The 144,179-nt window shown below is 40.0% G+C and overlaps 1 protein-coding gene and 2 long non-coding RNA genes across 3 annotated transcripts; all 3 read left to right on the top strand.

Annotated features, from left to right (window-relative positions):
• Positions 1 to 1,220: 1,220 nt before the first annotated feature.
• LOC140609823 (uncharacterized) lies at positions 1,221 to 5,780 on the top strand. The gene is made up of 2 exons (XR_012011538.1): positions 1,221 to 1,635; positions 5,282 to 5,780. It is a non-coding gene; the product is annotated as an uncharacterized lncRNA (long non-coding RNA).
• A 7,044-nt stretch (positions 5,781 to 12,824) lies between these two features.
• On the top strand, positions 12,825 to 113,405 carry LOC140611915 (uncharacterized). Its single transcript, XM_072789024.1, has 12 exons — positions 12,825 to 12,909; positions 15,001 to 17,304; positions 23,868 to 24,059; positions 34,011 to 34,178; positions 40,644 to 40,745; positions 53,477 to 53,587; positions 62,653 to 62,831; positions 98,782 to 98,939; positions 100,756 to 100,798; positions 102,626 to 102,812; positions 110,868 to 111,003; positions 112,991 to 113,405. Exons 2-12 carry the CDS (start codon positions 15,150 to 15,152, stop codon positions 113,088 to 113,090), a joined length of 3,531 nt encoding a protein of 1,176 aa, XP_072645125.1. The 5' UTR covers positions 12,825 to 12,909; positions 15,001 to 15,149; the 3' UTR covers positions 113,091 to 113,405.
• On the top strand, positions 66,332 to 70,013 carry LOC140611918 (uncharacterized). The gene is made up of 2 exons (XR_012013231.1): positions 66,332 to 67,559; positions 69,720 to 70,013. It is a non-coding gene; the product is annotated as an uncharacterized lncRNA (long non-coding RNA).
• Positions 113,406 to 144,179: the final 30,774 nt, after the last annotated feature.

A 144,179-nucleotide genomic window follows, 5' to 3' on the forward strand; every position in this document is an offset into this window, starting at 1 on the left:
CAGTTATTTCATGTTATCCTTAAACCCCTATGAAATGAATGTCAATATCAGTATCCCCATTTTACAGTTGGCTAAGAGGAGTTAGTTAACTTTCTTAAAATCACATTATGAATAAAGAGGAGAGCCAAAATTTGAACACAAGTATTTCACTCCAAATCCTTTCATCTTTCCACTTACCAGAGCTATCTTGTAGAATTTTCTTAATAATGATGCATTATTATATTCTTGTTACTCTAGACATTTCTGTAAAACCTTCACTACTTAATTATCAGATTTCTATCTCCAACTATCTATTAGACATAACCTCCTTGGACATCTCATTGCCTCCCAAACACTACATGTGTACAATTGTCTTTTATCCCAAGAACATTTCTGCTTCTATTTCCCTGTTTTAATTATCCTGCAATTTCCAGTATGAAACTTTGGGTTTTATTATTTTTATTTCTACTTTATTCCTTACCCTACCCCACCCTGTAGCCAAACAATCTCCAAATCCTATCACTTTTAGTTCTTAATACTTCTTGAGTCTCAATATCTTCTTCTCTTTCCTTCTTAATACTAATTGAATCTTAATACTTCTTGTCTTTCTGTCCATTGCCACCATCCAAACTCAAGCTACTCATCTGGTATCTACATCAGGTTCTTAAATTGGTCTCCTTACTTCAGGTTTCACTCCCAATTCATTCTTCGCAGTGCAACCAAAGAGCTCTTGTTGAATTCTTGAAAAAGACTCCCATTTGGACAAAAGATCAAGTCCAATTTCCTTAGCATAGCAATCTGCAGTTTCAACTCTGATCACTTCCCTTTTGTCCAGCCTCTTACACATATAGCATAATATATGTGTTTGCAAAAAGCCACAGAAAATCTTTAAATTTTTATTAGGCATTAATAAAAATCACCTAAATAATTATGAGCAATATCATTTGCTGCTACTACTTTAATAGAAATGTCTCATTTATTTAAAGATTCTAAACTGTACTTCTAAATTTTTTCATTTACATATTTCATAGGATTTCAAAAATTCTTAATCAGGGCCAATATTATTTATCCCAGTTTTACAAACGAGCACTTCTAAGAGAAGTCTGATGACCCTCAAAATCAACATATGATATGGAAATGTGACTCAAATTTAAATCTTCCCAACCAAAAATCTACAGCCTCTGCCACACGAAACACCCCATACCGTACACCACAGTTTCTGCCCCTGTATCTCACAAAGGTAAATGAATTGCCAAACTAGATCATTTAGATTTTCCTTTATTGGGGGGGTTTCTTCCACTCCATGTACACCGCATGAACATCATAGCACTGCTTCACAGTACCCCTATCCAAACTCCTAAGCCACAAAAACACACAGTACATCATTGTTAACTAACAGTATATTTGAAAACAAACAGACTTAGGAATGGTTAAGACAGATAATAATAGACTGATTACAGGATGGTAGATCATTCCTGACACTGCATAAGATTAAGTATGCTAATCAGATTTTGGATTTAGACAACCCAGATAAATCCCAAGAAGAACAAGAGGAAGTACTCAAATCCTTACTTCCTTTTCTTGCTTTTCAAAATACATCTTTGTGTTTTATCTATGTCTCCTTCAGAGCTGAGGAATTATGAAGGCTTTACCCAGGTGAGTTGATTATATGTTCTTTTAACCTTCTCCTTTTTTTCCTTTTATTTTTTTCTTTTGCTGTTCTGAATGAAATATCCTCTATTTTAATCCTTGCTGTCCCAGATTAGTTGCTTAGCAAAGGATGATAGCAAAGGGAAAATTATTTGATTATTATATATGAAGACAATTTAACAACACATTTGTTTCCAGTCACAAAAAATCCAACAGCTGTTTGTATCTTGCTGTGTTACCAAATAGGATGGACACAGAAAAAGGAGGGATGGGGGAAAAAAAATTCTAAATAGTCAGTGTATTTAGGCCCCTTTTATTTATGCTAAGAAAGACATCATATGCACATTTGAATAGCTACCATCCATATCCTAATTTGGATATTTGAAACAAATTGTGCATTTGGAAAGCAAGGAAAATGCAACTGACAAGCTAGGCTTCTAAGCATAATTGAAATTCATTCTGAATTCATGGAAGGTCAGTTTCATTTCAAAGCAATAGCCCTTGTTTTGAATTTCTATAATTCTGCTTTGTTTCCATTGCAGCATTAAATTTACTAATCACCAAAATGATTTTCTCATCTGATTTAGTAGAATTTTTCTTCCTTAACTTTATACTTAATTTTACCTACATAGAAGTTTACATTTAATTTTTTTAAATATATTGATCACCCAAAACATTGTGATCTGAAGACATTAAGGAATAATATTTTTTTCTGTAAACAGCTGGAGTTAATCTGAGATTTAGACCACCTTCATAGACAAAATATTCTGGTTAATATCTTTTGTATAAATAATCCCAAATCAAAGTTTGCTAAATAATGTATTTGCAGTTTCACCATTGGTTGATCTTTAAATGATATGTTCTAAGATTTTAATGGAATATAAATTTACAAAAATTTATCTTCCTCAGTCTCACTTAGAACTTAAATACTAAATGGTTTTTAACCTCCTTTTCTTATCCCAGCATTTAGACATTATTTTATTCTAGTGTCATATTACCACAGTGTTGAATAAGTATCCTAGCCCTTCATTTGGAAAGTAAACTGAAAAATAAATCTCCATTTTCTACTTTTTGTCTTCCCAGATATATTCTCAGTTGCTAGCAATTCACTTTTTAAAAAAAAATTATATATGTAGTCATTTAACTTCTCAAAGGTATCTGTAATCACCATGTGATGAAATTACAATCACGATGCTTAGAAAATAGCCTTGAGGTCTTCGGGGGAAAAAATAATTCCATAACCAGGTTTTCAAAAAGGTCTTTAAATTGACACACCAGGAATTTAACTGTGATAGTCAAATTCTCAACTCTCTCAGTTATGGCTCTTTCATAGACTGGTTCTTGATTATTTTTGCAAAAAGCAGAATGAAAATTCTGAATGTGCTGACTTGTGAAGATACACGCTCATTACACAAAATGTACCAATATCCTATTCTTATCTCATGAGACCGCCCAGAGCTCAGTGAAGTTGAGGGATGGGGTGGAAAGTTAGCACTGATTATCTGCCCAATATAAACCTAATCATAACGTGATTAAATTAACCTGGCAGATTAATTCTAATCATAATTTCTCATTCCCTCATCATTGGCCAGACTGCAATTTCCACACCTCTTTATGACAGTGGACAAACTACAGCATAGTCGATAGCTCAAGCTATGTAAAGGAAACATCAGAAAACATTAAGCATAAGACATTTAAAATAAATGCCTTTTTTGTTGCTTTCAAAAACATGCATTAGACTGGATTAAACTATGAAAATTTATTTACTTTAGTGAATTAGTAAAATGAGCATAGAAAATTTTTTTAAATGGTGATTCTGAAATTATTGACGATGTCTCTAAATGTTTTGATTGAAACCTCTTCATAATCCTTATATCTTGTTTACATTAATATTCTCACCAAATTATTTTTTTCAGAAGTAACACAAGTAATTTTAAGGTAATTCAAGTGATCTTGAATTACGAGATCTAAACCAGTGATGAAGCTTAAAAATGCCCAATAAAATACAAATAAAAATGCCCAAAGTACCCTAATAAAAATAAAAAGTTGGCTTGTAACAAATAGCAGCTGATGATAACATTTCCACTGAAACATTTGAAAGAATATATTCATTACTTCCTTCTGAATGGCTAGAAGAAGCAAAAATTAACCTATGGCCATTTTTTAGGCTATTATGAGCAAAGCACAGGTTTGCTTGGAGGTAGGAAGAAATATTTTGAGTGTTTAAATATTGACTTCAGCTTTTTCTCACTCTTTAGAGTTTAGCACTGTGGTTATATATTGGTTTTTCTTGGTTCTATGCTGAAAAGGAATGAAGATGTTACACATTTTCTGTTTTGAGCTATCAAAAACTCCGTTGTCAGCAGAACTGATGAAATCTGCCCCTGAGGGATAAGACATCTCATTGAAAGAATCACAGGGATTTCATGTTTGGGGGAAATTACACATAGAGGTTTCTGCGTGAAGATCAAGACACGGTATAGTCAAACACCACCTCAAACTGAGGTTTAAGGCTGAAAGCTTCAAAATTAAGAGGATGTTATTTAAACCCATCAAGAGTTGGTATTTCAGCAATTATTAAGTCTTCAGAGAAGCACAGCTCTTCTGTAACCTAGTGAAGTAGTGTGGCTCCACTTCAATAAGTGAAAAAGGAGACAGCATTCCTCTTTAGAAAACTCAAAGGCATTCTTCATTTAATTAATAGGTAGGGAAAGTCTTGAGCAGGAAAAAAGTAGTCCCTGAGATCTATTCAATTATCCTTTTGTATCTATTCTTGGCCAATTTTTTTCAAGGTATCTCGTGACATATTTCAGTGTATGTATGTGCTTTATTTTCCTCTTTCTTCGTCTAATAGAAATACACCTGTCTAGTAAACTTTCTATTATTTGAAATATATAAATGTTGCCATAACATTGTCATCTCTCACCTAGTTGCAGACAGCATAATTAGTGGAAGAGGAATAAAGTGAATTCTCACTTAGGACTGAGAGAACAGAAATGGGATTCTCAAGATAGAGTCTCAAAGTCCCTGTGCTGGTCAAGGTCAAAGTAGGGGAAAACCGTAATTACAGACTTCTTAGAGCTGGCAATTGAAAAACATTTAGAGCAGCTAGGGTTCCAATTGTATTTGAATAGGGTGATTCCTCTTCAGATGGTGATAATTTAATTCATGTATCATTCTGCACACGGGATTAGCAAAACTCTAATAATCATTCCAAAGCCAAAAAGGAAGTGAAGCAAAGCAAAACACATAATAGATTTCTAGTCTAATAATGTCATGATAATAGCACACAGAGTATGACTGTATATTCTCAAGTAAGAGACACATACCCCACTGCTGGCTGGTATACAAAGCGATTTGGGGCAGTACAATAAAAAGACACTTTCTTTTTATTAGTTATTGTTTTTGTTTTAATGTGCATTAGCTACAATCCAGAATTTCACAAACCTCAAACAACATGAAGCTAAAGTGCAATTTTAATGAATCAAGAAACTATTAAGCAAATAGCAGCACGGATATTTGATGGGAACAGTAGGAATCATGAAGGCAGTATACAAATGATCGAAATCAGGGAACGATAGAGCAGGTTTTACTCATTCATTCAAACTAAAATGTTTCCTAACTACTGTGTTTTTCTGCATATTTGGAATAGGAACACATCAAAGTATAAGACAGACGAGTTCTTTGCCCTACACTTCAGCCCACATCTCTAATGATTTCTCAGGAGACCAGATAATCTACGGCTCTATACACTACAATGTTCTATCTACCTTTGTTGGGCCCCAAAATTTAATTTCCATTAAAGCTCTGTTGGCTCAAGCCAGATTGACTGTGGAGCAGCTGGAAGTCTGGTTCAGAGGAGGGGAACAGTCTCACCAGAAGCACTTCATGAAGAGCCATGGCCAACAAATACTGGAGTTCTAACAAAATGAGCTGATGGATGCACCATCATAAAAAGGAAGATCAAAGGCTGGGTACCTCATTTACTCTATCAAGTACCCTCCTTCTGAAGACTTCCACTACACTGTAATGCCCCCCAGGTACCTGCCAACCATTTTGGCTTTTATGGACAAAGTCAGACCCAAAATATGGGAGCCCTTTAACTCTGCAAAGTGAAAAGTGAACATGAGAAATACAATGTGACAACTTAATTCTAGTGGCCCTGGCCTGCCTTTCTGACTTGCTGAATTTTTATCACAAATTCTGGTTAGCACAAGAAGAAAGGAGGATATCGGAGAGTTAACACCTAAGATTGATTTAGGACACGCGTTTAGAAGCACTCCTTTACATGGCGCTGAGTAAAAAATAACAAGTGATCTCTCAAGGAATTTTCTCCCTAGAAGCTTGCCGATACAGAAAGAAAAACCATCTGTGCTTAAACCAAAACAATAAACATTTTAAACTTTAGTGTGTACAAATTAGGAAAGGAGGAAAATGAAGTGGAATGAAGTGAAACTGAATTCAAGTTTTCCCAGGACTGCCCTACTCTGAAATCTTAAGGCTATTATTAAAGATTTTCTGAATGAGGTTCCATTCCACTTATCCAGTTGTATCTGCTTCAATGGGGTTTCTGAATCAGAATCTCATGGCCCCAAGGGGGTAGGAGAGTGAGTGCTTACTAAAAATGTGCATTCCCGTGCTCTGCCTCAGAATCCCAACCTCTAAAGTGAGGCCCCAAATCTACATTTTTAGCAAGTTGCTCTCAAGTTTGAGAATCCCTGTGCTACACTGTTTGCTCCTTGAGGTTTACATTATATGTACATTTTCACATTAAGTCCAGCTCAGGACCTTGAAGCCATAGCACACAGTACCAAATCATTAAACCTCCCTCTGTGGGTCTTCCCAATTAAAATTGAACTCTCTTCATTTTATAATAAAGTGACAGAGGATAGTTCCTGAAGCATGGCAGGAAGAGCGTCTATGTTTAACACAATAAAGCAATAAACATCTTTCAAACATCTTGAGTAAAAAAATTCTTCACATTCAGAGTCTTGCCATGGTGGGAAAGGAAGTGAGACAGCGTCTCAGCACCACATTTCCTTGGGCAATTTGCTGCCTCTCTGTTTCCTCTGATGAGCTACGAGGGAGTTGGGTAGGTGATCTCACACCTATCTATCCTCGAACAAAGGGCAGACACTTTCAGAAGTATAAAGGATCTCCATTTTCAGTTCTTCCTTCCCTTCCTTTACGGGTGTTAATTTATCAAACTTTATTAAAGACTGAGCTCAATTTCCTTTTGGTTCACTAATAGAAATTTTTCCTTATCCAGTTTTTAAAATATTAATAATAGTGATATTGACAATAATAAATTCCACACTGTGCAATGCTCTTTTCTATCCGCATTTCATTTCTGCAGAGATTCTAAATTGACTGATACAGGGTGTGCCTCTTGCTCTCCAAGCATCACCCTCATCCTCTAAGTTATGTTTGATCAATTATGGGTCAAATAAGGTGATGGCCTTCCAGCAAACCTTATGTTTAAAGATAATAATTTTAGTACTGAATTTCTTTTATATCCAGTGGACTCAAAATTTACAGATTACCAAGAACGCGAACACTACCTGTGAGCATCAACAACTGACTTATTGTGTGCCTGGGGAAAGGAAAAGCCAGTTTCACTGAATGTGAGATTTGTATGTTTCTATTTAAAAATTTTAACCTAAAAAAAAATAAAATAAAATAAAAAATAAAAAAATAAAAATTTTAACCTAATGGAGTCCAATATTTTACCCATATGAATGTATAGAAATGTATATAGACATGGATTTGCTTTTCAATGTTTACAGCACAGAGAAAGGAAATGTAAAGAACAACTTGCAACAGTACTGAGACTCCATTAAATGGTCTTAACTAAAGCTGTTTAGTTTCAAGACACCAGCAAACTATCCATTAAGAATTACTACCCAGCAACCAAGTTTGTAAACTTTCAATTTTGCAGCCCCATAGAAGCTGAGTGCGAATTTACAGAGATCTATATGGGCATTACTGAAACAACCGTTTTCCAGTATTATTCTTCCTATGCCTTATATACTCTTTAAAAATAAAGGCCAAAATAATATAGTTTAAAATCCATGCCATTCAAAATCAGGAATTCCAGTAGAAGACACGTTGGTACACTCTCAAAAGCAAATGGAAATTTTAGAATTTTCTTTTCCTTGAATATTATTCCCCTTGAACTTTCCATAGTATGTTTTATATAATGTGTTTTACATTTCCTTTCAACACTTAGGACAGAGAACATAGGCTTTGTGTTTAAAATCAAGGACACGAAGCCATAAGAAATACACTAAGATTTCTTTCAAATTCTACAGAAAACTGGAGACAATGGATATTAAAGTCATTAAAGAGAAACAGTATGCTACCTTGGAAGTTAAGCATTTAACCTTCTGAATTCCTTTCTTTCTTTCTTTCATTTTTTTGAATTGAAGTATCCTTGACATCACATTCAATCTCCTTCTAGAATTTTAATAGTGATCATTATCTACCCTTTTATAACTCTTTCTCTTCTTATTGGTAATAGGTCATTGCTTTTGAATGTTCCAAAGAAAACACTTCAGCTTAGCAATACAATAGGGAATTTTTAAATAATTTGTTGGAAAAGTAGTACCAGTAAAATTTTCTAATACTTTTAAAAAGAAATCCTTACCATCTAACTGTTGTCTCAGAATAATGGTGTCACTATATAATTCTGCAGTAGAAAGATATTGTTGATATTTCTTATTTATATTTTTCCTCATTCTTCTGTAAATTATAGTAATGAGTCAAAACCCAGTTAGAGAAAAGATCTATAAAATCCAATATAAAGGTCTCAATTGGGATAGGATTTAGCTGATATATAACAGCAATCATGGTAACTTTTCTAAGCTTTATTACCAATTTTGCACAGAACAAAATAAACATTTATGAAAAATATAAATCCAGGAAACCTGTAGTAGAATGGATACTTTAATGTACATCCCAAGGTCTAGTGATGATATATTTTACTTGTGAATAAAATTGTATTTTATGCCTATGTGTAAAGAAAAAAACTTAGAATTTTTTTTGAAGTGGAATGAGAGGCATTGGAGAATTTTAAGCAGGAGGATGGCATGATTTAATTTATATATTTTAAAACTGCTGGCTATATGACTAATCAAAGGATATAAATATAGAAGAAAATCCATTAGAAAGCTATTGTAGTCTGGATTTTTAAAACATATATATAAAACTTCTTCTATAACATCTAAACTACATAGACATACATGTGTACACACATAGATATACACATATTTAGGGAGAGAAGGAGGGAGGTTTAGATTGGGGTGGTAGCAAGGAGAAGAAAATAAATGGATATGTTAGGATAAGATATTTAGAAATAGTGTAGGGCAAACTGGCTGATGGTTTTGAGCAGGAAAGTAAGTTAAAGAGAAGAGTCAAAGGTGGTGAGATATCAGTGCCTGATTTGAGCTAAACAGAGGGTGGGAAGATTCAGGATTTGCTGGACTTGGGAAGAAGTCAGGTGTGTAATTATGAACTTTAGAATTACTCCTATAGGTGATTTTAAAGCCATGAAAATGATTGAGATTTCCTAGGGAGAGAGGTGATGAAGAAGCAAAGAGAATCCTAAATATGCCTAAGATTAGATCCAGACTGAGGGAAGATCCCTCAAAAGCATCTAAAAGAGAATGGCCAGCAGAGCAAGACAAGGACTGGGGGACATGGCACCGTGGAGTCTAAACAAAGGAATAGAGTCAAGAAGAATAGAATGATCAATTACATCAAATTCTGCTAAAAGAGCAAAAAAGACAGAGAAGGAACTATTAGCTTTGGATATAGATGTCACCAGGGACTAAGGCAAGAGTGCTCCTCACAGGTTAGGCAGATAACAGACTGCTTGGAGTAGGTTTGGGAAATGATGTGAGGACATACAGTGGAGTCAGACTATAGAGACAACTCCTTCAAGACATGTTGCTGTAAAGGTGAACAGCAGCGTGTGACAGTAGATGGAGGGGTCAGGGAATGTTTGTACTCTGACATAAGAATGGTGCAACAGAAGACAAAAGTTGACGCTACATGAGAGAAGAGGAATAATTGCAGGAAAACATCCTAGGGACCATTTTATCTTCCAAATAAGAGAAATTTGATAGTATATGGTATAAATGAAACAAAGATGTTGGCAGTCTTGGTATTGGGAAACAATTTCAGTCAACTTCTTCTTCTTCTGATCATGTGTCCAGATCATCATGGAGAGTGCAAAGAGGGGCAGGGATAGGGGCAGGTTAGAAAAAAGACAAAGTGTTTTAGAGATAGGAAATATGCAATTTTTTTTTTTTTTTGAGAGAAGTAGCGTGCACGTGTGCAGCAGGGAAAGGGGCACAGGGAGAGGGAGAGAATCTTAAGCATGGCTTGATCTCGTGACCTTGAAATCATGACCTGAGTGGAAATCAAGAGTCAGGTGCTTACTCAACTGAGCCACTCCGGTGCCCCAATATGCAAATATTATTAAATCATTGTAGGGAAGTTTTTGAAATGATGGTGATGTCTATGCAAAATTAAAAATTCTAAACCAACAATAAATAAATAAATAAATAAATATTCTAAACCATGTATAAGGAAATCAAACAATATTCTGATTTTTCCAGTAGTGACTGCCCTGAAATTTTTTGGAGTATCAAATACCAAATTCTTTAATCTTTTAGAACTGTGATGCCCCTGCTTTCTGGTGTCCCAAGCAAACCCTGTCTCTCTGTAAATTCCTTAGGCTCTTTCTAAAAGGAGGAGAGGCCAAGGAGTGAATACAGTGATTTGACTAGGAAGCCTCCAACTCCTCATTTTGCTCGGGGTCAGTTTAGGCCATGTCAACTGCAGCTATGCCCTTTTTAACAGGCAAATGGGGGAAATGTTTGCTGCCATTTAAGTAAACTAGAATTTGTAGCACCTGCTCCAGACTGCTCATGGGACTTATACCAATTATTCCAGGCACTACCATTGACTTCAGTACCTCTTATGGAAATAGAGAGCAAGAGAGATAATTAGTGGGGGAAAAAATCAGCAGTGTATTTGTTTAAAACCAGACTTTTATTAACAATCAACAAATTAATACAAAGTAATAGGAATGAATACATTTAGAAAAACAAGCGGGTACATTATTAAATACATAATTAGATGCAGATTGAGTTGTCCATTTAATTCATTTAGTCATACATATTTATTAGGTGCCCATTCCGTGTCAGGTCCTGTGCTGGATAGCAGGTATATATTGAACGTTCAACAGTACAGTTTCCTAACTCAAAGTTGTCACACTCATTCTGAGCTTAAGAGCAGTAAGATTATACAGTTTGCTCTGCATGATCAGAAGCAATCTCAGGGCATCTATATCTTATATATCGGCCCAAAGAGAGAGTTAGCTTAATTCCTAACAGCCTGGGTTCTAGTCCTCAATTTGCCACTATTAAGGTGATAAAGGAAGCAAGGACTCTCTGGGCATCAGTTTTTCCTCTACACAATGAGAATTTCAAATGGGATGATCTTGAACACTTCATTTAGATAGTCTAGCTCACTAAGAGTTGATGGTTTGATCAGCTTTGAGCATTCACTTACAGCTCTGGTGTGATGGATATTCTCCCAATGTCAGGCACTGTTCAGTTCTAATGTGTGTCTAGGAGATAGGTATATACACTCCAATGTAAGGTTAAGAATGACAGATGTCAGTTGACTGGAACTATTTATCACACATTTTCAGTTGTTTCTTCAAGACAACTCTGTAAGGTGAAAATTGTTACCGTTTCTGTCTGAGTCCAAGGAAACTCAGCCTCACAAATTGCATGACCCTCCCTGAATAAGCAGCAAAGCCAGACCACAACCCAGAACTTCTGAGTCAAAGCCCACATTACTCTCTACTAAACACAGAAGAACTGCCTATAATTTGCTGTTCAAACTATATGGGACCAGAGAGAAATAATCAATAACTTAGTCAAGTGCTTTTGAAGCATTTTTTAAATTAGAAAACCTAATGTGTGTAAGACAGGGATTAAAAAAAAAAGAAAGATATTAATTATGTGTTTGTAATCCTCTCCCCAACCCAACCCCCACGTTGGCCTTCTAAGAAGAAAGGATTATTGCTTGCTTAGTCAGCCATAGGAACTTAATTGTGCCTATTGGGGGAAAGAATAGAAAGGATAATTGGAAGACGCCAGAAGAGTGTCAATTGCTCTATATAAAAAGGTTGCCTAAGGAAAAAAGAATTTTCAGAAAGTTATGAGATTTTGAGTTTATGGAGGAAAAACGATTTGAAATCACCACATACTATGATACAGGGGATTTTGAGGACAGAGATGAGTTAAGAAGAATTTAAATTTTTGCCAAAACTGGCCACAAAATAGCCCCATTTCTTTTAAGTTATGTGTAAAACAGATCAAAGTTGAACTGCTCTGCTGAGGTATCCAAAGGCATAGTCTACCTAAATACACTCAAAACAATTGCTTCAGAGCAAAGCTATTTCTCTTTGCATCTTTGGAGACAGTTTAATCCTCTAAAAGGAAAGCAATTGAATCAGACATAGCTGTAAGCACAGGCAGGTGCCTACTGAGGTGATACTGTGGAAGTTAGGAGGCTGCATCTTCCCCAAATATCTTCTGCAATACTTTTTAGTAGTTAAGACAACATCAACAGGGAAAATAACTCCTTGTTTCACAATAAAGGTACAGAATTAATTTTATCCTCTACGAAGACTATATAGTGTGCATCCAATCTTATATTTAAGTATAATGTGTATGGTGATAATGTAATGGAAGCAGATCATCTCTCCATCTCCCTACCCCACTCAATTTAGCAGGCCTAGAAGTCTGATGATGATAAATTTACATTAACTTCACAAAAAGTCATATATTTCTAATAGGCTAAGGAAAGTTAGAATATATAAGAAAAATCAATTAAGTAGAATATGATTTTATAACTTGCATCCTAAGTGCCTACACATGTAACAAAATGCATGTTCAAATGTTCACGTGGTATATAATAATGCACTAAATAGTTAGGGTAGAATTAAACAGGAAAGGAAAATATAATTATGAAAAGAAAATGTATTCAAAGCATACTATCGGATACCAGAGAAAGATACTATGCTATCAAGTTGGCAGATGAGTTGTCAGTAATTTTACTAAACCTGAATTCTGATCACAAAATAATTTCAAATTTTATACTTTCATAGGACAGTGAAAGCTGAAGATGCTCAGGTCCCCAAAATAAGAAGGAAAAGAAGAAAAGCCTATAAAAAATGGAAAATCTTGAATACCACAGTATGTAAGTCTAATTCATTGGTTTTATAATTGCGTATAAAATGAACTACCCAGCTCTGTACTTTGTTTTTTACCACAAAAAGTCTATTAAAGTAGGAAGATAAATGCATATAAATGTTATAAAACAATTTAGAAGTTTGGTATGTATATATATATTGTGAATAATAAAAATTTAAAAATACATATTTACTTTTTCAAAGGCTATTGAGACCCCTATTCTTAGAATCGATTATCAATGGATGATTATTATAACTATCTCAGTTCTATGTTGCTACTCAAAGAAATTGAAATGTAGTCAGTTGAAAGAGGCTGTAAACTATAAAATTATGAAACTGAAAAGGGCTATAAACTGAACTGTTCTTGGCATGAGGGTGTTATTTTAAGAATAAGTTGTAATCTATAGGGATCCCTGGGTGGCAGCGGTTTGGCGCCTGCCTTTGGCCCAGGGCGCGATCCTGGAGACCCGGGATCGAATCCCACATCGGGCTCCGGTGCATGGAGCCTGCTTCTCCCTCTGCCTGTGTCTCTGCCTCTCTCTCTCTCTCTGTGACTATCATGAATAAATACATAAAATCTTTAAAAAAAAAGTTGTAATCTATAGTTTTGGAAGGCCACCATATATAACTCCTAGGGTATACATGCTCCATTGTAAAAGGGCTTTAGAAAGAGATGTTTCCATGTCTTTTCTCCCACGATTTCTACATTACAGCTCTCAGGCTGTAAGCAGGCTTGCTGGGAACTCTTTCAGTACTTGCCATGGGAAAAGCCATTCCCTCAGACTAGACGAAAGACAAGTGGGAACTCCAGTGTGCTTGAGAACCTAAAGTTGGAGAGTAGTAATTCCCAAGCCTATGATTCTTTTGTTTTATTCTGAAACAGTAATTATATTTCTGCACTCCTTCCTTGTATGCCACCTCTAGCCAAACTTTGGTAGGATATTTTTCTTTCTCTGGTTAAAGAGAATTTAATGATTTACTCTTTACACAAATACTTCTATAAAATATGATTTTATATATGGGTACATACAAAATTGTATTTAAATTAACAACATTTAAAATAATCATAAATAACATTTTTCAACTTTTAGCTTAATCAACTTATTAAAATTATTTCCATAGAGACCTGATTCATAGATTTCTGTGACTTCTCTGTTGTCCATTCTTTCTTTTCCTTTCCAAATACTCTCAGATGTAGTTTAAAACATATGAGATCTTTGTGTTTTGTCCACTGTTTTTTTTTTACACAAGATCTGCTACCTCATACTTAGATTCACAAAGTTTTCAAGCAAAATATTCTAAAATTATAAAGTAGAAGATAAGTAAAGGTTCCAAGCTGGCAGTTCTTGGGCCAACGCTGGTCCCTAAATTTATTGGCCTCCATCTATAGAGGGTTTTTAAAAATGTGACGCAATCTTTAGAAATTAGGAGATTTCACAATATGATAAATCCAGACTCTAGTTCTCTTCTGAAGTATGATAGCATCTGGCAATACTAGGACACCTTTTCTGTGTTATATAAAGGCCCTACACCAGGGCAAAGGAAAATATCAGATCTATTTAAAAGGTTCTCTATAACCCATGCTTGGGCCTCTTTATTTGTTATACCTTCTCAAATTAAATCAAGCTGGATTTAGCTTATATTACAGTAGTATTATATGTAGTATTATAACACCATGTTCAAATACTTGATCGTGGCAAATTATTCCTTATCAAGAAGTCTCTTAAAATTTATTTGCGTAAATTTGTTCGCAAATGTTCATTGCACCCAATTCAGAAGTCTCTGTTTTAAAGCTTAATTACATTCTTATTTCCTAGAACTACCAAGCAACATTCCCCCATTTTAAGATAACTGATTTAAACTATTTATTAGAAATGAATATTTATGGAAAGTACCTTTACATACTAGAAATGAATTAAAATGTTACCCAGGAGACAAAGAATGTGCACTGAATTGTACCCTAGAATTTATATCCCATCTGCTCTCTAAATGGACACAGAAAACTTTTTTCTTTTTTTTTTCTTTTTCTTTCTTCTTTCTTTCTTTCTTTCTTTCTTTTTCTTTCTTTCTTCTTTCTTTTTTGGCTTTTTCTTTACCAGGTGAACTTCAACCTGCCACTAAAGCATACCACAAAAATATAAAAGAACTTGAAAAGGAAGTCAAAAGAGATGCCCCAAAGGCTGTATTTCTTCAGACTAGGACATTAGGGAAATCTAAGGAAAATGAAAATGAGCATACATCTGCTTCTATGAATGGAAAACAGAATTCCCCTTTTCTTCCTAAAGATAACGAACAACTTTCATCTGACAGCAAAACAAGTAGGGAAAAGGAAAATGATGTTCGTTCTTCATCCATTTCTCATCAGCAAGACAAAGTCTTATCTGGGACCATGTTTAATGCCTGTGAAGAACCATCATCAGGAAAAAAAACACTGCAGAATTTCCGAAACACCCCAGAAGCCTTTAAACCAGCAAAAGGCACAATTATTACAGAAGTGAAATGTGGGGCTTTCAGCGTGCAAGTAGAAATCAAGAACAGATTTTTCTTCCCAACAAAAAGATGTCGAAAATGTCACCAGCATTACTCTTCTAGACACACTCAGAGATGCTACACTTCTAGAAGCTGCTCTTCTAGATATAGGAATACACTGGTAGAAGAACTAAAGCCTGAGATGCCATCTAAATCGGAAGAAGTTGCCAGAACAGAGAGACCCTCACTAAAAGTAAGCGTTGTAGGCAAAGGAATTAAAGTTAAATATATGAGTAAGAAACAAAATATATCCATTAATATAACCCATCCTAAAAGAAGGGGGGAAGTGGCCAAATACAGAAACACTTCCTCCAATTATACTACTAAAGAATGTTCCAGGTCTTCTGCACAGGCTGATATTAGACACCCTGAAAAATGGCAGCTTGAGAAGAAGCATCAGAGTTCAGATGGTTTAAATATCTCTCCTCCTATTGTGTTTGCTGTCCAGAAGGAGAAAAATGTTGATACAATTGTGGATTTTCTGTGCTCAACCCCGGAGGGGGAGAAGATTAAGCCTGATACACTATCTTCAGTTTCAGATGACGGTGAGATAGAATTGGCCATCACTCAGCAGGAGGACTTGAAAATTAGTCAGAACAATCTCAGAAAGAAACCCTTCTTCTCCAAGACTGACACTGTTCTCGAAAATGTTCTTCCTACCTCACAAGATACCCTAAAGACCACAAGTTTAAGTGATACAAACTTAAGGGAAATGCCTTTTGAGGATCTCAAGGATGTGGACAGAGAGAGAAAAGCCATCTCTGAGACGTCAGAAAATCTCATATCAGACCTACGTAGGAGGCAAAGCACAGAGGGAAGGCATTTTACACCGAGTGCCATTACTGACATCTTCTCCATTCAAGATGGCCAAGACTTTGACTTTTGTTCTTCATCTTCGGTGAGCATGCAGCTTGTAGGGGAGAAGGCAGCCAGCATTTATTGCAAAGGCAGCAAAATTCCACCTGCAGATTGTTGTGAGGCATCAAATTCTTCATCTCTGCCTTCCAGTCCAAGTGCTCTGAAGTCCTGCACCTCATTCAGCCCATCCCACAAAGCCACCAGACCTCCAGAACCTAAAGAAATCCCTGGGGAGACATTTTCCTTTGATCACCGGGCTGACTTTTTGAAAAACTGTGAGGCTGACAGAGACTTTCACAAAGCCACTTTACATAGTGACTCTCCTACAAAAGCAGAGCAAGTGGGGGAACCGAAGAGGACGCAGGGCCCGACGCTCAGCCCTGCATCCTCCAGCAGCCTCTCTGCTGGCAGCCCGCTCAACGCCAACAGCCACAGCAGAGGGGACTGGGGTCCAACGAAATCCCAGGCCAGTCATCCAGAGATAGCAGCTGCCAGCAAAACAACAGAGCTAGTCCTGACCTTAATAACTGATGAGTTAGAGCAAAGATTAATTATTCAAAACGATAAAGGAGTCACAGTTTATTCCAATTGTCCCATGGGAACGAAAATTCCTAAAGACTCACCCAGCTCTCTGGGAGAGGGTGAAAAAGACAAATGCCCAGAAATGCTAGGAGTAAAGAATGCATGCCGTAGAGATTTTGGAGACCTAGCAAATGAGAATCATGACAAAGTTGGTTTTCAAATGGATTTCCCGAACACCACTGAGTTCAACTGCGCAGCATGTGCTACAGATAATCAGTTTGTCATCGAGGAAACACTGACCAGTGATGCAGAGCAATATGGTAACCAAGATGAAAAGGGCCTTGGACTAACCAGCTTTAAACAGGAGCCAGCAGGGTGCCAAAGGATTACATCAACAGAGCCAAATTCCGAAGAAGACAGAAATGATCCAAAGGAAACTTTCTATCACCAAATAGACATATTGCTGTCGCCTCAGAAGCAGAAAGCCTTGACAGGTACAGTGGCCGTCCAGAATCTTGAACTTTCATTGTTCTTACATGTTTGAGCTTTGGAAAGTCTTAACATGAGGGCTTTTTTATTGCTTGGGATTTTTTTTTCTCTTTATGGATGAAGATAGATGGAGTATTTTAGAGTCAGAAAGCATATATCAGCCTGTTTCTTTACATTATCACCTACCCCACCCATAAATAGCACATAACACAATCACCAAGGCTGCAGTTTAATATAAAGTTTTTTAAAAAATCAATTTCTCCTTAAAAGGTTGATGTATTGCCAAATCAATTTGGTAGGAAATTTTAGCCTTTTGCCACTCTTAAATAATCTACCATTTTTTTCCTTCTTGCAAGCTAAGCATATTTATAATAGGAAGAATATGTTTGCGATAAAATGTGTTCTTAAGCTTACTGTGGCGTTGCAGAAGGACGATATACATGTTTCAGGAGGCCACGTGCAATAGTAATCAAAGCAGAGGACGAAAACCAGAGACGGCCATGGCTAATCCTGGTTGAGCCGTCCATGGGGCGCCTGACCTCAGGTGGGCCTCTGGCCTCCCCCATGCCTTGGCTGGCTCTGCTCAGAACATTGACAGAACCCAGCAGCTCCCCAGAGCCTGGGAGGGCTGCGATGGAAGCTTGTCTCTAAGTACACGGGATTGCCCTGTCTGCTTTCAGTCTTGGGTCAGCATTATATCACTTTGGCCACTTCAAGATGAGCCCTGTCATTCTTCTGCAATAAGCCAAAAATATTTTACATGTCCTGTTAGCATTATTCCACATTATATATGAAAATACATCCCCAAAGAGTAAAAACTTCCCCACCAAACAGCCCATAACATTCCTGACATATCCAGCAGGGAGAGTGGGGACTGATGAAACTCTCTTTTCTTTGTGGTTCCATCCTTAAATTTTAAAACAGAATTAGTACAATTTAGAAGTAGAGCTAAAACACAGAAAGCACAGTTATGTAAGTGTTGGCGAGAAACATGAAACATACTGTACAGAAGATGGATATCCTAAAACAACACAAATGCTGTATGGTCACCACTTAGGATGAACACCCTGAAGCCAAGATCCATAGTCACAGTGACTGCTTCCCGGGGCTGACCTACCTCCAGAAAACCGGGTTAATGGTACTAACCCTACCATTTGCCTCAGTCCATAATTATTGGAGTCAGCAAGGGGCAGACCTGCAATCAGGGCCCTTGTGTCTCCAGGAACAGATGTATTGCTCGCCTAGATGAACCTCCCTTCCAGGCTGGCTCTCCTTACCCCAAAGCTATTCCCCTCCCTGGACCACCTCTCCCAGCAAAACCTATTTCCTTAAGTAAATTAATAATTCAAGTCAGAATCTTCCCTCAGCTGATGCAGCACTTTCAGTAGACTTTGAACGATTCCAGCTACCAGTTCCCTGTGTTACTGTGGTTCACCAAAAGGCTGTTCCTACAACTCTCCCTCTGGCACCTTTGCTCCTCTTCCCCTGGATCGTTCTGTTCCAGCCACATTGACTTCCTTGAGTTGCTAGAACCTGCCAGGCAAGACCCTATATCACGTCCTTTGCTGGGGCTGCTCCTGCTCCCTAGACCACTCTTCCCCCATATGCCCACGTGCTTCATTTCATACCTTCAAATTTTTGCTCGCATGGTGCCTTCTCAGTACCCAGAGAGACCTTCTCAGATTATTCAATTTAAAATTTCAATCTGAACCTTTTCTACTCCAGCCCAGGTATAATCTATCCCTTTTCTGTGTTTTACTTTTATGCACAGAAGTTGCCACCTTCTAATATGCTATATAGTTTACTAGTTTATTTGCTGGGTCTTCTCCCACAAGAATGTAGTCATGAGGTCATGGATTTTTTTTTTCTTCTCTATTTCAATCGTTGCTTTATCCACAACACCAGAGCTATCCTAGAGAGTGGGCGCTCCATGAATATTTGTTGAATGCAAGATTTCAGGGAAGTCACATTGGGTTTCTTTGTGCAAAACTCTATGTTCGTATATGAAAACAAAACAAATCAAAAAAAGAAAAAAAACAGGGAAATGCTTCAGAAATGTAAATGTTTGTATTAAAAGATATTTAAATTTTTAAATATTTGTATGGATTTGACTCTCTTAGAGCTATGAATATTTTTATACTTTATTTGGTATTATTATTATTATTATTATATTGACACCTTGGGCGAGGATTTTGTAATCTTTTCAGAGTATATATTGCTTTGAGGAACTGGGACATCTTTATACTGCTTCACCAGAAAATTATAAATTTGATATATATAAATTTGGCATAAATTGACTTATGCCTAAATATGCAGAAGTGTCCTCCAATTCCTCAGATTCTGTCCATGTTATCTCAGATTAAGAATCCCTGGCATGAGTGCTAACTGTAATACAGACAGTCCATGATTTGCAACAGTTTAATTTAAAATTTTCAACTTAAGGATGCTACAAAAGTGATACATATTTAGTAGAAACTGTACTTTGAATTTTGAATTTTATCTTTTCCCAACTAGTGATACGTGGTGTTATACTCTCTCGTGAGGCTGAGCAATGGCAGCCACAGCTCCCAGTCAGTCACATGATCACATGGATAAACAATTCACGTACTTACAATCCTTTTGAACCCACACAGCCATTCTATTTTTTTTTTTACTTTCAGCACAGTACTCAATAAATTATGTGAGATATTCAATGCTTTATATTAAAATAGGCTTTGTGTGTGATGATTTTGCCCAACTGTAGGCTAATGTGAGTGTTCTGTGCACACCTAACGTAAGCTAGGTTAAGTTGTGATGTTCAGGAGGTTAAGCGCAGTAAATGCACTTTCAACTTATGCTATTTTCTGTTTACAATGAATTTATCAGGACAGAACACTATCATAAGTTGAAGAAGACTGCAGTGTGTAGTTCCCTCCACCCTTCTGAGTGTGTGCTTGCAAATTAGCTAGATTAGAGGTCACAGTCTTTGCTGCTTACAGGAACCAGGGAGATAAGGTGAATGAGTAAAACAGACTGCAGTGAAAAATAATGGAATTTTGGTGACCTAGACGGAGCTCTGTCCCGAGGGAATGAGAATACAGGTCTAGTACAGCCAGGTCTTCTGTATTTTCAGAAGATAGCTGGAGATGTGGATTTTAAATAAATAAATAAATAAATATGAATGAATGAATGAATGAATGAATGAATGAATCTCTAGACTATAAGACTTTCAAGACAATATACAGATTAAACAATTTATGACCTCTGAACTAGATTAAAAAAATGCAGGTAGGTATGGGCAAGTGGCAGGAGGTCAAAGAACCAGTCATATAAAGGAAAGGGTGCAAAAAATAAATAAAAATAAAGGAAAGGGTATAAGTCTGAAACTCTTAAAACTAAATCCTAGGTTCTTCCCCTGCCAAATGAAGTCTCTATATGCCTGAGTAAAGAGCTTTCTCAGGGCCTCATTTCTTCAGCTTTAAATAGACTGAAATATATCTTTAAGATCTCTGCCAAAGAACCAGACATATTATATCATAAAATATTTTAATGAAGAAACCAAGACTAGGCTAAACAGCAAGAATGACAAGGAGAGAATGAGAAGGATTAAATGGCATTTTACGTGGCTTAGAAATATCCATAATTAAGCAGCCATTTACCTGTAATATGACATAATAGTTGCATGCATACATAAGATACTTTATTTTGCTGTGTTTCAAGGAAGGACTGATTCTGGAAGCCAACACCAAGGCAAATGGTGTAGAGTACTGCAGCTCTGAGAACATTTGTGGTTGCGAGGTCTGCAACAAGTTCTAGGCATAAAAAGATGAAGAAAGAAAATAGTCCTTTTCTTTTAGCATAATATAGCTGTTGGGATAATTTCCAATAAGCTAACTTTTGGAACTTTCCACAGTGGTGCCCATTTCAACATTTCACATTGGATGAGTATTCCCAGGGTCCAGCTTCAATGCCTAGCCTTCTTCAGGCAGGGCTCCTTCCAGCTAAGCATCTTCCTCTTTTTGGTCTCCAGCTCACTTTGCAGACCTCCCTTTGGCTTTCAAAGTGATAGCTTTCTTTATTTCTTTTTTTCTTTTTTAACAAAGTGATAGCTTTCTATTTTTACACTCATGCTTGATAAAACATTGGTGGTGTTCTTTAATGGGTTAACATATTATTCCTACAAAGTGACAGTTTTTATTTTAATAGAGTACTTCAGGATGCTTGAGTGTCTTCATTCCAGCCCCAGGCACATTGCCTGATTCCTAGAAAAGCTCAGTAGACACCTACTGGATATTCATGGGACCAGGAAGAAGCTTATAGGTGAATGAAAGTTACTGAGGTATAGATTCAATTCAGCAAGTAAAAACTTTCTATCAGTTCAAAATATTCAAGGATTATGCTCATCTAGGTAGTAAACAGGTAATATATTTGAGTATGGGAAGCATTCAAGCTTAGATTGAATGAGTACTTGGTAGAAACCTTGTTAAGGTGTTTTAAGCATATAAAGGATAATTAGACCAAATTACCTTATATATTTTTGCAAACCTGAGATTCTACGAATGCCAACCAGGACAAAGGGAACGACACTTTGATCTCAGTGGGCCTTACAGTGGTTCTCAAATCACACTTCAAAACATACTATAGGGCACACAATTTCTTTTCATTTATGTAGATAAGAAAAGGCTAGAAGAAAATTTTTCCTACCATATCACAGGGCCATATTGCCATCACACAGTTTGCTAGGTTCATAGAACTTTTTTTTCTTCAGCAAGTTCAGGAAAAAAGTACTTTTAAATGTAAAATAGCTGACATTAGAAAATTTTCCTTCTTATCTCCTGGATGCCTTCAGAGTCAACCTGGACTCTTAATCTCAACAAATGTAACTAGCACAAGCACTGAACAAAATTGCCAGAGAATATTTAAAAGTTTTACCACTGTAAAAAATCCCAAAGGGCAAAAAAAAAGTAATCTTGTTCATAACTATAGCCCCAGTAACAGTGGAAATTAATATATAGAAAGTGAACATGAGACATCTCGGTGGCTCAGTCGATTAAGCATCAGACTCTTGATTTCACCTTGGGTCATGATCTCAGGGTTGTGAGGTCAAGCCCCACATGAAGCTCCGCACTGAGCGTGGAGCCTACTTAGGATTCTCTCTCTCCCATGGCATCCATGTGTGCTCTCTCTCTCTCTCTCTCTCTCCAAAAACAAAAACAAAAAACTATACATATATAAAGTGAACAGTAAATAAAGAATGAATGTCAAAAAAAAAAAAAAAAAAAGAATGAATGTCATTTTTCTGTCCTGCTCTTACTTCCTCAGGAAGAGGTAGAGGTCAACAGCAGACTCACTGAAGATTAGAGGAATTGGATAATGACTCTTCCCATTTCCTAGGTCTTTGTCCCTGATAAGTAAAATTTAAATTGTTATACAAATGGATCATTAATAATTGTATATAAAAAGAAGATAATTTTTTAAAGATTTTATTTCTCTGACAGAGAGCACAAGTTGGGGGAGCAGCAGACAGAGGGAGAGGGAGAAGCAGGCTCCTCACTGAACATGGAGCCCGATGTGGGCTCATTTCAGGGTCCTAGAATCATGAGCTGAGCTGAAGGCAGATGCTAAACCAACTGAGCCACCCAGGTGCCCCAAGAAGATAATTTATTCATGTACATATCCCATTTATTATTTAAATAGTTGTAAGAGCAAACTTTGATACTCATAAATTAGATTTTAATTACAAAGACCAAATTTTAAAACTCCTTTGCTCCTTAGAATAGAATAAAAATAAAAGTTAGGATTTGGTCTCATTTTATATCGATGTGGCTTGCCTTTCATACGGTGTCAAAAAGTAAAAGCAAGTAACATCTTAACCAGTTCCAGCCTATAAAATTACCTAGTAGGTATTATGTACTTTGCTATTTTTTCTTTTATTTTACTTCGTTATTTTCTTAAAATCTGAATTTACTGCAATTAGATTATTTGTAATTTTCTTTCTTCTAATTAATACACAGTTTCATGGCTTATGATCACAGAAGGTAGCAGTTTGGAAGTATATCAAATATTTCAAGTTGTTATTTAATCAAATATAAAATTATCAAAGCCTCATTCATTTTGGTTTTTTCCCCTTTTCCTTATTTTGAATCTAAACATTCAGCAAGAAAAGTATCATGATATTAGTATTTTTGTGATTAATGGAAGTTAAACCTTAAAGGATTTGAATGGAATAATAAGCTTATTATCATAGATTGCAATTTAACTAATTCAGGTAATATCTTGTCTTCTTTTTGAGAATTCAGGGGGCATAATTATCAACTTTGCTCTTCTAAAATAACTAATATAATATCAGGCATATTCCAGTATCCAAAAATTATCATTTGAATTGAGCCCAACTGAGGTAGTGCATAGTGATCCCCCAACTTCAGTCTATATGGACTTTTTTCAAGTAATACAAGTTTAAAAAGTGAATCATGAAAGAGTTGGATTATTCTAGTTCTAGTCTACAGTGATACTGTTTCAAAGACTGGAATAGTTGAAACTCTATCTTGAAATGTTTCTCACTTTCCTACTTTAATGTGGTTTAATCTAGATTGGAATTTGGAAATAAATAACCTCCGCAAGTTATCCCAGGAACTGGCTCCAAGAGGTACAAGGGCCAGTGATGGTTCCCAGGAAGAAGCAATAGACCAGTGGGCCAGAAGGAGGCAGCAGTTCAAAGATGGCAAAAGATGCAGCTCAGCAGGAGAGAGTTCATTTGCCAGCAACATCACTGAAGGATCCAGTGAGTAGACAATCACCTTCTTTTCTAAAACCAGAGCAAAGCAACAGGTAAAGCTACCCAGGCCCCCTCCCTCTTACCTACAGAATATAAACCCTACTGCTTGAACATGGCAATGTGGAGATTATAAGCTTTTATATAAAAGTTATTTTTGGAATAATCAATGCTTCATTATGCACTAAAGAATCCCAACTTGGTAAATTACCTCCTTCAAAACACACAACTGCATATGAAGGCTACTTTTCTCTTTAGAAAATGAAATAACTAACTATAGGATTCTTTACACAATTAAATTTGTCCCTTATTTCAAAGAATTTGAGTTGGCTTACACAAATATGTATAATGTAAAAAGCTAAGATTAGTATGTTTGATGAAAAGAGACAATTTTCTTGTTTTAACATTTCTAAAATGAGGAATTGTCTTTAAGTGGATGTGTATTTTAATGAGATGGTGTTTCTCTTGGTATTGAAAGAGTATTATTAAACAGCATTATACCCCAGTCCCACAAGCAATTGCAACTGAGAATGGAAGGTAGGTCATGAGTGAGGAAGTCCAACTGAAGGGAAAATAATGTGCTAAAGAAAATAGAGGGCAACATTAGTACATTTAACACATACCACCACTAATCTGGCTCCAAAATTCTAGCAGCTAGTTGTTAGAAGATACTTATCCAAGTAGTAGACATTCATCATTTCCGTGTTATTTACAAAACATATCAGTTATTCGTGATAAACACTGATATGGAAACCAGAGCAAATGGAAAGAAAGAAAGAGAGAAACGGAGGAAGGAAGAAAGGGAGGAAAGGAGGAAGGGAAGGAGGAAGGGAAAGAGAGAGAAAGAGAGGAAGGGAGGGAAGGAAGAAAAGACGGAAGAGGAGAGAAGGGAAGGAGGGAAGGGAAGGAAGGAAAAGCAAGAGAGGAAAGGAAGGAAGAAAGAAAAGAAAAGAAAAAAGAAAGATGATGTAATACTGTGATTTATAAGAAATACAAAATATATATTTGGTCATTCAGATTCATCCTCATACAAAGTTGGCCTTGGTCCACTGGTTCGTGGCTCCTAGCTCCTAAAATCTTTAGAATTCCCCATGAAGACAACAATAAAGGTGTCTTTTGTTATGTTATTGTGGTGACTTTGGGAAAGCCCTAGATAACCTAGGTGGGGCTGATGACCAGAGGACTCTACCAATGTGCTCAGAGGGTTGGAATTTTTAGCTAGGTGTCCAGAGAATTGCATGTTGGTGTGGGGCACATGCACATGTGCATGCACACACACATTACAATTGGGTCCAGGAACCCAGGAGTTGTGTTGCAGAGAATGATGTCTTGTTGATATAGTAGTGACTGTTCTAGGCTATTCCTACAGACAAGCTGATAGAATGACACAAGTACAATTCCTGAAGGCAGCAGTCGAATTTATCCAGAGTGAGTGACAGATTAGGAATTGAATGTAGCTATAAACCTGCGGGCAAAATCATAACAATATTTAAATAATAAGACACTGCCCTCTATTATCCCACCACAGTGTTCCTACAGTCGTGTGAACAGTGAAGAATACAACTTAAGTGGCCCATTTGGTCCTGGTAAATGTTTCATTCTTGTCCCTTGGTCAACGTCTAATTCTTCCAGTTATATCTTCTTATTTGGCAGCAAGGACTGGATTTCTAATATTAAATTTGTACTTTCACATATACTACTGTATAAGCTTGTTTTATTATCCCTCTTCTGTTCCTAGACTCTTGAGATACCTCCCTGAAGAATACCTTTGTTATCGTAGACTTCCAATAAGTATCCCTACTGCTTCACATCTCTGTTGTAATGCTCCTTTCCTCCCACTTCTATTCCCCTTTTCCCTCATCAGTTTCGATATTGAAATATTGCAGAATTTGGTTCAAATTTTTAAGAAATATTTAAATAACCAATACCTAATAATATTTCATTAGTTGTCCTTATCCTTGCTTTATACACCAGAATTACCTTCAAGAGAATCTTTTTTTCATAATACTACAATCTTGTAGCAATCCTCTAGTAATTTTTTAAGAGAGATTCTTTGGGAGATAAACTGGTCTAGATACATCTGAAGATGTATTTACTTGCCTCTTAATTCTGAATGGCAGTTTGGCATAGTTCAGTACAGAATTCTAGGTTCAAACTACTGAGCAGGCTGGTTCATTGTCCTCCTGGAGCCATCGGTGCTGATGAGAAGTCTAAATCCAATCTCATTCTCAAAACTTTTGTTATTAATCCAACTTTTGTCTCTATTAGCTTGTAGGATTTTCTCCTTAGCCTTGGTATTCTAAGATGTTTCTAGTATGTATTTCATTGTGTGGATTTTAATATATTTTCATGTTTGGCATCCCATAGGCTATTACATGCTGATGACTCATATCTTTCTTCAACTCTCATGAATTCTCAGATACAATTTCTTCAGATCCTATTTTCCTGTCTCCTCTCATAGCCTCCCACTTCAGGTGGCAATAAATGACTTACTCACGCACAAGATATTCCATATCCCATCTGAGTGTCCTCTATTCTCAGTCCTTAACTTTTTCCCACACTCATTGTTCGTGGCTAAAGACAAGCGCAATCACTGCCACTACCTGACCCACGGTGGAGTTCAATGTGAGTGATGTGCGGACCTCAAACTGCCTGCTGTTTCTGACGTGGTGGTCCAGTTGAGTGCCCTGTTTTTTTGCACCCTGGGGCATCTCTGGCTCTATCATTCTTGGTGGTGTTCCCACTGTTCTGCATCAAAACTTTCTCAAAGATAAGTCAGAGAAAGACAAATACTGTATATAAATTATATGTGGAATGAAAAAAGCCAAACTCATAAAAACAAAGAGCAAAATGGTAATTACCAAGGGCTAAGAAAGAAATCGGGGGATAAGACAGATGTTGTTTAAAGGTACCAACTTGCAATGAGTAGTAAATATGTCTTAGAGATAAAATGTACAGTACAGTGAACACAGACAACACTGTATCATCATCAAACGTGCTAAGAGTAGAATTTCGTTATTCAAAACCATTGAAAAGAACAATTATGTAATGTGACAGAGGTGCTAATTATTGCTACAATGACAATCACATTACATTATACAAACGTTCATATTATAATGTACAAAAGTTAACATGTGGTACACCTTAAATTTTTTTTCTTTTTTTTTTTTGGTACACCTTAAATTTGCATGATATTCTATGTCAAATATATTTCAATAGGAAACAATTTTTCTTACATATATTCTCTGCTATGATTTCACCTTTATGGCTTATAGGTTGATCCTGGATTTCAGATATTTCCCCATTACTGCTGTACTATTTCCCTTCTCGCTTTCAAACACATCCATACATCTTAAAACACATACTGTGCAACACACACACACCCTTCCCCTCTATCTCCTTCCTGATTTCCTCTGACCTTTAAAATACTTTTTCATTATACAAAAAAATTCAGCTGTAACCCTTGCTTCTACACATGTGTAATTGAATTTATCACACTTTTAATCACTTTTAACTTTTTAATTAATTTATCACACTTTTAGTTTATCACACTTTTTCACCCTGCAAGAATGAGGATCTATCCACATATATGTTTTCTAGCATTCTTATCAAACTGGGAGACTGGGTTTATGCTTACCCCTCTTTCTTGAACCCACATCTGCAAATAGTATCCATTTGCCTGTCTAGCTTCCTTTTCCACTCTTCTGCATCTTACATTAGGGCCTAAGTGGCTCACCTCTATGGACTATATCAAGGGGCTAGTTTTCCCCCTGGCTTATTGTGGAGTTTGACCAACAGGAAAGATCAGCAGGAGCCTGGAAGGAATGAGGACACTGAGGTCCTGTGGTTGTTGCTCCAGTCTTTCCCTGTGGTGTGCCAAAGACTGGTTATGTCCCTAAAACCATTGGTTGTATCCCTATAAAGTAATGTCATCTACACTGCCTTCTACAGCTCTGGATTTTAGTAACTGGTACCTGCTTCCTCCCCCTATCATCTTTTTTTTAAAATAAATATTTTGCTTATTTATTCATGAGACACACAGAGAGAGAAGCAGAGACACAGGCAGAGGGAGAAGCAGGCTCCCCCACAGGGAGCACGATGCGGGACTCGATCTCAGATCCCTGGATCATGACCTGAGTCAAAGGCAGACGCTCAACCGCTGAGCCACCCAGGCGTCCCCCTATCATCTTAGTCTTAGATGGACTGGTCTTAATCCCACTCTACCACATCTAATTTCCTTAAGTCTTGCCCACACTTTATAAATAGTGTTTTTTATTAAACTCTCCTCAAGTCACTCATTTGCATGTACTGTCTCCTTCATCCCATAACCTTATGATGATACACCAGTGCTCTATCCTCATAACAATAATCAAATATCACCCGCAATATATATTGATAAGACAACTATTCCTTGCTTATAGAGAGAACAGAAGACACCCCCTGGAGAGAGCATTGATGGTAATTTGGAGGGGAAAAGGCAACACTTGATTTTATTGAGAATTAGAAATTTGGTTTAATGTAGATCTTTCATTATGAGAGCTTAGTTAGGATAGGGTAAGGATCATGGTTTAACAGGTCAAGACTTACAGAAAAGGCAAAATGAGGATTTGAGGGTTTCAAAGAGACTAAGAAAATAAACTTTCTGTTGGTGCTTTCTACTGAAGAGGTGGTGGTTTGGAGAGAAGTTCCTTATAATGAACAGTGAAGGTATCCACCTGGCCAAGTGTCCAAGGGAAAATAAAACTGTGTTAATAAAGTCTATGGAATAAGGTCATGTTAATTTAGACAGTAAGGTGTATGGGATTAGGTGGCTTTGATCCTCAGTATTCAGGCTGTGAAAGAGGAAAGAGGTTTTGTTCACAGTGTACTAGAATCATCCCTAGTCTTGAGATGAATAATTTTGTTTCTTTTCACCTATGAATACAAATCTTGTATTATGCATATAAATCAGATACAACTACCCCTGGCCCCATTGATTCGGGTCCCGCAAAGAATATACTCACGTTAAGCGAGAGAGAGGAGAACCTTCTGAAGACATTCAAGGGCACACAGAGGACTTATATCACATACTCCCTGGAAAATAATCTGAAATCTCCTCTAGATACTACTCTACTTTGAAGGCTCCTATGCTGCCCTGTAGTCACCCGAGGAGCCCCTTTCCTAGCACTGCTTCCCTTATAGAATACACCCATATTGATTGAATTCCGTTTTCTTCCTTCTGGACCTTTGGAATTCCTCACTTTTATGCCACAGAAAATTCAATTGCAGCTCCTACCTCTAAACCCCATGCAACTGAAATTATCAAGATATTCAACAATCCGTTAGCATTAATCAGGATCCACGCATCGTAAAAGCTAAGAAGGAAGAGCGCAAAGGAAGAACAATTTGGTTATAAATAAGAATACCAGAAACACATAGTCCACTTCTGCTGAAGGTCCTTATATAAAGTCCCCGGGAAGAATGGTTCCTGTCCTCTCATTGATCTTCTCTGAAGAATCCTTCTGAATGATTCTTGTCCTTGGACCCACATTTTCACATCTGCTCTCTTAGTACCAAAGAGGGCAAATGTTCATTATGGTCCTGACACACAGACAAATGCAACAATAGGTTTTGAGCTCACACATTTGTTTAAGCTGTGTAGAAACGTCCACGAGTGGTACATTGACAGCATGCAGCAGTGTCGTCTCTTGCAGACAGTTAAGAACAAACCTCAGTATTTCTATAAACAATTTATTATTGAAGTATAATTGACTACACTGCTATGTTAGTCGAATCCCTATATCTTCGATGCTTGTCCTTGTAGTTTTTATTTTGTACAGCAAGTGAGATTTCATGAAACATTTGACATGAATCTGCAGTTTAAATGGTTTCAGGTGCATTCATTCATGTTTTACTCATTTATTGAGTTGAATTAACTTAAAAGAATTGCTCTATGGTGCAGGGTAGGCTCCATGGGGATAGATAAGATGTGGAACTCATGATGAGGTTAGAGAGTTCAGAGGAAGGAGAGAGCGATTCTGGATGTAGGGAAGGGGAGGACTCAAGGAAGAAGGATTTGAGGAGTGGGCAAAATTTCTACAGAAGGATGGGGTTGTGGATTGGTAAGTAGGAATGAGATGGACAAGTGGACTGAAGTGAGGATTGAGTTTTTTAAAAGATTGACCATGTTAATTGGATAAATATGATGTTAGTGGGAAAATAAAGAGGAAGATATATTGGAATACTATGTAATGATAAAGTAGGAATGTAAATTATATAAGAATGTTACCGCCCATCTTGATTGACATAAAAATGATGAAAACTTTAAAAAATTTTGACTCTGCATGTAGGATGCCTTCTTTCACACATCATATTTCAAAAATCACTTTTTTTTGCATTTTTTTTTAGCTCTGTGACATTTGACTTTAAATGGTAGGAAAATTAGCCAAAGGAATTATAACAATTTATTGACCTGTCTTTCTAGCTTTAAGCCTAATGCAAAGTTACTTTCTACATAGTACTTGCTAAAGTTAGAGAAGCCCTGCAGGATTTTAAAGTATTAAAGCATCTTTTCCAATCCTTGGCCTTAAATATTCAGTTACATTTTTAATATTTATGAATATAAAGTACATAGATTCCTGGGCTCATGGATTTATCTTTATTATTATCTTTTTCCCCAAGCATAGGTAGGTCTTTAAATTATAGTGATCTTTGTTTTTATCAGAATGCAAGATACTGTTAAAACAGCTCACTTATTTACAAACAGATTTGATTATGTGGATGAACAGTTTTCTGTTCATTCAGTTACCAAGACAGAGCTAATCAACATACCCTTACATAAACTGAGACATAAAATTTGTGATAAAATCCAATGAAGCAGCAAGCCACACACCTGCTGCAGCTTTGAGCTTCTAGATTTCTCAACAACTGCCCCGGTGGAACTTTGAGCCAAGTAAAAAAACAAATCCAAATGTACTTCTGTCACTAAAACTTTGTCTCCAAAATTTGGCTTGTGGAGATGAGCCTTTTAATAAATGAAACCTTAAAACAGAAAGAGCTCTTGTATATGCTTGGTATTACTGAAATTGGATTTGGACTTCTTTGCTCTTGAAAAACTAAAACGCTTCTTTTTGCTCTTTAGAATAAAAAAGGATAAAATGCTCAATGCAGTTCCAGATGTCCTGAGACATTCTCATATGTCTTTCATTCCACTGTATTATTTGGGGATCATAAAGTGGTATCACAAGAAGTGAGACCCTGTTTGGACTTTCTCAGAGATGAACCAGGTTCAGATCTGAGTGGTCCGACCAGAGGTAGTGGGCTGTGTTGAAGAGCATAGACTCCTGGTTAAGCTATCTGGGTTTGAAACCCAGCTCTACTGCTAATTTGTAGCTGAGCGACTGGATGATTCACTTACCCTATCCATGACTCAGAATGCCCATTTGGGAAAGTGAAGATGAAAACATAGTTCTTTGCTTATAGTGTTGTTGGGATCATTCATAAACGAGTATTTTGTAAAGGCTGATGTAATAAGCACAATGTAATTGTTAGCTCTTATTTTTAGAAACAGAGTTCTTGTGCCTGCTTGCCTTTCTCTTTCTCTCTCTCTCTGTCCATCCCCTCCTTTCTTATTTCCATGGCAGCTAATGTTTGGAAAAGCCATTTCCAGACTAATTTTTGTAGCTGAATGAAATCAGGGAAATGCTATCAAGTGTCCTCACACAATTAGACCCAAATTCTTGCCACATCTGTTTGTGATACAGGAGCCATTTGAGAGTATAAAAATCAGAGCTCCATTTTGCAGGCCCTTTCTGACTTTCGTTTACAGCCTTCAAGTTATTTACCTGGTGTGCCTTAGTCAGCATTCCCCACAGCCTAGATGCATTGATCAACTGTGTCCACATACATAAATATGTCATTCCTAATGTCTTTTCCAGTTATTATGTAGGAAGTCAGAGATGAGTGAGATTAACAGACTGAGAAACACCAGCTGTAATGATGCTCGATAAAGCTGTCAGGTTTTAAGTCATGGATTAGTAGCATATCCTGACTCTATAAATGAGATAGAATTTAAACCACACGTTAAACAATGTTAGCTCCAGCAGCTCCAAATGAATTGCAGTTTCTATTGCGAAGTTTCTGAAGAGACACCACGTGAGTGTCTGTGGCTTAGATAAACTGAGAAATAAAATGGCAGACAATTCAATTCCCTCATGTCTAATGTGAAACAAATTGTTCACATTTTCATTCAAAACAGAATTCACCTCAAAGAAAACATGGTCATTGTTTTAATTTAGACGATTGTGCTATGTTGGCCTGAATTTGAATGTGGGAAAGTTACACAGCTGATTTCTGTGTTGCTTCATGTGGGTACTGGTAAATGTTTAACAAGTAGCTCTCCAAAGGGAGGGAAAAAAACAACAAAAAACAAAACAGCCCTGACTTGTGATGTTTGCCAGTCTCTGTTGCATAAACACTCCTACCCTGACCAGTGTCAAGCTACCAGCCTGACCTCCCTGAATTGCAACGTTAGGGGAAAATGTGCACAGTGAGTTATTGTGAACCACTGTGAGCCAGTCCCAGCTCACTTACGGTAGTTTCTTTTTCTCAAGAAATGCATACCAGATATGAATGTCTAAGAGCACCAATAATGGAGGATTTGTCCATCAAACAAACAAAACAGACTTGGATGGAAAGAATCCAGGGAGCTCAAAGACACAGTGAACTAGAAGGAACTGGTGCTTCTAAATTAGAAGAAACTGAAAACTAGAGAAATGGTCCCTTTCACCATGGCATGTAAAGATCATCTGTGATCAATCAAGCAAAGCTTCTGTTCAATCATATTTTTTATTTAGATCAATCATAAATTGTTCCCCTCCCCCAAAATCAAATTATTCCAGGTAATAGTGGAAGCTACTATTAGAAGTAATAGATTTTTATTACTACATGCAATATTTTGTTTCTGGTTTTCTTATTTATAACCAAATCAATATGGGTGTATTCTATAAGGGAAGCAGTGCTATGGCCTTGCTAGACAGGGTGAGGAGAAGGAAGAAGAGATTTTACCTCTTTTTTGAGAAAAAGGAATTGGAACAACTATATGTAGTCTATGAGAAGAGACTGAAAGAGAAGTGATGTGTCATTGAAGAAGCATTCTGTGATGTCTCAACCACACCCTGCCCCTGCTTCATGATACCTGAGAAATGCAGGTCACGGATTTAGGCTTTTCTTTAAATTATATTTTGGTTCTGAAACACTGCTTCTTAATTCTGCACGCTTAAAAGACTGAAAGGCCTGGGGGCATGACTTTGTTCAGGTTTGAATGACCTAAACAGGGCCTCGAAGGAACACTTAGAAGCAAATACAGGAGAGCGATGTTAGTGTCTTAACTAGCTCAGCCTTCCACACTAGCCAAGAGACTCACAAATACACAGAAATTCAAAAGTGCTACGAATGAAACTGTCAAATGAAACTTTACCTGCCTCCCTCTTTGCTTTATTCTAAGGTAAGACCTCAGAGAGTTTTTCAGGAATGCATGTTTCTGCAGTGCCTTCTTCAAAGCACAGAAAGACAAGAGCAATTTTCTTTTTCCCTTATGCTTAGAATTTTTAACAGATTCTCATTCTGTCTTACATGGCTTCCTCTTGACCCCTAAGTATTAATATGTAAATCTCAAAATAATTATTTTCTCTAGATTTTCCTCAACAAAAAAATTCAGAGTACTCTCTCTAGGGTACTGACTTCCAGCGTCTAGGCCCCTCAGCAATGCCTGTTTTATTTATGATATTTTAAGGTTATCCAAGTTCTTCCCGAAAGAACTGCCTAATAAACTTAGCCCCTTGTTTTGGAGGAAGACTCTCTGCCTTCAGTCAAGAGTCTCCCCAGCACAGGTTCGGCTGCTTTCCCACCTTGGCCATCAGCGTGGGTGCATCTCCTTTCTTGCCAGGGCATGATTCACGTTACCCCCTTTCTGCTCCTCAGTCACCTCAGAAGATGGCTGTTCTTTGGATCTTGGCTTTCGAGTTGATCTTGAGGAAAAAGGATTCTACACGGAGAATTTCCACTCAGCAGCGTGGGTTTTCCGAGGAGATGATGGGGATCCTGAGGACAGTCCCAGATGTCTTAGTAAAAAACCCCGACCGGTAGCTGGTAAGGACTCTACAGTTAATGGTATAAAATAAACGCCTTCGAGAACTTGTAACCAAGCTCCAGGCAAGTCTCTGAAGTGGGCAAAATGCACACAGGGTGGAGTGTGAGGGACGTATATATACATATACGATGTATTTCCTAATATTGTGAAAGAATCTGAAGCTATTAAAAGTAAAACTGTGTTAAGAGCTCATTCAAACATTGAATTGTAATTCCAAAGTTGGTGTAAAGATTAATGCAGGAAGAGTTGAGTATTTTCCATTCTAGGGGTAAAAACACTCTTTTATTTTATTTTATATTTTATTTTATTTTATTATTTTATTAAAGATTTTTATTTATTTATTCATGAGAGACACAGAGAGAGGGAGAGAGAGGCAAAAATACAGGCAGAGGGAGAAGCAGGCTCCCCATGGGGAGCCCGATCTGGGACTCAATCCCAGGACCCCAGGATCACGCCCTGACCCCAAGGCAGACACTCAACCACTGAGCCACCCAGAAGTCCCTAAAAATACTATTAAAAAAAATAGACTATTTAAAAATATATATATGAACAAGTAACATCTATTGTTCCAACAACAAAATATAACCATTTCATTGTTTTTGCATTTTTAAATTATTATTTAGATATTACACATAGGTCTAGTTTTGTTTTTAAACATACATGAAATATGTATTTGATATTATCATGTATATAGTTTGAGACATAAGATTTTATAGCCTGTTTTTTACTTTTAATATTTATTCATTATATCTTCACTTAATATAAGTGTTTTAATGTGTTTTTGCAGATTTGATTAGCATTCTAATAATTTCATAATTTTTATGAAATTTTTAGTTTACTGAAACTATGTATATTTCTCCAATGCAATAACAGCCTAATGATTAAAAAAACACTTATACCTGAATTACAAGTTTTAGCATGTGAAATTATTTCATGCAATCTTTGCTGTAAAATTTAAGGTATAGAGGTTTTTTAAACTTATGGTTTATTGATATAAATGACCTTGATGAATACTTAACAATTTAACTTGAGCAAGCAAAGATTTGGGGTGCAAATAAGGTTTTAAATTAACTATACAATCATACATTTAACAAATATCATGTCTACTGTGGTTCAGGCACTAGTGGAAGTTGTTAAAGATACACAGTGAGAAGTAACAGATTTTACAAAGATGTACTTATTATTTTCAGTACAGGCAAAGTGGTAAATTGAAATGAGTTCCTATGTACATGCATAAAATAATACAATATTTTGTGAATTTAGAATATTTATTTATATTCATATCATAATTAGCTTAACCATTCATTGGAAAGTAAGTATAAGACTCTAAATCTAAAATTCATTGGAAAGTAAGTATAACACTCTAAATCTAAAAATTCAAAGAATTCAGATTGGAATTTTTGAAAATTAAAAGAAATGATGAGGATTTAGGAATAAATGTTTTAAATTATTTGTATATTTAACTTTTATTTGAGTAATAGAATAGTATAGAGAAAGACCACCTGACTGAAAGTACAATTTGGGATGTTCAGATTTCTATTTGTTCTCTGGTGTATTTCAAGCACCTAGGACACTGCGTGCCTCATCATAGGAAGCGAATATGTATTTGTTGAATGAATGAATGAATGAATGAATGAATGAATAAAAAGTCCCAGATTTCAGTACTACTCAGAAATTTGGCAACTACATGACCTTTGAAAAATCATTTATTGTTATTATCTCTCTGTCTTATGGTGCTTATAAAAAATGAAATGAAATTATATATGTGATCAGTATAATTAGCAATTTCTATCTATCTTGACTATTTCTCTCACTCCTGTTTTTCTTAATTATCATGAGAACTTTGGATGAATGTTAAATATCTATTCACGTTTGTATGTACTCATATATATTCTCTATGAATTCTAAACAATTGCTATTACTTGATACTTAGTAAATTTATGAGTATTTATTGCCAATTTGTTTATGGCAGGCAGGTATGAAAACATAAGATGAATAAAATACAATTACTCCCCCACAATATCTTGGCTAACACATGATATATGATACCTGTAAAAAAAGCACATTCTTGCCATTTCCGCAACTGCTTATGGTCATCAAGAAATAAAGCATTTGATTGATTCACTATTATTCACTTTGGTTAAAAAAATGTGTTCAAGTTTGCCAAAAATTTCCCTTATGTGTGGATATATACATATGATGTGCATTCCCATGTAATATATATATATATATATCACACATAAGAAAAACAAAATGCTTAAATGCTGCAAGTGAGTTTCATAATACTATTTATTAAAATGAAACTTAATAAATGTAGTTCAAGAATGTAGCAGTTGTTCTTTCTTACTGTTACCAAGACTTGAAAGCGTTAGCAGATGCTGATGTTCTTAACTACATGATATTGAGAGATCAATGGAAGAAAACGGAGATTGAGAGGAAAGATGAGCTGGAGACAAATGAATAATTTTTTAACTGAAAAATATCTTTATCAACCTAATGGCATTTTAAGATACTGACATACTAATTTATATCTACCAGCATGTATTTCATGAGAACAAATTTTACACTTAAAAAAAATCAATCTTAATCCCCTAAAAGAGCCCTTCTATAAATGGAAGAAATAGATAAAGGTTTGCATCACTCTAGAAGTATATTGAGGGGCTCCTGGGTGTCTCAGTCAGTTAAGCATCCAACTCTTAGTCTGGGCTCAGGTCATGATCTCAGGGTCCTGGGATCAAGCCCCATGTCAGGCTCTGCACTGAATATCGAACCTACTTAGGATTCTCTCTTTCTCTCCCTCTGCCCCTTGTGCTTGTGTTCTCTCCCCCCCCCCCCTAAATTAAAAAACAAAAAAAGCATATTGAAGGAGCAACAAAAAAGTTTTAGGGTATTTTTAATATGTGAATGGTCTTATTTTTATGGAAATATTTACCCTTCCTTTGAACTTTTACATCTAACAAGATGATTCCAAGGAAGTGTGTTATTTGAGGGGAAAAATTACTTGAAGATGTGCCCACAAAGTCTCTGAAAAGACAATGACATTCATTTGTGGCTTTTCAGCAGCTGTGTGGCACTCATAGATTATCTACCAGACAGTGGCAGAGGAAACCAGGCCTGTAAATCTTAAAATATGAGAAAACTGTCTTGAGGATGGGAGAGGAACATATTGCAACATATTTTGATTGTCTCCTCTCCACAGGAGAATGCTACAGTTGAGTTCACCATTTAAAGACTTCATGGAATTGTTTATACTTTCACATACATTGTTGACATTCAATTTGCCTGAACGAAGAAGAAAGAAAAAAAAAGCACTATCACTGCAGCCTTGAAAGCATTAGCTATCTTAACAGTCTCATGGAATATGAAAACAAAACAACGAACATGATTTGATTTGAATCAACACAATAAATATATTCCATTAAACAAATATCTGTTGGGTAATCAATCTGTCAAAAGCAGAAGACAGTATCAAGAGAGTAACCTAGAGGGAGCAAAACATTTTGACATGAGATGTTAGAAATGATTTCTACCGAGGTCAGAAATAGGATTTCTGATCTTCTTTCTGCCCTGATTGGCTACCAGCCTGTTGCAGATTGTGAAAATATCCATTTCCGTGTCCTTGAATTTCTTATTTCTGTCCCTTAAATTATACTGAGATCCAGTCAATGACAATCAAAACAGTGATATAAAATGACGGCCAAAAGGAGATTAACAAAAGGATGGAAATCTTCCCAGGAGCATAGAGCAGAGCAGAGGAAAGAGCTTTAGGATTGGGTTACACTAGTACCTTCCTGGCAACTTTGCCATGTTTTCCCCATATTGTTCTCAACAGCAGTAAAACAGTGTATTTTCTTCAGACAAATTGGAAAGATAAACATTCCTTCAGGAATGTACATGAAGAGCCTATCCTTCTCTTTAAATGGTTGCCAACTTTGGCAGCCAGGGTCTGGCATGAAAAGTTCATGAGAAAAAGTCTCTTGCCCATCTTTACCATTACAATCGTAACACAAAGGAAAACACCTGGACAAACAGTAGATACCTAGTAAATGTTTGTGAATGAATAACTTCTACTATTACGTTATAATGGATCACTAAAGACAGAGACGCTTATTTCCTTGTTTTTAGCAATATTTTTGCTCCCTAGCTGACTGACCAAGCAGGAGGTCACATCCAAGAACATGTGGATATATTGCCTAACTTATTACTGTATTTGTCACTTCTTATAGGAAATTTAATTTTAGAAAACCCCACTAATTTACCTCAGAATAGCTGAGAGAAAATTTAATAAAGCAATGGCAAATCTTCTTACAAACTCTGTAATTAGAAATCTTTAAACTGTAATGTAAATTAATAATAATAGTATCTTCAAAGGTCAGGGACGGCCAGGAAGAGATTCCTCATCAAATGGAAATTTGGAGTGGGGTTTTTTTTCCTACTCAAAATATAATTGTGGAGTCAATCATTTTAAATTCTTAAGAGTTCCTTTGACCTCTCAATTGCTTCTAATTCTATCCATAATTTGCCTACATTAGGCATTCCATAACAGCCTTTGAATATGGATCTAAAGAGGATGCAACCTTCAATGAAGAAATGTCCTTGATCTCCAGTCCAGAGGAAGATCTAAAACTCTCTGAGACATGAGAATTGAAATACAGAAATATCAAAGAAGGGTTGGAAAGAAGCAGAAAAATAAATTACCCGTAAATTCTCCTATTTTTTTAATATAAAGGGATTCTATTAAATTATGTTTTATGGTGTGAATTTGCCCTGTCCTTATTAATAGACAAGCATTCTTGTTTTATAATTAATTACCTGACTTTTCCCCCCAGAGACTTAACAATAGGCCTCTTACTAATAATTCACTTATGGAGCTCAGGGAGTTTATCATTAATTATTCTTTATTATGATTTATTCTTTATCATTTTTTAGATATTAACATATAGAAAAGAAAACTCACCCAATTAAGTATACCATCATAAAGTGTAATTGTTGGGGGCAGATTAATTTTTCCAGTATTAAGGTAATGATTCTCTCTGGTGAACCTGACCATAAATACAACCCAACACTCAGTATTTTGAAGCTTTTTGTTTATCATTCTTCATTGGATAACTTTGTCAACACTTATTTAAAAAAATGGATCCATCTGAGATCACATAATCCCTTCAGATGTTTTATTTCAGTTTTATATTCTAACATGACTTAGGCATAACTTTTCTTCTAAATAAAAAACAAAATGTCCATATACAGTAAAAGACAAAATGCTTACAATGTCCACATCTCCTGTTATGTAAACTGACCTGCTATAAAAGGAACAGACCTGCAGAGACATATTTGCAGCCTTACAATCCTGCCCTTTTGTCACCAATGAAGAGTAACAGCCCATAGAGTTATGAGCAGAGATGTTTTCAACCTGTGAGATTCTCACTTTCACAAATTTGATGTGGGAAGATGCCCTTATGGTACTGAGCACAGAAGTTAAAATGTCTTGAGGTAGAGAAAAGTCAAGAGGGTCCATGAGTGAGCAGAAGTTATAAATAAGCCAAACTCATTAGTGAGCAGAAGCTATGAAGAAACACACACACACACACACACACACACACAGATCTACACACATTTATATAGAAAAGAGGCTATGAAGGTAGCAGGAGGAGAAATGGAGCAGATATATAGAAAATCAGACTGAGAAATAGCAAGGCCACATCAATTAAAGATCATTAGACTAATGTAAAAATCCATAAATTCTTACTGTGAACTCCCCACCTTCAGTACGACGCAATCTTACACTTACAACACCTGGAAGGTCCTCCCAGCAGTTCCTGCTTTTTCTGAGAAACTCAGTTATTCAGGCTTTTTTGGGTTCCTGTAAGACTTAAATGTACAGCTGAGGATTCTGTTTTCTTATTTCCATGTATAACTTTGCAACACCAGTCCTATTGTTAGGACATTGGACCTGAGTGACTCAGACCTGTAAGGCTGAGCTGCCTTTCGGGAGTCATGCGGCCGTGGGGTGGTGAGCACCACCCCTTACTCACCATATGACCCAGGCGAGTTGTTGAACCTCTCGTTGTCTGGGGGCACCTGGGTGGCTCAGTCAGTTAAGCATCCAACCCTTGATTTCAGCTCAGGTCATAATCTCAGGGTCGTGAGATAAAGCCCTGAGTGTGGAACCTGCTTAAGATTCTCTCTCTACCTCTCCTTTTGCTCCTTCCCCCACTCTCTCTCTAAAACAAAAACAAGACAAAACAACCCGAAAAACAGCTCACTGTGCCTCAGTTTCCTCCCCTCCAAAAAAAGAATAACAGGCTGATATAAAGATTAAATTGGATAATACTAATAAGTGGTTAGAACATTTTTATTAGGTCTGGCATGTCATAAACCAGCAATAAATGCTATCTACTGTTATGACCATATTTGTGGTATCTAAAGAGTAACTCAAAAGAATGCCCTCTTTGCTTCTCCTTCAGTTCGAGAGCGAACCGTGAAGCTGTTCAAAGGAACCGGTGATTATCCCTGGGGATTCCGAATTGAATTCTCCAAGCCAATCGTGGTCACCGAAGTGGATGCTAGTAAGTTGCCTCGCTATAGCAGCTTGCATTCAGAGCAGAACGAATGTCTCAAACCTCACACAACATGATAAACAGCCTTTGATATATCCCATAAAGCACACACATGCAATAGAAGCAATTTCTAAATCTCAGTTTATCAAAACTCGTGGTGATTCAAAGAGCCCACATCACGATCAAATACTTTTTAAAAGACCATGCTTTCCTGATGGAACACGCTCCCCTGGTAGCCATCGGGCCTCGGTCTCCCTACAAAGAGCCCTACCTGTACCTGTGGAAACAGGGTTACAGGGCTCTGCAGGTAGGAAGGGTCTTAGGAATTGGCAATCGCCAATCTGTTTGTATCTAATAGTTCCTGGGAGGAGTTCCATTACCCCCAAATTATTTTCCTTACAGCCTCTCAGATTTCTTTATTTCCTAATAAGCCAATTAGAAATTCATAAATACCTCATCAACATTAGATCCTTTACTCCCTGACCTATATAATGGAAGAATCATCTGAGGTCAAGCCTATGAAAAAAATGGAGCCAGAAGACTAAGATTGGCAGGACTATAAGATAAAGATTATCTACACCCAGCATGCTGCATTAGAAGAGGCCCAGGGCCGAGAAGGGGGAGGGGGTGTCTCTGAATTACATTATCGTCCCCATCTGGACTGTGAATTCACCAAGGTCAGAAACTTTATTTCATCCACCATTTTATCCTCACTACTTTGTGCAGTGTCTTAAAGGCAATAGAGGAGATGCCCCAAAATACTTGTTGAATGACTATGAGAACCTTAGGGATAAAAGCTGGGGAGCATAGGGCAGAGAGGAAGGGAGGAGTACCACCCAGCAGTATTACAACCCTTCCTGCTCTGCCCTTGTGCCATAATTCCTTCCCTGGGCCATTATCACCCGAGGTCACATTTCATTTTCCTTTGCTTGTCAGCATTCAGGTGTTCCTTCCACTGTATGCTCTGTGATTCCGCTGGGAATGTGTTCTCAGATCTGTTAAAAAGTGGATGACCACTCAGCTCTGGGAAAGGCCAGAGGAGTGACAGCTGAGCTCATGAAATTGTTGCCTCCTAGTCCAGCATTCCACGGTCCTGGGTGATACCGGTGGGAAACAGTGGGTCAGACCATCACATATTCTTTGTATGAACAGAATTTTCCAATGAATTCTCAGTGCATGGGATAAAAGGAAAGAAATATTGAGTATCTAAGTAGTAAGTGAGATATTCCTCATGCAACAAGGAAGTTTTATAGTTTTAGAACCCTTCCTATGGAAAGTTCTTTGTACAAGTTACCAGGTGATCCATGGCATAGATTCTGTGTAACACAGAGGATTTGTCTTCTTTAAGAAAGAGGGAACTAACAGTTCTAAGTAGTTTGGATGTCTATTACACATTAATTGATGTTTTCAAAAAAGGAAATTTACTTATTTATAATATCACAATGGAAATTAAATTTACTTTAAATATAAAAGCTATCATATTCATTGGGTACCTATTATGAGCAGGGCACTTGATATATGTCCTCCCATGTAATCAATGCAACAGAACTTGAAACGTGACATGATCACTTCCATTTAGCAGATGAAAAATATATATATATTTTTTTTTATAATTTTTATTTATTTATGATAGTCATACAGAGAGAGAGAGAGAGGCAGAGACACAGGCAGAGGGAGAAGCAGGCTCCACGCACCGGGAGCCCGACGTGGGATTCGATCCCGGGTCCCCAGGATCGCGCCCTGGGCCAAAGGCAGGCGCCAAACCGCTGCGCCACCCAGGGATCCCGCAGATGAAAAATATATTAAGGCTTAAACTAGTTGAGCAACTGGCCTAAAGTTAATCAACTACATCATGACAACTGCAGGATTCGGATCTAAGAATTTCTATCCCCGGAAACAGAGTTCTTTCCCTGTGACTTCTATCAGTTAGGACCCTCTGTTGCAACTAGTAAGAAATCTGACTGATAATGGTTTAAGTCACGAAGGGAGTTTATGGACTCACAAAAGTTGAAGGTTCTGAGACAGCGCAGGTGTTTGATTTGTTTCTGTAGCTCAATTTCATCAAAGGTATGAATTCTTTGACCCCAATTTCCTTGGTGTTACAAGCTTCCCATTTGGATTCAAAATGATTTCAGCAGTTCCAGCCTTCTCGTGGCACACCAGAGTCATAAAGACAGAAGGGATGGGCTTCAACCCTCAAATGTCCTCGGGTTTCTGGGTCCCCTAGGGAACACTGTGAACTGTTTCACTTAAGCCAAATGCAAGAGGATAGCCTGCCTGAGTTGCTAGGAAACCAGGGTGAGCCCTGGACTTGAGAGTGGAACAATGCTGCTTTGCCTAACCCAGCCCATCACATACTGGAGAAGAGATGGAAAAGATGTGAGAGGAACCTCAAGGAACTCTACAACCACTCAGCCTCAAGCCATACTGACACCATGACACTCTGCACCCACCGAGTGATAAACAAGTCACACAAACCAACAAACGTTGCATAGTGCACACGAAGGTGGTATTCTTTCTTTTCTTGATTTATTATTTCCATCTAGTCACATTCTTTAAAAATCCTATTATTCTTATCAAAGAATTGCCTTTGAATGTTTCATGACTTGAGTTGACCTAATTCATTCTCAACTGTTAAGAAAAAACATTCAATACCTTAAAAATCGCATCAACTCCTCTTAGTTACACAGTTGAACTGACATTATCTCAAATACCTTTTACAGTTGAGCAGGATTCAATGTCTGACATAAAATAGCTTTTTCTCCATTAAGCTTCATTATAGACCCATTCTTCGCTGCTCTGGGGGAGTTCTGGGATGGATCTCAATTTTTGTAGTCTCTCTTAGACAATAAACAGTACTGTTGTTTTGTCATTAAAAGTCCATACAAAAATCACAGAACAACAGGTTGGTCTAGTGTATTGATAATCAAAGTTTGAGCATTTTTATCCAATTTAAAATTTCTCTCCTCTTCCTGAACCTTCTTCAAACTTGCAGGCCTGGATTATCTTCTTCAAGATTTCTCATCTCTATTCTCCATTCATCAGAAATCTCACCCTGGCCCTTTCAAATGTACTCAATTTTTTTTTTTTTTTATCTGTTCCTCCTTTCCTTCTTTTCCAATTGAAGGTCAATTTTCCCACTTTCTCATGGCTTACAGAAACATCAGTAAGTAGGGAATTGATGCAAATTTCTCTAAGGTAATAAAAGGACTTCCTGTTGTGTGAGAAATAAGTCATGAATATGAAAACAGATGTGTAAAAGACTGAAGGAAATCACTATGACAGACAAAAGAGCATAAATGGGCAGAAAAACCTTCTGAAGGCCCCACAGTGGAGGTCTGGCACTTGTGAAGGGAGACAGAGAAGGAAACATGACTGCATAGTTAGAACCTCAAACTGCAGCATAGCTCTGAAAAATTCTGAGACAGGTGGACAGGAAGCCCCAGAGTAAAGAGTGTTCATTAGAGAAATCCTGCATTGGCCAGAAAGAGCCTGGTGGCAGGACACCCAACAAATTCAGTCACTGGCTGGCACGGGTGACTTCCTAGTGAGAGTGTAACCTCAGTGTGACGTGAGACTATCAAAGTGTGGCAGGTGAAGGCACTTCTGGGCAGTGTAGCTCTAAGACCTCCAGAGAAGGTAGGAATGGAAAGCCTTAGAAAGAGAGAGAGAAAAAAAAAGCCTATCGATAGGAATAATTCTAATGAAGGTATAATGAATACTACTTTGAAAATAATAAAATAGGGATCCCTGGGTGGCGCAGTGGTTTGGCGCCTGCCTTTGGCCCAGGGCGCGATCCTGGAGACCCGGGATCGAATCCCACGTCAGGCTCCCGGTGCATGGAGCCTGCTTCTCCCTCTGCCTGTGTCTCTGCCTCTCTCTCTCTCACTGTGTGCCTATCATGAATAAATAAAAATTAAAAAAAAAAAAGAAAATAATAAAATATAGAAAGAAATTGAGGAACACCTAAATTAACAGCAGGAAAGACATATGTATCATTTTTAAGCCTTAATATTGAATGATGTCAATTCTTTCTAAAACAGATTACATGGAATCCTAACTAAAATTCTAGTAAGCGTAGCTGCCTTTGTTTTTGACTTCGTTTTATCAGTAAAAAAAAAAAAAAAAAAAAAAAAAAAAAATTCAATGATATTCTAACATATTTATAGGAAAGCAAAGGGCCAAGTAATTAAGCTGAAAATTCTTTCATCTGGGGAAAAAAAAAAACTTGTTTAGTCTATAATTAGATATTAAAAGTACAAATGCAAGGGTATATTTTATACTTTTTTACTTTGATACAAATGAATTTCAATGGAAGTCATATTTCAGTTTTTTCAATTAAAGTTTAACCAGTTATTCAAACATATAAATGATTATTTAGCAAATAAATCCCTTAATGATTGGGGAAGAGAGGGGTTTTACCCAAATGTTGGTGGAATTTGGGTGTAGAAGGGGAGACCCCAAGCAAGTGGGGAGAAGAGCAGAAGAGGAACTCAGGTGACAAAAGATAAAAATGGCAAATTTTGCCTGTGTCAACCTTGCTTGACCCCTTAGTGCCCTTCAAATTAACAAGAGAAACAATGACAAAAACAATTGTGGGCTTAATTATTTCTATATAGACACAAAGAATAGGCAACTTTTTATCATAAAGTGGTTTCTGAGTTTTTACTATGTTTTTAAAAGGCATTTGTCCTTAAGAAAATAAATGTTTATTCATGGGGAACCTATTGGCGGATGTTTCCCACCTTCCCAATCTATTTGTCCTCATCTTTCCCTCCATTTTCTCTCTCCCCTTCCCTCTTTCCCTGTCCCTACTCTCTTCTTTCTACCTCTGCCTTCACAAGATTAATGTTAAATGAAGAAATAGAACTCAGAAGGAAAATAAAAATGACCACGCTTTAAAAATCAAACAGGTCTGACTTGATAAGTTTAGTCCGATTTTTGCAAAATATCCAAAACGTTGTTCATGACTGTCTTTCTAGATAAAATAAGGAAATGCAGTTTAATAAAGTGTTACGATTTCTTTATTTTCTGATACCTTTGTAACTGTTCAAATGAGATAGTTAACTGTATCTCATCCATTCAAATGGGAAACAAATCAGAATGTTTGCATTGCAAGTGACTTTGTATTTAGGGGGCCCTAGGTTTTGTAATAGGAAAAGCTGAAGGATCCCTGCTGTAGCAGAAATGGTACAATACATAGTTAACCTAGGATTTTATTCAACATCAGAAAGTGCTGCCCTGGCAGGGATTCATGTAGCTGCTGAGTCTACTTCTCTTTTTTTAAAATGTATTCCTCAATGCTGAAGAGCAACCTCTGAAATCCATTGTCTAGTCAAATCTGCTAAATGAGGGGTTGAGGGACTTTAAAATTACACGTATTTTCAGCACTTCTGAAAATCTCATTCACACCACAAAACATTGTTCTGGATGCACTAGAGAGGCTTAATTACACACTGAAGATAAAAAGATAAAGCAGGGAGACCTGTAGGTGGGATGGAAATGATTATCCATAACTATACAGAGAGGGAGTTTGCTTGTAGCTTACATAACTAATTGCCCACACCCGGCTGGCATTTGCATGAACATTTTCTATGAAAGCCTAAATGCTTATGAGATCTGTTGGCATAAACAAAAGAAACAGATGTTCCAACTTTGATACCAAGCAAACTTGAAAAGAAAACTATACATTTAGGGATGGATAAACCATAGAGGAAATTATGGACAGGCCCATCTTTCTGGAAGTTCTCGAATTTAAAATACTACTGTTATAGTACAATTTTTTTTTAAATGAAGGGACAAGCCCCCATTTTAATTATAAGTTTTTGGTTTCTGCATTATATGTAAAAATGCATCAAAGGATGGAGGAGCTCAGCATTTAACTCTTTATAATAAACATAAAACTATGCAGTCAAGTATCCTGTTAGGGAAACAAACTTACAAAAACCCTGGTCTTGTTTTCCTACCACCTCAATCCTTCCAGTGCCACGCAGGACGTAAATACTTCCAACTGCTCCCAAGAATCGCCTCAAGTAGGACTATCCACTGTGTGGGATATTACATGGTCACCTTGAAATATCTCCCTCCTTCAAGAAGTCATACTGCCTCGGGATCCCTGGGTGGCGCAGTGGTTTGGCGCCTGCCTTTGGCCCAGGGCACGATCCTGGAGACCCGGGATCGAATCCCACATCGGGCTCCCGGTGCATGGAGCCTGCTTCTCCCTCTGCCTGTGTCTCTGCCTCTCTCTCTCTCTCTCTCTGTGACTATCATAAATAAATAAAAATTTAAAAAAAAAAAAAAAAAGAAGTCATACTGCCTCAAACTCTCACCATAATTAATAAAGGGAAAATTTGTGGTTCGCATTGTAAAACAGAGTAACATAGTCAATGCAATCTATAATTATAGCTAAAAGCAATCCAATGAGCTGTCAAGAAGGGTTACACTGCAGAAATAATTTTCTACAAACAAGTATCATTTTCACTCTCAAAATAATACAAAGATAAATAACACAATCTTAAAAAGTGCAAAGGATTTGAGTAGAGATTTCTCCAAAGAGGATAAAGAAATAGCCAATAAGTGCGTGAGGGCATGCGCGCGCGCGCACACACACACACACACACACACACACACACACACACACATTCAATATAAGTAGTCAACAGGAAAATGCAAAAGAAAGCCACGGTGAAATATCACTACACACCCACTAGGATGACTATCATCAAAAAGTCAAGAATGACCAGTCTTGGCAAGAATGTGGAGAAATCCAGAATGCTCATACAATGCTGATAGGAATGTAAGAGGACATAGCTACTTTGGAAAGCAGTCTGTTCATTCCCCAAAATGTTAAACACAGAGTGACCAGTTGACCCAGCAATTCCACTCCTAGGTACATACCTAAGACAAATGAAAACATAAGTCCACAAACAAAATGCTTGCGCACAAATTCTCTTGGCAGCATTATTTATCCAAAAAGTGAAAACAATGCAAATTCCCACCCACTGATGAACAGATAAACAAAATGTGCTAGGCCCTTACAATAAAAACATTTATTCATCAACTAAAAGGAATATAGTGCCTGATACAATTTGGATGAATCTTGAAAATATGTTGCCAAGTCAATGACACAAAACACAGAAGAGTAAATATTGCATAATTGCACTTACAAGAAATGTCCTCAATAGGAAGGCCATGGAGGCCCATAGATTAGTGGTGACATAGAGCTGAGAGGTTGGGGGAAATAGAGTGACTGCTATGGTTATAGAGTTTCTGGGGTGACAAAAATGATCTAAAATTAGATTGTGGTGATGACTGCACAACTCCATGAATATACGAAAGACCATTTATTTTTACGCTTTAAATAAACTTGCTAAAAAATGAATTATTTCCACATTGATGGATCATTTAAGTAAAATAATTTTTTTAGTAAAATAATTTTTACCTGGGAGAGAAGACCTTTTATTAAACTCTCACACCTTTGATTATAGCAGTTTATGACTCTATCTAGTCAATCATGTAGCATGTATCCATGAGCACAAAGAGCTTAAACATCATCTCTCCCTTCCATCATACCCCTTAAAATTATGTGATTATCATTTACTTTCCTATCTTCAAATTTAGTCATTTTTCCTCAATCCTTATTCTAGACTTCTCAAATAGAGTAGGAATTAAACTGTTATTGTGGTGGTTATTTTTGTGCTGCCACGATAGAACTGTTAACCATTCTCTCCATCTTGAAAATCTTCTCTTGCTTTTATTTATCTTTTACTTCCATGTTCTCTAGGATCTACTTGCACCTTCTCTATGTTCTTCTTTGGCTCTTCTTTATTCTTCAAGATTTTGTCCTTAGTTTTCTTTATTTTTCTCCTTATACCTGTCCCTTTGTTTATAAATTCTAAATCAATTTCTCAGGCCCTTCTCATATCTCATTGTCAAAGTTACTTTTCCACCAGCTCAATGAATATTTTCAATGGTTATTTCGGTATATCAAAAAAAAAAAAAAGACCTACATACATTTAGCCAAATTTTTTAAAGCCCCTACCACGTGCCAAAGATTATTAGGCATTGGAAATACCTAAATAAATAACAGCATGTAACGCCTTCCATTCATTTCCAGTTCTTGTTTCCAGAGTCATATTGCAGGCTTGTTTTAATTCTTATAATAATACTATCCTCGCTGATCTGCTTATCTTAATCTTTCCACATATTAAATGAATCTTCTAAAAACTACCGCATATCTATTTTCTGCTCATAAACTTTTAATGGATCTCTGTTGCTAAAATATCAAGTACAAATTCATCTTTAAACTCAAGATCCTTTACATACGGGCTACCTTTCCAACCTTACCCACCACACTGCTCCTACTCACCCACAACCTCTGCTCTAATTGCCTGAGTCACTAAGTTTTTGGCATGTCTTAAAACATTCTGCTCGTATACTTTTGCTCAGAAGACTTCTCCTTCACGGATCACTGACTGTTTGAGGTTATACTAGCTTTGGCAACAAAAATGATTAATGGCTTAAGATAAAGTCTCATTAGTCTCTCACGTGAACTATCCAGTGTGGATGTTCTTGGTTGGAGGGTAGGTTTGCCCCCATGTAATATTTCAAGATCTAAGCTTATTTGTTCTTGAAGGCATCTGCATCTGGTAGGTATATGGGAAAAGAATATGAAGGGTGGTCTGTTTTTATAGGCCAGGCCTGACAGTGACACACACCATTTCTGTCCATATTCCAATGGCCAGAACTCAATCACATTGCCTACCCAGTTGCAAGAGAGCCCAAGGAAAGCTGTCCAACTGTGATCCCAGACAGAAAAGGATTTGGGTTTGTGAACACCCAGCAGTCTACATCACCATGTATTCTTCATTACTTTACATTAAGGAGAATCTATTTATTCATCAAGGTCAGACAAAATTCCACTTCCTTTGGAAAGTCTTTCTTAACTACTCTGATGGGAGTGAGAATTCCCTTTTCTGAAGTTTCATAATACCTATTACCTTTTCATTTATTTTACACTTGCCACTACCATATTACAAAGTTATTTTTCTTTTTGATCGTGCATATATTTTCCCCAGTAATTCTAAGTTTCTTGAAAATATAATTTTAGGTCATCCATTTGTTCATTCACTATGTATTTATTGGAAAACTACTATAGATAAGACATCATATGTGATTACACAGAGTACAAAAATTGGTAAGAAGTTGTTTCTGGACATATATTGTCATTTTGGAATTCAATTCAGAAGGCATTCCCATGAGCAAGTCCTTTGAGCCCTTTAAGACTATGGAAAAGAATTATTCAAATGGTCAACCACGCCAAGAGACTTTAATTTATCTTAAGGATGCTATTATGTAAGTGAAGGCTATATCACTTATTACTTTTTGCTTAACCTTCCTACATTGATTGGCCATTGCTTATTCAAGCACAGAAGACCTCCCATACTATTATAAACAGACTTAAACAAACCATAGTCATTGCTAAAAATATTCAAAGTCATGTTACCTCACCAATTGAGTCATACTTTAAGATTTAAAGTCTCTGAGGATACTTTAGGTAATGACAGCCTAATATTGCTGCATAATGCTCTGCAAGTCCATGAACATGAACCCAGCGCTAAGGTCTAAGAAAGAAGAAATGGAAAATGTTGCTATAGCCGATGTCAAAGAAATTGCTACCTAGTATTTCTTCTAGGATTTTTATGGTTCCAGATCTCACATTTAGGTACTTACTTCATTCTGAGTTTATTTTTGTATGTAGTGTAAGAAAGTGGTCCAGTTTCATTCTTTCACATGTAGCTGTCCAGTGCTCCCAACACCATTTGTTGAAGAGACTTTTTCCCACTGCTTATTACTTCTTCCTTTGTAAAAAATTAATTTCCCATAAAATTGTAGGTTAATTTTTGGGCTCTCTATTCTATTCTATTGATCTATGTGTCTATCTCTGTGCCAGTACTATACTGTTCTGATTACTGCAAGCTATGTACTATTACTTGAAGTCTGGAATTGTGATACCTCCAGTCTTATTTTTATTTTTCAACATTACTTTGGCTATTTGGGGTCTCTGGTGGTTCCATACAAATTTTAGGGTTGCTTGTTCTAGCTCTGTAAAAAATGCTGTTGGTATTTTAATAGGAATTGCATTAAATGTGTAGATTGCTTTGGGTAATATAGACATTTTAACAATCTCTGTTCTTCTAATCCATGAGCATGGAATGTCTTTCTATTTCTTTGTGTCATTTTCAATTTCTTTATCAGTGTTTTATAGTTTTATTTGGTCAAGCTTATTCCCAGTTATTTTATTATTTATTATTTTGGTGTAACTTTAAATAGAATTGTTTCCTTAATTTCTCTTTCTGCTGCATCATTATTGGTGTATAGAAGTGCAGCATATTTCTGTACTTTGATTTTGTATCTTGCTATTTTACTAAATTCATTTATCACTTCTAGTAGCTTTCTGGGGGAATCTTTAAGTTTTTCTATATAGAGAAAAATACTTCTTCCCTATCAGTTTGCCTTTTACTCCTTTTTCTTCTGGGCAAAAATATGAAATGGGAAAAAGATAGTCTCTTCAATAAATGGTGCTGGGAACACTGGACAACTACATAAAAAAGAAAAACTGGACCATTTTCTTATACCATATACAAAAATAAACTCAAACTGGATTAAAGACTTAAATGTGAGACTTGAAACCATTAAAGGCCTAGAAGAGAGCACAGGCAGTAATTTCTCTATCAGAGCAACATTTTTCTAGGTAGGTCTCCTGAGGCAAGGAAAATAAAAGCAAAAACAAACTATTGGGATTGCATCAAAATAAAAAGCTTCTGCACAGCAAAGGAAACAATCAACAAAACTAAAAGGAACCTACTGATGGGAGAAGATATTTGCAAATGACATATCTGATAAAGGGTTAGTATCCAAAATACATGAAGAACTGATACAACTCAACACCAAAAACAAATAATCCAATTTAAAAATAAGCAGAAGATATGAACAGACATTTTTCCAAAGAAGACATCCAGATGGCCAACGGACATATGAAAAGATGCTCAACCTCACTCATCACCAGGGAAATACAAATCAAAACTACCATGAGAGGTCACTTCACACCCGTCAAAATGGCTAAAATAAAAAACACAAGAAACAACAAGTGTTGATGAGGGCGTGGAGGAAAAAGGAACCCTCTTGTGCTGTTGGTGGGAATGCAAACTGGTGCAGTCGCCATGGAAAACAGTACGGAGGTGCCCCAAAAAGTTAGAAATAGAACTACCTTTTGACCCAGTAATCGCACAACTGGGTATTTACCCAAAGAATACAAAAACCCTAATATGAAGAGATATATGCACCCTTATGTGCACCATTACTTACAATAGCCAAGATATGGAAGCAGCACAAGTGTGCATTGATAGATGAATGGATAAAGAATATATATATATTCATATTCATATATATATATATATATATATGAAATGAAACATTATTCAGCCATAAAAAAGAATGAAATCTTGGCATTTGCAATAACATGATTGGAGATAAAGAGTGTAATGTTAACTGGAATAAGTCAGTCAGAGAAAGATAAATACCATATGATTTTACTCATGTATGTAATTTTAAGAAACGAAAGCAAGTGAGCAAAGGAAGAAAAGAGACAGACACACCAAGAAACAGACTGTTAACTCTATAGAGAACAAGTGCTGGTTACCAGAGGGGAGGTATGTATGTGGGGGTTTGGGGGTGGGGGGATGAGAGAAGCAGGTGATGGGGATTAAGGAGTGCACTTGTGATGAGTACTGCATAATGTACAGAATTGTTGATTCATTGTATTGTACACCTGAAATGAATATAATACTGCATGTTAATTATACTGGAATCAAAAACTAAAAAAGTTTTAAATAAGACTCATTAAAAGTCATTTTTTAAAAAGAGGAAATGGGCTTAAACTGATGTAAAAAAAAAAGAAAAAAAAGGATTTAAACTACGACAGAAAGAATCTTGGTCCAATATAGGGGAGAGCTTATCTAAAACGAATTAACCTTGAAATGACTTATTACGCCTCTCTTACCCTTAGAGAATATTAGGTATGTTACAGTAAATGCAGATGCTAGGAAACCAGGAGATAAAATAAATAGCCTCTGGAGAGATCCTCCCCACCTTCTGAAGCCTAAATCCTAAGGCTTAGACTATTTTTGGTTTCCTTTCGGAGATGGCTCAGAAAGGAGCCTCCACAATCAAAGTGAAAGCAGCTCTTTATTTCTTTTTTTTTCTTTCCTGACTACTCCAAGATCTGTTTTTGCCACAACTTCATAAGTATTTCAATTACTTGTTCCCTCAACAATCCTGCGGAGAAGCACTGCCCCCACCCCCCTTTTTATGGATGAAGATATTGAGGTTAAGCGATTTTCTCAGGGTTACAAAGAGACCTAGCAGCAATGAAGGAATGAGAACTAGCAGTTGAACCTTCTGGAGGATGAATAGATTGAGTTTCTGAGCAGCCTGGCTATTATACTGCAAAGAGGCCATGCAGACGCCCGGCTGAATGTGCAAAGAAACCGCGTCGTCCGGGAAATGAAAAGGGAGGCTGCGAGGATAGCATTTTGCTTCTTATTAATGACAGAGGCAATTGTCTCAAGTTGGAAAGAGAGGCCCTTTAGAGACAGAGCCTTTTAGAGAGAGGACAAACGGCAGGGCCCTCAATTTGGGACCCCTCCTCAATGAGACCCTTGTTGTCCATCCACTTACAGACAGTGCTGCAGAGGAAGCTGGCCTCCAGATGGGAGACGTGGTGCTGGCTGTCAATGGCACGGAGGTCACCAGCGTGGAGCATGCAGAAGCTGTGCACCTTGCCAGGAAAGGTAGGTGGGCCAGCCCCCAGCTCACAGCTCACCCGAAGTCTCAGAGAGCTTGGCTACACCGGGCATTCCAACACGGGAGGGCCCCTGCACCCTGGGTGCAAATGCACTTCTCCCCAGAAGCTCCCCTTAGCACCTTGCTTCTCATCAGCTCCTAGGAACTAAACCATGTCTCTGCCCCGCGTTCCTTCTGGATCCACAGCCAGCTACGTGGAGCCAGGAAATGGCCTCAAAAATGTGCTCTCTTACAGAAATGTGTTCCTAAACTCCTTGCCATGAAAAACTCAACGCAATGGCGTTCTCAGTACAAGAACCCTTTACTACGTCTCCTCCTTTCTTCCTCCTGTCCTCTCTCCCTGCCTTGCCTCTTGGTTCCTTCCTCTCTTCCTTTTCCTTTCCTTTTCCTTTCTTTCCATCGGTTTTGATGTTAAGAGCCTTGGGGGTTTTAATGTTAAAAGAGAGAGAGGAAGAAAGAAATCACAAATCTTCAGCTCCTACAGATGCTCCTCGGGCCACTGGAGGCCTGCCTTTAAAGCAAGCCTGCCCCAGATGGAGCCCGCAAGGGAACAATGATAACGCATGCCCCTGCCTACCCTTGAACCCACTTAGATTTTGTGGAAAGGTTAAAACTGTCTTCCTCTCTGTAGAACAAATTTCTGTCTTTGGCACCACGTGACAAATCCTTATCTCCCCGCCAGACTTCCAAATACACAACCGGTAAATGCTGTGTTCCATCAAGGGACTATTTGGTGAGGTGTCCTAATCCCGGCCTCCCAAAGGCTGCACACATATCTCCATGCTCCTGAAATGTATTCTTGGACTAATTGGGGTATAAACATTCGTGCATTAGGGCCACACGTGCCCTAAGTATACCTTGCTGAACACTAGGTCTTGCTTGTCCTTTCTCATGCTGCCATCACGCTGAGGGTTAGCACAGCGAGAGCCTTCTTGAGTGGAGACCGGGCAAGAAAATCACTAACATTTCTTGTCTCCTGATAAGTTATTCTGTACCTTTTTGATGTAGAATTTAGCTGAGGTTTTGGCTGCCCTGTAGGACTTGTCCTGTGCTGGGTGCACCAGAATCCAAGGACACTATCAGTGAGCATGTGCAGCAACTACCTCTAAGTGCTACCTACATATTTATCCTAGGAGCCGCAGAGATAAGAAATCGAGATAATGTGGTAGCGATTTTACCAATGAATTGGAAGCATCTCCTATAATAAGGAGATTTGACACCTTACTTCTGAATCTGGCTGTTCCTTAGGTTCCTTCTCACAACTAATTATTTTTCAAAAAAAATTTTTTTTAGTTAAATAAAACCTGATTTTAGGAATATTTCAACTCTTAGGTCTTCTTTTATTTTTGCCCAAGAAGCTTAACGTTCTTGGTAATATTGAACCATTCAGCCTCACTCTGTGAGTTAATGGAACGCAGAAAGCATCTCTAAAACTTAAACAGAGGACTTTTCGATTTCCCAAAGATGATAATCCTAGAGAAGAGCTAAACTCAGCACCCTCGCTCCTGCTAGGCCTGGCGGTTATTTGTAAGATGGCTCTGTCAGCTGTTATAACCGGGGTCACACCGTGCCTTGTTGGGCGGTTTGGCCTCCCTACCCCAAGAAGAGCCTGATCCACAGGGAACCTCCCTGCATCTTTGCCAAACCCCCTCAAACACAGCAGTGGAGATGCCTCAGAAGCAGAAAGGTGGATGGTCGGTCTGAGACACTATGGTAAGGACAGTCAGAGACTTGTAGGGAAAACAAGTCCATTTCATACCTGTGTGTGTTCAGGAGATGGGAAGTGCGACCAGTAGCAGAAGACAGCTCAACACCTCCTGCAGGGAATCGCTGAGGGACAGCTTCTTTTCTCCCCGGCGTGGTGCTGGGCAGCCAAGACCAAACCACTGAAGGCCAGGCAACTGGCAACACCTGTTCCTCATAGTCAGTGGGAAACAACCCAGCTGGATCAAGGACTTGATCACTTCTTCCTCAGGCTTAACCTCTACCACTCATTGATTATAACACAGCTCTTAATTGAGAAATAATAAAAACCAAAAAAGATGCAGATAAACAAAATAGAAAATAATAAAAAGAAAAGAGGAAAAATTTTAAATAATAAAATACTACCTTGAACAACTATATAACAGGAAATGTGAAAACTAGGTAAGTAAAGACATTTTCCAAAAGTAATTAAGGTGCCAAAATTAGTGCAATAATAAATAGAAACTTGGCATAGACTGCAATAAAGATATTTGTAGAGCAAACAAAAAAGACCACCTGACTTTTCTCCCATTTCCACCCCTACTCCATCCTCCATTCATAAGCGCAAGATGCCAGTCACTTTTATGGATGAAGTGTTTCCAACTTTCAAGAGCAAATAATCCATATTCCAGAGTTTTTTCAGGACATAGGAAAAAGTGATGCTTCTCAGCTCATTTTATGAGGCTACTATAATCTTGATTCCAGAACAAGATAGGTATAGTATGAAAAATAAAAAAAAAAATATGTCCATTTTACATGTGTATAGATGCACAAAACCGAAGAAAAATTGTAGCTACTTGAATAAAACTGTTTATCAAAATTACATATAAGACATCATAATGAAGTAGGATTTATCCCTAAATAAGAATGGCTTTCTAAGAAAATATTTTGGTACAAATCATCACGTTAATGAATGAAAGAAAAAAAAATTGCATGACTTTTTCAATAGAAAAGTCAGTAATAAAGTTTAGTACAAGTATATGTATTTTAAATTCCATAAATAGTAGGAATAGAAGTTTCTTTTCATAACTTGATAAAGGTTATCTACCAAAAATCTTACCACAAAAAGTAAAAAGTATGTAAAGTATATACAATAACAACAAAACATTTAATAGAGAAACTTCAAGCAGATTTCTTTTGGGATTGAAAAGAATAATGGCAGTTTTAACAACTTCTGTTTACCATGATATCTAAGGTCCTGACTTATTCAATAACACGAGAAAGAAAAATAAAGGTCAATGGTCTTGGAAGGAAAGAGATAAAGCTGTTATTATTTGCAGATTATCTGATCATAACAAAATCAATAGACCAACGCTTAGAACTAATTAGAGCAACATCGACCAAATTGAGGTTTCCTTGTAAAAATCAGTAGTGTTCTTCTACACCAGTCATAACCAAAAAGAAAATAAAAGGAAACTAATATATGATTAATAATGGCAGCAAAACCACCAGGTAGGAAAGAATTAATCCAACCCAGAACACACAAGAGCTTCATAAAAAAAAATCTTTACGACTCAATCAAAGTACATAAAAGAAGACTTAAATAACTGAAGATATATAGTATCTTCATGGGTGGAAGAACTTTATAAAGATCTCAATTCCCCCAAATTAATCTAAATACTCAATAATTTTTCAATAAAATTTTATTAAAAATGTTTGAGTAGCTCGTCAAACTTATCCTCAGATTTATGTGGAAGGATAACTGTCTACAAGTAGCTAGATCATTTATGAATGGGGCTCGCCACGACAAAGGAACGTTTCATACCAGATATTAAGGTATATTGTAAAACCATAATAATAAGTAATAAAAAGAGTGGCACTCACAGCAATAGACCAGTGGAATGGAGTGGATTAGAAAGCTCAGAAACACACTCAAATATTTATTAAAACTTGATGTAAGAAAAAGTAGCACCACGACGAGGAGGAGGCAAAATTTTTACTACACCATTTTTACAGAGAACCACAAATTGGATGGATTGACGTCCGTACGTTATGCTTCATATTCTATACCACATACAAAAGTGGACCTCAGATGTATTAAAGACCTCATTTTTTAAGTTATAAACATAATGTCAATACAGGAAACTAGGAGAATAACTTTGTTGGTGAGCAGAGAAACTCAGTGAACAACAGGATGACACTTTAGATCCACCAGACTGGGGGGCAGCAGGGTGGGGGGTGGATAGGAATCTGATTATCGCCAGCTTTGGTGAGGATATGAGGAAATGAGAATCCCCATGTACTCTTGCTGTGCTATTGGATCTCAGAGAGCAGTCTGGCAACGTCTAGTAAAGCGCCTATAAATCCTTTGTCCTGGCAATTGCTCTTCTGCAGATAGAAGCCCAAAGAAACTGCTGAGATGACATACACAAGGACGTTCATCGCAGTGTTCTGTGTGACAGAATTGTCAGAGGCAGTCAGAGCGACCATCACCAGGGCAGTGGGTAAACAAGCCAACAACGGATGCATACTCCACACTTCTGTGCCTCGCTTTGAAACAACATACAAGATGTACATTTAGCCAGCAACATGGGTAGAGCCTAAAAGACATGGTTTAGAGTAAAAAAGAGAGAGACAGACAGAGACAGAAATAGAATGAGATCTTAGCATAATACCATTTATGTGGAATAAAAAGACAAACACAAAGGAGTGTATCCGAGGCCCTTATATCAAACATGTTCTGTGCGTGCCCCGTTGTGGGGAGCAGACCGTGTGCGGGGAATTAGGAATAGAGGCAGGAAATAAAGTGAAACAAAACAAAAGGGGTCTGTGCTCCAAGCACAACTGCATGCAACGACCTGAGTGTGACGATGGGCTCGGCCGTCTGCAGCCAGGTTCATGAACAACGGGCAAAGGGCCTCCTACAGGGCACCCACCCACACACGGTTTCAGCTCCACGCACGCTCTACGATTTATAGGCAGTAATGGTGAAGGGAGGCCAAAACAAAAAACAAAACAGGACTGCTGAGAGGCAGTGGGGCTGTGAGAATATATGTGACCATGAAACTAAAAAAAAAAAAAAAAAAAAAAAAGAAGAGAAAGGGAAAGAAATGAGGGGAATAATTTAATTTTTATGTAGTGCTTTCCACATTCAATTTTAGCAAGCATGTAAATTGGTCAGGGTATTTCTGGGATGTGTAGAATTTGAAACAAGCCGTTGGGAGGAAGCGGGTGGCGGGGAGGTTCTCTTTAGGAGAGAAGTCACCAACTTGTTGAAGAAAGCAATAATCACCAAGCAACAAATGGAGCCTCTTGTTAAATCCATAGAATACATAGAGGTGTTGAAAAACATAGCCAAAAAAGAAAAAAAAAAGAAAAATATAGCCAAGCAGAGTCTAACAAGAATAACAAGTAAACACGAGGTTGTTCAAAAACCTAAGTGTTTCTGCTTGCCTCTTGTACCTGTTTGCACAAACTTCTTAAAAGTCTTCTTTTTTTTTTTTTTTTACTGCTATTTCTGTACAGTTTCATTCTTAGGTATTTTAAACTTTGGTAAAAATCTTGTGACAGTGCAGGTTGCTACTTTGCTAATTTAGATGTATAAACATCCAATCACTTCCCTTAAAACATTAAATCTGAAATCTAGCTTTCTGTCAAACTCAGACTCACCCAAGAAACTCTTAAATATGAAGTTCCTGGCGGTGGCCTGCACCTCTGATATTTGAAGGAGCGCTCCCCGGTGATTCCCTCGCAGCAAGCCCAGCCTGAGTGCTGAGCTCAGCATCTCGGAGGCATGGCCAAGAGGTGATAGCTGGAGGATTCCAAGTCTATTTTGGGGGCAGCTTTTATCCTGTCTCCCTAGACTAGCATTAGAAAGGGGATCTACCGTATGCTGCAAGCTCAAGTTCTCAGTGATCCTATTGAAATAACAGTCCTGTGCAACAACAACAACATCAAATAATATATTAATATCGGGATCCCTGGGTGGCGCAGCGGTTTGGCGCCTGCCTTTGGCCTAGGGCGCGATCCCGGAGATCCGGAATCGAATCCCACGTCCGGCTCCCAGTGCATGGAGCCTGCTTCTCCCTCTGCCTGTGTCTCTGCCTCTCTCTCTCTCTCTCTCTCTGACTATCATAAATAAATAAAAAATTAAAAAAAATAATAATATATTAATATCCATGACATTGCAGACCATGGAATAACACAAAATTAAAATAATCAAATAATAATCCTCTTCAAGAATACGAACCACACACTCCTGTACAAATTACCTCAATTTTGCTGCTGGGAAAACCAAGATTTAAGAAAGTGTTCGGGATCACAATGGGAAGTAACACTAGCTCCATGGGAGTCCCTGTTTGGTGAAGTCCCTCATCCCCCGTCCTCCCCCACCCCCAACCCAACCCGTTGAGCTCTTGCAGGGCCAGTTACTTGCAGGCTAAAATAGGAGATTTAATCATGGAAGGAAAATGCTGCAAAGAAAGAGGAAAGGAAAACAATGAAGCTCAATCAACCTGGGAGCCCTTTGGGCCTGTGGGGCTCCTTTGTTGTCACCAAGAGCAGCTCGACTCAAAGCCCAGTGCAGGAGTCTGGGACCTGGGCAGCTGACCAGGGGCCGGCCCCCCACGCAGCCTCAGGGGCCGCACACGTCTTGCACATTTTTCCTCGGCGCCTGTGAGGGTGGTGGAGTTTGTCTGACAGCAGAGGTGCGACTCTGACACAGTATAAGATTGGTGGCATAATAAGAAGACAGTGATCCAGAGAGAAAGTGTGAATTAGAAAGAGAAATCGTTTTGCTCTCTCCTGTAGCTGTAAATAACCTGGCCCACAACTCCCAACTTCCCAAACTCCAGGCCAAAGTGCCAAGGGAAGAAGAGTTTGCTGGAGGGGGGCTTGTCCGGTCAAGGACGACGTCATCTCCAAAGAACTGTATTTGCTAGACGTGGATTTTTCAACCTTGTTCATCACGGCAAACGGTGCTCTGGACTCTCCCTGCAGGCCATTGGGTCTTCCCCCTTCCCAAAACGCCAGCAAGATTTCTGGGCAGCCCAGCAGAGAGAGGCAACGGCTGGGTGTTTCCCTTCTCCAAGGTGGGGAGACACTCAGAGACATAAGTAAGGGGGGGGGGGGCAAGCTAATCATCTTGTTGTTGCAAACTATTGTGGTTGAGAAAGAAAGCAGAGTGGGGAAACTGGATCGTAGTCAAGGGAGGGAAGGGAAGCGTAGTGGTCGGTGACCAGGACCGGGCTGGTGAGCAGAGCCTCTTGGCAACTGAGAGATGCCTGGCCACTTGGTCCTGAAATTATGGTCCAACATCCAGAGAGAACTTGCAGCAAACATGGGCTCTCAGGACTCAGCCCAGACCTACTGACTGAAGGCAGCAATTTCATAAATGCACCAGGTGATTTGCATCTACATTTGTTTGAGAAGCACCAAATTAGGAACTTTCCATGTTCTTCGATCCCAGTAAATTGATAAGTAGTAAAACCAAAAGGGTTTGCTTGTACTTTGTCAATAGTCCTTTTAACACACACACACACACACACACACACACACACACACTTCAATGACTATATAAATAATCTAATTTGGAAATAATATAAAAAATAATAATCTAAAGTCTATCATACCCAGGGGCTCATAGCCCCTCAAAGAATATAAACCCCCCATCGCACAGCAGCTGCTTGGAAATCGGCAACTCCCTGTGTATCAGGATCATGTCCTAACTCTGAATGTGAAAGACTTTCCTTTAATATGATGACGCCGCGCTGCAGCAGGACCATCTGTATCCCCGCCCCAGAGAGAATTTTCTGGTGAACCAAGTTATGTTTACGGCCAGCTGAAACTCAAGCTTCCCCTGATCAGTATCAGAGAAACCCATATGCAGTCTGTGTAAGCAAGAGGAAAATGACCTCAGGGGGCAGCCCGCTGCAGCAGTACATAAATAAATTGGCAGATGTGTCAACTATGCATATGAGTCCACAGTGCAGTTCTTCGGGGACTAAAGTCCAAAGACAAAGACGTTTGTGGGTTGCCGGTCAATCTGGAGCATTTCTTCTAATTTCTCTGGATGTGTTTTTGACAGGAGCTTAAGGGCAGTTCAATAAATTAAAATGTATTTACATGGCAATGAAGAATTATCTTGACACACAGAGTTATTTAATTACCAAGGTGCATTGCGTGCTGCTAAAGTTAAGACTGTGTCAGCCTTTCTGGGACAAATCTTTATTTTCAGGGCCATGTGGCTCAGCCAGGAATGATCCCCTGGGTTGGAGCTTGTCATTTATATAAGAGGAGTCTCCTCACTGACCCCCATTTCCATAGACAGCTCTAAACAGATCGGTAATCTCAATGTCAGACATCATGATGAAGTCAGCGCTGCTAAGGCCAAATGTCCCCCTTCAGGGATGTGGCCTCCCTCCCAGAGGAATTGTAAATGAAGTCATACCCCATTTGCAGTCTTCAAAGCATGTCAGGGTTGCTGTCTGTCTGAGTGACATTCAGAGAATTTTCTTGAGGTATCAAGAGGTAGGCGTATGATGAAAGTCTGTTTCCATGCTGGCAGCATCAAAGCACGATTGGTAACTGGTGACCTCATATTATTAGGGACAGGGACAGTTCCCCCCACAGCTATGCACCATAGTGATCATAGAGGAAAGGTGGCACCTCTGAGGTCTAGGCCCCAAGGAAGTCACTCTGAGAAAGAGGACAGGTACCTGGAAGCTCAGGGTCAAACCCTCAGCACGAAGTTGGATAGGAAAGAAAGAGAGGGTGCAAACCTTTCTGCCTCAGCTTTCCTAGAATTTGTCTACTTCTGAATTCCTAATAAATTTTGATCAGAAATAATACGGGCAGCCCATCTATTAGCATGGTTTAGATCCTCCCTTTAGCTAACCCAAGTCAAGGAGGATAATTATCTTGAAGGAACATGAGATAGCAAAGCCAAACACCACCCACCTTCCTTCGTCAGATGTAAATCAAAGTATGTTAAAGATTTAGCTTGACATCATGACAGACAGTGAGAACGAACAGACATGAGTCCTCCCGCCTGAGAAGCTCACAAGACCAAATGGTTGAATATGAAAGGAAGAGCCAGGAACCTTGGCTCCCACATCCAGGTCAGCCCCATCTGAGTTATGGGTCAAAGAGGTCACATTACCTCCCCAGTTTTCATTTTCCTCATCCACACGAGGGACTGAATCCCTGAGGAACTCTCCCTCATTCGTTCCACCTGTAGGATTCTATTTCGTGCTTTCCATTTGCGTGAACAATAACCCCCTTTCCACCCGTTCCTTCTGAAAAGCCACAGCCTCTCCCAGTTGATGGTAAGATTTTCAGCCACGGAACTATCCCAAATTCGTTTCTGTAGGTCCGGACATCTTGACCCTCGTGGTGGGATCTGACATCAGTCGCTGTCCCAATACTCCTTGGCCCACCTGCCGCGGCTACCTCCATAAGAGGACTCACTCGGGCTTTGTGAAGGGTTGGAGGAAGAGGTGGTTTGTGCTGAAGCATGACGGCTGCCTCCACTATTACAGACACAAGAAGGTAAACTGGGGGTAAGAATAAGAAACCCTGGGAAGTGCCGTCAGCCCGTTCCCGAAGTCTTGTCTTACGAGGTACCATGTTGTAGGAGTCTGGACACAGTGTTCTCTCCTGTGACTTTTAAAGTACTTTTCCTTCTTCAGAGGTACAGAGAATTGTAATTTATTTTCTCTGCTGCTGCATAAATCAAGGCTGGCATAAGTTTCTATCTCGTTTATTCCTATTTTCAGATCCTCTGTGAAAATTTCCTTATCAAAGCCAAGAAAATAAGAACCAAACTGCATACCTAGTACCCTAGAGAAATCAAAGTAGGCGAAGGCAAAGTGCAGCTAACATCTCGCTGGACCGCAGTGCCTGAGCACTGTTCCCTAGGTTACGGGGATTGATGTTAGCAAGGCTTCTGAAGCCTCCGAGAAGCTGCCTGGAGTACCTTGTTTCATTTCCCAGATTTCATTAAAGCAGCAATTTCTAACTCTAGGAGAAGGTTGGAATATTTAGAGGAGTATGCAGATCCAATCCTCCTCCCAGATGTTTCTCATCCAGCAGGCCTGGGATGGGGCCTGGGCCCATGGAGCTGGGGAAGGCACCTTGAGGGATTCCGGGGTGCACTTCAGACTGCTAACCCAGGGGTCACGTCCTGTCTGTGGAAGTGTTTTCCTAGCCCTGTGCAATATGGCGTTTAATTTCCGTAACCAGATGCAAACATCATAAAATCCAGAGATTTCCCACAGAAATCCTGATTTCCAACTTCTCTTGAAAAAAATCCCTAGCAAACAAGTTGATGGGAGCTGAATAGCAACTCCCTCCTCTAGGAGCGTGGAAGCTGTCTGGTTCAAGAGAGCGTTCACTCCTTCCCACTGTCTTCTGCTCTTTTGGCTTCACTCTGAACCACAGGTGCAACCTACCTCTAATAATGTAAAAAAACAGGAATTTTGGTTGTTTCCCTTATATAGGACACGAGCTCTTTCTGCCTTTATTTTACATTGCCCTAGTATCTTAAGGTCAAGCTGCTGCTTTTTTTCTTTTTGTATTTTATATATATGTATGTATAAGAGTATATATATACTCTTTATACATTTAAATATAATATATATATATTTAAAACCTTATTCCTTTCTGGATAGAGGAAAGGAATTTATCAATAAAGAGATCAGTACCTTTTTTTTTTTTTTTTTTCAAAAAATGAGGCATAATGTTGCCTATTGTAGCATGGCCAAGAATCTTCTTTCCCTAGACTGTGAATCACTTATTTGTGACAATCACGAAGAGGTGTCTGTCTTTTGTAGGAATGTGAGCCTCTGCCACTTTGAAAAAACTTTGTCTCCCTCCAGTGCAGGAAAATAGGATTCTCTGTAAGCAGGGATGAGAAATGATGGTCCGGCCTTGTTCTCTCTGTTCTGACTGTGAAAGTGAAACAGACCAGAAGCTTCTAACCTGGGTATGCTTCAGAAGCCCCTGAAGGATTTTCCAAAGTACATGCAAAAACAGTCTCTTTCCCCCATACCCCCTAAAGGGGTCCTGGAAACCGTATGGTCTTTTTTAAGCTTTTTCAAGGTAATTCTCATGGAACTGAGAATTTCCATGGCTAGTCCCATGGCAAAGTGTGTTCCCATCTAGAGTCAAAGGGCAAAAATAAAAACAATAATGCAAGCTTACCAGTTTATCTTTGATGGGATAGTCCTTTATCCTGAGTAGGTGTCCTTTCCACCTCTCAGTGATAATTTTTGTTTCCTCTCGTGCAATAGTGACAAAACAATGCTAGTTTTTCTCTCATGGCTTCTCTCAGCAAAACAAATACATAAAGCGACTTATGTCAGGTACCCTATATTTTAAGGTTCCTGGTTCTTGAAATTCAGAATGGCTCCTGGATCCAGGGCTTTACGTCTGGATTTGCCAGGTGGCAGTCTCGGGACTGGTGCTGCCTGCAGATGTTATGTTTGGCTTGCACAGTGTTTTTATAAATTTTTTAATTAAATGCATTCAGGTGAAGCATGTGCTGTCCAATTTGCCATAATCCCTACTACTCCTCATTTCCTTACACTGAGCCCAGTTATTTGAATTACCCAGTAGGCCCTATAAGGATTTGAGTGCACGAATCCTGGGGTAGAATTTATGTGGAAAATTACAAGTGTGGCGGTATCATGGTTAAAATTAAGATAGTTTTTTTTTTTTTAACTGCTTCTAGTCCTCTTTGGGTAAGAAATGTGGTTCTTATATAAGTTTGGACACAGAACACCATCGCTACAGTAGGTTTTAACATGGAGATGGTAAAATACAAAAATAAGGTGTTATTTTGTTTATAAAGAACCAAAATCAGATGCCTTGTGGAGCTGCAAATTCCAGAATATTATACATCTGATCTTTAGAAGAGATGGCAATGACTGAGAAGAGTTAAAGGGGCACAGTAAGAACATAACAGAATAAATTAGCGGAAAATGAACTCAGTCATACAGTATTCACTCAAGCAATAAATATTTATTGAGTGCTCTTATGAGCCAGGCATTATGCTAAACTCTGGAAACACATACGAGAAAGACAAGGTACCTGCCCTGTTTGTGCTTATGGTTACAAAGAAAAGACCGCTATTAAGGAATATATTCACAAATAAACTGGAAATTGTGAGTGGTACTACGAGTAAAACTATAGGGCGAGAGAGGAGAACAGTAGCAGCCTGGATCCAACCAAAGGTACAATAACAAGTGAAGCTTAATATAAAGAATTATTAAACTATGATAAGAGAATAACTATAGGCTATTAAAAAAATACTATATGGTATCAAGGGAAATATTCAAGCAAGGACACACTCAGAAGTAGGACCCTCTCCAGGGCTGGACATTCAGATCTCCTTGGGAAATGTAGTTGAGTCCACTGGATGGAGGGCAGCTCGCTGGTTTGAAACTGGGCCAGATGGACTGTGAGGTCACAGGGCAAACAGATCCCTTTGCATCACAGATGGGGGAGATGAACAGAAGCTGGTAGCCTGGGCCTGGGTATGTGACAGGAGTAGGATTGCCAGTGTGGCAGGAGGCCTGGGGCACAAGGTGTCCTTGTGGGGAAGACTGTCTGGAGGGTGGTGGGATGGGGAGGGCTGCTAGGAAGGAGGAGAAAGGAACACAGGGAAAGGGTGTACCAGGATGGGCAGGAGGCCTGGGGCATAAGAAGGATGTCCATGTGGAGAGGGCTACAGGAAATGATCACTAGGCCACACTGGGGCTGCAAGGTCTCCAGGGACAGCATGTTGGGACAAAACACCCCCAGGCATCCACATACCCACACTGCAGACCCCTCCTGAGCCACTGCAAGGACCAGGAGCATCCTTCCTCCTGCAATGTGCCTCCAGCGCCCTCTACTGAAAAAAGCTTAACACCAGGTGTTCTGTGAAAGGGAACTATGGAAAGTCCTTCCATCGATTCTTGTGGAGCATATATCGAGAAGTAAATTTGGAGCTGAAAATCAACAAGCTCACAACTAGCACAAAAGCAAAACGAAAGGTCAAGTATAAATTAGGAAAATGGGGAATAGAAAATGCATTCCTTCTTGAGGATATAACATTTTAGCTGAGGCCTGAGGGTTGGGAATAAAAATTAGCCAGACAGGAAGTTGGGATGAACATTCTCCATACAGAAAAAAGATCTGTGAAGTGCTCCCCAAGTTGGAAAAAAAGCTTGGCAAGTTTGAAGATCTCAGAGAAAGCCCAGTGTGGCTAAGTCAGAGGGCAAGGAGAAGGTGGGGAAGGCAACAGGTCAGGTTAAAGAGTTAGGTTGAAGGTGGGTTATATGGGGCCCTGAGTCAATGACAGGGATAGTTGGATGTTCTCCTAACTACGAAAAAAAGTCACCAAAATATCTTAGGCAAAGGAATTTCCCAAAGATCATACCACATTCTGACTGTTATGTGTAGAATAAATTGGAAGAGGACAGGAATTGAAAAAAAAAAATACCAGTTAGTTAGCTTAGTACCATAGCCTAAGCAAGAAGAGATATTTGGTCTTGACCAGGGTTGGAATAATGAAGCTCAGTGGTTAGATCGCCAGATATATTTAAAAGATAAAAACCACAGTATTTGGGAATGAATTAAATGTGGCAGAGAAAGTGCATATAAGGGTCATTCAAGGATGACTTCGAAGTTTTAGCAAAAGTAACTGGTGGAATAAGGTGTCATTTACTGAAGAGGGAATAGGTGACAAGGGCACAGGGTAAGGTGAGATCAGTAGTTCAATTTGAACTACTATGTAGTATGGAGAGAGGATTTATGGTATCATATATACTCCATCGTTATAGAATAGCACATATATAGTATTTAAGGCCACGGCAATTGATGAGATTGCTCGAGGAGAGAATCTAGTGAGATGAAAAGAGAGCCCTCAACCGAAACCCCAAGGGTGGACAGAGCAGAAGGAAAAAGGAAAGGTGGTTGAGAGGGGTAGCCAGAGAAATATAAACAAAACGTGTGTCAGGGAATCAAGATTTTTTTAAAAGTTTCAAAAAAAGGAAGGTCACCAGTGTCTCCCAGTGTTGTGCAAGGCCACGCTATGCTGAGTGTTAGGAAATAGCCATTGAATTTGGCATTACAAAGTCCTTGGACTCTTTGGTAAGAGGCATCTGGCTTATGCAAAGTGAAACAGCTCATTAGTGTGAATTGGAAAAGTGCAAACAGCATTTGTAGACCAGTCTTTTGTAAAGCTTGCCTCTGAAAGAGACAAGAGAAACGGTCGAACGTGCAGACTGAAGAGTGAGTAGCTCATTTACAGTTATTGTAATTACTTATATAATTGGGTTTGCATCTACTGTCCTTGTTTTTACTTTCCATTTGTCTCTCTATTCTGTTTCTTTCCTTCACCTTTCTCGCCTCCTTTCAATTAATTAAATAGTTTTTACAATTCCACTTAACTTGGGGGTTAGTAAGTCTTTTACCATTCTTTCTGCGATCACCAGAAATATTACAATGTGCTTGAACTTCTTAGAATTGAATGTAAATTTGTACTTATGCTCTTTGATGGGCATCGCGGCATGTAACTTAGCCATGCCCTAGGTAGTCCGCTTGTGTTACCATGTATTTTAATTCTATACAGATTGCAAGTCCTCTAAGACATTATTAACATGCTTTTATACAGCCAATATTCTTTTATATTTATCCACATATCTACCTTGTTCCGTGGGCATTCGTCTGTCCCTGCATCTTCGAGCATTTAACCGGGCAACGTCTTCCTTAAGTCAACAGAAAGCCAAAAGAACACTCTCCTTTGTGCTTTATGCTGCAGAGATTTTTCTGACATCCTTCCAGCTGTCTGGTTTAATAGCAAATTAACCCCCCCACCACCAAAGTTCCTAATTTTAATAATTATATATTCAGTCCCAATTTTCATTTGACTTGTTTTTTATAATTACCTGCATGAGCTGAAATGCTTCCACTTGTCTTTTATCTGTGAACATAGTGATCCTAGTCATGCTAAATTTCATCCCTTATCAGGATCCCCTATTGATTTGTTTCTGTTACCTGTCATTTCTGCAGTTCTGTTTCTGTTAGGACGACAAAAGCCCTAGTCCAAGGTCATCTTCTAACCAGCATGAAAATAATTGTAAGGCAATCAGTCCTTGTGAGGGCGGGCTGCTTTACCATTCAACCTAACTGCCCAGGGTCATTCTTTGGGGTTCTACCTCAGAGCCTGACTTGTCACGACCACTTCCCTGATGGGCCCTGAACTCCCTTAAGTCCTTGAGAGCTCTTTTTAGCTCCTCAGCCTTTTCAGGAGGTGACCCCAATGTGGGGCTCATCCCCTGCTGGGTTTTAGCCCCATTATACGTCACTGTCTTACGAGCCTTCTGAAGTATTTGAAGAGGCATTTATAGATACACTTCAACTTTTCTGTTTTTCTCAGTAATCGAATCTGTACTAATTAATTATCTGCCGTCACTAAAATAGCAGTTCTGATGATAGCCAAAAAAGGAAGGATGAGGGGAAACATGTTTTGTTATTGTTTTTCTGGTATGAGACACCGAAGTGTGAGTGCTCCTGAGGGTAGGGTCAAACCGAGGAATTGCTGATGGATGTGTTTCCCTTGCAAGCCATCCATCCTGAAAGTCGGGGGTCTCTAGCTCATAGGAACCACGAGAGAAACTGAACTTTGTGAAGGATAAGACTGAATGTTCAACCAGGTTCCAAACAAAAGGAAGCATTCTCTGTATGTTGTAGCAGAACAAGCCAGCCTTTGTCCGTTCTATGACTCCATGTGTGCAAGGCCCCAGGCGTGGGTGTGTGTGGGCAGCGCAGTGGGGACTGGGAGACACCAGGCTTTACAATGTAACGCTTCAAATACGTGTCTCTATTTTGGGAGTTTCTGATCCTTGACTTTGCTATGTTGGAGGAGGAGCCCAAGGGGCTGAATGACACACAACAGTGTGGGAGACTTCATTTTGAACAAAGATTAAAATTTGGAGCACGAAATAGGATTCATGAGTTTTGTTATGTGTCTCGAATCTCTTTGTAAATGAGACCTATTTCTCTTTGATTTCCTTCAACAACAGGAAAGGAAATTACGTCCCCTTCCAATGGTACCCAGATGCTGACTATTTGCTTTCAAAAGCTGCAAAGCCCTAAAACTAAACGGGGACAAGTTGAAGTAGGATGGAGTGTGGGCTTTGAAGGTCAGTCTAGCTCTACGGCCTCCAATCTTAGAATCCTTTTTTTTTTTTTTTTGGTATGACTTTTAGGAAACTAAGAGTTACCAGGAAATGGGTAGCTCTTGGTATTGGCCAAAGGATTGAGCCAAGAAGAAGAGGAAAACCAGGCTCACAGAATTCATTTCACCGGGAAGTAGGAGGAAGCAATATAGGTGATTTCTGATGGCACCTTATGGTTGTGCTTGTTACCAGAGTGCTTCCTTGCCTGCAGGTGCCCAGGTGACTCTACGGGAGACAGGATATTGGAGGTCTGGGGAGAAGTCTGGCAAGAGACTCGGGCGTGTCAATCGTTTGTGGGTAGGGTTGGCACCACATGCCATGAGATAAACTAAGGAGAACGGAGATCACAAGAGAAGAGAGCTAAGGTCAACGCCATTGGACAGAGGACAGAGCCGGTCAGAAGTCTGGTGCAGGAATGAGGACCCAGATCAGAGTGTGAACAGGAACAGACAGTGAGACGAGTCTTATGTTCCCAAAGGCCAGAAATAAACGTGCTTCAAAAAGGTAGGAGTGGTCAGTGGAGCCAAATGCTGCTATGAAGTAGTTTCCTGCTAGATGTAAGCCTCTTGGTGGGAGGACGGCCCGCCCTGGCTGTGTCTGGCCTTGTCCGCCTACATCTTTGATCCTCCTTTTTCCAGATCCAAAGGCCTATTTGTCTCTGCCATCCAGAGGGGCGACTCCCCTGAATGCATATTTCGTGCAACTTTCTCTCTTCTCCCCCTTTTTCAGGCAAACTCTTAGAACGAGTTGTCCGATGGGGTCTTTCACTTTGTTTTCTAACTCAGGCATCCGTTTCTGCTCTCCTGTGCTTGTTGGGATTGTAACCGTGCCCAGATTACCCAGGGAGGGAGGGTGGGATGAGAAGAGCAGTGGGCCGCTGACATTCCACGGGGCGTGACATCCGCCCCATAAGGCTCTTACGTGCATTAAATTAAGTGACATTTGTAAACCAACCGACACATAGTCTCAAATACTAGATGCCCTCTCCTTGACCCATTTTACCCTACCCTGTGGTCACATGCCTCATAAGCGAGTACAGATTCAAACTCAGGTCTGCTTGGCTTAAAAAAGCTGCCGGCCAACTGCCTGGAAACCACAGTCCCTGACCCGTTTCCCAGGTTCACAGCCCCAAACTGGACCTCAGCCTGCTGATCTGCTTCTGCTCCAGATATCAGCCCTCGCTGGCTGCCTACCCACCCCTCTTGTCCTCACACTGTAACCGTGTCCTCCCCTCGAGAACGCCGCAGGACCAAAGAGAGGCTAAGACAGGAACTGTTAGGTAAGGTTGGTGAAGTTCACAGGAGTGGAGCAAATAAATACCCAATGGATGGAGGGGTGCTTGTGGCATTCGGAAAGCAGGGGGTGAGCCAGGACATGCGCATGGGCAATATTAAAGGGGATCTGCAAGTTCCCACTAAGACGTTTAATGAGCTCATGTCTTAACTTTCAGAAATACCTCATCGAAACCTTCATCTGTAATTTAAGAGATGCCCAGTAGGTGGTGGGGCTTCCTCACAGATGGCTGTTCAGAGCCAACCCGTGGATAGTCTGAATCCCAAAATTCTTGTGAATGCAGAGATTGGAAAATTAATTTAGACTGGCTTTCTCCTTTCCCCAAATAGGAAAATGGGGATTAAATAGTATATAATTTACAACAGAGGATGCAGCACTTGAACCAGGGTGGCTGATAGTCACCCGAAATTCTCTGATTTTTACTAGATACCAGCCTCCAGCTCTGAGTAATTTCCCATAAGAAGACCATGCAATGGCACCAAGCAGCTGGTTCTGGGTTAGGAGGGTGTAAGTGTATGTAGGAAAAGGCTTCTGACCTAAGAAGACCACATTCTTAGGATGATATTCCTTTTTTTTTTTTAAGATTTTATTTATTCATTCATTCATTCATTCATTCATTCATTCATTCATTCATTCATGAGAGACAGAGAGGCAGAGACACAGGCAGAGAGAGAAGCAGGCTCGATGCAGGGAGCCCGACGTGGGCCTCGATCCCAGGGCCCCAGGATCACAACCTGAGCCACCCAAGCACCCCTTAGGATGATATTCTAATGGAGCTATTTATCCAGTATCAGGAAGACCCAATAAAAAAGGACACTTACAAATCACCTTTCTGATTTTCTGCCTTTTTTTCCCCTACAAAAAAATACCACCTGTGTAGGGTGTAAATTAGAAGGAAGCCAGTTTCCAAAAATGGCCTACTTCCCAGGTGACCGACCCTAGTACCTGGGACTCCCGGAGACACAGGCCAGGTCATCTGTTGCTAAAAGACATTCCTGGGAGCAATTCACATCCGTTCCATTATTGGCAAAATAATTACTGAAAAGTTCTCATAGGCCAGGGGGTAACGCTGTAAAAATAGTTTTCAAAGCCAACTCATGGAATTTCACTTTACTGTGGGAAGAGATGGAAACGAGATAAGCTAATTTCAGATGTGGGCAAGTATTTGGATGTGACAGTGGCTGAGGGGTGGGAGGGTGCTGAGGGGCTGTTCTCAAGGAATGGTCAAGAAAGCTTGTCAGAGAAGATGGTATTTAAGATAAAACAAAGAGGAGGAATGATTTCAGCAGAGGCAACAACTAGTACAAAGGCCCTGAGGAGGGAGTATTAAGCTCTTGGCAATCATTACCTCCTTAATAAGCATTAAGTAGCTCATCAGATTGCATCTTGAGACCGACTACTTGGTATATAGAAAGATCCTGAAGGAGCTCAGGCCTGGGGGAGCTTGGAGGTGGAGGAGAATGGAGGCCAGCAGTGTGACACTGGGCTGCGGGCTGCCCCGAGGTGCAAGGGAGGAGGCCTCACAAGAAAGCAGGAGAGATTTACTAAAGGGACAAACAGAGGGCACCAAATACGCACCGTAGGTGATTCAAAGTAGCTCTTAAAAAGCGCTTTTCATACAGCCTGCACATTTATTTCCATCTCATTGTTTTTCAAATGTAGTCTGGAAACCACACAGTAGAATCACCCAGGCACTTGTCACATCCCTGTGGGCATCACATCAGATTTTCCAAATCTGAATTCATGGGATGGGGATTGTCATAAACAATCAGAATATAGATTCTAATACATAGGCGCGCGCACGCACACACACACACACACACACACACACCCCATGAATATCATCCACACTAAAGTTGAGAACTGATGCTCTGTAGAATTAGCATTTTACCAATCCTTCAGCTCCTCAAATAGTACGGCCTTCTATTTCTGCTAGCACAGGCGCTGCTCTTCAGAGTAGGAAAAGGCTAAACCACCTCTGGGAGAATATGGGAGGAGTAATTCACGGCAAAAAATCCTGCAAAACATTAGGGAGTTTTAAAGAGATCTTTAATAGTTCCCTTTATAATTTGTGGGTTTTTTAAATCTATAATATAAAAAGGAGCCCTTTTCCTTTTGGGTTTGAATAAACAGAGGACCGTGGGCTTTCTTCAAGGGCAGAGTGTTATTTTTCCTACGAATGGTACAGTTTTGTGGGCAGTAATGTTCTCTTCCTAAATCTCAAGAGCATCGAGCCCTCACCTTGTCCAGTTATTGGGGACTCATAGGAAAGAACGTTCCATTAGTGAAACTGTGGGTTGGGAGGTTGTGCCTTCAACTCCTGCAGTAGACAACAATGAGGACATGGCAAATGCTTTGGGAATGGTGAAGAAAATTAGTGTGTTCCTCAATCCACTGGTATCTTTGTATTTGTCTTAGAAAACTATGGCCACAAAAGCAAGAGCAAATTTGGACTTCTTGCCCACCCACCTCCCATCTGATGTTAGGTACTGAGTTTTTTGTTGTTGTTGTTGTTGTTTTGTTTTACTAACTCTTCCACCCTCCCAACCCCAATATACCAACAAAAAGAGTGGGATTATTAGGCTGCCTCATATAGACTGATACCCTTAATGCTTGGTTTCTTTCTTTTTATCATCCAAAATTTGAAGAGAAAGCATCTAACTTCTTTCTTGCATAGATTTTTCTAGTAGGCTATCTACTGCCTACCAGTAGCAGCAGTTGTAGCAGTGGGGCCTTAAGATGTTTCAGAAGCCCGACAACCTTGGCTTAAAGACTCTTCAACCACTATTCACATCTTCAAATGCTTTAACCAAAAAGTCAGAGGCTTCATCAGGGCAGAAATTATTTGATGGCTCCATAATACTTTTTTTTTTTTCCTGAAATAGCCTCATCTCCTTATTTCAGTGAAATATCTGCTAAACCAGCAAAAGGAGAATCCGTCAATTAAAATTTGTGTATTTGTTCTTCACAAGAAATTCTTAGGGTACAAGTTTAAGAGTGGACGATTAAGGCAAATTATTCAAGAAGTACGCATGCCATTTGCATTTTTCCCTTTGGGATACATTTGTCATCATCATTTACGTGGAGGATATTTGCTTGCAGATCTGCCCTTTGCCTCAGAACTAGGATAATGTTTCCATTTAAACTGAGTCATCTTTGTCCTAAATATTGCAGAGTAGCCTGGACTGCCCAACTCCTGTTGCCTTGGGCCAGAGATGATGACAAGGCAAACTAAGCTACGGTCCCCAAATCTCTTGTTGTGTGCCATTTTGTGAGGCAGTCAGAGGTGTTGGTATATTACAAAGAATTAAGATATTAAATGAGCTGTATAAAATACTAGCCAAGAAATTTTAAAATAAAAAGCTTGCAAATGGATCACCCGCTTTGGCTCGGAAAAATGGGTTCTGAAAGCACAGAAAGAACATTTGCAACTTGACACTTTTCATCAGAAATTGAGAGAACTCAAGGTCAGTTTAATATTAATTCTCACCCAGCTCTTTCATCCAACAGATATCAAGTTGCATTTGAATCTGGTACAGAGATATGAATTTAGGTCAGCTTGGCCTTCGCAGGACAAACTTCTTGAGAAATATTCTGTATCCATCTATTTGGTCTTGAGTACTATTAAGTTATCTTAAGGTGAAAATGACCAAAACCTGCCTTTTTCATAGAACGGGGAAATTCATTTCTGGTAAGTTGAAATTGCCTTTGAATAATTTATAGGGAACAGAGAATTCATCAGATCTCACATCATCAGCAGCCATGAGATTGCCTTGTTCTGTAATGGGTGCTATGGGAACTGGAAAGCTGGAGTTGGTTAGCGTAATTTCTAACCAGAATCTCATACAGGTTAAAGGCAGACAACATTTAAGAAATGGCAAGTCTGAGTCAAAATTATGTAAAAAGGAACCTTAAAAAGAATAGCCTCCCTGTAAAGGATATTCTCTAGAACTCTTACCCCGATGCTGATATTCATTCCACCATAATTCTCAGCCAGTATGCATCATCCTCTCACTTTTCATTAGGTGGGGGAGGTGATAATAATAGGAACAACAAGATACAGTAATAAAGCCAGATAAAATGAAAACTGTTTCATACAAAGAAGTGAGAAAATACCTCCAATTCATTGCTGAGCAACTCCCTATATATTTCTACCCAAATACTAAAATTTTCTCCCATCCTATTTAAGTGAGCTCTATGCCCAACATAGGGTTTGAACTCATGACCCTGAGATCAAGAGTCTCCTGCTCTACCAACTGAGCTAGCCAAGTGCCCCCTTCCTACTCTTTTAAACCTAATGCTGAATTACACTACATTGGGTCCCATTCAAAACTTAGAAATCTATAATCTTGGAATTTCACCAATATCCCATGTACAGTTGTCTTGTTCGTTAATTTAAAATGCTCTTACTGACCATCTTTTGTGTGCAAGGGCCATAGCTAATCGTTAGTCTAAAAACCAAGTTGAATAGGACAAAGCTCCTACTCTTGCAAAGGATAGTGACTGAACTTTAACTTGGGTAAGATTTCTGCACACATAATGTGGGGGGAAAATTCCAGTTGGAAGCAACAGCCTGAGGAAAGGCTGGACAAGAATGTGCTCAGGCCCAAACAAAGAACTGTAAGTGGACCAATCTGATTGCATCATGAGGTATATGGGGAAGACGAATGGAAATTTAGATCATACAGATAGACCAAAGCCAAATACTAACAAACCTTAAATTCAGAATAGAGAGCTGTACCTTGTTTGGGGGGCAATGCAGAATCACCGAGTAATTTTGAACCCCAGAAGCATACTGACAGATAAATGGAGCTCTTCTTTAGGACTGTGGGGCAGTGTTGGGAGGTTGAGTTGTACGGTGAGTTAGAGAGCCTTGCATTACTTCAGGCAAGAGATGAGAGGGTGAATTTGGACGATGGCATGAAGAGTCAAGGAGAGAAAACCCATCTCAGAAACGTCTTAGTTATTTATCTGTGATCCGAAACTTTTTCTTGCTATCATATGCTTTTTCAACATTCCTACATCCCGTATCTCACTGGAGACACCCTCCTTTACCATGTCGTGACCGATCTCTCCAGCCTACAGATGTGGAAGTTTTTAACCTGGAGCCCAAAGACCCCTGAGAGCATAATATTAAAAGGTTCTTGGACTTGGATGGTGAAAAAAGTTACTCCTTTATTTTCGGTAACCTCTATCTGAAACTTAAAAGTTTTCCTCAATTATAAAATAGGAAACAAACCATCATAAAATTCGCTGTTGTATCAACTTTTATAGATACCTTATGTCATATATAGTTATTGCTCATATAATAAAATATAGTTTATTAATCACTATTCTAAAAGTAAGGCCTATTACCCGTTAGACCTATTATCAGATCCTATTGTTTCATGTGTTACTAAAGAAGCAGGTGCTACTATATCACAAATTTGTCTTTAATATTTTGAAGATGGTATTTCAGTATATAAATCGATTTCCTGTGTAATCCTATGTGTTTTGATTAACACATTTTAAAATGTTATTCTGAAAAAAGATACACGAGCTTTTCCAGACTGTCAAACATCAAGAAGCCTTGTAGAGATCTGGATCATGTGAGATCATGACCTGACACAATTTCCTCACCATCTTCAAGGTCTAGCTCTCTATCCTTGAGAGAAAATGTTCCATCTGTCACTCCTAAAGACAGTTTTGCCTTTGTCCCTCACCAGGAGACCAGGGAAGGAAAGATATCCTCTCGTTTGCCACTTTATTGCCACTTCCACCCTCTTTCTTCCCACCCCCACTTTTTTTTTTTACGTTTTCTATTTTATGAACTTTCTTTCACACACCATCAGAATGCCAATGCTTCCATAACCAAGCATAATCTCAATTCCATTTTGTCCCTTTTTTTCCCCCCCTTGGAGAATTCTTTCTATGCTAAATAAATACTACACTATTCCTGGATCCAGTCAGTTTGTCATTGCTGCATACCAAAAGCCAACAACTTCTAAAGGTGAATGCCAGTCTCCATAATTCGCTTCCTTAAAAGTGGGAGCAGGAGGTGAGAGGGGAATTTCCTGCTGGGAAATTAGTGCTGCAGGAGGCATCCTGACAGGACTGTAGACTATCCAGTGATGGGGGGAGAGAAGGCAGGAAGGAAATTGTTGACTGAACAATGGAAAGATGGTATTTTTTAGGGGGCAAGATGTGCACCAAACATGAATTTCATCTAGAAGTGACCCCTGACTGCTCCTGGTGAATAAGCTTGTGTGTCGGGAATCTTGGCACATATGCATAAATTGATAACCTCTATTACATAAATTTTCAAAGGGAACAGGTTTAGGCCCTACATTGAAAATGAAGGCACAATTAATACTTTCTTTGTTGACATTGTGATGAAACTAGAATAATGTTAACTGAGTTGGTTTGCAATTTACCTCATTTTCTGAAACTAAGAGATGGCATTGGTGATGGAGAGAAATAATATGCATGCCGTAGAACTCTGTGGAGATTTCAACGTGGTTTTGTTTTGTTAGGTCTTTATTTCTTTTAACATACACATCAAATGACTAATGAAAAAAATTAGCTGGAAATTGTACACAGAATTTTCGTCAAAATCCTCTCCCAGTTTTGCAAGTAAATAATGAAGTTTCAGGGGTTGTTTCTGAAAATCTGTAACTTGACATTTTCAATAATAATCAAGAAAATAGGAACGTGAAGATTGGAGCCATAGATGCAAGGATTTCTAATATCACAAAAGGTAGCCTTAGAATTCTAATGGCTTTTATAATTGGGAGTAATTGATGGGTGGAAACAAATACATACTGAGAGAAGAGGAGCCAAAACTGTGTATTTGTGTGAGACCAAAAATGTGAAGGGGGTAGAGTGGGCCATAAGCATCCAGAAAGCAAACAAAAAAGGAAAATGCAAAAATGTTCACTCTCTCACTACTGGTGAAACCATGAATTCACTAAGGATAACACCAGGGGTGCTTGACCTGAGCCCTGTGGTTAGGAAGACATGAAGGAGGAGGATAACTGTCATAGGAGAGGTTAAAATCCATGTGGCATTAAGAAATGAGTTACAAAAAAAAAAAAACAAAACAAAAAAAAAAAACAAAAAAAAAAACCTAAAAAAGTACAAGAATATGGCATTTGAAAAAAAGAAGATTGTGAGAATTAGGATGTACATGCCAGCACCGCTCCATGGTGCTATTCAAAGGGGCCATAGAAAAAAATTGTTTAAAGGACAATGTATGAAGTTGTTTATAAGTAAATTATTTGCAGTTTAAGGGTCTATCCTTCCTTTTGCAACTACATCCTTCCTAATTATCTGGTGGTAAATTGCCTTTTCTTTTTGAAATACAAATGATAGTAGTTTTTTTCTTAAACCCTCCTCCTTGGGGGAAAAAAATGTTTTAAAAGAAAATTACCGCCTCTGGAGCACAGTATGGAGGTTCCTCAAAAAGTTAAAAATAGAATTACCCTATCTTCCAGCAATTGCACTACTAGGCATTTACCCAAAGGACACAAAAATATAGATTCGAGTGGACACACGCACCCCGATGTTTCTAGCAGCATTATCAACAATAGCCAAACTATGGAGAGACCTCAAATGTCCATGACTGGCAAAGTAAGTCAGATGGAGAAAGACAAATACCATATGATTTCACTAATATGTGGAATCTAAGAAACAGAACGATAAACATATGGGAGGGGGAAAAGAGAGAGAGGGAGATAAAACATAGTGACTCTTAAAGATAGAGAACAAACGGAGGGTCAATGGAGGGAGGTGGGGGGGATGGCTAGATGGCTGATGGGGAGTAAGGGGGGCACTTGTGATAATGAGCACTGGGTGTTATATTTAAGTGATGAATCACTGAATTCTAATCCTGAAACCAATATTGCACTGTATGTTAACTAACTAGAATGTAAATAAAAATGTGAAAAAAAGGAAAAGAAGATTGAAAAGTATATCCAAGCTCCCGAACTCCTTTTCATTTTCTACTCTTAGAATGGGTAGTCTAGACCAGTGATTGCTGAACCTGTCTATTACATAAATCTTTCAGAAAAATTTAAGCACACATCCCCAGTATATGGGACTTTATTTATAAATCACATTCATATGCTGCTCTGATATTAGTAAACATACACAAAAAAAATATAAATTTAAAAGGATAAAAAATAAAACTTTCTATTTACTAAAGATTCTAAAGAACCATTATGTTATCTCTTGTCTTCAAGATATTATTGAGACCAACTCATTTAATATACCTTATTTTTTAAAAATCTTGGCTTAGCTCCTTGTGAGACAGGAATTCAAAGGCCTAGCCCAGAATCCAGTTTATTTTTTCACACATAGTTTTAGTGGCTGTCATAACTTACATACACACTTTACAAAGCTAGAGATCTAAACGCAAGAAGTGCCTTATTGGCTGCACTTCCTAAATCATGGTACTCATTTTCAATCTCATTCACCGATTATGCAAAAGTTTTTCATTTAAATTTGGCTAGTAAATGTCCGTCTTCCCTGGTGTCAGTCACTCATCCATGCAAACTATCTGGGCAGTGCTGCATTTTACTATTTTTAACAAATGGATTCAGAACATCTTATTTGGAAGGTTTTTAAATTCCAAATCCCTTCAATGTAGTGAGATGAGTTTTTATAGGCGAAACCTGCACTTTATGGCAACTAAATCATTAATGAGAGAAAAATTCCCCAAATACTTTCTTCGTAACATGAGTTTCTTTCGAAAGCAGTTCCTTTCTCATCCATTATTAAAATGTGACCTTTACCTCCAAGGGGCAAATCAAGTCTGCTTATTTTTTCAAATATCTGCTAGGGAACGCACTCCTGATAGCTACTTGTCATCACAAAAGGTCAGAAAGCTGCAAGTGAGGAGTTTGGGGTTTGTTTGTTTGTTCAGGAAAGAAAAACGATGCAGGATGAATCTGAGATTTGACGTATTCTCTTCCGGTAACATAACCAGCAAACCACTGTATTGTGCAAAATTTTCAAGATCACTGCCCCATATCGTTCTAAAGTATTATAAAGATTTTTTTTAATATAAGGTAATCTAACTTCTTAATGCCCTTACCCACATGCTAATTTAACATTGCAATAAATTGCAAGTGAACACACAGCCATGGGCATGCAGTCAACGCCTCCGAGTGTGGAACTCACACTCTGCCCTTGGGAAGTGGGAACTTTGGTGCAGCTTCCTAACTGTAACTGCCTCAAGTATAGGCTACAAGACGATATATAGCAGTGACAAGCTATCTATTACATATTCATGAAGCTTAATTTATCATTTTATTTGTAAAGTTCTAAAAATAGAAATTCTACCATTTTCTTCTTGCATCTCAGTCCCTGTGGTGTACATACCATGGATACCAAGGTCTTAATCAATGTGGATAATGTCCTTTTCAATTTTTTTTTAATTGACTGCCAAAGGCCAATAGTTTAGATGGCAAAGGTTATTAATTAACATTTTCAATAGTCTCTATGAACACGGTGGGCTATTTCATAGAGCATAGCGTCCACAAATTCTTTAATGCTTTCAAGAACAAATTAAAAGAACATAAAGCCCAGAGAATAACTATGTATAAATTAAATCTTTTCTTTTAAGGAACACTGTTGAAACAAAAACAAATTGTGAAAAAAAAATCTTTCCCTACAGATCTTTTCTAAAATATTAAACTGACCAAGATGAAAGAAAATCTATATTACAACATGGTATTAGAGCTAGACTTTCCTGCTGATCTATGAGCACATAGCCCTTGGGCTTCTGTGTCTGAGGTTTCACAAGAAGATCCTAGACACAGCCTTTCCTGCTGGTTCACTAAGAATGACAGTCTCGCTATTAAAAGATGTATTTGGTTTCTATTAATACCACCATTATCAGGATTTTGTGACCATTACTCAAAAAGCTCAACCAATTGAAATAAAGGTGCAAAAAGAAATTTAATTGAAGGTTACTAAGACATAAATGGCCTGAAGCAAACATCCAAGGCATAAAATAATGAAAATACTAGCCTTCTATATATTGTTTTAATTGATTTTTTCATGAAATTGATAGTATAAAATTTGGAGACTATAGCAAAGAGCTATAAAAGCATAAGCAAATGAGATAAGTATAATTGTGCCATAGACAATGACCAAGAAATAACAAGTTTCCAGAAATTTCAAACGCTTTTATAATTGCAAAGGTATATATTCTTACCGTGTTTATTGATTAAACAACTACTGTACCACTTATTGTAGTCCCTGTTTTAAGGACAAATTTCAAAAATACAGTTGATTCTCATTATTCTCAGGAATTCTGCTCTGTGACGTAAATACAAACATTGTAGTAGTGAGTACTGAACCATTCCTCCCAGGGGAAACAGGGTTAGTTAGGTTCCCACTCACCTCCGGTCACAGCGCTTTCATCAACCCATCAGTTAATAACCTTGTTTTATGTATGTTTCTGTTTAAATTCACCTTATTTAGTATATATGGTTATTTCTTTAACATCAAATTAGCCGCCTACAGCACTATAAGTTAGGCCTGAATGAAACTTCCCTAACACAGATGACAAGCTCTTACAAGCCCTCCACTGAGGCACATCACAGCCTTAGATGTCAAACAAGTTGACAAGAGCAAGATCACCAAAGCAGAAAGAAACAAAAGCAAAATGTAAAAATGTAAAAATACAAAATAGATGGCCCAAATAGACCAGGAAAAGGACCTGTTTATAAAATAAGAGCTGAAACAAGGAGACAGAACATTGCTTTGTTCAACCTTTGCTGAGAACACCAGACAACTCAATTCTTTACAACTTTACACATGTTCCTGAATGACCAGGAAAGTACTAGAAGTATTAATTTGGGGGCTACAAATAAATGTCAGCAAGCATGCACATTCACAAATATGGAATTTGTGAATAGTGGGAATCGGCTATTCTGTTCCTTATAAAACTTAAAAAAAACTCTATTAACAGAATAGGGAGGTGAAATACAGAAGATGATTATTTTTTCATTGTCAAGTTTTATTAAAAACGGGAGGAAAGTACTACAGTAAAAATGGCAACTATTTATAAAGAGTTTCTTCTGAGCAAATTGAACTCTGTTGAACTCATAACAAACTTTTAATTTCAACAACCCATTTATGTAGACACCGTTGTCACTTACATTTACAGACAAGAACCCTGAGACATAGAAAGGAGAGCATATTCCCCAAACTCACTCGGCTACTAATCGGCTTAGCCAGAACTCGATGTAGCCTCAAGGCTCAAAGTGCTCCCACATTTCCACGAAGTAGGACTCTCCGAAATTTCATTGTAGGCTCTTATTTTGAAACTGATTGATGAATTTTGGCTAGAACCCATTGTGCTTTTTTTAAATGGTTTTTCTTTTGTTCAGGTTCTTCTAAATTTTCCATCTGAAGATTATGAATCTTTCCCAGGCACACATATTCTGTTGATATTCTTGTAAACTCAGTGGAACATAAAGAAGAGCAAAATGTAGACTTTCAGACAACACAATCCTTTGTTCTTGTATTTGTTCAGGAACACACTCTTTGGAGCTTCGAATACTTGCTCCAGAAAGAAAGAAATTAGGAAATGTGTTCTTTAGAGAAACAGCTACGGTAAATAACTTGTTGCACCTGAAACATGCAGCTAACTCTTCTCTGTATTTTTTTTCTTTTTTTTTCCTTCTCTGTATTTTATAAGTAATGGGAGACCGTGTCACTTCTGTGTTCCAAGTTTCAGGAATTCCTTACTATACATAGAAAAAAGTCAAACTCCTCAGCCTGCATTTAGAGTCTCCATAACCTGAGTATGACTTCCAGACTTACCCCCCCCATAGCATTCCTCAGTGCCTCCTGTGCTCCATCGAGTCCCCTTCCACTTGCTGCTACCCCAGAACACTCTTTCGCTCCAACTCCTATACCATTCTTCATGTCATGCCTTCTGCTTGGCTTTCTTACCCTCCGATATCTATAGAGGCCAAAATATGGCCTCCTTCGTGAGACCCTATCAATATCTCCAGAGTATAACTAAATTTATTCACCCTCCATACTTCTCTATGTGTCTTTAAGAAGGAGCCTTGCACATCATAGGTGTTCAATAAATGTTAGTTGAATTGAAATGAAAGAAAAGAGGCATGAATATCGGGGACTTAGGCATATCTCTCAGGATATCTTCTACGCTGGAAAGCTGACTCTTGCACTTGATGGGATGAGCACCGGATGTTATTCTATATGTTGGCAAATTGAACACCAATAAAAAATAAATTTATAAAAAAGAAAAAGAAAAAGAAAAAATGACCTTACGACTAAACTTCCCATGGGGACAGACTAGCTATTTGATAATCAATCGATACATTGACACTTCAGATACAAGTTTTGAAGCTCTTTGCTTTTGTTGGTATTCTCTAACACCATCTTACCTGCCTATAAGGATATTTACTAGCCATAGGTTTGGTTGATCCAAATCTTGGGCCACTGAGCTCTCAGACCACATTGGGAACTCTCTTCTCATCTGTAGAGGATGTGGGGATAAATTTTATCCCTGGTGCTCTTGCAAACACAAACACGTCTACATTCTTGCAGTTAATTCCCAGTGTGAGAATGAAGAGCAACAAACAGCACCTTCTTTATAAAGTGGAGGGTGAGGCAGTGGTGATGGAATGGGGAATCGTGCCAGGAAACAGAGCTCTGAAAAGTAGAGCAGAATGAGATACTGGAGAGTCTTATTAAACAATGAATGGTGTTTGGGCTTTATTCTCCAAGTTATGGGGACTCATTGGAGGCCTTAAGCAAGGATATGACATCTTCATATAAACATTTTTTTACAGATTTTGTCTTTTGAACATGGCAGCATTAAGCATTGGGCAGAAAAGAAATTGTTAGCATGGGAGTTTAAGAGAGATGCTTTATTTACCGTCCTGATGGGAGAGAAAAAATGTAACTTTCTGGAAATTTTTCACTAGGGAGACAATGTCATGAGGAAACAGGAGCTGCTAGGTCTCAGGACATTTTCTCTCACCCACTTGAATATTTCTCATTCTTCAACCTCCAATGTCCCAAAAGGACATCATTTCAACACTGATAAATTTTGACTCTTTCCTGTTGATAGTGAGTTACAAAATATCCATTACTGCTGGGGGAACCTGTTTCAGTGAGTTTCAGCTTGAGAATATTTGTGACAGGAAGAAATAATAATAAAAATACGGGGGAACTATTAACCAGGGGCATTTCTTTCAAGTTTTCTCACTCAAGCTTCTTTTATTCTTTAAATTTTAATTCCAGCGTAATTAACATACAGTGTTATATTAGTTTCAGGTGCACGATATAGGGATTCAACAATTCTATATATTACTCAATGTTTGTCATGATAAGTCTACTCTTAATCCCCTAAACCTATTTCAACCATCTCTCCCTCCACACCCCCTCTGGTAACCTTCAGTTTGTTCTCTAGAGTTAAAAGTCTATTTATTTGCTTCTTTTTTCTTTGTTCATTTATCTTTTTTAATTCCACATGGGAGTGAAATCATAGATCTTTCTCTGACTTATTTCACTTAGCACTCACTGTGACTTTCTAGATCCATCCATGTTGTGCAAATGGCAAGATCTCATCTTTGTTAATGGCTGCATAATATTCCATTGTGTGTGTGTGTGTGTGTGTGCGTGTGTGTGTGTGTGTGTATCACCTCTTCTTTACCCATTCATCTATGAATGGACACTAGGGTTGCTTCCATAATTTGACTATTTAAATAGCGCTGCCATAAACATAGGGGCATATATATTTTTACTTCAAATTAGTGTGTTCATATTCTTTGGGTAAATACCTGCTAGCGGAATTACTGGGTTATATGGTAATTCTATTTTTAATTTTTTGAGGAAAACTCTCAGACTGTATGCCACAGTGGCTGCACCAGTTTGCACTCCTACCAACAGTGCAGGAGGGCTCCTGTTTTTCCACATCCTCACCAACACTCGTTTCTTGTGTTGTGGATTTTAGCCATCCTGACAGGTGTGAGGTGATATCGCGTCGTAGCTTTGATTTGCGTTTCCCTGATGAGGAGTGATGTCGAGCATCTTTTCATGTGTCTGTTGGCCACCTGGATGTCTTCTGTGGAGAAATGTCTGTTCATGTCCTCTGCTCATTTTTAAATTGGATTGTGTTTTCACTGAAGTTTCTTTTAAATTAGAGGGAAGCAAAAAAAAAAAAAAAAAAAAAGCAAAAATGCTTCAGGTTTCTATTGATAATATTTTCGACTTAGTATTTGTTAAGCATTTGCTTTACTACCAGGCATCTATTATTGGTATCTATTATTTCATTTACTCTTCCCAACAAAGATATGAGATGTGGAAATTGAATATCGCCAGGACTAAGGCATTTACTCAAGGTCACACAGTTACTAAGTGACATTGTCAGAATTTAAGTGTAAGTCCACAGTCCAAGCTTTCCCCTCCTGGCTACGCTCTCTATAATACACAGATACGTACAATAGTAATGGTACTGGGTTTGCTGTCAGGCTGTGTTCAGGCTTCATCCTACTACTCACTAGCCTTGTAAATTTTGGCAAGTTGCTTAAGCCTCAGTTTCTTCTTTTGTCAAGTGGGTCCCAGGATGCTCCACAAATGAGGCATTTGAGCATTTAGCAATAAAAGGTCCTAGCCACATAATCAATGTCATCTCCCTTCCTTAGAGTAAACAGTGGATTCCATCACTGGAAACACTTGTTAGATACTTGCCATCTCTCAGAGAAGGTGATACGGGGCCAAAGACCCAAAGTAAGAGAGCAAACAGCCATGGAGGAGCTGGGACAAGAATAGTGCAGCCAGAGAGTAGCAGCACTGAGACCCTCACAAGGAGAGGGCCTGGCATTTTAAGAGGAACAGGCACAAGCCAGTGTGACAGGAGCAGAGAGTGGGGGCAAGGCTGGTTGAGAAACGGCCGGAGAAGCAGGCAGGGTCTGGTAAGCCAGGTGTTGGGGTGGGGACTGATTTTACACGCGATGGGAAGTCACAGATCTTAACCAGGCGAGCGGCATGATGCCTGGGTAGACAGAAAAACATGTCCCGTTGCCCACACCATGCGGCCAAACCAAAGATATCCACACCTGTGTCCTTGGGACCTGTGACTATGTCACCTTAGATGCCCAAAGGGACACTGTGGCGTGATGAAATCCAGGGTCTTGAGATGGGGAGACTATCCTGGATGATCGGGGTGTGCCCAATAGCATCCTAAGGATCCCCATAAAAGGGGGGTGGGCAAGTCAGACTCAGAAGAGGAGGTGTGAAGCAGAGGTTGCAGCGATGTGGGGCTACAGGCCTAGGCACACAGGCAGCTCCTAACGCTGGAAAAGGCCAGAAAAAGATGGTCCTCTCGGGCCTCAGGCATGAGCCAACAGCCCGACGTGGGCCCAGTGGAAGTGACTGCGGCCTTCTGACTTCTAGAACTCTAGGAAAATTCATGCATCATGCGCCAGGCTGCTACACGTGTGGCAGGGGCTAGAGCAGCCCTAGGAACCTGTTACACACCTGTGGCCTCTGAGTGGGGAGAACGGCGTGGGGGGGCCTCCGGGGCGGAGCTGGGCGGCAGCCACCCAGGGGTCGCGGGGCTGCCCAGGCCTGGGAGGAGAGGCGGGAGGAGCCCCGAGGGACGGCCGCCAGGCCTCGCCGCAGCCCCCAGCTCCCGGAGCAGGCTCGGTCCGGCAGGAGCTGGGGTACCACGGGGCGCACGAGGGGCACCAGGCTGGGAGGCAGGTGCTGCTTTACCAGGTAACTAACTGGGCAAATCAATCCTCTACTCCTCGACCGGAAACATCTGGCCAATGGGAGAAAAACCAAAGAGAAACTCAAAAAGCCAACTGGGAGCCCCGGCTGAGCAAGTCTAAAGGCAAACTCTGGTTGTGTATCATCGTCAACAGGGTCCAGGCCAGGAGGAGGACGAAGCGAATGAGCTGGAGGGGCCCGTGCACCCGGGCCTGCCAGGAGGGATGGGGTGAGCTGCTCGGTGGCAGGAGAGAGAGAAAGAGGCCGCCTCCCCCTGCCCGGGAGCGCTGGCCGGGCCCCACCAGGCCCCTCTGTGCCCCCCCAATGGGACAGGCATCCAGGTGACAGTGCGGGCTGCCCTGCAGCCCGGGGACACTGGTCTAGCACCCAGGTCCTCGCCCCTCGCCATCAGCACCCACAGCCGCGCTGAGCGCCCCGGGGAGGGCCTGGGAGCTGCAGCCAGGTGCCCAGAGGTGCACGGCTGGGGGGCCTTCCCGGGACGTGGCTGGTGACATGAGTGCCTCTCTGCAGAGCAAGGAGACAGGAGACGGCCCCTCCCTGGGGGAGCCTGGGCCTGGGGCTCCGGGGCCTCGTGCCCACCTCGCCACCTGGCTTCCTCTTCCCAGGCCTCCAGCCAGGCCAGGTGGGCTGGGGCCGCGGGACAGGATCCCTTTCACATGTTGGCCTCATGGGGGGTGGGGAGGAGCTGCTTGGACTTGGGGCTGTTGTCTGCTTCGTGGCTGATGACCTGCAGTGAGCTGGGGGTGCATGCAGGAAGGAATGGCCAGGTGGCATCCCAGCTGGATGAAAAACAAATGTTCTTGTATTCTCAAAAAAAAAAAAAAAAAGTCGGGGGGACATGCAGGGCCCACCCCACACCCCATGGAAGCCCTCAGAATCTCTAACTCTCTCCAGGAACCAAACCACTTGTCCGCTTGAGGCTTCCTGTCTCAAGGAGGTGAAGGGCGCCCTGGGGAGCAGAGGCCCCGCATTTAAGGGGGAGAAGCCTTTCCGTGGGGCAGGACAACAGGCAGTTGGTTGTGCAAATGAGGCTCAGGACATCGCACATCCTCTCTCTGGCCTCTGAATCCTCCGGCTTGTGCTTGGCCACCCTGTTCTCAGCCGCCTGAGGTATTTCGCTGCTCTAGACGTTTCTTGCAGGATCCTCTCCTGTTATCCTGGACCAGTTTTTATTAAAGGAATCCTGGAATGAGATCCCCATAGTCCAAGTAGACTGGGAACACTCATGTCCTAATAATCCTTTTTGTACTGTTGAAACCATTTCATTGGACGTGTTGCAATAGCAAAAATCCCCCCAGTTAGTGTTTACACACTTTATTTCTCAGTTATTTAATATTTAATGATTTCCTTAATACTCAAGTGATGTTTGTCTCTAGTGTTCTAATGTAGCACAAATCCTATGTAAAATCATACTATGTATTTTTGACATTAATGTTGAAATCCAAAATATATGCACAAATCTTTAAAAAAAAAAAAAAAAAAAAAAAGAGCCTCACCTCAACCCAGATGAGCTGGTCCGCGGGCCTCCCGCGCTCCCCACCCAGGAGAGCTGGACCACATCCCTCATCTGGTTTTTTACGTACACTGTTTTGACCTAATGGTCCCATTTCTGCGCCAAGCCTGTCACTGTCGACTAACGCCACACCTTACCTTCTTCGCCACCCCCAGATCTCCAAAATGATTTGTCGGTTAGTATGTCCATTTTTTAATCAATAACGAAAAGCCAAGAGCTTTGCCAGAGCAATTACGCCGATGCCCGATGCTCATAAAGAAGGTGCCCTCTTGCTCTGAGCCCTCCCATCAGAACCAGACTTCCTCCCTGGTCTCTATTTTAGGAAGCTTTTCATCCCACAGGCCACAAAGGCAACCACTTGCCTGAAGAGAGTAGCACTGCGATGCACACAGAGGTCACTCTGGACGCGATGTGCCCTTGGGTGACTACACGCTTTTCCGAGGCTGTCCTTGGTGCAGATGCAATGAATGCTAAACGGCATGTGCTTCTCGTTCCAGCAATTAGTTTTGATCTCTCTGGCTTAATGCTGTGTCCAGTTGTTCTGAAAGAGAAAAGAAACGCTCTGCCCCTGCACCATTTATTTTTATATACGCATTCAGGGAAGACTTACTGGAGCCCAGGCCCCTCCTAGGCATTGTGAGGGAGAAGATCGAATCACCGCCCCCGTCCCAGAAGCTAATCACATAGAGGAGGAGGGAAAACATGTAAGGAAAGTATAACATGCAGTATTTGGAGGAGGGAAAGTGCATGCCTTCGTTCGACAAGTGTATGCCAGGCGTGGTGTAAGGCCTACGGAAGTGCAGAAGGCAAGAGAGGTCCCTACTCTCACGGGAGACAGGATCATTGCGCTAGTAAAAAAATAAAATAAAAAATAAAAAAATTAATTAAATAAACGAAGTTCATCTAAAGAGTGATAAATACAATCAATGGAAGAGGAATGGGATGAGACGGAGGCTAGCTGCGAGCAAGTCTTCAGGCAGGCCTCTCTGGAAAGGGGACCTTCTCTCCAAATGACAAGATAATTTAGCTGTACGAGATCTAGAAAAGGAATGGCCCGGGCGGAGGAAGCAGGTGCAAAGGCACTGTGGTAGTCACAGGCGGGGAACATAGGACAGAGGAGCGACAGGTGGGCCTCAGGGGGTGGGTAAAATGCCATTTCACAAGAGGGAAATGGCTTAAGCAAAGGGACAGAATGGGGAAAGCATGAACTGCATTCAGGGGGAAGCAAGCACAGACCTTCCTAAGACGGGGGTGGGGGGGCAGGTGTGCATTTCTGGAGGGCCGGGGCCACCTGTGGCTGGGGTGGCGTCCTCGAGCTCGGAGTCTCCGACTGGACCTCAAGGTTGCTCTGGTGTTAATGGCAGCTCTTTTGGCTTTGGCCAAGCCAGGAGTCCTCGGGGCTTCAGTGGAAGCTTCCTACTTCCCGGCAAATCTACCTCTTGGGCCACCACGGCCGGTGAGAGGCGGGCTGTGGGTTGTCAGGAGGGCAGGCAGTCAGCTTGCGGGGGCCTGCGCAGGAGGCCAACGTTCAGAGCGCCGTCCACGAGCTTCTCCATGCTTCAGTTGCCTCTGTCTTGCCTCGTCCTGGTGCTCCGCATTATTTAAAATCAAAGGACCCGCTCAACCAGCAGGCTACCTGCCGGGCCACACAAACCCTCCTGGGCCCCGGATTCCTTTCCTGAGCCCAGGCTCTGGCTTGCACACCCAGCACCCCGCAGCAGGGGCACGGGGGGTCGCCAGGCAGGAGCAGGGCCTGGGAGGCTGTGGCTCCATCTCACAGATGCAGGCAGGTGCAGACCACCCATGCGCAGTGGCCCCAGGTCCTTGGCACACGCTCTACGGTTCCATCACACTTCACGTACAAAACCTAAATTCAGAGATAAAATATTTAAGAATCCCAGGCTGCCGACTGCATCCTTCTGCTCGTGGGCAGAGATGGCACTGGTGACAGGCCAGGGAGCCCGTCCTGGACGGCAGCCTGCGGAGAAGGGAACTGCATCTCAATGTAGACTTTTTCCCCCCAGAACTTAAACTCCGTGAGCTACTGACCTTCAGGAACACACACGCTACCACAGTTTTATAAGCTGATTGAGTGTGTTTGTGTGTGTGTGTCAGGGGGACCAAACAGGGGTACACATTTCTTCAACTCCCTGTGAATCTATGATTATTTGAGAATAAAAAGTTACATACAAAAAGCCTTCACACATGTGCTATTTTTCCGAAGGAAAGAAGGAGAGAGGAAGGAGTCTAAGAGCAAGATTGAGAGGATAAAGCTAAGGCCACTCAGAGGTACTTGGCTGCAGCTGACAAGTTACGCGCATCCTCAGGGAGCAAGGCGAACCTTGCCTGGGACCCAGGCTGCGGGTGCAACAGCGAGGCACCACCCCGCGGGCTTCTTACCACACTGATCCCCTTCGGATCCACCAAGTGATCATTGACTAACTGCTCACCGTGCGCGGGGGTCACACTGCACTGCTGGTGGCTCTCTGGCATCGCCATTCAGGACAACTGCCCTTGTGCAAGGGATGTCTTCCCATCCTTGCCGGAATCCAGGACGAAAAGCGAGTGGCAGGGAGTGGCAGGGATTTCTGATTTCCAGCTAAAGAAGCACTACCTTGTGCCGACTGAGGAAACAGAGCCCTCGCGGTCCAAAAGTCTGGGAATTCTTGTTTATTTTTTGATTTGGGAGTATTTACCTCATTTCTGATTTTGTGCTTGATGCTTGCATAATACTATTCAAAATGTGCATAATTCACAATCTACACAGATCCAAAAGGGATTCTGTTAAAAAAAATTTTTTTAAATGGATTCTATTGGAATTTAAAATATATATATGTTATATTTATATATTATATATATTTTTATATATTTATATATTATATATAATATATATAATATATTTATATATTATATATAATATATATAATATATTTATATATTATATATAATTACATTATGTATATTATAAATATATATTACATGATTATATATAACATATATTATATATAATATATACTATATATTATATATTCTATATATTTATTATATATTATGTATAATTATATAATACATATATTATCTAATTATATATAATATATAATATAATTATATATATTATATAATTTTATATCTATAACTCTATATATTATATATATATAAAAGCATCTAGCAAAATCTTTGGAACAAATGGGAAGAGAATTAAGAGACCCATTCTTATTGCTGTTATATTCAATAATATTTCCAATAAATCAGTGTCTCCAATCCAAGAATAGTATCTCTAAGCTACAAAACTGGGACAGGTCTCATTTTTTTTTTTTTAATCTGTAGAAGTAGAATAAAAGTAGAGCTCATAGAGTTAAAGCATTTTATAAGAAAATACCATTTAGCACTGAGGTTCTAAATGTTTTTCCACTGAAGGGAAAAATTAATATCTAGTCAATTCTACTTCTGTGCAAAAGTGGAACAGGGTCACAAATTAAACCAACATATTAGCCCAAAGCTTCGGTCTAGACAGCGAACACTTTCCACTATGTTATTGCTCTTTGCCCACATCATGGGGAAAGGACTAATCATCAACAAGTTCTCGGAATTAAAGCCGTTGCCAAGAGCACTCTGCACGGTCATGCCCTGAGTTGAGATAAGGAGCCCACAGTGTTGTCCACCCCTGGGTAGCAGCTAGGGAGGGAGGGACGCCCGACGCACCAGCGCCAGCACCAGGGCACCAGGGTTCAGGTCTTTTATCCTGGTGAGGACTCAAGGATGGAAAAGGCCAAAGCCACCCGACAAGTGCACTTCACATGGTTCCAGGGAGGAGAAAAGTTCTCCAAAAATAGAACTAGGAAAACTTGTCTCTGGAGAGGTTATGCCATCGCTGTGAAGAAACAGCAAAACACTCTTAACCCAAAGCCCCTGGTGCTGGACACCAGGACTATGGGCTCCTTGGCAGTTGTCTGCTTTGATCTTTGTGTGTTTGAGTATTTCTTCTGGATCCAGCCCTGTCTTAGCTACTATCTGGGGGAAAAATGCATAATCTCCACTCACAGGGAGCTTGCATCTACCCAGGCCCATAATACCCACACGAAACAGTCTTTTGAACAGAGATTACAAGTACTGGGGTCCCCTGGGTGGCTCAGTGGTTGAGCATCTGTCTTCGGCCCAGGTCGTGACTCGCAGGTCCTGGGATCGAGTCCCACACCGGGCTTCCTGCATGGGAGCCTGCTTCTCCCTCTGCCTATGTCTCTGCCTCTCTCTGTGTCTCTCATGAATAAATAAATAAAATCTTAAAAAAAAAGAAAAAAAAAAAAAGAATGAGACTGAACCCCAGCAAATCAGTCTAAGGCTAAAAATTAGCCCATTAGTGCTTAACACAAAGTCTGGCAAAAAGTTCCAAAGCACTCAGTCAGCATTGGAGGTAGGAAGAGAGGGAGGGAGGATAGTGAGGAGAAAAAAAATTCATTACAGCAAGGATGTTAATTGAGGCAGGACTGGGCCAAAGGCAGCTGCCCCAGGACAGGGTCACAGAGGAAGAGAGAGCCATTAGTAAGTGCCTGGCTCTTGCAACAGCCTCTCCCTGTGGGCTCTGGGAGATTGTAGGTCCAACCGTAACGGGGCAAACACTGAATCCTCCGAATCTCTGAGTAAGGGGCAGATTAACAGGAATCCAGGCCCGGGATCCAAGCCCAAGATCATCACAATTTCTTTCTGAGAAACAGTGAGATCACGCAGCCTCCTCCCCTCTTTGCCTTCTCCCTCTGCTCCAGCCCCATCCCCACCCGCGCACCAGCCCAGCCCCCCTCTCAGTAGTAACCACTGCTAGGTCTGGAGCAGCGTCCTGAGTCCTTGGGATATTGTGGCAATGTTCCATTTGCACTTGAAACTGGACCCCAGAGGTGGGAAGGGGAAAAAAAAAAAAAAACCTCAATGTTAGGTACACTTTACTTGGATGATCTCGTTTTATCCTTATAAAGGAAGGTGCTGGTACCCCGTTTTACAAATGGGGACACAGAGATTCCCAGAGATGAAGGCCTTCCCCTTGTTCATGTAACCTGTGGTTCTTAAAGAGAGAGAGAGAAAAAAAAAGGGCAGATATAAGGACTCATTGTCAATAAGGTTACTCTGACACCCATATTAAAGATTCTTTGGGGGGCGCCTGGGTGGCTCAGTCAGTTACTGCCTTTGGCTCAGGTCATGATCCCGGGGCCCTGGGATGGATCAAGTATCACATCAGGCTCCCTGCTCAGTGGGGAGCCTGCTTCTCCCTCTTTCCCCCTCTCCCTCAGCTCCCCTCCCCAGGCTCTCTCTTGTGCACTCTCTCTCTCAAATAAGTAAATAAGATCTTCCTTAATAAATTAATTTTAAAGGAAAAAGATTTCCAATTAACAAGTTTTCCAGTCCCTACTCTCCACTTTCATCAAATTTCTAGATAATAATGAAAGTTAACCAAAAAAAAAAAAAAAAAAGAAAGAAAAAAAGAAAAAAGAAAAAGAAATAAAGAAAAATCAAAATAACGAAAGTTAACATTTATACATCACTTACGAAGTGCCAGGTCGTGTTCAGAACAGTTTACGTATGTATTAACTAAATCCTCTTTCACAGAGTTTAAGTAAGTTGCCCACGGCCACAGAAGCAAGGATTCAAGCCCAGCTTGTCTGGCCCTAGAATCCATCTACAAACCAAAACATACCCTGAGTTCAGAGGGAAAGCTTGTAGGGCAAACATTCAGTGGCAGAGCTCAAGACACAGAATATCCTGATTTTACACCTCACCTGGAAACTTTTCGACAACTTTGGAAAGGTCACGAGTAGGACTCAGAGGAACCTCTTCCCATTCTGCTCTGCTCTGCTCGGGTGGTAGTGGTTAGACTCTTAGGGTAGTGGAGGAGCCAAGGAAAACGGTGACCAAGGAGACGGGTGATGAGGCCAGAAAGGACACTTCCACACTGTCCCAGGGGGCTGGGACCCTGAAATTGATGTCATCCCCCCACTTAGCTAACTTTCCCGGGGAAGCCGGTCTGTGTGCACACCAACTCCTCCAGTCCCCCAAGCAGCCCGTGCTTCCCAGAGCCCCAGATCTCCCTGGTGCCAGCAAACAACATGATGCTGCCAGCGTGTATTTATCATGCCTATAGCACGGTTCCCACTCCAGGCGAACCGAGAAGGAAAAGCACGAAATTCCAAGTTTGCAGCCAGTTATCTCTGCTGGTGTCGGTGGCCGCCAGGCACCATAAAAGCAGGGAAAGAGCAGTAACTGTACTTCTATTCAGACAAGAGTAGCTGCAACTCCGGGGGATTGAGCTGTCACCATCTCAAATTCTTGATAAAAGCAGAAAGAGAAATGTTAAGCTCACAAAGCTTCAACAGGGAACCCGGTAGCACCCACAGACAAGAGTTTGACTCGCATGATCGCGGTACTTGGCGTCCTCTGTTCTACTTGGGGTGGGGGGGGGGGAGAGGAGAGTATAAATAAATAAATACCTACATACACGTTTGTAATAATGTTGAGTGGTGTCACAAGGGGAGGGCAGTCTCTAGGGTCAAGACTTCCATGTAATCGAGGATGGAGAGAGCCAGTGTCACTACGGCAGGAGTACTCCCATATCTCTCCTTTTTGCCTTTGCAGGCTTGGCCACCCTCCTGATCCAATCAGCTATGACATGGACCGAGGCCACGGCCTCAGAGCTATCAGAGAGTGATGGTTTTCAGACACCAGTGAGGAGGGGTTGCCTCCAAACTGTTGCCTACAGATAAAAGGCTCTGATCATCATTAATAAGGCTCCAAGAGACACTCACTCTTCAGTTTCGCTTCAGTCTGCTAGCTTTAAATATAGCACTCTAGATGTGTATTTTATGCACCTTTCATGTGCTGTTTTTGCTTTAGGACATGCTTTCTTTCCCTCTACATTTATTTTGGCTCTGTTTTCCCCACTGAGAATTAGCTCTTTTTCATGGCTAAAGATGCCTTTTTCCTCTTTCTTAGTTTGTAGATGTTCACGGCTGTGCCTTCAGATAAAGTGAAGCATGCTGGTATAAAGTCCCCACATTTTCCCCTCTCCAGAGACAAAGAGGCAAAAACCACACAATATTTCTACCAAGCTTAAACCAAAATTTTGACCAAAGCAAATAACTAAAAAACCTCTGTAGGCAATTTTATTTTACCAGAGAGCCCGGGACAGAGACAAATGTCCTTGTCCACATTTTTTCTTTATAGAAATAATTTAATTTAGAAGTAGATTCACTCTGAGTTGGGTTTTGTCGTTACTATTATTTACTATTTCCCTTTTCTGAACAGTCTGACCTTTAGAATTATTTCTATAGAAATCTTATTTCCACCATAGGCAATGTCAACATTATCCAAGACCACCTGGCATCAACAGCCCAAGTTCCTGTATTCCCAGTCGAAAGCTTCTGGACCTCACTAAAAAATTCCATGGTATTGTTCTATTCAGCATCCCTTCTATTCTCCTCAATCTTGCACACATGAAGCAGCTGGACCTCTGTTTTGGCTCAGGAAGAGAAAAATGAGGCGAGAGCCTTTCCATGCCTTGGGAAGGAGAATAGGAAGTTGTGGGGAAACCGGTCTTAAAGAACCCTTTCTTGTTTTCAATACTGACATAAGTGAGACTTTCTGACAACCTCTGGCAGAGCCAGAGGGAAGGAATCAAACAGAAGCCATTTAAGAATTAAACGGAGGGACTGAGTTTTGCTGAAGGGAAAAGTTGAAGATCCCAAGGACATGGCAGTAAGACAAAAATGGGGGTTCCAGTTGCTCTTAATTCTAGAAAACATTTGCTCAGGAAGTACGGAACTAGAGACTGTTAGGATTAAACTAAAAGGAGAACCTTTCCCAAATTCTGTATCTCTGTGAGACCAGAGTTTAAAGTTCTTGGACGGGTGAAATGGGGAGAAAAGAATAAGATGAGTCAACACAGCTGCAAGAGTGCCCACACCCACCACACAGGCTCTGTATCTTGGTCTTTCCGCAGCTGCCTCCAGGGCCACAGCAGGCCCCTGACCATGGACAATGGAGCAGCAGCTGAGATTAGTCAAAATGGAATCTGGGCTAGGAGAGAGGCCATGCAAGAGACGGTAGCATTCATTCTTTAATCTCATCCATTCATCAATCATTCATTCTTCTCACATAGCTGCTACTTGAGCAGAGGAGAAAGAGCCTAAGTGTCTTTAGCTCCTGTTCTTGATTGTGTGTCACATGCCACACGAGTGTCACCCTGTGCATTCTCCTACAGCAAAGGACGTGGAGAACATGGTCGCTCCAGAGGAACCTGATGGTGCTAATACTCAGAGACCGACATTTCATCTTATCTATATATTGGGCCCAAAGAAAGCAGATCCAGTGAATGTTTGCTCGTAGAAAATGACCACATCTGTCACTTCTCAAGAGTATAAAATTCCCAGGCTTATTTGTTTCCCTAGGTCCTTTTGTAGATTGCAACGCTACCAAGAAAATGGTATCAGTAAGTAGCCACTATGTATAGGCACATAAAGCCTTTGTCTTTAAGAAAGCAAATACAAATATATTCTTCTGGCTTTTAATGTCATAGTATTGACCATGCACAATTATTGCAAAATGTGCCACCTTCCTTATATTTACTGAAACGAAACAAAATTCTGCATCTCTGTCTCTATCCTGGAAAAGTTGATGGCTTCAGGAAATACTCTTGTCTCCCAAAATGTTGAATACCACGGCCTTCAAGTAGCTGCCTCTAAGATCCAGCAGGCTCCCAAATTTCCATGGCCCAAGAGCCAGACACATGGGAGAAGTAGTGTGGAAGACAGAGTCAGAAGGCCAGTATGTAAGGTCTATTTCTATCTATGTAACCTTGGGGCCCATCATTGAAACTCACTTTCTTCCTCTAGGAAATGAGGATACTAGTGGCTTCCTATTTTATAGAAGAGTCATAAAAAACAAAAAGACAGAGCCCATGGAAATGCTCTATAAACTAAAGTGCCATAACACTCTGAGATACTACCTTTTGTCAAATAATATGTCCATCTACCCATATGCATTTACATGCACACGTATACACTTAGGTATCTGCATGGACCCACATGTGTGCATTCATGTACACACATGTATTTACACACATGTATTGGGGGGGTTGGGGTGAGAGGGTCCATGGTTTTCATCTGGATCTTAAAGTCATTACCAAAATTGATTAAGAACCTCTGGTCTGCATGACGCTTCACACCATCAGGCATCAGAAATATGCAAATTCAAATCACCGGGAGATCCTACTCCACCCCTAGTAGGACGGCAGCTTTATGAAGAAGATAAGCACTACGCAGCATTGGTGAGGATAGAGAGAATCCCGAACACTCATACACTACTTACGGGAACGTAAAATGGCATAGCTACTTTGGAAAATGGGTTGGAAGTTTCCAGTAAAGTTAAAGATAAACTTACCCTACAGCCCAGCAATTTCACTCTTAGTAATCTACCGAAGGGAATGGAAACATGTGTCCACCCAAAGACTCGTGCACAACTGTTTATAGGAGCATTATTCAAAACAGACCAAAATAGAAAGAAAAACTCCATTATCTTATGAACAGATGAACTAAATGATGCATATCCATATAACAGGAAATCAAAAGGAATGAATAACTAGTACGTGCAACAACAGGGATGAAACTTGAAAGCATTGCATTAAGTAAAAAAAGCTAATCACAAAGACCACAGAAGTGTCCAGAAATGGCAAGTTCATAGGAGCTGAACACAGATGAGTGATTGCCTATGATCGGAGGAGCGGGGGGGGGGGGGGGGGGGGGGGTTGGGGGGTGGGGATTGACTACCAATGGGCTCAAAGAAGATCTGGAGGTAATGGAAAAGTTCTAAAGCTAGATGGTGGCAATGGTTTCACAGCTTTGTACACTGACTAGAACAACCGCTGAGTGGTACCCATACAGTTCGTGACTTCAGGGTATAGGGATTAGACCTTAAGATAGCTGTTTTTAGAAAAGATAGGATTAACAGACAGGATGTTTTGAGATGGAATTGTCAAATAAATATACAAAATATTGATCCACAGAATTATTTGTCATTTAAAGAGAAGTGTTCTTTATTCTCTTGGTGCTGCAGTTTCCCCATCTGTAAAATAGAGATGATAAAAGCAACGACCTCATGAGCATTTGTGAAGAAAAGCCAAGAGAGGTGAACAATTTATTTTTTATTTTTATTTTTTTTGTAGTAGAGAGGTGAACAATGTAGAAGAGGGCCTGACACTATACACATGGAATACATGTTCATCGTAGAAAATTAAAGATCTCATGTCACTACCAACCACATATATTGTAAAGTGAATTTCTCTTATTTTTTTTCTCATGGGAAAAAAATGGGCATTAATAATTAATTCAACTTTCCCCAGATGGCATAAATAAAATGCATATTATTAGAGTCCATTCAAAAGTGATGTGGAAAAATATCATAGCTGGAGATTTGGAGTTCACGTAATATATCACAGAGAACATAATCAAGAAAAACTCAGTGGGGTTATAGTTTCATTTCAGAACATACAGTCAACTCAAAAGTATTCTTATTATATATATTTGTATTATATATGTATTTAAATATATATAAATAATATATATGTTTATATCAATTAAAAATAATTTAGTCTTCCTTCCCCGACTCCTTTTCTCCTTACCTGACTAATCACAATGCCCATGCTGAACCTCTTCCTTATTAATTTTAGGACGAAGGAAAATGCCCGCCTCTGGAAATAATAAAATTAGAAGGTGCAGAAGTTGGCATGGATAGCAGTTTGGGAAAACCATTTGTGTTTAACTGTGTGCCTCAGTCTGGAAATCGAGCTTTTTGCCTCTGTGCAACGTCGAACCAAGAAATGAAAAGGTAATTCATTAATCTCTGATCTTGCCAGCTTCACGTGGGGCAGAGGAATGCTTCTTCAATAGCAGCTTTATAGATTTGGGGGATTGGAAGTAGAGAAGGGAAAGGCAAATTCACAGCATAAGCCAATCAACTTTTTCTAAGGAATGGGAAATTCGGTTCTTCATTGTTCCCCTCCTCCACTTTTTCCTAACAGAATTGCTAAAGAACAGAAACATCTGCTCCTCTCATAACTCCACATCTTCTAAAAAAGCTTATTACCATCATAGTTCACATCTAGCTTCTCAAAGTTATCAAATTTATATATTTTAAGCTAATCAGATGGATAGTCCCAGGTATAAAACTAATGTAGTAGGGCTGCAACTTAGCACACCACGAGGAGACGAGCAAAATAAATAGTATTAATGTAGTTTTGTGGAGGAATGGATCTAGTTGACATTTTTAAGCATACAACTCAACTGGAGGGGGAGAAGTGTGCAGGCTTTCTAAGAAGGTGGCCTACAACCTCCGAGCAAGTAGGGGCTTAGATCATTATCCAGTGTATCACCCTAAGGGAATGGAGATCATCGGTCAATCCAGTGAGCCAGCTGAACATTTCAGGGTGAGGGCTGCTAATTCAGGGTGAAGGGAGGATGGAGTAAGGGAGACTGATGAAGAGATAAAGGTCCACAGTGTGTAGTGTCAATGGCACGTCTCTGTAAGAGAATTTGGACTCAGCTCCAATTTTAAATGGAGGGCCAGGTTGGAAACCTCTTAGGCGAACAAAATACTGTTCCTATTTGTGGAACATTGTTTGTTCAAATGCATGTTGCTTTAAAGGACAAATAGGGAAATATGATAACAGTAACTTGATTGTATTTCAATTCATGGAAAAAATATTTGTGGGCTAGCTGATGTGCCCAAGACACCGTTTTAAGTTCTCCACAGATGATTAGTATGATTAAGTGCCAATTCTTGCCTTCAAACAAGCTCTGAACCAAGAAGATAGGGCATTCAGTTGAACATTTGTAATGCAAAATAGAAACTAAGAAGTGCTAGAGGAGAAGACAAAATGGCGTGGGAATTGACCGTAGGGAATGAGGATCTCTCCAAGTGGGGACCAGGGAGGAGTTCTTAAAGAGTGTGGCATGAGATCAGACAGGCCTGCAAAAGAAGAAATGGAACCAAAGAAGGCAGAGGGAATAAGTCAAACTCTGGGGAAGAGAGCACGCAGGAGGGTTTCATTGAAAATTACAGGTTTTAAAAGAAAATGGGAAGAGATTGGCAAATGAGATGGGACAGATAGGCTGTAGGGGCTGAGGAGACAAGACTAAGGAAATTCAGTCCTCCAGTAGGGGTACGAAACGGTGTCCTGAAAGTGGCCACTGCGTCCAAGGAACACTTAGGGCTGGAGCTCAGGACAGTGACTGTCTGCCAGTCTTTCCATGTTGTAAAGGCCAGTGCCTTCCAGTTCATAACACCAGTTGTTACCAGCTCTGCTAGTGGTGATAAATTCACACACCTTGGTTTTAAAAAAAAAAAAAAAGAAAGAAAAAAGAATGGATGAATTTTCTCTTAGGCACTAATTGAACTATAGGCAAGGAGAAGGATAACAGTAATTAATTTTAAATATGCCTGGTTGGGGGTGGGATTTTGGCCTCTAGTAATACCAATCTTGCAAGAATGTGTTGCCTTTAACCATGATCTTCAAGCAGTGAGATATATCTGAGCCTCAGGACGGTTCTGTCTGGAAGATGGGTTTCCAGAGAGAACAGCAAGCCCCTCCAAATGATTCTTATCCAGCCCCCACCGGAGAGCCTCACATCTTACTGTCTTGCAGGTGGCTTGAGGCAATGGACAAAGCAACCCATCCTGTCCGCCAGGTGAGGTATCCGTGGTATTCATCTCAGCTTTCATTCTGCTTTTCTCTCCCAAGGGGGAAAGGATCAAGTCAGATGTCATGCAGTTCACCCTAGGACTTCTCAGATCTCTAAAAGCTGGCAAAGAGGATTTTAAGCTAACAGGGTTTTCTATTCAGATTCTATGAGGGAACTTGCATTCCTGCTGTTCTTTTTATTTTCGTGAGTTTGCGTGACATTTCTCTCAGTGAACTCGCTGGGTAGTCACAAATTGGGGTGGGATTTCCGTTTCACATAGAGCAGTCCAGGAGGTTAAACCCCTGCTTCTGTTTTCTTTTCATTCCCTAAGTACAAGGTCTCAGGGACGTCTTGGGACAGTGCTGGTGGCTGAGCGGCCTCTTAGAAAATGAATGTCTTATGTTCAGAATTAGTGTTCATATCCTTGTTTAGGATGCATACTAGCCCACCTTCCGCAGCTCCTACCTGTGCAAAACTCCCAGACTTGACGCAATATACTTTTTAAGTTAGGCTTGACCTATAAAGTGATAGCTAACTTCATGAGATCAACAGGTCACTTTAGCCCCTAAGACATTTGATACCCCACTTTCCGAGCTTTCACTGGTGGGGGCGAGGGGCTGGGATTGCTTTAATACCCAATTATTTAATTTTTATGCTATGAACAGCATTTCTAGTAAGGTTACAGATTACCTTTAAATATGCTCATTTCCTTACAAAATGCCAGACAAGCAAAAAGGTATTTACAATCCATTATCTTCTCTCCCTATCTTCCGGCTCTTGTACATTCAGGAAAATCTGGATTGTTTGAGCTTACATGTACTGCCCTGTGTCCTATAACTGTCCTTTCTGAACAATCACTGGCATCATCATATGACAAACAGCAGGACTTGTGTTTCATTTTACCTGGAACACAATGCTCAATACACTCATCCATCTCTCCAATGCGTCATCCTAATGAGCCTGATATTTTTCAGAGGGATCTCTTCTGCTAATGCACTCAGAGCATCTATAGCAGAATGAAAAAGGAACACCCAAACTCCCAGCAGGCTTCCATTTCACAGCAAAGAATACAGTCAGCTCTGCATCCTGAAATCTTGTGCACCGCCTTGTTAAAACGAAAGAGCAAAAATGAAGCCAAATAAAGAAGCGAAACTGGCCAGCACTTGGCAGGGCATTATGATAAAGAGATAAAGCACTGTGTCCTCTGCCTCAGGTCAAGTTACGGGGGAAAGCCTGCCTCTCAGGCCCGTGGACCCACAGCTCCCACCGCCCTCCCCCGCCCGAAGATCTCAATTTATCATGACCTTCCACATCATTGACCATGAGAACCTAATACCAAGGCTGCCCTGGGGCATGTAACTTGGTCCTTTGTACAAAGGGGAATTCTAAAGTGAAGCAGGAGCCAAGGGCTGCTGTTAGACACAGTAGACATGCCAGGAACAGGGCTCAGGGGACAATCCGAATGGCCAGTGAAATAGCACATTGGGACCAGCATTTATAGACAGGGCGTAGACATAGTCTTTGCTGGGGTGCCCGTTTCCACATCCTTTCTACATACCACTGATACTCTTTTGCTTTCCTCGCACTAGAATAGAAACCAAAGAGAAAGGATGTCAAGGGGCATGGAAAGGAAGAAGTTCTCCATAGCCCCTGGATAAATTCAGGTTTTCTAGCGAGTTGCTCAAGTATTCGATTGCCTTAGCAACAGAATCACTTAGGGCAGTGCCTTCTCTGAAGTCAAATAGCCTTTGTGCTGGTATCATTGGCTCTGGGAGTCAGGGACCACCCGCACAGGGCGACCACTCAGATGATCCCTTTGTGCTACACCCACAGACCCATGTCTGGGAAGATGTCACTCTGCACAACAGTAGCCTTCCACCCCTGGCTATCAAGAACCCGGAGTGCCTGGGCCTTTTGCACCAATTGGACAGAAGCACAGATATGTGGGTCCAGCACTATTGCATTCTGAAGGACGGCTGCTTGTACCTCTATGCTAGCATTCGCTCCACCCAGGCTTCAGGTATGGACTCAACTTTCGCTTGAAATAATAGTCATTACAACAATAATAGTAGTGACAGCCTAGCTTTATGGACCTTTTACCAAGCCTTGTACTGTCTATATTACCTAAATTAGTTCATTTACTAATTACTACTAACTATTTAAGGATAACTCATTTGGTGAAAAAAATCCAACTGCAAATAAAATGCCAATAATCTCTTGTGTCAAAAATTATAGGAAGGCTACGGGTGCCTGGCCGGCTCAGTCGGTAGAGTGTGTGACTCTTGATCTTGGGGCTGTGAGTTCAAGCCCCATGTTGGGTATAGAGATACTTAAAAATGAAATCTTTAGGGATGCCTGGGTGCTAATTAATTAAAGATAATTAGTTCATTATCCAATGAAGAGATACTACTATTATTCCCCTTTTACACATAAGAAAATTAGCTGGGGAGTCTACTTAGCTTGACAAGATCACAAGTAGTCAACAATGAAGCTGAGATCTCAACACAGCCAAGCTAATTCCAGCTCCTGTAGTTTTCATCCCATGCTTTCATTGTCTCAAAAAACAAAAAATAAACTCCTTCATTCTTTTGGTCACTGATGACATTCAGAATCAGTGGCAATAGCTTTTTGGGGCAGTAACTCCCCCTTCAGTATTCCCAATGCTGGACAAGTGAGTAACAAAAATAACATTAACTGTCAATTTTTTTTCGGGCAAGTTACTTAACTGCCTAGAACTTACTTTCCTCATTTGTAAAATGGAAACACCTATATATTTCACAGGAGTGTTGGAAAGATTACATGAGGTAACTGCTATTAGGGGTTGCTCTATATATAAAGCCCTTCTATACAAAATGTATATATCTTATATATTGATTAAATTGTGTATTCTAAAAGCTGTATGTACAAAATGGGTATATAAGCAATATAATTTAATAAAACAAGTATGCCTGCTTTCAATAAGAGAGATTATTTTTCTTGTAATTTTTAAAAGATTTTTAAAAACTATTTTATTTATTTATTTATTCATGAGAGATACACAAAGAGAGAAAGAGAGGCAGAGATATGGGCAGAAGGAGAAGCAGGTTCCCTTCAGGGAGCCTAATGTGGGACTCGATCCCAGGACTCCCGGATCACAACCTGAGCCAAAGGCAGATGCTCAACTGCTGAGCCACCCAGGTATCCCTAAAGATTTCATTTTTAAGTATCTCTATACCCAACGTGGGGCTTGAACTCACAGCCCCAAGATCAAGAGTCACACACTCTACCAACTGAGCCGGACAAGCACCCCTAGCCTTCCTATAATTTTAGACAAAAGAGATTATTGGCATTTTATTTGCAGTTGGATTTTTTTTCACCAAATGAATTATCCTTAAATAGTTAGTAGTAGTAAACATCCTGGAATCTCAGTCACTTAATAATTTTTTTAACATTAATGCTTATTTTTATTTAAGCTAGACAGCCATGCCAAGTTGGAAGTATCTGGTGACCATTTCAGCCTCCTTGGAAAGTACGAAAGAAGTACAAGGCGAACATCACACTATGTTCCATTTCCCTTCATTCAGGATGAGCGATACAGTGATTCTCTTTCACTTACTCACCTTTCCATTTGAGAGCATCACAACATAACCCGAAATATTATTCAACTATTCAGAGGGACCCAGCATCTCTAAGCACTTCCCGAACAGGCTGTTTCTATTCAATACCAAATCCATAGTTTTAAGTACCTAATACCAGGATGAGAATGAAGGTAAACAAAACAAACCTCCAAAGCAGTCATGGACTGGGATTTTTGTTATAAAATATCACTGCAAGGGTGCCTGGGTGGCATAGTTGGTTGAGGGTCTAGCTCTTGGTTTCGGTTTAGGTTGTGATCTCAGGGTGCTGGGATTGAGCCCTGAGTTGGGCTCTGTGCTCAGGAAAAGAGTCTGCTTAAGATTCTCTCCCACCCTCTTAGTCCCCCCGCCATGTGCAAGGTCTCCCTCTCTTTCTCGCTCTAAAATCAATCAATTAGCTAGCTAATTAATTAATTAAAATAATCACTGCAAAAGTCTGAATCATTTTAATGACTGAATCAACGAAGCTCATTTTTAAGAGATTGTTTCCAGAGATAGAGAGGAAATGTTTAGGATGGAATGCTCAGCTCACTCCAAACTGAAATACCAGACCCCTAGGGCCCAGAGGCCTCCGCGTTTAAAACAGTAATGACAGCCCTAGGTGGCTTCCCTGATTCTGAAAAGTCAGAGGCCCTACTTTGGAAAGTCCTAGTTGGAGAGCTAGAAAATGGCTACTAATAAATGGCCTAAAAATAAGAACAGCAAAAGCAGAGTTACCATTTAGTCAGTATAGTTTTTGTACTGATCCCTCTGTTAAGTGTTTTTTCTTATCATTTCATTTAATTTCAATAACCCTCCTATGAGATAGGTTACTATCACACCTACCACTAGGGAAACTGATGCTTGGCAAGGTTATATCATTTGTTCACATTCCCCTGGCTAATAATACATGATAAAGATAGAATTTGAACCCAGGTAGCCTAAGTTACACCAACAAAAAGAAAAAGAAAAAGATAGGGAAGAAAAAATGGACATCTTCTTTATATTCAGCTCTAATCATTTCACACATCTTTCCAGAACCTTCCAAGGTTCTTTGTTACCTCCAGAGCACTCGAGAGTTTTATATTGTGTCCCAAAATCCTTCTCTCTGGTTTTCTTTTCCAATCCTTGTGTTAGAGCACCTTGCATTCTAACCAAACATGGTCATGTTCTATTTCCTTAACACACATGTTCTATTTCCTTAACACATCTTCTTTTTTCTGAAACACATCTTTGCTTGTGCTAGTTCCTCCTCCTGGAACCATTCTATACCTACCAATTCCTCAACACTAGTTGGCCGGATTCCACTGCCCTTCAAATGCTTATTCGGTCACCAGCCATCTCTGCTATGGTGTTAAGCAACCCCATATGGTCCCCGACAAAGCATCCCCCCTCTCTGAACTTCCACACTTACCCATCTTGTGACACTTATTGCCCTCTACCTTGTGCATTACCTCTAGATGGCCGTCTTATCTCTTCTAAGGGACCATATGCTTCAAAGATGACTCTATATTTATGTGTTTTTAATGAATGAACAATCAAATTACTGCAAATGGCCATCATTCCCATGAAGTGTGAGTAGTTTGTCTTCCCCTCACTTCATAGAGAAAGGTTAGAAGATTAGAAAGCCAATTCAAAGGCAAAACCAGAACTCAGGCCATCAAATGTCTAGCCCTTTGGCTATCTCACGCCCTTTCTAGCCCTAAGAAGTCATCTAATTTCTATCTATTTTTAAATTCCTTCCTTGAAAATATATCATTTTGTGACTAATAAAAATATTTAATCCAAATCCATTCATTCTTACCCAGCTGTACATCTTAAATATCCCTATGTCCACAGGCCCTCCATTTCTAGCTTCAATTATCTTAAATATGGATTAAAAGAACATTTTCTTACTGAAATTCCAAAAGAATATGTTATATCTAGGCCATGTTCTAAAATAGAGGCCTGTGATTTGAGTTTTACATGGTTTTACTCTTTTTCAAATAAAAAATACAATTTGCCTGAGCATGCACCTTCTTCCAGAAAATGCACTTTCCTGCCACCTCCTTCTCACTGTCATTCTGACAGCTGCTGGGTCCGGATGGAAGCTCTCGGAGGGTTAACCAGCAGCTCGCCCTTCTTTAGCATGAAGGGGCTGGGCAGGAGCTCTTCTGGAGTGCTTTACCCTTCCCCAGACTGGAATTTTGAGCTGAGGTCTACATTCTTTTTTGGAAGAGTCTTTTCCAGTCTTGTACATTTTCACATGCATCGTGACCTGAGGCTCATAGCCAATGATATGGCACCAGGAAACCCAAGCTAGCATGGAGGCATATCCAAATCTCCGGTGGGAAGTTCCCAAAATAGAAATGCCTCTCTCCACTGTCCATTAAGAATCACTGCCCTGGGGAGCCACATGGTCTGTTTGGGTTTTTGGTTTTTTTTTTGGTGGGGGGCGGGGGGGTGGTTAGAGAACTGGATCAACTGCTCAGGTGGGTTGGAGGGAGATAGTTAGCATGTATCACTGAATGCTTCCTATGTGTCCGGGACTTAGATAAGCATTTTATGTTCATTATCTAAAGCCAATATTTGCAAACCACCACTGTTATTGCCCCATTATATGAGAGAAACGAAGGCTTAGAGAAGTTAACTAACATGCTGATGTGCCCACCCCCTGCTGTTAAGTGACAAAATATGAACAAATGTCATCCAAATCCTATGCCCAAACTCTTAGCCATACTGCTACAGAGAGCACTCTCTGCCAGAAACAAGTCTCAAACAAGTAGTCTCTAGAATTTGGCACATTGACTGCCATAGTCACGATCCGTGTAGTCCAGCTATTTATCACAACAACCAGGAGTTGTGAGGACAGGCAGTAGAGAAATTTACCGAGAATGGCTGAACCCATGCTGTGCCATGAACAGGCACTAAAATAAATCAATTAATCAATAAAAAATAAAATACTCAGCTTTATGTAATCATTTCTATATGCAAGGAATTAGAAAAATTATATTCATAAAAATTATACAAAGTCCTAATACTTATTTTCAGTTCTTCTGGATGGATGCTAAATGAATGACCTTTGCGCTGGTCTGATCTATTAATTCCTCCCCTCCTTGTACTGTCCAAGTTCTGCTTAGCTCTTGCATATCTCACCCTTGTTTGGTTCCTTGTTCTCCAGCACTGTGAAGCAGGCGTTGGTTGCTATTTATAGCATTAATCATCAAACTACACGTTTTTACCCCATTACTGAGTCATGCAGTCAACGTAGCAGGTTGCGACGAGTACTTAAAAACACAATAGAATAGAATTTAATTGAATAGAAAATATCATGGTACATCACAGTGTTTCACAAAACTTTTGGGCCAACTGTATGAAAACATGGAGAGCTCTGTATTTATTAACATCTTTGGATCACAGCCAAAAAGGTTGGAAAATATTCAGGTACAAAAACACTGTCTCTTTTACATACGGTACCTTAGGGTATTTAAAAAAGGTTCTTTCCTTTCAATTATCCTTGTCCTCCGCCTACCAGATTAGTTGCTATGTATGTTATTAAGACTCAGGCTTCTATGACCATCACTTCTCAGACACATGACCCCACCCCACCCCCCAACCACAGCATCTCAGTTGCCTTACTGTTTTATTTCCATTTCATTTTATATTGATTTTATTCCAGTGATTTCTCTTCTTGATGAGAGATCCAGGAGACCTCCTATGCTATTTCTCACTTCTAGACGTATCTGTAGTATTTGGGACATGACCTACTGGCTCTAACAGTCACCTGAGGTAGTGAGGCAATCCTGGGAGCCACAAAGAGAAGGCCGGGAAAGATAACAGTGAGATGAGGGGAAAGTACATATGGCTCTAATTTCCTGTGAAAACCACATTAGATGCGAATCTCACATCTTACTTCCAGCTAGATAAGTAGGCCTCTAATGTGTATTGTCAGGGTTGAACAAACAGCACCAGTCAGCTCCCTGAAGTCCATGCTTACTGTCAAGGAAAGTGCTCATACCCTAACGATATGCATTACTGGCTTGCCTGGGCCGGCTAATATTAAAAAGCCACAGTGTGAATATTCCAGAAACCCTTTAGCCAAATGCCTCTTCATAGCCCTCAAGCCCCATGTCATTCACCATGTACTTGATGATTCTTTTCCCTTCTCTCTCTCTCTTCAGCAAAAGCTGAAAGTAACAAATCGTGACTGTTAACTATTGTTCTTGAATAAATCACATCAAGGTCTGTGTGTGCTCCTCAGACATATTTTACATTATTGCAACAAATGGAACACTTAATGCTTGCAAGGTTCTTGTGAGAAATTTCTGTTCAAATGTTGTGCCAGCTTGCTATTTACTGCTGCTACTTAATCCAGAGAGACTGGCCCAGTGAGGTCACCTCAAATGAGGTAATGGGGTTGCAATTGGATGTCTTTACTGCCAATCATTTCTACCCTGTAACTGGTTAGAAAAGGGGTCAGGAACTTTCCTGTTTGTGGCGCACATCTTTTTGGACAAAACTTTCTATCTGTTCTCAAAGAGGGTAGGGATGGGAGAGGATATTCATGTCTGCTCAGACACATGAGAAAGGGAAATCTCACAAGTAGAAAGAAGTCAGAAACCAGTGCAGTAATAGAAAAACTTTGTACTACTATTGGGAGAAGAGATTTAAGACAGCAAACCTATCCGTGGATATGTCTTCAGGTGGCCCTTAGTCCTGAAACATCTAGCACATTGCTTATTCCACTTCTAGTATATACCCCAAAACATAGACCTGTGCAAAAATTGTACACAAATATTCATAACATTATTCATAATAGCTTAAAAAATGAAGAAAATTCAAATGTCCTAATGAGTAGATAATGAGTAGATAAATGTACTAATGAGTAGATAAAATGTGGTATGCCCACACAATGGAATATCTCTTGTCGATAAAAAGGAATGAGGAATTGATAATATGACCTAGCATGGATGAACCTAGAAAACATCATACTAAATGAAAGAAGCCAGTCACAAAGACAATATATCGTATGATTCCATGTATATTGAGCACCCCAGGAAAAGCAAATCCATAGAGACAGAAAGGAGGTTAGGTCGCCTGGTGTTCGGATGGGCCAGCAAACGGGGAGTGACTGATAAATGGACACAGAGTTTCTTTTTGAAGTGAAGAAAATGTACTCAAATTAGATTTGGGTGATGGTCACACAACTCCATAAACTAAAAATCATTGCTTGCACACTGCAAATGTGTGAATTTTATGGTGTGTCCATTAGCACAAAGACAGCACTCACTCTTGGATTAGGGTAAACACCATTTTACTGGGGCCTACCAAAGGGGGGAAAAATCTAACCATTTCTAAAATGAATGCTTTCCTAGAAGTTGGCTTTGAAATGGGCTCTTTTTAAATGAAAAAAGTTTTTAGTTTAGCATTGCATCTAAACCCCCTCTATAAAATAAACACATTTTCAAGTCCAAACACCATTCTTTAAAAAAAAAAAAAAAAAACTATGGCTTCTGGACGGTGTGCAATGGCACCAAATATAACTAAAAGGAAAATGAAAGGAGTCGTATGTAAAGGGACTCAATTTTCCCTTCCCAGTCCCTTACTGGCATAGGATAATTGTCAGGGAGAGCAGCGACCCAAGTTGGATTTTGGTATTTTGTTAGTATAGGGCACTGAAGTGGATCCTGGGGCGGGGAGTGGGGGATTAGAATAAGAGTTAGCAAGAACAAGGAAGAGATTCAAGCATCTAATCATCGATAGGAGATTCGGTTATACCTCAGAGCATCGACACTACAAGACACAAAAGGTTTTGCTTTTTCAGCATCTTCCTCCAGACTGATATGCTCTCCCTACCCCCCAAATAATGGAAACAAAATTCAGGCCAAACAACATATATCCACTAACATGGATTCAAAAGACGATGGTGAAGAAATTATCTTCTAAAACCAGTCATTCATTCTCATTTGAATTCAAGTTGGCTCCCTCATATCACCCTGTGGGTTCATATTTTAAATGTGCTTTGCATATGCACAAAGAAGGTGAGAATCTGAGTTGGTTTTAGAAACTGCTGGCAATCTCATTATTCAGGAAGGGTGTCTTAATGGTTTTGTCCAAGCAAATATTACTTAATTTTCTTCTAGTGTGATAGTGCAGGTGTCACTCTTTGATACCAAGAAATTTATTTCAAAATGTGTCCTCCAGGCAAAGTAGATGGTTTAGACCCACAGTAACCCAAAGGCAAATACTAAACATGCAGTGAGAAGATCACAAAAATGGAAATGGGGAAATCCTACCTCATTACCAGCCTTGCCATTAATCATTAGTGGAGGCCCTTCAATTACAGACTCTCCTGAGTCTCAGTTTTTTCATCTGCAAAATGAGACACCTGGATTAGAAGTTCCTGCAGACACAAAATTTTCTTGGTGCTTTTTCAGATTCCTTTTCTCCATCTTACTCTTTCCCTATTCTTCTCATTTGCTTTTTCCTTTCACCCTCTGTAGGTGGCCTGTATTTACAAGGATATAGGGTGAACGAGCAGGCCCTAAGCTCCAAGCAGTCAGTAATTGAACTCAAACCTCCATCTGAAGAGTTCAAGACTTTCTATTTCTGTGCAGAAAATAAGACCGAAAACCAACGGTAGGTCGAGGCCTGCATATTTCTTTTTCTTCATCTGCCCTGACAAGAGTCCTGTTAGCAAAAGTCTTGACTTTCCAACTTCAACTTGCATCTTCAGTTAACTCTCTCCCTTTTTTTTGCATCATCTCCATAGTTAATATTCCTCAGGATTTTTTAAATTTAATGCATAGAAGAGTCATCTTCTATGACTCTTCCAGAAGTACTTTTTTTAAGAGGAAAAGGATTCTACCATTCTTCCCAAGATGGTGGCTTAGACTTCAACACAAAAAAAAAAAATCTACTAACAGTTATCTGTAAATATTTCAAATTATTAATTCAGATTTGCTGCTTTACCTCCTTTTACATAACTTTATTGATATGCTCATTGGAATTTGGTCAGTTGTTTGTTTTTTTTATAAGCCACTGAAGGATATAGAACTCACCTATATAATTCAATATGTTCACTATCCAGCGTGGCATGTACAAATGGGCGCTTGGGTTCATGACGGCTTGAGGGAACAAAGGGCGGTATGGTCAACAGAGACAAAACTATGAGGCAGAGGAAGTATTCTCTCAGACTCAAAGGATCCTCCTCCATCTAATTTTAATCCCCAAGACATCCAGTGTCCTCCATCTCCCATTCCTATCCTCACCTGCTTGAAGACCATCCCTCACCTCAACCCAATTGGGAGACGCTTTCTCCCAATTGGGTTAAAAAGATCAATAAAGAAATTCAGTCATTTATTAAAACAGGGGACATGGTAAAATCTTCAGGAGTATTTACCAGAACCAAATACCTTGCTTTAACTCAAAAAAATAAAACTCTAAAAGTAGAATTTCAGGACTTCCAGCAAGTAACCATTTAGGGAAGGGAAGAGTCTCCCCAGGCCTTCTCCCATTATGTAAACCCTGTCTGCTCCACTCATTCCTAAGGATAGGCTGGAGTGGGAGGTTAATGAATATAGAATTGCTAGATATTTTGCCAAGATCTCTTTCCCTGGGCTGGTGCTACACAATCTGGGTGGCGGACTAAGATGGTTCCTTTGAAGGTAAGGCTCCAGTTGTCATATTAGAAAAAGGGTCAATGAAATGAACTCCTGTCTGATAAAATCAACTAGCTTCTCTATGGGTGGAGACCAAATAGTTGAATTTCACTGTCAAATCCATATGTGGACATTATCAATAGGAAACAATACTGAGTCACTAGAGAACTGTTTCAAAGCATAAGAGCAGTTTCACAAAGTGTGGTTTGTGGAATTTTGCCTTCACAAGATGCCCTACTCCCCAAAAATAGTTATGTAAGCTTAAGAAATGATACAAATCACATTCCCCTCTCAGAGAATCACAAAGCACATTGACTTATTCATGTTCCTGACACACTGTGCTGGAAAGAATCCTAGTTACGTCTCTAGAACTCCTACAACCATAGTGTATCTGACCCAAACCATTCTTTAAAAAATAAATAAAAAATAAATAAATAAATAAATAAATAAATAAATACTATTAAAATACCCTGAGAATAAATTATATATGGTACATTTTATAAAACATCATCCAATAAAATGAAAAGAAGGGAGTGGAAAAGGGGGGAGCTAACCTGCAGAGTGTGCTATGAGTACAAATGCAAAAAGGAATATTTTTCCCTCATGGCAATATTTGATTGCTATACATTTGACCAACTGAACTTGAAATTTAAATAGAAACAATTATAAAAGCCCCATAGCTCCAGTGATCACTATTTACAGACATCGCACCTTCTTCTGATCCTATTTACAACATCAGCATAGTTTTATTTCTTTGCTACCTCTGTATAGTCCACATTCGGTGTTTTACCATTTTGTTCAGTCCAAACCAAAGAATCAGGGTTTACTATATTAATTTCAAATTAAATCACCCAGATAAACAATTAGGAAATAAATGTGAACGATTTTTTTTTTAACATTTCACCTTCCTACCGTTCAACCATTTTTTTTTTTTAATGACCTGTCCTGCACTGTTATTTCTACAGCTGGATTACAGCTCTGAAAATGTCTATCAAAAAGTGGCTTCCTTTGCATCAGGCTATTCAAGACTTCATGAATCGACCTCTAGAAGAGACTAGAATGTGAAAGAAACCCTAATCTTAAGAGAAGGGACCCACAAAATCATCACCAACCAATATGGGAAGAAACAAAAATATGATTTCATTATATAACATTCAACTGAGCATTTCTCAGATACACTAAAACTTTGTGGTAAGATTATACTTTTGTTTTTGAACCAAAGCACGGAAATCTAACCTGACAATCTATAACAATATTGTTAATACCCCCACATTTTTGCCCATCAGGCTGTAAGTGTTAGCATCAAAATATAGTATGTCCCTTACCCCTGTCTTTTGAAAGCATAAATACAATAAAAGTTGATTTATTTTCTCTTTTGTATTCTTTGCTAAATGCTCCACTCTGTCCATTGACTGTAGGCTTCCTAGAATGCCTACAAGCCATGATGTGGAAAGCTGATATTTGGAAAAATTAAGATCACAGAAATGAAATGGCTCAAATGGTGAGTAAACAATTCAGCTAAACAAGGTCCTCTCTGTTAGGTTATCTCACAATGGACTGGCCCAAGTGCCTCCAGGACTTCCCAGATGACAGAAAATAATAACAATTATTGTTATAAAATAAAGAAAGAATTAGGCTAAATTCAGGGGAGAAAACTCAAAGGCATGCATCATCTTACTATCTGAATTATTACCTGAATATCGATCGGTCACACTGCAAGGGGAAAACACAAAATGAATCAAGAATGTCCTACTTTTAATCCTGGAAGTAACATTCAGAGAGATTCAAAGGTAAATTCTAAGTATCGACCTTGTGTCTTAGTGGAATGATCCCAGTGTGTATCCATGAAGTTGGAAGTCCCATACCCTCACTAATGGAACATGGAAAATAAATTTCAGGGAGTTCAACTGTCAGCTTCAAGTGCTCTGGAACAGCTTCTGACAACAACAAAAAATTTGAGGCCTTGCCTTTTCACAAAATAATAGTATTTCGGAGATTGCAAGACCTTTACAGCTCAACCCCTTTTCTTTATAGCTGAGGCTCTAGGAGGGAGTAGCCTGTTGAAGATCACATAGGTTGTTGATGGCAGAACTGGGACTGAAGCCAGGTCTTCATCTCTCCATCCAGTGTTATTTCCACTCATCCTACAGCCCTTCATTGTGACCAAGGACGTGGTGTGGTTTCACAGACACAATGGAATCACCCACTTGCCAAAGTTGTCCAATACTTCTAGGCTTTGCCTGGGAACTGAAACATGTTGATTCCAGCAATATAGCATGTTTCTATCTCCCCAGTCTCCTAAAGGACTCCATGTTAATTCAAATTATTCTTTACAGAGACTCTTAAACGTGAAAAAGATATGAAAATTCAAGCCATTCTTCTATACTCTTCACCTCCGCCCCCCCAAAGAGACTGTGAACTCTTCAAATAGATGGCAACAGCTTGCAGCTGTCGTTCACCACAACTCACATAAAGGAGGCCTGTGAGTGTGTGAGCATGTGCTACTTAGTTCCCGTATTAAGAGGAGCTGCACAGATGAGCCCAGGCCCCCAAAAAAGACATGCTGTAATACTCTAACCAACTTAATACCATAATCAAAAATATTCAATTAACAATAACAGATAACCCTCTGTTCTGACAAAGGTCCCTTTGTTTTCCCCATATTTGCCATGATAATAATGAGGTCTTTCAGCAGGGGCATCATCAGTAATGTTCATGTCAGAAGCCTGGAGCTTTCTACATCCGCTCCCCAGTGGAACACTCTGCCTTTCTGGAGCTCCGCCATGGAATGCACAAACTGTGCCGTTACCAGGCAGCCAGCTAGTGACCACAGCCAACTGTAACACTGGCACAGAGCTTTCCCCTGAAGGAGAAAAACAAAAGCAACTACCTCAATAAAATGTGAGTGCGACTTTCCCCAAATTAAGCAGTCATTGAACTCATTTGAAAGTGATTCAAAGTTCAAAGATACTCCTCAAAAACTACTGTTGTTGCTCCTGGAAGATTCTAGAGATCTAAACAGTCCCATACATTATGCAAAAAACCCAACCAAACAAAAGAACCCACCGGCAACACTGGGTGTGAGCATTTTTAGGTGGAGAGAATTTTAAGCTTTTATATGACTTTCAAGGGTTATGTGACCCAAAAAGAACTTCTTAGTCCTACGATTAAGAATATTTTTCAAGATCCACAAGGTTTCCATCTTTTATAGAGCTGAAAGGAAGGGGAAAGTGCAGGGCTAGGCTTCTACATATGTACTACCCCACTGCCCATTTTAGGATTAGCCCACCTTTTGGCAAATCGAGGAGAACTTGCCCGGAGTCTCATGGTCAGGTAGTCAATAAATGTTCATTGAGCACCTAATGTGGGCCAAGAACTGTTGCCACCAGGATGCTAACATGAAGGAGAGGCAGAAAAATTAAAGCATGTCCTCTGCAGCCACAGGGCCCAAGTTCAAATTCATTTCCTGGCTGGGAAATGGGGCAGGCTACTGTACTCTTTCTGCTTTAGTTTCCTCATCTATAAATGGGGCTAATTACAGGATCTTATGAGAAATGAACAGTGTACAGAAAGCCCTGGAACAGTGAGTAGCCCCAGGAAACTCTCAATACGATTATCCATATTGTTAGCAAGGCGTGTCAGCTGGCTACACATAGACCTCACATCCCTGTAGACTCTTCCCGAAGGAAGGCATCTTGTCCCCTTCACCTCACTACCTACAGATGGGGAAGATGAAGGAACATTTTATCAGAGTTTCCACCTTAAGAGGACTTCACAGAGAGGCTGTGAAGTAGAGTTTCAGGCTTTCTGGGTCGTATGCCCTGTGGTATTACCTGTTCAGAACCCTACAGTCGCGAAGACTGGCCTACAGTTGTCAAAACTCTGCTAGCCCAACTCCTTGATCAACATGGAAGATTTTCCATCGGTATTCCTAGAAGCCCTAAACTAAGCCCAGATTGTTCTCAGGAGGTCCCTGATGGGCCTAAGTAGTGTTGGTCTCACTCCAATTCTTGTTCTGCCTCATTTGTTGCCTTAATGTGCTCACTGTAAAGGAAAACCCCTGGACTGTTCTGTACTTGGGAATTACATTTAGTGAAGATGAATTAAGAAATATCAAAGCGCAGGATGATTTAAGAAAGGAACGCTACAGGCTATCAGTCTAGTTCCTTATTTGCCTTGCCCACTTAGCCTGAGAACAGGATCTCAATGATCCCTGATCTCCAAATCACCCTCGAGCGTCTTCCTGGGCTTAGAACAATCTCTCCCCACCCGCCCTGACTTTTGAGAAAAAATACTTTCTCCAGAGGTTTGGCTCACATAGCACAGTTCTGTTTTCTATTCTGATCCATGCAGCAACCATGTAAAACCATTTCAAAGACACGTCCACAGTGGGATGTAAAAGCATATATTTTTTTTTAAAAAAAGTAACCACTCTAACAATACCTCACAGCTCACATATACAATATTTATGCATGTCTATTTTTGGTTTTAAAATATCTCTCATATGTTTCCAAACCTGTTTTTTTTTTTTTTTTTTTTTTTGTTCCAACAAAGCAGGAAAGAATATCCAATGGGGGAAAAAAAAGACAGTCTCTTTAACAAACGGCGTTGGGAAAATTAGAGAGCCACAGGCAGAAGAATGAAACTGGACCATTTTGTTATAGCAAACACAAAAATAGAGTGGAACCCATTCTTGAGCAGAGATTTTTCACTTCAGGGACTCTTCGAAGGCTATGAATACCCAGGATGCATAAGCAAAGTTCTGAATTATGCTAGTGGATTATTTGATCAATCTTTTGAAGAAGAGTGGGGAGGATCGCACACTTGTAGTTATTGGTTTGATGACTTCAGGGAGGTGGGAATATGTCTGTCTGACTTACTGTCTTCCCTGAAGCTAGCACAACACCCAGCAATCCTTAAGCATTCAATATTCATGTGGTAAAAGCGTAAACACATGAATCTAGCCATTGACCTGAGCACAGATGAAAATTAAATCTGCTACTTTTGAGCAGATGTGGATTCTGAGTTGGGTTAGGACTTTAAGGATCGCTGGTTGCAGAAAGGTTTGGGAGAGAACTTGAGCCTGAAGCTCTCATAATTATGAAGAAATGCTGGCATCTCTGGAACCTAAGGCAAGAATGCACCCCAGAGGCAGCCTCGGTGGGTATGGAACCATAGGAGGAACCCCAGGCCATCATCTCTCTGTGCTCTTACGCTCGTTGTGTGTCCACTTCACCCTCCTTCCTCCCTGCAGGTTGACTTCAGTTGGTACAGAGAATGAATGCAGGAACTGGGGTCAAATCCCAATGACAGTCATAGCCTCTAACCAGCAGCCACTCATGAAGATTGTCTACCCCCTTATTCATAATGTGGGCAGCCGGAGCAGAAGGCAGGTAGCCTTCGGAGCAATCATAGCAAGGGCCAACACGTTAGGCTGAGCTACTCTGCCTCTCACCAGTAACACGGGGCCTACACAGGAGACCCAAACTCAAGAAGGAGATCTTCCCTTGCCAGAGATATTGGAGACTCCCCAGTTCAGAAGCACTTGCTCCCACATAGCAGTAAATGCTATCCCTCCGCTCTTGCCAAGCGCTTGAAAATTATGTCTCTCACTTTGGAAAGTGTGAACCCAGACTATAATCTAGGCAGCTGCGGTTCAAGTCCAGCTTCTGTCATTTGCTATCAGAGTCTTGAGAAATCGGTGTGACCATATAATGTATAATCTAGCTTCTAATCAGGACATTTTGAGAGAAGATACTTATTATTATTATTTTTTAGATTTTATTTATTTAATCATGAGAGACACACAAAGAGAGGCAGAGACACAGGCAGAGGGAAAAGCAGGCTCCCTGCAGGGAGCCCAATGTGGGACTCGATCCCAGGACCCCGGGATCATGCCCTGAGCCAAAGGCAGACACTCAACCACAGAGCCCCCCGGGTGCCCCAAGAGAAGACACTTCCAGTAATTGTATGGAGACAATGGATATGAGCAGGGAACGTCTTGGGCAAAGTAAGACATATGTCATCTTATGAATAATGTACAAAATGGTATTCTCTGCTTCATCATCCACTAGGAGGAACATGATTTTAGCTCACGACTTCCAGTACATATGTTCTCAGGTCCAGTTCCCCACGAGAGAATAATCTCTCTTTCAATACCACTTCTAAGAAAGTCAGAGAGATCAATTACTCATGACCAAGAAGGTGGGTTTACATCGTAAGAAAATAGATTCTGGGAGCTCTCAAGCCCTAACTCTGTGTGTGTTTGGAATGAAATAGGAAGAGGAAGAGTTGCATTTTCAGAAAAAATGGAATCTTTGGAAAGCCCCTGGTTGAGATTTTATCCTACTTCAGTAAATTTAATGGTGTAGAGGAGGTCTAGAAGCCAAAGAATTCCCATTGAAGTGACTCTAGAATTTAGTGAGTTAGCCTGCCACAGTCCGTGGATGTTTGCAGAATGCATGAGGTTCCTGGGTCAGAGATAGGACTTTATTTTCCACAGCAAAGGCCGCCATTGACCCCCACTATTAACCTGCAGCCTGTGACACTTGTTCCAGCTCTGTCACGAACTAGCTGTATTGTCCTTTGGCTTTTCAAATATTTAGTCTCCTCACCTTTATTTTCGTGCAGATGCAGCCCCAAAACAGATTTCAAAACCAGTTTACTTAAACGACAGTCCTTGAGAAGTTATTGTTCTTTCCTGAGGTCATAATAGTATAATCAACTACCCCATGCTTTAAAAAGGTCACTATGTCACATAATAAATTTCAATATAGTGTAAGACTATGAGAGAGGTATAGTAATCTGGAATTAAAATTATGAATATAAAACGAGAGACCTCTTTTGGTAGACGCTGTTCAAATAATACTGGATTCAAGCTTGACCTTTTATAGAACTGCACCACGGTGTTGATTCAGCAGCAAAGCAATGAAGTGTCACGCCGCAAACGTTGAGTTTGAAACAGGAACTCTCTTGGGTGAATGCCACCGAACCACACCAAACCCTTTATGTTGCTAAAGTCCCCCTCTCAGACAACTTTCCAACTGATTATACATATTTGTCCTTTATGCTTCATCAGTTTCTCAACTTGTAGATATAAATAAAATGTTTTGCTTAGTGAATCTGCTCAATTGTAGTCACAGTAATTATGACTTTATTTTTAAATGATCCACGCTGTACTTTTCTGTGCTGTAAAGTAAATTAGAATTTTGTTTTGGGGAATCTTCTCTCTGTTCTTTGCAGCAACATAAGGTAAAGTGATCCAATACTGTTGCTCTACTCTCATATGGACTTTTCATCCCCGGTTCCTTCACCTTCCTCTGGAGTGTTATTTACATGTGAAATCTTGAAATCTGACACTAATTGGACCAATGGAGTTACATATATTCAGCATTATTATATTTACTAGTTCTTTCAGCATTCTTATATTTACTGTGATTTAGTTAACTACGGACTTCCACAAATATATACTGATGATAGTTTCCATTCCCCCACCCTTATTTTCATAAGACCATCTTTCATTCCTTTGAAAGGCATTTGTGCATGTGCACACGTGCATGTGGCTTATCATCTTGTTGAAAATCTTACTTAGAAATCCCTAAGCCTTCAAGGAAGAGACATTTTAAACTCCATGACAGGATTTTAATTGAACAAAATGTCCCTTGAAGCATGGTAGCAATCATGGGGGAAACCTTCTATTAACAATCCTGAAAAGAAAAGTATTAAAAGCAGGAGGTTCCTCTTCACCTATGGCTTCCATTCTTCAGGGCATAACTGTGATGTTTTAACTCCAAGATATAACTGCTTATATCTGGTTTGAAATGCAGCTTAGAAACTTGTATACATCAGTTCAGCTAAAGAAGTTACAGGTGCTAGCCAACTCACTCTTAGAAAGGTGAAAAGAAAGAGAAATAGTTTTAAAATTTTCGAATTTTTACTGATAAAAGCAAATACGCTGTGTCAAATAAGATCATTTCCCCATCACATCCCTCTACAAAGTTTAGTGCTTCAGAAACCACGTAAAATAAAATGGTCACCTGACAACCCTATATGGAATTTTTTTTCTTATGAATTTTGGTAATAAAAAGCAATAGGCCATCACCCAATTGATAAATAATCTATCAGGTAAAAGTGATGACCATATATTTAGTCCAAAGATAAAATTGATTTTGAAAATTTATTCAAGGAGTGCCTGGGTGGCTCAGGACCTTGATCAAGCCCCTCACTAGGGAGCCTGCTTCTTCCTCAACTTCTGCTGCTCACTCTGTGGCTTCTCCTGCTTGTGTTCTCTCATTCTTGCTCTCTCTCAAATAATAAATAAAATCTTTAAAAATAAATAAGTAAATAAAAATGAAATAGAATTTATTCAGGGGCACCTGGGTGGCTCAGTCAGTTAAGCATCTGACTCTTGATTTCCACTCAGGTCATGATCTCAGGGTCATGAGATCCAGCCCTGCACTGGGCTCCACATTCAGTGGGAAGTCGGCTTGAGTTTCTCTCTCTCCCTCTCTCTCTGCTCCTCCTCACCATGTTCTCTCTCAAATAATAGATAAATCATTAAAAAGTCTATTCAAAAATTTAGCTCTGTAGTCATTCATTCACTCATTCATTCTCAACATATGTCAAGCCCTGGAAAACAGTTGCCTGGCACACAAGATCTCTGTGCTCGTTGAGGGGCTGACCCGCTAGTGGAGGAGTCTAGCAGTAAACTAGCAATAAAATAAATCGATGGATTTAATAAGTACAAAAAGTAATGAGTGCAAGGAAGAAAATAACCAGCTTGCACAGAGAGAGAATAAAAATGATGCTGGTCAGATAAGATGGGCAAGAGAGGTCTATTAAACTGAGATCCAGATGATGAGAAGAAGTCCATTTGGGAATAGCTGCATTTTGGCTGGAACAAGGAAGACAAGTGAATTATCAGAAGAGTTTATAGATACAAGTTTGCTGACCATGGAGCAGGAGCTTTGGAAGCACAAGGGACCAGGGAGATTGAGTCAGACGGGCAAATATACTGAGCCCAGAATGGGGATGAGGTAATAACGGATACCTGAGGGGCTTGGCCTTCAGACCATAACTGCGATGAACTGGGAAGGGGACAGGACTGAATGGATTATAATCAATTCTTAATTAAAAGTAAGCATCATCCTAACACAGAAGTCTCACATATTCAGTTAGGTGATATGGCATCCTAAACCTGCTAACTAGCTAGTAAAGCACCGTTATTACTCTAATTGTGATGACATAATTTTGCATCATCATTTTCAAAACATGAAATGTGCTACATTTTGCATGATGTGTTCTTGACACTACCCAGTCCCTAAACTTGTTAGGCTGGATATTCAATGAGAGTACAACTGGGTGCTGGTTCCCTACCACTCCTGGAATTTTTACCACTGATCAATAATACATTGTCATAGAATAGTTTCAGGATAGCAAAGAGTTATTCCTAAGTCATTTTTCCTTACTCAGCAAATATTTGACTCAGTTGATTATTGCCAATGTTACAGGGTCTTTTAATACATTAAACACCTTCATGAGCTAGCTTTGTCCTCTTCCAAGACCTCAAGTTGCACCCCTAAAACTGCCAGTTTTCTCAAAAGATCATTTTTGTGTGTGTGTTTTTCTAAATAAAAAATAACTCAAAGCACAAGTCCGAAAATCATAGGTCAATTGTGTCATAGACAATGGACATTCAGTATACTCTTTTGTCACATAGTAAAATACTTGCTTTGTGCTGAAGCAGAGACAAAAAAAAAAAAAAGATAAGTGAAATCATAAAAGGAAACTATGATGAAAAAGAGGTGTAAATACCTATCCTGACAGTAAAGGATAAGGAGACTCCAAATTATCTGAAACGTAGACCTTACTATATGATCACTATGACCCAGAAAGAACTGCCTGGCCATTTATAGGTGAATGTGTTGGAACAGGAAAGAGAGACTCAAGTAACCACTTCATCTGACATTTACATCCTTTAAAAAGAAAAAAAAAAAGGAAAAGAATTTTTTTTTAACCCTTAATTTCAAGATAAAGACACTGAAATCAGTTGGAAGCTATAAACTCTAGTTGTCTGGAGGTTACCTGAGAAAAATGGAGTTGGAGACACTAGCCCTTTATATAACAGTAGTGATCTGAGAGACAGAGATTTACGGAGAGAACCTTATGGTATAGCAAGAAACTCTTGTAAATAATGTAGAAAAGGTAAAGAGAAGAGAAAAGATGGTGATGTTCAGAGAATTGCAGTAGGTTTCTTTTTTTTTTCTTTTTTTTTTTTTTTTTTTTTTTTTTTTTTTTGTCCAAAAGAACTGAAGTCCATTCACTCACTGACAGAACCATAGATTGAACCCTGGCAAACCAGAGCTCAGTCACAAAATGGTGAGTTCCTGACGTTCCCCTTCTGAAGGTCATATATCCCCAAAGCATAATGACTTGGTCACCAGAAGCAGGAGTTCTGCTATGGGAATGGCTGTCGTACTTCAGTTGAAAAGATATCCAAATATTAATTTTCCCAAAAATCCAAAGGCTACTGGCCTTGCATTAAGAGTCTATAACGACAACAATGAGAGCAAGAATGCACTCTGAATTTGGGGTAGAATGGAGCCTACTCGCCTCAATGACAAGCTCGTTTTTCTTGCATAGGACATGAGTGACAGGAACTGTTATAATTTCAGGCACATGGCTGGGAAATGCGGTAAGTAGTAAATGCCTATTTCTAGAGGATACTGACCTTCTATTTCACGAAGGAGCAAAATATTGTGAATTACTATCTTGTCTAGGAAGAAGGAACAAATCCAGGCCCACTGCATCTGAGGGATCTAGAAGGTCACCATTTCACTACTACGAGAGTAATGGGAAAGAAGTACTTTTCCACATTGTAGTTTATGCACCAAAAATCCAATCCAATTAAGGTGATCTTTGTTTTTTGTTTGTTTGTTTTTTAAAGATTTTATTTATTTATTCATATTAGACAGAGAGAGAGAGAGGCAGAGACACAGGCAGAGGGAGAAGCAGGCTCCATGCAGGGACTCGATCCCAGGTCTCCAGGATCACACCCTGGGCCAAAGGCAGGCGCTAAACCACTGAGCCACCCAGGGATCCCCTAAGGTGATCTTTGAAAGGAAAACTGTTTCCAGGGTTCTTGGTACTAAGAAGTCTAGGCTAAACCGTATCAGTCACAAAGTTATCTTTAGCTGCAACGTTTAGGTCATACATGGTTGAAAAAGCTTAAAATACTAAAGTAAGAGCAGAATTCATGGCAATGCCATCAGCTTCTCACTGCATGTCTACACCACTGGAAGAAGTGATTTAACAGATTAATTCCCCTTCCACGGACCTCTGAGTTACAATGATACAAAACCACGATTTCTTCTTTTTTTTTTTTAAAGATTTTATTTATTTATTCATGATGGGGAGCGGGGAGGGCAGAGACACAGGCAGAGGGAGAAGCAAGCTCCATGCAGGGAGCCTGACGTGGGACTCGATCCCAGGTCTCCAGGATCACACCCTGGGCTGAAGGCAGCGCCAAACCTCTGGGCCACCAAGGCTGCCCCATAACTATGATTTCCTAAAGACATAACACTGCCACGTTCCAAACCAAGTAAGCAGTTGTCTTTAGCTATAGCAGCACAATCTAAGAGGGAGCCTCTAGCCACATGTAACCATCGACCACTTGAAATGTGACTAGTGATGTATCAAGGTAAAATATACACTGCATTTAAAAGACTTACTACCAAAATATGTCAAATATTTTATTAATTATTCTTCATATCTACATGTTAAAATAATAATCTAGTAAAATAGTGGGTTAAATAAAAGATATTCTTAAAATAATTTTACTTATTTCTTTTTAGTGTTTTAATGTAGCTACCAGAAAATTTTAAATGATGTGTGTGGCTCACAATATATTTCTATTGGACAGCGCAGAGATGCAGCTTTCATTTGGTACTGGTAAGAAAACAAACAGTAATGGAGACATGAGCTCCCCCTTCCACAAAGTCTTGGCCGGATATGGAGCTTGGCCACACAGTGTGTGTATCACTAAGAAGCAGAAAGACAGAAAACTGTACTTTTCCAGGTGACTGAGAAACTGAGCAAAGTCTGAGCAAGTCTGTGATTCTACAAAAATTAAGTAAGAGAGCTATGAAATGAACTATCCATCTTGGAAACTACCAGAGCTTTTAAAGGAACAAGAGAGGGCAGCCCAGGTGGCTCAGCAGTTTAGCACTGCCTTCGACCAAGGGCCTGATTCTGGAGACCCGGGATCGAGTCCTGCGTCAGGCTCCCTGCATGGAGCCTGCTTCTCCCTCTGCCTGTGTGTGTGTGTGTGTGTGTCTGTGTGTGTCTGTGTGTGTGTCTCTCATGAATAAATAAATAAAATCTTCAAAAAAAAAAAAAGGAACAAGAGAAAAGGGCCTTAAAGATTCATGAGACCTCATGTGGATAGATGGACTAAAGATAATCAATATGAGGATTCTGTGAATTCAGAAGTAGAAGCTAAAGAGAGACATACTCCAGAATGCCTTTGTATTCTTGCTGTAGGCACACATGCACATAAACCAAGCCCAACAGGGAGGATTAATTTGGGCCACATCTACTGCAATGCCCTTCTCGTATTCCTTCCTATACTACAGAGCTAACAAGTGAGAGAGTACATCTCCCAGACTCTGTGACTGCATAGGTTCCAGATGTGAGTCCTGTTTCTATCAATCAGATGCACAAATATGACACCTGCATTTGGAAATAGGTATTCAGGAAAAGGGCAGAGTAGTCACATTGTGAGCTTGGTTCTCAAGCTGATACCTGGAGGGGTCGACTTCAGTTGGACAGGCAAATTTCTGATCACGGCCAGGCCGGCAGCTCCTTGGCAGCCCAGGTTCGACGTGAAGACTTCAGAGTTGTCTTCATGACATATGAGAAGCTCAGTCTCATATCTGTCTCTTCGACTATAAAATATGTGCAAACATGGTACCTATCTTATGAGCTTGTTGTGAGGAGTAATGATCTAATGCATAAAAAGGATTAGCACAGTGATTGGCACCTAAGAAGCTATCAATAATTGTTAGGTATTATTAGAATTTTAACAGTAGTTATTAGGATTTGCATTCAGGGTTGATCATGGATGAAGTTTGCAAAGCAAGTCACGTTTTGGCCAGAGATAAGACTGATGAAGTTTTCCACTCATGAAGAACCAAGAGAAGCCCTTAATCTGGAAGCACAGGTTGAAGAGAAGTTAGAGACGCATCTTCTTCCGTCAATTCTTAGGAGATGATAACTCTCTCGAGCAGGTAAGCATAAGGGAGCTGAAGTAGAGGAACCTGCCACATAGCATTACATTCCAGGAGGCTAATTACCTGGGACTGTTGAGGAAAATGTATGCAGCTGGAGAGGCCATAAATAGAAATACCTCCTTCAACATAATAACATAGAAAGCAAAATAAACAAAAAATATCTTGGCTGCCTAGTTCTTTAATTAATAGAGAATGTTAAAAGAAGGTTGAACTAACTCATTTTTAAAGACTTCATTGCTAGCTTCATATCTAGAGATTTTTATTAATTAATCTTTTAAATGGCTACGGAGCCCCGCACATGCCAGGCACTGGGTTAGGCAGCAGGGATAAAACGTCAGAAAACACATCAGTGGATCAGTGGCCTGTAGTTGCAATGGTGAGGCTACTAGGAGCTGAAAGGAGAAAGGAATGGATTTCAGGGGAAAATAATCTTGGGAGACAGATCTCAGGGGAGATTTTTATCCCTTCACTTCGCACTTTACATCAGCCTGCTTTCTCATTCCCCTTTGCCCAAGAGAGGATCAACAACCAATCTAGAAGTAATGCTATGAGCTGTCTGGCAAAAGCCGAGGGAGCCACTTTAATTTTTTTTAAACAATCTCAAATTTGGGGGGCACCTGGGTGGCTCGGTGGTTGACCGTCTGCCTTTGGCTCAGGTTGCGATTTGTTTATATCAGTACGGACGGATGGTTTCTGATTTTATTCATTATTCTCATTACTTACATGGATGTTCAGACTATCTCAGATTTGGTCAGTGGGAGTTCATGCGAACTGGCTTTGCAGCCAGTTGATACCATTCACTCCTTGAGCATGTTCTTACTTTCTGGCACAAAAAGATGTTCTAGATTCATTTTTTCCCTACTCAGCCTGGAATCAGCCATTTCTCCAAGAAGCCATGGGTTTCTTGTGGTTGAAAGTCAGCCGTCAGTCACTTCAGAGAATACCTTTGCTCAGAAGCCACCTTGCCCAAGGTTACTCCCCTGGGCAGCCCAACTGAGGCAGGTGTGAAAGTCTGTGTCAGAGTATACCTCCCGGAAAACCCAAATGCAACAGGCTTAGTCACTAGTTGTATCCATTGGTATTGGGTGTTAGTGCTCCCGGGCCCTTTCAGGGGGCAGAGGTACTGTGTCTGTATACATGTGTGTCTGTGTGTCTGTACACAAATGCATTTACAAGCATATTCTTTTATATATCTGTGGTAGCTTTAAATATAGACTTAAATATGTTATCCACAACCTAATCCTGGAACCTGTGAATGTTACCTTATACTGTTACAAAAAAAAAAAAGGAGAATCTTTATAGATATAAAGTTAAAAATCATGAGATGGGGAAGTTATCCTGGATGATGCAAGTGGTTGGATTCACAATGCATTCACAACAGTCCTTATAAAAGAAAGGCAGGAGCATCAGAATCCGAGACAGAGATTTAACGATAGAAGCAAAGGCCAAGGTGATACAGAGCCATGAGCCAAAGAATGCTGCCAGCTTTTAGAAGCTGGGAAAGCAAGGATATGGACTCTCCCCTTTAGCTCCCAGAAGGAATGGGGCCCAGTCAACACCTTGATGTCAGCCCAGTGAAATTGATTTTGGACTTCTGGCCTCTAAAACCTTACGAAAATAAATTTCTGTTGACATCATCGTTGTTTTTAAAAATTTATTTATTTATTTGAGAGAGAGAGCACAAGCAGGGGAGGAGCAGACAGAGGGGGAGAGAGAATCTTAAGCAAACTCCCCACTGAGCATAGAGCTTGAGGCAGGGCTCCAACTCATGACCATGAGATCATGACCTGAGCCAAAACCAAGAGCCAGATGCTTAACTGACCATGCCACCAAGGTGCCCCTAGATTTCTGTTGTTTTAAGCCATAGAGTTTTGGGTGATTTGTTACAGCAGCCACAGGAAACTAATTGGATTTCTATCGTGACACAGAAGCCTTCCTCATCCAGCTCAGACTCAGATACCACTCTCCTCACACTGCTGGGTTCCAATGTCCTATAGCAAAAAGTTCCCCTAGAGAATGGCCTTCTTATCCTGTTCAGACTCAGAGACCTCATGCCAGGCCACACTCTGTATAGACGTTCTCTCCGCCCCGCTGAGATCCCCACCCACCTTGCCTCACACCTGCTGCCTTTCTGAACAGATGTTCTTCCTTCCCTATGACCATTCCAATCCACTTCTCCCTGGAAACACCTTTCTCCCACAGTTTGCAACCAATAACCACCTTCTCTCTCCCATTCATAGAAGGCCAGATGTTTGTTCTCTGGGAAATTGAACCAGTTCTCAAACTTGTGCATACCAGGCACCTGAGGGGATTAAGGGAAAGTCTTCATAATCAAGATAGGAGTGTCTTTTTCTGCCCTCCTCCAAAAAGGTTAGCAATCAGTCTTGCATCCAACCAGGGAAGAGATTAGATGAGTCTTCTATGGAGAAAGTGAATAGCCTCAAAGAGGACACCTATGGATACTAGTATTTGGGGGCACTCTCCCAACAAAAAACTTATTCCACTGCTTATAAGTCAGTAGGTACTACCCAGGCACACAGGTTCTGATTAGAGTCTTGACTAATAAAACTTGATTGATTAGAAAGCAAGATGTCACCAGATTATTCAAGAAAATCTCCAAAATTAAAGATTTTATTAAATAGCAAGAAGACAAAAGAACCTGAAAAAAAAAAAAAAGAGAGACAATTCAGGGAACAGCAAAACAAATTTTTTAAATATACATTATCAGAAAAAGAAAAATAGAATTCTGTAACAGACAACAAGAAATGGCTTTCAGAAATTAAAATAAAATTGAATTTTAAAATTGAGGGGAAAATGGTAACTATGTGAAATGATGAATGTATTAAATAAACTGATTGCAGTGATCATTTCACAAAGTATACATATATGAACAAGTTGTATACTTTAAATGTATATATTTTTGTCAATTATTTATCAATAAAACAAGAGGGAAAATAAAGAAAAATAATTAAATAATTCGGTAGAGGAGATGAAAGTCAAAATGGAGGCTTTCAAAAAAATTTGATGCTTTCTTCCACAAAATAGAGCAAAAAAATAAAAAAAACAAGGAAATATAAAATTAGACAGAAAAGATGGAGAAAAAAGATCACTCCAGACTCTACAACATTGAGTAAATAGGAATTACAGAAATAAAAACAGAGAAAATGATTAAAGGTATAATACAAAATTTATCAGAGACAAATACCATAGATCTTAACATTGACTCTCTATTGAAAGTCAATAGACTTGGTTTTTATTAAAAGCAAAAAAACACACACACACACACACACACACACACAAAAATAAAAAACATAACAAAACACCAAACAACTCTCACATTAGGATTCATCACAGTAAAATTTCTAAACACTGAAGATAAAAAGACCACCCTAAAATCTTCCAGAGAAAGCAAGCTAGGTTGCATACAAAGGAATAGTAATTAAAATAGAATCAAACTTGTCTATACTCTAGAATTCTATATGGAGTCATGTTATTAATTAAAGCTGAGGGGGGAATAACAATTTTTTTCAGATTGGAATGGCTCAGAAATGCATTTCCATGAACCCTTTTGTATCATTCAGGTGAAACCAGAATGCCAGCAATGCCAAAAATCTCAATTGTTTAATAAAGCCAAGGTTTCTCTCTTGGAATACTCAGAATTTATGGGAGTACAAGAGATTGTCCGGGTCAATCATCTTCCATGGCAATTTATCAACCAGTCTTAATTTTGGTCTTCTGACCTTTTCTACACAAGGTGTATCTTTTTCCATTGGGGAAAGATAATGCTTTGGCTCAAACTGGCACAAGTCACTTCTACTCTCCACCCACTGACCAGAACCAGTTATGTGACCTATATAGCTGCAAAGAGGCAGTGAGGCATCACCCTCTATCTGTCCAGGAAGGAAGAAAAGCAGATTATGGAGAGGTACTAGTCATGTCTACCATATTTATTTTAGGATGCCCCAGTGAGATGCGCTTAAGCAAAACCAAGGAGTATCCAAGAAAACGGAAAACATGAAATTCAGAAAATAGGCATTCCTGGAATCCTGGAAAACAGGCATTCCACACCATCAGGCCTGGAAAGCAATCAGTCCAGATTAAAGCAGGGAGATCCAGGGCTCTGGGAAGGAAGTCAGAAAGGGGCGGGCGGAGGGATGGAATTTATAGCCTATGTGTGGGGACTTGGGAAAAAAGATCACCGTCAGCAATAAAAAATATCCGAACAAGTTCTTAGAAAACAATGTAAATAAAAACATGTGATAATTAGGGAAAATACAGGTTATATAAGAAAGAAAATTAGAGGCGCCTGGGTGGCTCAGTGGGTTAAGCATCTGCCTTTGGCTTAGGTCATGATCCCAGGGCCTAGGGAGCCCCACACTGAACCCCACTCAGGCCTCTGCTGCTTCTCCGTCTGCCTCTGTGTCTCCCTCTGCTCATGCTCTCTTGTGCTCTTTTTCAAAAAAATAAGTAAAATCTATAAAATCTAAAGGAAGGAAGGAAGGAAGGAAGGAAGGAAGGAAGGAAGGAAGGAAGGAAGGAAGGAAGGAAGGAAGGAAAGAAAAGAAAGAAAGAAAGAAAGAAAGAAAGAAAGAAAGAAAGAAAGAAAGAAAGAAAGAAAGAAAGAAAGAAAGAGAAAGAAGAAAGAAAGAAAGAAAGAAAGAAAGAAAGAAAGAAAGAAAGAAAGAAAGAGAAAGAAAGAAAGAAAGAAAGAAAGAAAGAAAGAAAGAAAGAAAGAAAGAAAGAAAGAAAGAAAGAAAGAAAAAGAAGGAAGGAAGGAAGGAAAGAAAGAAAGATCGATTTAATTATAGTCACTACTTGGCTTAGCAGTAACATAATTTATCTGGTCATGATAATGCAAAAGCAGCCTGTTACTTGATACAAAAAAAAAAAAACACTATATAACTATATTGGAGTGGGAATGAAAAGAAAAGGGATGTTAAGAGAGTTAAATACTCATCAGCTCATATCAAGCAGTCAACGTGTCACGTCTGAAGTTAGTAAATCTAGGAATAAATACAATATGTGTGTTATACAACCAGTCACAATGACCCTACTGGCTCCTTCCTAAAGATGCAGTCTGCTTCCTGGGTGGAGCCCCCACTCCTATCTCCACCATTTTTCCCAAGCTCCCCAACCGGCCAGAGTTGAGGTAAAACCCAGTGCCTGGATGGCCTACAAATCCCACTTGCAGAGCGCCTATCCATGTCCCGTCACCCCTCCACTCCTGAGCGTCAATGGAATGTGGTACCACAGGGTGTGGAATAAGGTTTTGGAGAGGGGGGCACCAAAAGGCCACATGGCATGACAGTGAGGAACAGAAGAGTTAGCTCCCCGTGGAGCTACAGTGACCAAAGTGAAAGAGGAGACAAGAGGAAACCATGCAGATACACCTCCCTTCCTTTTCCCATCCACGCAGCATTGAGGTTGGGGTGACTCACCACAGCCCATGTGGAGAAGCCCCAGGCAGGGCCGACATGCCTACAGATGTCCACCACCTAATGCGTCACATGGCAATGCTTTGTAGATTCTCTTGTGCCTTGCCTTCACCTCGCTGGGCTTACACCCCACCCCCCAAGAAGGCATCAGAATAGTAATTCCTGAGTCAATCTGATTTTAGAAAATCTAGGCTAAGACAGCATATTACCCTTAAATATAGAGATAAACACTTGAAGAAATGGCCTGCCTCGTCCTGGGAAGTGGGACTACCAGATGGGGAGGGTGACCCAGAAGATTATTTCTAAGCCTTCTGATATTACTGATTTCTAAGACTATCTCTGTGTTCTACTTGCATAAATAAAAATTGATGCTAAGGGAAAATCGGCAATGACTACCGTTATATGGCTTTAAAACTGCTCACATGCCTTTCATGAGTTTTCCTCATAAATCAGAGAAACAAGCCAGTAATTATTTTAGTGGTATTACAATAATGTTGTGACTTAAGCCTCTGCATTCGTACACCTTTTATAGATTCATCTAAAAAAAATCCTTTTATGAAAAGTGAAGGAAGATGTCACCTTAAGATCAATACCTCCTTGTATCCTGCTTAAAGTGCTATATTCCTGAGATGACAGCAAGTGCTTTATGACGGGATAGCAATAAGTCAATCTATAGACTCATCTTAATAAATTATAGAGGAAAGAGAAGCAGCTAAAAAAAGAAGCCATTTTATTTTTACATTGACTGTCTTTTGACAAATGGAACTGGGGGCGGAATTAATGATTTAATTAAACCACTTAATGTTTTATTAAAGTCAATACGGCCTGGTGTTTCTGTGAAGCCATCAGCTTATCAATAAAACCTCCTATTTGCTTTTGCCATAGAATTCTTACTTTTGTCACATGTGCTGTGTTACAGAGCCTCTCATCGTCTCCAGGAAATCATATGTCCCCTTATATCCGAAAGCCTTTCCATTAGGGGGATCACAAAATTCTACTGGAAAAAAAAAATCAGGTCAGGTTCTGAAGGCATGATTTATTCAACTTGGTACGACTCGCCATGAGGAGCTCTATTTCTGCTCTATTCAGCAGAATAGCTGTTCAGCTTTTGCAGCAAAGGAGGGACTCAAGGTCACCAGTGCGAAACCCAGTTGAGACTGATGTATTCAGCAGGAAGCACCAAAGTACCAAAGATAATTTTCTCACTAGAACCTGTTAGTCCCTCCCCTTTCTTTGGACTCTATCTTTTCTCGTCCCAGACTCCCCCATTTGGCACTCAGCATAAATTACTCAGAGTAAACAGCCGGTTAAGGGAAGAAGAAAGTGGATAAGGAGAGGCCTCCAAGATAATTTACAAACACGACCCTGTCTATCTTCATGTGAAGCATTGAGATTAGACGGGACCAGTCCTGGCAGAGAGAGGAAGAGCACAGGGATACGAATCCGAAGAATAAAACGTGACCCGACACGTAATCCCCTGCCGCCCTGGATGTGACTTCACTTACACAACCTTCACTTACAAGCCCCAGGACAGTGTGAGACTACAGACCAGTATAATCAGTGGCAGAAGCCATGTCTTCACGGCCACACTATCCTATTATTAGTTTTGCTTTGGTCTATGTGTTGCTAGAGGGGAACTTTCCAGACAAAAACTGCCTTCTAACCAGAAAGGAGTGTCTGAGACGTCCTTGCAAGGCTGACGTCTATGCTCGTAGGTCAAAGCTTCTGTGGGTGGGTCCCACACTCTCTTAGAAGGAGAGGTAGGAACATATGTGTTGATGGTGACTTAAGCCTCAAGAAGGCTTCTTTCAACCTCAAGAAGACTCTCGAGGACCTCACTTCACAGAAAACACAGGCACACAGAAGAATGTTTTATTCTAATTATGACACACATGCATCAGGTGGCTCGGATGTTACACACTCATTCTCTCCACATTTCAGCCTAATGGATCTTATGACACTTATTTAAAATTTTAAAATTCACAGGTTTTGCATGATTTGGCTTACAAGATATTGAGCAACTTGGCTTGACTGACTTTGAACATAATTAACTCACTTTATAATATGTATAAGCTTTCAACTGTCCCCCGTTACTCCCTTTGCTCATATTCTCTCCCCTTTTTCTTCTATACCATGTGCCCCTTACGTGTTTTATTTTCTCACTTTGAATCATCTGTCCTAAGAGTTTCCATCTCATTTTTACCTTGGTTATGGAACATGGAATATGAATTTGATTCTTTTTTCTCATTCTTTTCTTCACCTGTTTGTTTCTAAGGAATACCTGGTAAGGAAACCAGATGTGCCACAATTAACACGGGTGTTTTAAAAACACTGAACGTTGATATGGATACATAGATGGATAGAGATACTGATGCATATAGATTTTTAGTAAATGATCTTTTGCCCCGAAAACACAGGAAAAAACAACACATATGTTCCTACCATCAACTCTCAGAATTAATAACTTTTAATACTGAATCAACTGTTCCAATACGTTCCCTGTGTGGATAATTTAAAATAAAGCTGCACAGGCAATTTGTGCTTGTATTCTTTTAAGGAAAGAAGGAGGGGAGGGAGGCCGGGAGGGAAGGAGAGAAGGGAAGGGAAGGGAAGGGAAGGGAAGGGAAGGGAAGGGAAGGGAAGGGAAGGGAAGGGAAGGGAAGGGAAGGGAAGGGAAGGGAAGGGAAGGGAAGGGCAGGACTAAAGTTCTCTTTGACAACCATCAACCTCATTTCTCATTTCTCTTTATTCTCTGCCCTACAGGCAACTCCCCCACACCAGGCAACCAGTAGCACAATATACATAATTTTTTCAAATTTTTCATACTTATCCAGAAATAACACACTATACATATCCTTCTGCCACTTGCTTTTTAACTCAACATTAAATTTTTGAGTTAGATCCCTGATGATTTATATAGATCTAGGGCACTGTCATTCATATCTTTGTCAAAAGTCCCCTCACTACTTGCTAAGATAGCACTATTTGCTAAGTATATAGGGACAAGCATACCTCCTTTATCCACATGAAAACCTCTCTTAAATATATTCACATCATGAAAAATGGAGGTTACTTTGGCAAACTCACAGCAGGACAACTTTACAATAAAGTCCAGATTTAAAACCAAAATGAAACACTTTCCTTTGGAAAGTTTAAATAATTTTATACTTGAAAAAAAAAAAAAGCATTTCGCCAGCTGGCTAAATTAAGGCACTACAAAAGTTCAGTCCAAGAATACTCCTTGGCTTTGAATCGGTTGCCTTTTCTTATAGTTGGAAATAAGATACATTTTTCCCCAAAAGCTCTTGCCAATGTATACTTTCTTCTAAAAGAGTTAAATAAATGTCAATAGGCAAGCCAGCTTCCTTAATAATATTTCCTTCACTCAGATGATCTATTTTGGTTGCAGTTTGGCATACGGAGATGCTCTCCTTCTTCCTGACACATTTCCAAAAAATACGTGAATAAGGCTCATATTCTTCTACAGCCTTTTGCTCCAGTGATGTTCAATATAAAACATTCCTTCTCCTCATAGCCCCGAGGACTCACTATCTCTCTATTTTGATATTCTCAGAAAAGAGGAGATGTTTTTAAAAAGTTCTTCCTTTTCATCCCATGCCCTTGTCCTACTAGGGATTGCTTTAGGAACTGTTCCAGATAGTATTTACTTCCTTTTGCATTTACTTTGCTCCTTTAATCTCCCTTCTGGACCCTCCTGGTCCTAAACCTTTAGAATTCTAATGAAAGCTCCCAGGAAAGGCACACATCTGTGCAACGACTACAACATCATGCGTAGGTCTGTCAGAAGGATGGTGGATCTCTCAACAGCCGCCGGGACCCCAGGTTCAGGCCCCTGAGTCACGCCCAGCCTTTGCCAGTCAATACCCCACCCCCTACTGCTGTTTCTAAGACACCTCACCTGGAACACTGGCACTGCCCCTTCTCTCTTTCCTCCCACTTTTCCAAACTCTTGCCTCTCACTCACCAAACAAGCTATTTCTGCCCAAAATTTCAGCCAAAGTTGCTCAGTGGTATCATTTTAGGAACCATACAACCTGTCCTATACAGCCTAATGGGGACAACACTGCCTTCTCTCTGGATAGGATAAAAATTGACATTTGCTGATGAGCAAAAGAAGCACAGTGAATGAAACAGAGCAAATCCACCAAATATTGAAAAGTATGCCATTTCTGTACAGTTAAACACCTTGGTCAATCCATTCTCTCTCCTCCCAATGTTTCCTGCCCTGTGGCTAGCCATTCTTTAATTCAAAATACATCTCTCTGTCCTTTCTACAACATGAACTTGAGTGACCTGAAGGTTAAGGCCCGCAGGTTTAAAAGAAGAATTGCTGGTCATGCAGGCTGCCAAAAACCGACTCACTCCAGATACTCTGGAGAATTCAGTGCTGAAAACAAAGAAACATGACCTCTCTGTTTTGGGATACCACTTGTTCAATGTATTTTTTTCTTAGTTCTACTGGGAATTCACTGGTGAAAGCAGGTGACAACTAAGATACTACCTATATAGACTCCCCTTAAGCCCTTCAATGACTCATCTTTGTTTCTACCATCTGTACAAGAAGAATAAAAAATGTAGTGATTCCTTAATTATCTCTACATATGCTATTTTCCTGAACAATTAGTATTTAAGCGGATTTCCCTTCAACATGCTTCCAAAGGAAATTCCTCCGGCACCAATTGACTTACTAAGAGAATACAAATTTCTTTTAACATCATCCTAAGAAAAACACGCTGTAGAAGATACGTTGCCTACAGTTACAGAACAAGCTCTCCAGCCAGATAGGTCATTTAGGACTTAGAAACTTATTCTGGATGATTTGCATATGTTACTCTCTATCTGGATAATTGGTATCTTATTGTCCATTCTCAGAGTTTCTAGAATGACTGCTTTTAGTCATTCTAGAATGACTTTAGTTTCAAAATGAAAAGAAATGTATGTATATAGGGTCTGCTCCATGTAATCCTGCCACTGTGTCACAGGGTAAGTTGTGGTAAGCCTCTGATGACCTGGATTATGCAGCCTCACACTAGGGTGATAATACTGAACCCAAACTCCTCAACCAGACTCATCTCCTTTCAAATGCAGTATCTCATGCAACGCACTACGCTCCTCCACCCTCTGTATCTGCCAGCAAATCTGGTTAGGTATTCCTTTTTCATTTTCTATTAGAGTAGCACCCTCCTCTAGTCTCCCTAGCCCTCGCCATTCTCTACCTCACTGCAGAGAAATCTTCCTAAAATATCACTTTCATTATGTCAGGAATTTCCATAATCTCTGCTCCTCAGCAATGGTAGGCAGCATAATGTCTCCCTAAGTTGTCCACACCAGGTATCTGTGACATGTCATGTTATGTGACAAAAAGACTTTGCATATGTAATTAAGGCTACAGATTTGAAAATGGGGAGATTATCCTGGATTGTCCTGGTAGGCTCCATCCAATCACATGAGCTCTTAAAAACAGAGGAGTTGGGATCCCTGGGTGGCGCAGCGGTTTGGCGCCTGCCTTTGGCCCAGGGCGCGATCCTGGAGACCCGGGATCGAATCCCACATCGGGCTCCCGGTGCATGGAGCCTGCTTCTCCCTCTGCCTGTGTCTCTGCCTCTCTCTCTCTCTGTGACTATCATGAATAAATAAATAAAATCTTTAAAAAAAAAAAAAAACAGAGGAGTTTCTCAGGCTGGAAACAGAAGAAATGCAGAAGAGAAAGTCAGAGAGATTCAAAACATGAAAAGGACTTGACTCACCGTTAACAGCTCAGAAAGAAGAGCAAGGTGACCAGGATGCCTGGGGCCCAAATGAGCTTAGAGAAGCCACCAGCTGACAGCCAGCAAGGAAAGAGACCTCAGACCTATGTCCACAAGAAAATGAGCTCTGCCAACAACCTGAATGAGTTTGGAAACAGATTCTCCCCCAAAGCTTCCACCAAGCTAACAACTTGATTTCAGTCTTGTGAGACCCAGGGCAGAGGAACCAGACTTCTGACCTAGAGAGCCATAAGATAATAAGTTTGTGCTGTTGGAAGCCAGGGAGTGTGTGATCATGTGTTATGACAGCAACAGAAGACTATTGCACTAGCCAATAAATGCAACCCTCCTCCTCTTCAAGACACATCAAAGTCTAGGCCCACTTCACTAATCCCAACTAATTTCCCTCAGCCCACAAATACCAGCTTTTCATTTCTGCCAGGCCAAGCTCAGCCTTGTACACAGAGCTTCCATTCTTTGGTGAAGAAATTAAAAGACGATAGAGAAATGACTAAACAGTATAAGTTCAGGAAGTGTGTGGTAGACGCAGAGCCGTGCTGTCCTGATCGTCCTCAGAAAGAACTATCCAGCCATGGGGAAGGGCAGTCAGCAGGCAGTTCCAGCTGTCACCTCTTTCAGGACCCACTTGAGCGGCAGAGAGCCACCTTCCTCAAAACCATACCTTTTCCCAAGAAGTCTGTATCTGGTAACTAAGTGGGGGAGGGGAGCAGAGAAGCCCAGACATCTTGGCTCAGTAGGGGCCCCTCTCATAAGCAGTGTGCACCCCAGAGCTCCCCACAGGGCTGGCTGAGACTTCAGGCTCACACTGCAGGTTAAATGACCTTCCTGTGCCCAACTGCACTCCCTGTTTCCTTTCATTGACTAATTTTTAATCAACAATTTGGACCCCACACTCTACTTCAGCAACTGCTTCTGGAGAATTCACCCTGTGACAGAGTAGTAAGTACTAATAGGAAAATTAAGGCAGGTGAGAGAGATAAGTGTCTAGGATAGCAACCCAGAGAAATGGAATAGCATAAGCAATGTCATTCTACAAAGACTCAAAAAGATCATATAAAAAGTAACTGTTCTTTTAAAATTATGGTTAAGTTTGTGTGGAAGTAATACCTATCCCCAAATGCAAGAAACAAAGGTGGAACTGAAAAGCAAGATAATAAAACTGTAAGCTGACATTGTGATGAGGCTTAGGAAGTAGTGGAACCTAGAATTAGGACTTGATGCTAGGGGCTTTGATTTTAATGCACACACAGGGGCAAGAGAAAAGAACTCAGGTCCATGTGAAGCACAATCTGGAGCTTAACGTTGCATAAACCTGAGAACCTAAAAGAGCTGCGTCCTCAGCAGAAGAGGGACTAGAAAAACTCAACCCATCTGTCATTGAAAACTACAGAAAAGCCTGTTCCCTCATGGTTCTGCCATAAGCAGGAGAAAGAAATAATCCCATAAGAAGCCAAATGCCCAACACTGTACCACATATGACTTTGGAGTTCTACTTGGGTAGTGTCAGAATTTTCAAAATGATAATTCAGGTAAATATGTCATGAGCCAAAATATCTCAGAAGAATCAGGCAGCAGGAAATCGGTCTGCCCTAGATTCCCTCAAGAAAGAACGACACCAACAGAAGATGAGCTCTCAAGTTATGACACGTATTAGGAAACTATCCAGGATGAGTGCAAGGCAGACAGAAGAGATTATAAAATAAATATAATTAAAATAATGCAAGAGATTTAAAAAAAGGTATAGGTGCTATAAGAAAATACTAAGATACTGAGAAAAAAAGGAAACGACAGATTTGGGGGGGAAAAAAACACAAGTAGAACACCTAAAAATGAAAATGTTAACCATTGAGAGTAAAAATTCAATGTCTAGGTTAACAACAGCCATTGTTGTTAACTAAGCAGAACTAAAGAGAGAATTAGCAGAGTAGAAAAATGATCTGAATGTTCCCATGAAGGTGTGCCACTCAGAATGCCTTTCAAGATACTCTGTTCCTGGGTGGCTCAGTGGTTGAGCATCAACCTTTGGCTCAGGTCATGATCCCAGGGTCTTGGGATCAAGTCCCACATCAGGCTCCCCACAGGGAGCGTGCTTCTTCCTCTGCCTAAGTCTCTATCTCTGCGTGTGTATGTCTCTCGTGAATAAATAAATAAAATCTTAAAAAAAAAAATACCCTGTTGAAGAGAGCATAGTTGATCACTAGCCCCAGGTACTGAGCCTCTGGATATACCACTTTGTTCTCTCTGAGGCCTAGTCTCCAGGAAATGAGAGCCAGGCCTTTCTTGCACAACATGAAATTCCTCAAATGGGAAATTTTTGCTCAGGAACTCCTCAAAGCCGCTCCAGAACTATATTCAAGCCTAAGGTTCTTGCTACTGAATCCTTCCTTCCTTCTCTCCTTTCGCGGTTGTCAGCTATGCATGAGGTTTGAAGACTTTCTCTGTCTCTTCTTGCTCTCTCCCCCTCTTTATCCTTCATTTCTTCCGATTACTCTCTTGCATATCTAATCCTGCCTTGACTTTTGTTTCATAGAGAAGCCAAATTTGCACAAAAGCAGAACAAAAGTAACCAAGCAACATGAGCCTTGAATATAGGAGGAAGTAATGAACATTAGGACCGAGTTTGCCAGATAGTTTGGTTAGGCTTACATTTTATTAAGAATCCGGGTTTAAAAGATGGGGACAAACTCTTAGAGATTACAAATAGGGTGCATTTTTGCAAATGCAGAAGAGAGGTGTAAAGAGAACTTGATTAATCTAATAAAAATATAAAAGAAGAAAATGGAGAGCAAGAAAAACGTGAGATAACTAAAAAGCAAAATTTATGACGGCAGAACAATCCAAGCAAAGGAATTGTGATAAAACTGGCAATGAAACTGAAACTATTATATGAGCTTATGAAAAATCAAGCTGTATATGATAAGAAGAGAAACACCTAACCCTACGTTCCCCCAAAACTCAAGTTATGAAGAAATATTTTCTAAGATTAGACTTCATGAAAGTGAGGTTGCGTTTTGAATATCTAGGCTTTTTTCAAAGAAATGTTACAGGGATTAGGAGAAGCATTTCATAATGAGAGATGACATTTACTATAAATAAAATAATCCTGAACTTCTAAGCACCTAACAACATAGCTTGAAAATTCATAATAACAAATATGAGAGAAACGCTTCCAGGAGAAATGAAAAGATACAAAACTGTAATGACAGAACTTCCTAAACCACCCTCAGGAACATAGAAATCAAGTGAATAAAAACTCTTGAGAATATAGAAGATTTCAATATCACATTAACAAGGGTAATCTAAAATGTATATACATAAAATCTAGCACTGTTAGAGAATGTGTATTCTTTTTAACGATGTATGTAACATTCACAAAGACTGATCAAGTTAAATACAACTGAACAAAACTCAACACACACCAGAGCATTAGCATAATATAGATCTCATCCTCTGATCCTGCCATGAAACGAGATATCAGCAACAAAATCATCCCCAAATCCTGCATGTTTGAAAAATCTTAAAACACATGTTAAATAAATATAATCTGTGGCTCGAAAACTGAATTATAATGGAATTTGGGAAATAATTTAGAATTGAACAACAACTTCTGAAAAAAAATAGTATTTCAGAACTCATGGAATACAGATGATGTCATTCGAGGGGAATCCACGACCCATCTTAAATTCAAGAAAATGGAAGAATAATGAGTTAAGCATCCAATTCAAAAGGCAGTGTAAAATTGAAAAGGCAAATCCCAAAAAAGTAAAAGTAAAAAATAAATAAATAAAGACAAGAGAGTGGATGGTTAGGACGGAAGTGGCTTTTTATTTTAAACAGGATGGTAACAATGGCCTAAGGAGAGGCCGTTTGAACAGAAATATGCGAAAGGGGAAAATGTCAGATGTTAATAAAATGTTTCTTGAATAACCATATTGCACACTTTGCATCCCGCCCTACCATGGAATGAGCCAGAAAATTGGCTTACCAGTCTGCAGTTCATAGCAGGTATATATATAGAATGGAAAAATCACGCATGTCTTGGCTCATGAATCCTCCCTCCGGGATAAAGCCATAGATGCAGCAGGTGCTATGAGAATAGATCCCTTGAGGAGAGGATGATGACAGACTGTGCAAAGGGGGTTCATAGTCCTGAAATTAGAGAGCTTCACCCAGTTGCCCAGGGAGAGCCACCATCTACGTCTAGGGTCCCAGCCTACACGGCGCTGTGCCTCGTATGCAAAGAGGCTCACCCCAGCCTCCTACCAGCAAGTGGAACTGCCTCTCCTGCTGGCGACACCCCAGGACTTTGGGGCGGCTGAGGGGCTCACGCTCCCAAGCCTCAAGTAGCACTTGCTTGTCCCCTTTGCTCTTCACACCCTATTGAAAATCCTGATGACTCACAATCTTCCCATTACAGTCACATCATTGTCACCACACAGGCCATCCATTACCACCTAGACTTTCACCTACAACTATTCTGTGGCTCCACTAAATGGATTCAACTTTCCATCCCTGCCCACCTTCAGAACCCCTCACCAAGGAACTCCCTATTACCTCAGCCTGCTTTACTTCTCCCCACAGCACCTACCCGGTCATTTGCTTTTTGTTTATTTATTTTTTAAAGATTTTATTTATTTATTCATGAGAGACACAGAGGCAGAGACACAGGCAGAGGGAGGAGCAGGCTCCACGCAGGGAGCCCGATGTGGGACTCGATCCTGGGACTCCAGGGTCATGCCTGTGCCACCCAGAGATCCCCTTATTATTATTATTTTTAATTTATTGTTTCTTTCACAATTCCCCCAGAAGACTGTAACCTCCAGGAAAGCATGTACCTTCTCCGTCTTGTTCGCCACCATCCCAGCTGGCAGTAGTTCCCACACTGTGGGAACTTTGCATTTTTAAAAAGGTAAATGAATTTCTCCACATATACCCAGGGAATCTTCTTTCTATTTGAAGACAAGGGGGAAGGTCACTAGCACTTATGTCCATTCCTCAGTATAATCCTGCCATTTCAGAGTTTCCACGTGAGATGGGGATAATGCTGCGCAGCCCCCCCCATGTCCGTCTTTCGCTGCCACATGAGAATTATGCTCCTGCTATGCTGGCCTCGTGCCCAGATTCAAAGGACTACACTGCATTGATTGCAGCAGGGGCAAGCTGCCAGCCCAGGACCATTTGGGAAGAATTTCCCACAGTGGGCAGAAAGTGACACCTCGGATGCAAGTTTAACCCACTCTCAGCAGCAAGTGATGCTAAACAGGCTCCATCTGAGGCTGCGCTGTAGGGGAGCACACCTGAGCATTCTCAACAGGACATCGGCAGCCCAAATCGTTTCATGTTTAGACCCAACCCAGGAAAACTTAGGAAATCCACTCACACAGCAAGAAACCTATTGAAACTTGTTAATCACAAACAGCTTGCAGCCCCTAATTAATCCCTGCCTCCTGCCTCCTCGAAGGGTTTTCTCTTTGGCATCTATTTATCCACAGTTGCCTGGAAGTTCAACAATCGGCAATATGCAAGGCATCTCACTCACAGGATTGTTGGTTTTTCAGCAACGACGTGTGTAGAGCCACAAAAGAAAATGGCATTTGAGAGAAGATGGCCATGGGGTGGAAACGCTATCCTCATCAACCAGAAATTTTTCTAGCAAATATTTATATTGTGGCAGAAAACTAATTCTAACATGTGCCAAGTAGTTTGGTGGAAATTGCTCAAGACTAAATTTCACCAGGTAAAACTGAGAGTCCCAACCAATTTAGCTAAGTTTTATTGAGCGCCATAAAGCCAGTCAAAATGAAGTCTAATGGGCTACTCTCCAGGCTTCCGAAACCACCTTCGTGTTTTGTTTCTAATAGAAGCTTCCAAGACTAAATATCCATGCTTGTCATTCTTACAGAATCTTTCTTTTTTTAAAGATTGTATTTATTTATTCATGAGAGACAGAGAGAGAAGCAGAGACACAAGCAGAGGGAGAAGCAAGCTCCATGTGGGGAGCCTGATGCAGGACTCGATCCCGGATCTGGGGATCATGACCTGAGCCAAAGGCAGATGCCCAACCGCTGAGCCATCCAGGGGTCCCTCTTATAGAATCTTTTATTGACTCCTGCTAATTTTTATGAACTCTTGTGCCCTTAAAAAAAATGTGCTCCCTAAAGCTAAGGATCATGCCTTGCTTTCCCATTACATCCCTAGGGCCTAGCTCATGGCTGGGATAGGATGAGCACTAAATAAGTGCGTTTAGTCAAAGAGATGGGTGGTCATCTCTTTGGAGATGGATAGATGGACAAAAAGAGTGATGAATGAACCAGAAGCAGCATTACTGGACGCCTTAAGTACCTGCATCACAGTTCCCTCTGATGTTAGGACAGTTGCAGCGGGCAGTAGGTCAATGCTCAGACGAACGCTCAGTGGGCAGTAGGTCAAGGCCTCTCACCGCACTCCCTGCCCACCATCATCTGCACGTCTTACTGCTTTGATCAGGGCCTTCTCTGACACTGCGGGTGCCCATACGGCCCACGCACAGGCACGGTCCAGTCCAGATGTGCAGGGGAGGTAACACCCCAGGGAAGTCCTCAGCCACTGAGATGTGAGAGGCAGTGGGTGGAAGCCCTAGCCTCCTACCCTCACGCAGATGCGTCTCAGAAGCATTCTGCACATGTCTCGCCAAGTCTCAGCAGAATCGAGCCCCTGTTGACTAGAGCAATGCCCTCAACCTTTACACCGGCTCTCCCCTCATTCCTTCCATGTTGCCTGAGATCATCTCCAAAATAAACTGCCTACACCCAAGTCCTGGTCTCAGGCATTACTTTCATGGAAATCCAAAGAAAGTGTCATAATGAATCCAGTGTCTGACTGTCAACTTGAGAAAGACGTCTGAGGATATAAATGGTTTAAGACATGACAGCCTCAAAGAACACGGTCCAGCAGCAACAAAATAATGAAAGAGGAAGCACTAAACACGGTCCCTAGATCCTGGCAAAGTCCTGGTGAATCGTTCTTCCCCTCTTTCCTAGTTACTTCCCACCCTTTCTGCATTGCTTCCTCTGTAAGCTGGGGTGGGGGGGGGGGAGTCCTGTCAAAGACCTCAACCTCCCAACTACTCCCACCACCTCCTGTGCAAAGGCCTCAGAACGTGGCTTCCTCTAAAACTTAAGGCCCTTGGGGAATAACCACTTTCACACAGAGATTAAGAGAAGTAGTGATCAACAAAGAGGTTTAACAGCTGATACCGAGTGTAAAAAAATACAAGTCACACTCAAGTGTTGGTATGGAGATCTCCCACTTTAACAGAGTATTGCTTGATTAATATCATTGGATGACTAAAGAAAGACAATTAAGAAGCATATTACACTGGAGGATAGTCTGTGCCGTCAGCCCTTCCGGTCTATACAAAGCTTGGCTGCTTGATCCATACAGTTAAAAGTAGACTTAGTTCCCAGGATAAGCACATAGAGACAAGACTTAAAATTCGAATCTGCAAAATCAGTGTAGACATTGCAACTTCTCTCGGGTTGCATTTTCATTGTAGTGATTTTACCCAAAGATGTGAGGTATCTTAGGGTTTCAGCCACTGTGGGTAACCAGAGGAAGAGGTTTTGGGGACAGAGTGACCTCAAATCAAATCATATAGGTATT

Source organism: Canis lupus, chromosome 2, assembly GCF_048164855.1.
Source record: "Canis lupus baileyi chromosome 2, mCanLup2.hap1, whole genome shotgun sequence".
Taxonomy (NCBI): domain Eukaryota; kingdom Metazoa; phylum Chordata; class Mammalia; order Carnivora; family Canidae; genus Canis; species Canis lupus.

Coding starts and splice junctions, on each gene's coding strand:
- LOC140611915 (XM_072789024.1), top strand. CDS start 15,150: ATGAATGGAAAACAGAATTCCCCTTTTCTTCCTAAAGATAACGAACAA. Junction 53,588..62,652: donor TGTGCACCTTGCCAGGAAAG/GTAGGTGGGCCA, acceptor TCGTTTCTGTAG/GTCCGGACATCTTGACCCTC. Junction 102,813..110,867: donor TCGCTCCACCCAGGCTTCAG/GTATGGACTCAA, acceptor CACCCTCTGTAG/GTGGCCTGTATTTACAAGGA.